The following is a 129207-nucleotide window of genomic DNA, read 5'->3' as shown; positions in this document are numbered from 1 at the left end:
TATGATTGTGTTTTTATTTAGTGACCATTCGTTCTAGATTGTATAAGTATTTTTTATTATTTCTCTCTATCTCCAGGTATTAAAAAATCATGATTGCTATTAAAATATAACTTGATTATGTTTCATGCAAAGACATGTCATTAAATATCTTGAAGTTGACCTATGACGATAACAAATTGTTGGATGCGATCTTCTTTGAGGAGATGCCACAATTGGGCTCTTTTGGGTATCACTGTAGCCCAAAATGGGAAGTTCTTGGCTTTGACGTGTGGGATGATATTAATCCTTGATATATTTATATAGTCTTGGACCCTTATAGGCTAGATGACAATCTCAAGCTCCTCTTAATTAAAGAGGCATTGGGATTATTAGATGGCTTTTACATTGTGGGTAGTAGATGTAGGAGCTATGAGGAAAAGCGCTTCATTTTTAGGGAAATATTGAAGTGCATTCCGTTGAAAAAGTTGGTAAAGATAATGTAATAAGATTTAAGTTTGTTGATGTGTGGGTCTCTCTCTCTCTCTCTCTCTCTCTCTCTCTCTCTCTCTCTCTCTCTCTCTCTCACACACACACACACACACACACACACAAACACACCCACATGAAATACACCAATAGTTATTCTTGCTCCTTATTTTGTATTTGGTGTGAAATATAGTTAGGAGAGGGTGATAAAAATAGAGAGATCATAAGTTTGTTATTTTTTGTGCCTTTGTATGTGATTGTGTAGAAGCAAGCAGAAGGACGATTGAATCAAAGTTGGTGCTTTGGAGTATAATTCTCTCTTCAACTTGAGGTTTGTTCTTTTGATGTCATCACTGTCTCTCTAAATTTTACGTTAAAAAGGAATGCATAGAGTAAGGGTTAGCTAGAGAGAGAGAGAGAGAGAGAGAGAGAGAGAGAGAGAGAGAGAGAGTTGTGTACATCAAGATACTTTTTTATTCTCTTTCTATCTTATGAGTGTTTTGTTATTGATAATTTGTATTGCAAATGTTAGTACAATATTAATATGTATTCTCTTTCTATCTTATGAGTGTTTTGTTGTTGATAATTTGTATTGCAAATGTTAGTACAATATTAATATGCTAGAAACCTTTCATTTTTAGACTTCTGGCTTTGAGATTGTACAGAATATACAGAATATACAAACTATAGAAGCCTTGGAGAATATATGCATGTAGTAGTCTTATGTTAATTGATAAACATTCTAAAAAAAGCAAAAAACCTTTCATATACAATTAATTGTATCACTGTGTACTTCTTTTTATTGCGGTACATATGTAGGTTACTAGGGTTAGGTATATGTTGGCAAAGATACATAGAGATAATTGTAGAGCTTTAAGATATTAATTTTGGATTTCAGTAAATGAAGATTCAAAATGATAACAACCGCTCCAAAGTTGTAGTGGTTGTGGATGATTCTTCAAATGAAGAAGTAGCTTTGTCTACGTCGCCTGAGTTGATGAATGTTCGAACTGCAAAACACCTTGCTCGGTCAAGGTCTCCATCTAAACAAACAAGCTCTAAACGTCTACAAACTATTGCGGATATATGCGAGCGCACAGAGAAAAAATCGGTTACTTTGCAAGGAGTACTTAGATGCCCTTTGGGATGAGATTCATGGAAGTGGCAGCCAAAGGGGAGATACGTTAAGAGATGAGTTGACTCATCATTATTTGAATGTCTCTATGCCCCACATAAAAATCGTCTCCTTGACCCGGCATGATAGTTGCTACCTCACTTCCTGTAGGAGGGACCAAGTATTGCCTTGAGGTTGATCGCGCTTCAGTGTGATGACCATTCTCAAATCTGCATGTAGACTTGACAGCAACATTTCTCTCATTGAATGAAGTGCACGGGTGTACGGATTATGTCCATACATCATTGTTTGCAACCTTTCAAGAATGATATGATTTAAAGAGGACATCCCATGAAGTCTATTCCCTAATTCATGCTCTGTATCATACACATAAAGCTGAGCAAATCAAGGAGCCGCATCTCGTGTTTCATCAGGTAAAACAGAACCAACACGATGATAGGTGGTGCCATGGATTTGAAAATTAAATACTCCTCCCCCCTAGTGAACTGACTATCCAAGTGAACACCAAGTGAAACGAATGCCAAGGCATTATTATAAGAGCGTATATTCTTTCTGTATTCTTTGCTTGCATTATCATTACCATGTAACAACTCCACCAATGAAGGAGATGGATTTTCCAATGGTAGTAAAGAGACCTTCCCACTTCCACAACAGTGTTTGCCCACATACTCTCCAAGCTTTCTTGATGCCTCACACTTCCAAATTATTGCACCACAAAAATGGAACTTATGAGAAAGGGCTCCTATAATGAGTGAAGAGTACAATCTCCAGAATATACCACCATAGTTGTTGGGTGCTTAACATTTTGAGGCAAAGAAAACACCCGCCTTATAGAGTGGCATTCAGATTTAATATCTTTCACATCACCAACAACAAACGTTATAGAATGAAAATTATCATCCATATAGGTAGCTCATTTAAATCAAATGACCAGGGACCTCGCGCCATATCTCTATATGTCTAAGCATTGTGATGTTCATTGATAGGTTCTTGAAGAACCGTAGCTTTGAGAATTGCTCTATCACTTGAATCCAAGTGGATTCAAGTGAAGAACCGTATCCAAGTGAATTGCTCTATCCACTTGAATCCAAGTGGATTCAAGTGAATTGCTCTATTCACTTGAATCCAAGTATTCAAGTGAATTACTCTATCACTTGAATCCAAGTGGATTGCTCTATCACTTGAATCCAAGTAAATCCAAGTGGATCCAAGTGAATTGCTCTATCACTTCAAGTGAATTGCTCTATCACTTGAATCCAAGTGAATTGCTCTATCACTTGAATCCAAGTAAATCCAAGTGGATCCAAGTGGATTCAAGTGGATTGCTCTATCACTTGAATCCAAGTGGATTCAAGTGGATTGCTCTATCAGATTCAAGTGAATTGCTCTATCACTTGAATCCAAGTGGATTGCTCTATCACTTGAATTCAAGTGAATTGCTCTATCACTTGAATCCATGTGGATAGAGCAATTCACTTGGATTCAAGTGAATTGCTCTATCACTTAAATCTAAGTGGATTCAAGTGAATTGCTCTATCACTTGACTATCACTTGAATCCAAGTGGATTCAAGTGATAGAGCAATTCAAGTGGATTCAAGTGGATTCAAGTTAAGGAGCAATCCAAGTGGATTCAAGTGATAGAGCAATTCACTTGAAGTGGATTCAAGTGAATTGCTCTATCACTTGAATCCAAGTGGATCCAAGTGAATTCAAGTGAATTGCTCTATCACTTGAATCCAAGTGGATCCATGAATCCAAGTGAATCCAAGTGGATTCAAGTGAATCCAAGTGAATCCAAGTGGATTGCTCTATCACTTGAATCCAAGTGATAGAGCAATTCACTTGAATCCACTTGGATTCACTTGAATCCAAGTGAATCCAAGTGGATCCAAGTGGATTCAAGTGAATCCAAGTGATAGAGCAATTCACTTGAATCCAAGTGATAGAGCAATTCACTTGAATCCACTTGGATCCACTTGGATTCACTTGGAATTCAAGTGAATCCAAGTGGATTCACTTGGATCCACTTGGATTCAAGTGAATTCAAGTGGATCCAAGTGAATCCACTTGGATCCACTTGAATTCACTTGAATCCAAGTGGATCCAAGTGGATTCACTTGGATTCACTTGGATTCCAAGTGAATCCAAGTGGATCCAAGTGAATCCACTTGGATTCACTTGGATTCAAGTGAATCCAAGTGGATCCAAGTGAATCCAAGTGGATTCAAGTGGATTCAAGTGAATTGCTCTATCACTTGAATCCAAGTGATAGAGCAATTCCAAATGTTTTCAATTCCACCTAGGTTAAAGTAATCCGTAAGATTAGAAACATTTTGCTTTCGAATGCAAGCCCTTGTCCATGACCGTTTACGGCGAGTCATGCGTGTTGCATCCAAAATGCAAAGCCGACGAACTTGGTTCAAACTCAAGTATGCACAGCTCCTAACCATCTTCAATCTCCTTTGAAACACAAAATAACGAATACTACTTTTCTTAACTTCAAAAAACAACACAACACTTGAGATAGACATAGAGAGAGACAATGATATAGATTAACAGTGATATATATATATATATATATATATATATATATATAGAGAGAGAGAGAGAGAGAGAGAGAGAGAGAGAGAGAGAGAGAGAGAGAGACAAAGTTTAAACATGTTGAGAGATGGAAAATAAGAGCCAAGAACAAAATAAAAGAGAACAATATTAAATTTGAGAGAGAGAAATTTCATATATATTGCCAAAATGGAGAGCCAAATCTAAAAGTTGCAACATAATTTGTCCCTTGATCAAAAAACATCATTCCTCTTACAAAGTCTCTAGGCAACTACCCTGGTTTCTAAAACACGGCACATCTTTTTCATAATTGCATTGATCCGATTAACAGATATCTTTAGACTCAATATCTTCAAGCCTAATGTACACACTTGATCTTTTAGAGAATTTACGTGTTCTTTACATTGCCCATTACATCCACGTAGACATTCCCCAATTTCAACATGCATGTTCTCCATGAAAGAAATCATGTCTAGTTGGTTTGTCTCCATGCGACCACTACTGTCATGGACACGATGGAGACAGGTGCTATAAAAAAATATCTAACTTGCATCGCTCATATATGCCTCTATTATATGTTCTTCTATTTCCTCGAGGAGAGGATGGTTGGCATGTTGGAATTCCACTTAATGGTAGGAATAGAGAAGGCTCAAATGAGGAGATAAAGATCGTAACTTAATGACAATATTATGCATATAGACTACAGATTAGGGAAGATACAAATGCATGCCTTCTACGCGGTGGTCGTCTTTTGCAATAGTACATTGTTGATGCATATAGTAGCATGGAAGAATCTAGATTAGTATGGATATGCAAGAACCAGAAAGCATTGCATGCTGAAGTATACCAGGGTCTTGCAGATATGGTAAATTTAAGTGATGGGGTTAATAGAGTCTCTGTAGGCATTGCTGGACGCAGGGTAGTACTGCCATCTACATATACTAGGGGGCCTAGATATATGCATCAATTGTACCAAGATTCAATGGCTATTGTTAGAAAGATGGGTAAACCTGACTTGTTTATCACCTTTACTTGCAATCCCAAGCGGGACGAAATAACCAATGCTTTATTGCTGGGTCAAGTTGCCCAGGATTGACCCGACTTAACTACACGGGTCTTTTATGAGAAGCATAAGGATATGATGCACTTATTGGTGAAAAAATCAATATTTGGAAGGGTATTAGGATTTGTTTCTGTTATTGAATTTCAAAAAAGAGGCTTGCCACATGTACATATATTATTGATATTGGAAAGTGGAAGTAAACCGATTGAGATCCCTTACTATGATATGTTGGTATGTGCTGAACTTCCTGATGACAAAGTGATGTTTCCAGAGTTGCACAACATAGTTAGTCATTGTAATGTCCATAGACCATGTGGTGAACTAAATATGCGCTCTCCTTGCATGGTTAACGGAAGTTGCAAACATCGGTATCCTTGGAATTTTTGTGCGACTACTATCGTTGATGACAATGGGTATCCAACTTACATGCGACGAGATGATGGTGGTTTCATCCAGGTAAAGGATCATAGGGTGGATAGTCGATGGGTTGTTCCATATAACCCTTTTCTCTTTTTAAGGTACAAAGCCCATATTAACATAGAAGTATGCTCTACCATCACAGCTGTAAAGTATTTGTATAAGTATGTATATAAAGGACATGATAGAGCTACTATAGAATTGCAAAACATGAATGGGGTTATTGATGAGGTTAGTCAATATCTGGATGCACGGTACGTTTCAGCGTTAGAGGCATGTTGGCGCATATATCAATATGATTTGCATGATGAAAAGCCTGATATACAAAGGTTACATGTTTATCTCCCGATGCACAATAATGTGCTTTTCAATGACCATGATAACTTACGTGATGTGATTAGTTGTGATAGAAAGCAAAGAACATCTCTCACCGAATGGTTCAAAGCCAATCAATTGTATACGGATGCAAATAGCTTACTATATGTTGATTTCCCTTGCAAGTGGGTGTAGAATTCGGCTCTTCACTCATGGACTAAAAGGAAAAGGGAAAATATGATCGGACGTATGTATAATGTTAGTCCAAGTGCAGGTGAGCAATATTACCTACGCATGCTACTCACAGTGTGCAAAGGGTATAAATCTTTTGAGTACTTGCGAACAGTGAATGGACATTTGTATCCATGTTTTAAAGCTGCATGTGAAGCCAGAGGATGCTGGAGAGTGATAAGGAGTGGTATATGTGTCTCCAAGAAGCTGTAATTCAGAATACAGGATTCCAGCTGCGTTAATTGTTTGTCATTATAATGGTTTTATGTGAGCCTATATACCCTGGACAGCTTTGGGATAAATTCTCCGCCGAACTTTCAGAAGATTTTTTTCATTCCTTGCAGCTGAGAGGGTGTGTCAATGTTGGTATTTGTCATTCTATAACAAAGAATCAAGCTTTGTTGCACATGCAAGATCTCTTACAACAATATGGAAAGCAGTTAGCTGATTTTGAAGGGTTGCCTATTCCAGATAGATCAAGTGTTGCCACTGTCAACAATGGTTTGTTGATGGAAGAGATAATGTTTGATTCTGTTCAGTAGGCTGCTTTGTCTGTTTCCATGGAAGGGAGTCTTAATAGTTGTCAATCAAGGGCATTTGATACTATTCTTAGAGTTGTTTCTTTGAACAGGGTGGTGTTTTTTCCTTGATGGACCACGTGGATTAGGCAAAACCTATCTTTACAATGCCTTGCTATCTCGATTGCGTGGAGAGAAACAAGTTGCCTTGGCATGTGCATCATCTGGAATAGCTGCATTGTTACTCTCAAATGGTCGTATAGCTCACTCACATTTTAAAATCCCATAAATGCTCAATGCTTCCAGCACATGTGGAATCAAAGTTAATAGCGCATTGGCTGAGGTGTTGAAGCTTGCAAGGTTAATCATTTGGGAACGAGGCCCCAATGATGCATCGTCATGCATATGAAGCACTGGACAAGACATTGAAAGACATTATGCAAAGTGATACAATGTTTGGTGGAAAAGTTATGTTCTTTGGTGGTGGTGACTTTAGGAAAATCTTACCGGTTGTGCCAAAGGGATCACGTGAGGATATTGTTGATGCAACGTTATGCCGATCACATATTTGGAGATATGTGAGTATTTTAAAGCTCACCCAAAACATGCGGGTTAGACAGAGTGCTTATTATGGTATAGAATATGAATTTGTCAAATAGACATTACAAATTGGGGATGGCAGTATAGGTCAGCCAAACAATGAAGGCAGAGTGGTAATTCCACCACAAATGTTGATCCATGGCAACTCTATTTTGAGTTTGGTAGAATGGGTATACAAAGATCTTCAGAGAGTGGAGGATTATGCATGCTTCTTCAAAGACCGTGCTATTCTTGCACTACGAAATCTAGAGGTTGATGAGATCAATGAACTCGCCTTGAGTTTGTTGCTCGGTCTTGAAAGAGAATACCTCAATGTAGATTTTGTTGCGAGAACGATGCAATACTGTATCCAATTGAGTTTATAAACAGTTTGAACTTAGGTGGTGGTTACCCTTCTCACCGCTTACTTCTAAAGATTAATGACCCTATCATGCTGCTCCGCACTTTGGACCCTCGAGACGGGGACTTTATAATGGTACCAGATTGATATGCAAGCAATTTAACTCAAAGGTGATAGAAGCAGAAATCATTACAGGTACAAACATTGGAGACATAGTCTTTATTCCTAGGATAACATTTTATGCCAACTATGCTTCAATTGCCTTTTGACATGAGAAGGAGACAATTTCTTGTTAGGTTAGCTTTTGTATGTCAATAAATAAGTCCCAAGGACAAACATTGAGTGTATTGGGACTTTATCTGGCCACATAAGTATTCACACATGGGTAGCTATACGTTGTTATATCACGTGTTAGATCATCCGATGCATTGAAAGTGTGTGTAAAGCATATTGTGGAATATGAAAGCGGCATAGAAGGTTCAAATGAAGTTTTCACAACTAATGTTGTCTACAAGAAGGTTTTGCAAATGGCATGCCGAAGAATGTAAATGTAAATGGTAGCTTACAAATGTTAGAGACTACATTTATACACATCTTTGTACAATGAAGTAAGCATTTGAATAGGGAATGTTTGCAAAGATGTGTCATGTGCAGTCTTTGTTTGCTTTGGATTGCTTTTATATATAGTGCTATTATATTATCCCTTGCTTGGCTCAAGCTATTGAGCGCGCGTACGCACACACACACACACACACACACACACACACACATACATATGTATATATATACATATGTATATACATATATATAAGAGAGAGAGAGAGAGAGAGAGAGAGAGAGAGAGAGAGAGAGAGAGAGAGAGAGAGAGAGAGAGAGTTATATTTGATATCAGGGGTATATTACTTAGGATGGATGTGGCAAGGAGATCATTTTCGTTCATCTATGGTGATGGATAAGATATTGAAGGTAATTTTTTGGACGTTTGCTATAATATAGGTATTATTATTTTTCAAGATCTATTTAATATTCATGGCTGAATTATAGACCCTCCATTTTGGGAAGGACAAGCAACATCATCTCTAATTATCAAACTATTAGAGAGCACTGGTGTTTTACGGTATATATATATATATATATAGAAACTTCCTTTTTAAATTGTTTTGCAATAGGGAATATCTTTATTTTTTAGAACCCAGATTATTGTTAGGTATGTATGGTCGAGATACTTACAAACGAGAGCTTTGGGCTCCTGGGAATTTACAATCTAAGATTGCGGATCAACTTCATGTACGTGTAATGTTTGTGGACTATGAAAAGCCTGATAAGTTAAATTTTTCGTGCATAGGCATTGGACAATACAGAATTTTTCGATTAGCTGTTTACAAGCCTATTCAAACGCCGTTCGCCTCAAATATTGATCCACCAAATGAGTTTTGTAAGGTTCTTTCCTTATCCTTCTTTTTTTCAACGATAATTATACCTTCAATACTAATGTTTTTATCTTGCATCTATTTTGCCAGATGGAGGCGAGGGGTATAGGCTTCCAAAGAAAGATAATCTAGTTGTCAGAAGATTGTTTTGAAGGAGTGTTAAGGTGTGTTAAGGTTGGCATCATTTTATTGGGTTGTAATGTTCGATGTATTTTTATATGAAACGGAAGGGCGACTTTACACATATTTCTTTTTTAATGGCTCCTACGTTAAAAAAAATGAGCGAAAGGAAGCTGTTCAACTCAGAAACTATCAAGCGTGGCGGCTGCGCGTGCATGAGGACGCGGCTTGTCTTGCGAACAAAGCTCACCCTTTGGCCTCATTTCCTCCACATCCGCTTTCTACAGCTTTGCTTCCCAACGACTTCGGACTCTTGACTAAATTTCATTAGGGTTGTCGGAATCACGTCGTTTGGGCAGACTCGGTGGAATTTCCGGCAGTTTAGGCGAAGAATTCCTTGTATTTTGGTAGGATTTGTCGGGAATCGGTCGAATTGCCAGTTGCAGCCTCGATCAAATCGCCATAGTTTACGACTCACGAGCTTGGGAGATCGCCCTTTCTATCTTGGCGTACCAGGTGTTTCTCTTTTTCTCTTGGCGTTCTTCTCCAACAAGTTATGCAGAGCAGCTCAGGCCGATGGGATTCTGGCCACAATCCCTATGTTGTGAGTGGCGGGCACCCTTATTCTGCTGACAATGAACATTCTCAGGGTTGGCCTGCAGCACCTTATTGGGCAGAACAAAGCCCCTTCGCTTATCCCCCTCCCCCTAACCCTTATTATTCTCATGTGGGCAGCACATCAAACTATCATCACACATACCCTCCTCCATTGTATCCATCACCGCCACCACCACCATCACAACCACAACCAACACAGGGCTCTGTAGATTTTTCATTGAACCCTCCATCAGTATACCCTAACAATAGTTTCCATAGCCCAGTAAAAACCCCCTCTTCCCACCCCTCAGGATCCCTTTACCCCCAAGCTTACCCCCCTCTTGCTTACCCTTCACTTGATGAGCCATCCCCTTACCCTTTGCCACATGCTGTGGGGACGGCCAATCCTTCCACCTATCCTTCGAGTCCACATTACTGTCCCCCTAGCACCTCACAACCCGCTACCCATCCTTTGCCACATGCCGTGGAGCCGGCCTACTCCTACAAGCCACATTACTCATCTTCTCAGTTCACTTCCCCATCTCTCCATGATTCAACTGGGTCTTTTCACATAGATAACGGGCGTGGAGATTCATCATACTGGCAAGCTGAGGGAAGCTTTTCTTCAACAGAGCATTCCTTCGCAGGTCAACAGCGTCCGCACTCCCTCAGTCAGAGTGCCTCTTGGTCTTGTGGCTCAAGCCATTGCTACTTTCCACATGATATGGCCGCCAATGGAGCCCTCATGCCATATTCAGGAGAGTTACGCTCATTGAAATACTATCTGCTGTATGGGTCATTGGACGTCTGGATCCATTCGGCAACAAACTTACCGAATCTGGACACCTTTTCAGAGAGCTTGAGGCAATGCCTGCTGACTGTGCTTGAACCACGCCATCAAGCTCTCCCAAGATTGCCGGAGAGCATCTCAAAGAGGATCACAAGTGATCCATATGTGAGTCTGGTTTTAAAGGGTGCAACACTTGCAAGGACCACTGTTATCAGCAATAACCAAGACCCTGTATGGGAAGAGCATTTTGTAGTAGATGTGGCTCACAAAGTGGCAGATATTGAACTGGTTGTAAAAGACAATGATATGGTAGGAGCCCAGTATATTGGGGAAGTCAAAATACCAGCAGGGCTGATTTTATCCAAGCCAATCCAAGGACAGTTCTTCAATTTACTGAACAAGGATGGAAAGCCTTGCAAGCCAGGTGCTCAGCTAAAAATATCATTGAATTATTGCCCAGTTGATCAAGATCCATTATACAGATATGGGGTTGGTGCAGGTCCTCCTTATGTAGGGGTTCCAAAAACCTACTTTCCTCTCCGGAGAGGTGGCCGTTTGACACTTTACCAGGATGCTCATGTGGCAGACAAGTCTCTCCCAGAGATTAAGCTTGAGGGAGGGATGAAATTTGAACATAGGAGCTGCTGGGAGGATATATGCCAAGCCATTGTAGATGCTCAACATCTTATTTACATTGCCGGGTGGTCTATATACACTAAAATAAAGCTTGTTAGGGATAAGGACAAACAGAGGAATGAGGCAGCTTACAAAGACTTGGGGGAGTTATTAAAATGGAAAGCTCAAAGTGGAGGTGTTCGTGTGTTACTGCTAGTATGGGATGACAAAACGTCACATGCCATCATTAACAATGTATGCCACTCTCTTGAAAGCTTTTTTTAAACAGCTTGTGTGATAACCATTTAATTTTGCATGTTTAACGCATATGGTCCAAACCTATGCTTTAGTTTTACTGGTTTAGTCATAATGATGCAAGGATTGGATTTTTGGAATCGCCTCCCTCCCCACCTCTTCCTTTTTTGTTTTGTTTTTGCTTAAGTTGGGTTACAGGACCCCAAATCTGTTGTGCAATGCTGCGTCCCCATAGACAATGTTGTACGGACTCAGAATCTGTCGCACATCTAGGACAGGAAGGTGCTACACCGATCTCCACTGATTGGTGGGGAGACCACCATGTAAGAATAACCAAAAGAAATGAGAGATCTGGCTCCTTTTGTATGAGTGCCAAAGTCTATGCCAATATTTGCGCTGTATCACTGGAGAAATATCATAGCTCTCCCAATGAGGCCTGAGAGTAGGGATCTTATGCATCTGTCGAGTGAGGAGAAGCCTGGCATTCCGAACAGTGAAACTGAAAAAAGGAAGGCTTTTCAAAGGATCGAAGGCATCAATCCACTCCCACTCTCCTGGATCCCACTGAAGTTATCTGATAGGACTACAACCATATAGCCACAAACACCAAGAGCCATGAGTCACTATCTGAGGAGAAGGGTCAATGAACCAATGCTTCCCCGAGCGACCAACAATCTTCACTGGACTAAGCCTAGTATCTGGGATGATCCCCTCCATACTACATCTCCTCAATCTCCCACCAGGCATGATAGAATAAATGAGGAAATCTATATCCTCCTGGCCTGGTAGAGCAATGACCTGCAGGGTATGCCTATCCTCGAAAAAACTCCCCGCCAACTCGGATGATAGTCTCCGTGAAAGGTCCTAGAAAGCCACTCATGCGGAATAGCTGCATCAATTTGATCAATACGAATGCGAGAGCCCCTAAGATGCTGAGTGGATGCAACTCTTCGATCCTCCGAAAGACTCTTAAAGGTCTTCCAAGCAAGAACTGTGTAAGCGCATCTCTCCCATCCTGACTGACCATTGCATATAACGAGATGCACCAAGTAGCCGACCAGCCTCATCCCTAATGAACTCGTTCCACACAATAGGTTGTCGGTCAGCCTCGTCCAAAGACCTAGGAAGCCTTTGTCGCAAAAAATATCTCATGCTTCTCCATGCTCTGACAATGGTTGCAATAAGAGGGGAAGATGGTGCCCTAATATCAACCTTTGTGAACAAAAAACGTGTGTTGGGCATCCAGTCTCTTCCGACCCTGGGTGTACATCTGGAAATCTGAGGGCTCAGTGCCTGCTGGTAGGAAACCTTTGACCACAAGTTTGCAAAGCAACGCCCTGCACTGAACATCCGGATCGATAATATACAAGCCCCCCTCTCTTTGGGGCTGAATAACTGTGAGCCAAGCTACCCTGGGACGAGTGTCTGAGGTGCCATCCAAGCCCGACCAGAGAAAATTGGGGATCAATCTCCGCAATTGGCCAATGCACGCACGAGAGAAGCACCAACAAGAGGCAGTAAACCAAGCTGAGGCAAGCAAAACCTGATTAGCCACCAAAGCTCTGGAGGCTAAATCTAATCTCCTGGAGCTCCAATGGAGGAGCTTCTTCCAGATACTCATAAGTACCGGAGCAAACTGCTGTGCAGGAGAAATATCAATCCCAACTTGGCATCCCGAATATCTAGCAGTGCATCCTCTGTTGATCCAAGTAAAACCAAGCTGTGCACCCCAATCAACTCTCGGTGAATTGTCATACAAAAGGACACACTTCTCGGGATTGTCCGAAGAAGCTTCCAAAGCCCGTCGCCGCCGCCTCCACAGCTTCCGTGGTGGTGAGCTCAGCTCCCACAGACCCCAGCGGCTAGCCCTAGTTCTTCAAACCTCGGTGCTTCAATTGGAGCAATTATTAGTCGGGAGCTCGAAGATAAGCAGAAGGGTGCCCATGACTAGGAGTATGAGCGCAATGAATTGCTCAAGTCCTTTGGCTACATAGGTGGCCAGAGAGTCGTCTTGTTTGATAGCGGCAGCACGGAGGATGTGGTCACGGAATAGGCCGCTAGGCGTGCCCGTTTCGAGCTGACTTCGGTGGACAAACAGGTTGAGGGTTTTAGCACAGGTATAGCGTCAAGTATGAAGCTCTAGGTGCTAAGTTAGTGATTCAGGGCATAGAGTTTGTGCGTGATTTTATGGTTGCCCCTCTTGTAGGAGCAGACATAATTTTGGGTATTCAGTGGTTTCACAAGTTTCTCCCTGATGTCAAGTGGGACAAGCACACGTTCCAGATCAATCGGAATGTGTCAAACGCCCCAGTGACCATTAAGTGTGAGCCAGGTATTCCGAACTTTCCGCTCATAAGCCACTTGCAGGCTAAGCGAGCAGTCAGGAAAGGCGCATAGTGTGCGATGATTTACATCCAGACAGCCCAGATGGTGGCCAGTGCTTCCGAGAAGTACTCGGAAGCACTGGCCAGTTCCAGAAGATTTTTCTTCGGGAGAGCCTCTCTCCCCAGCTCCCCCTGTCCAGACCGGACGATCACAGGATTGACCTCCTTCTAGGTTCGGAACCCCCGAGCAAGTTTTCGTATCGCCTTTCCAAGGCAATGGAATCGGAGTTGGACCGCCAACTCCAAGAATTGTTGCAAGCTGGCTTCATCTGCCCCAGCGTGTCGCCATTTGCAGCACCGATCTTGTTTGTCAAGAAGAAAGATGGGTCTTCCCGTTTGTTGTACACTCAACAAGCTGACTATCAAGAGCAGATTCCCGATGCCTCGAATTGACTATATTCTCGAGAGGCTGAATGGAGCAAAGGTGTTATCAAAACTGGATTTAAAGAGTGGGTACCACTAGGTGTGGATTGTGGAGGGGGACATCCCCAAGACAGCCTTCCGTACAGAACGGGCCCACTATGAATTTGTGGTCATGCCATTTGGCTTGATGAACGTCCTAGCTACATTTAACCGCATGATGATGCGTGTTTTCTGGGATTTGATTGGACAGTGTGTTCATATTTTTGGACGACATACTGGTATTTTCAGCTACGGTTGAACAGCATGAAGAAAGTCCTTAAGTTGCTGGAAAGCAACGAGCTCTATGTCAATGAAAAGAAGTCAGAATTTTATCTGTTCTAGGTGCATTACTTGGGATATATAATTAGTGCTGAAGGCATTTGACTTGATCCGGCTAAAGTACCTTAGACAGTCTATGACATTAGACATTTGTGGGTACCGCCGAGAAGAACTATTCAGTCTATGATCGTGAACTCCTAGGAGTGATACAGGCCTTGAAACATTGGAAACATTTCCTGTCTGGCCATGACTTCGAGGTTCGCACTGACCATCAGGCATTACGCTGGATTCAGACAATGCCAAGTGCACAGTGGAGTGATCGACAACACCGCTGGAGTCAGATATTCCAGCAGTTCGGTGGTATGATTGAGTACCTTCCAGGAAAGGCCAATCCAGTGGCCGACGCTTTGAGCAGGAAGGGACAAGTGTCTACAATTCAGACCACTAGACTTGATCTTGTTGGTACAAGACTAGAGGACATGAAGCACACGTACGCGGATTCGAGGAATTCGGTACACAGTGGGAACATGCATTGGATGCCACAGGACCATGCCACTTTCTGATACACGATGGTTGGCTTTTCTACAAAGGCCGACTGTGTGTCATGAAGTCATTCAGGGCAGCTCTTCTCCATGATGCCCATGACGCCATTACAGGTGGTCATAGGAGCATGAATTCCACTCTGGAGAAATTGAAACGGCAATACTATTGGCCAAAGATGAGGCGTGATGTGTTTACACATGTACAACGCTGTGACATTTGTCAAAGGTGAAAGCTCCTCGTGGAAAGAAGATAGGGTTGTTACAGCCCTTGGCAATTCGTGAGGGTCCTTTCCAAGACATTTCCATGGACTTTGTCACGAAGCTGCCTCACGGTCCGAGTAAGCGTAATACGCAGTGCTTAACTATTGTTGATAGGCTTAGCAAATTTGTTATGCTTATTCTTGTAGGGCCAATGTGACCGCCAAGGATGTTGCCCAATTGTTCATTCGGCATTGGTACCCGATTGGCGGGATTCCTAGGACCATAGCGTCAGACCGAGATGCCAAGTTTACCAGTCATTTTTGGAGGGCATTGTTTGATAATTTTGGTACTAAGTTGAATTTTTCCAGTGCATTCCACCCACAGACAGACGGCCAGACAGAGATATACAACCAGTTGGCCTTTGATGTGTTGAAGTGTTATGTCCACGATCAGCAAGGTAAGTGGGAATCGTATTTACCTTTAGTTCAAGCTGTTTTGAATGATTCTTTTTCTTCAGCTATTGGCAGGACTCCATATGAGAAGACCTTTCCAGTCGTTGTTAACCAGGACTTCGTCTTTAGTACCAGAGGCGAACAGAGTGACGGAGTCTTACCAGGAGATTTTAGAGTCAGTAAAGGACAGATTGGCTAAAGCGTAAGAGGCCTACACTCGACAGGCCAATAAAGACCGAAGGGATATGAAGTTTTCGGAAGGGGATTGGGTTTATCTTCGGATTATGAAGCAAAGATTGAAACAGGTGGGCAAGCGATGCCCAAAGTTGTCTTTCAGGAGCTTCGGACCTTTTCCCATCCGGAAAAAGATTAATGAGGTGTCTATGCAGTTAAAGCTACCTCCGAGTTGGACTATGCACGATATATTTCATGTCAGTTGGTTAAAGCCATATGCAGGTCCATCCCCTTCAGAGGTCAAAGACGAAACGAAACCAGACATTGTTGATGAAGCAGAAGTTATGGTTCCAGAATAGATCCTTCTGCACCGTTTCAAGCATGGCTCAGGCCGAAGACTACGACAAATCCTCACAAAGTTTCAGGACCGAGGAACCCATGAAGCGGTATGGCTCAACAAAGAGTTTTTCGAAGACTATCTGGCATTATTGACGGATTATTTGGAGGCTATGCAGCTTCCATCAAGTTAAGCAGAAGGTCCTAGGGCAAGAATAAGGTAGATTCCAGGAGATTACAGCCTTTACATGGCTGTAGGGCAAGTATGGGGCAGCCCATACAGGCTGCCCAGCCCTTGGATTGTGGGCAAAAGCTGTGCCCAACCCTCTGGAAGCAGGCGCATCATGCCCAGCCTTTTAGGAAAAAAACGTAGCATTTTATGGGATTTTATTCAGCATTTATTGCTGAATATACAGAGTCATGGGACATTAAATGCTGGCCGCCTGGTTCTATGCTGGCCGACTGCTCCTGTGTGGGTAGTATAAATAGAAGTGTCCATAATCCCATTCATTCATCTCATTCTCCACCAAGAGCTCAAGCATAAGAGGCTAGACAAAGCCAAGAGGGTGCTAAGCAAAGGGGTGAAGGATTCTGGTCAAGGGCAGGGTATTCCCAGCCAAGAAAAGGTCCAAGATTGCTGTATTTTCTTTCAGATTTTCTCATCATTCTAATAAAGCAAATACACCATCCGTGGTGGGGGCCCTACAGAGGGTAATTGGGACCCAATACTGTGTCCTCTCCACCTCTCCCTCTCTCTCTATTTTCTGCACATCTCCTTTCAATTTGTGCGTTAATGTCCGTCGCGAAAAGAGTGGTGAATTCTGAGTATTGAAGTTACCGATTCTTCTCTGAAGCTTCCGCATATTACATGTGTGATAAAAGTCGCTAATATCACAGAGAGCAGAGGCCAGGCTTTGAGAGGCCTGTAAGAAGTCATGAGATCTCCAAATATCAAGCAAACGACGCGATAGTTCTGCATCTGAAAACAAATGATCAGGGATGCATACATGGGGTGCTAATCCATGGCAATTCGGATCTCTAATACATAAAACCACTAGGCAATGATCCGATTTGGAGGTGCCTGTAGCAATCAAAGTATGTCCACCTCTGTCAAGCACCCAATCATCCACATAAAATCTGTCTAACCGTGCATAGATACATTCTACATCTCTTCTCCTGTTAGACCATGAATAAAGAAGAGTGGATGGACTCCTCAAAATGTCATCCTCATGCCAACAATCTCTACCATGAATGGAGAGTATAAACCTCTCCCAAGACGCTTTTTCAAGAGGATGCACCAAGCCCTCATGTCCACCTCTTTTATCCGTTGGCATCTCAACATGTTAAAATCCCCACCAATAATCCAATTGTAAACCGGCCTTCAGAAACCAAAGGGCGGTGGAACAAACATTTACACATAAAACACTTCAACACCATTGAGGACCTAGAAAAGGAAAACAAACAGGGGGAGCTAGAGTGCTCCTGCAAAAAGTACACGGACACCGATTGGCCCCAAATCGCAGTGGCGCCCCTTGCGGTATTTCTTTAATTGATTATAAGAGCTTTGATTACAATATAAGGCTGGGAACTCAGCCGTCCCAGTAGAACTCCTGAAGCCTGCAAAGAACCTGCATCTGGCTTCTTGTCCACACGGCATCCACAAACAAATCCAGCCATTGTTCACATCGAAAGACTCTCCCACATTGAGTCTGCATACAGAAGCTTTCTCCCATGATCAAGGCTGCCACAACCATCCATAGCCTCTCACACTATGAACAACATCACACCCCGACACATCCAGTGCTCCTGTATCACAACACAGACTCCCAAACTGTCTCTCAAAAGAGAACTCGCATCACAGCACAGCATACCATACAGTTGACACACCTGTACAAACCCTCTCTACCTTCCAAGGGTACTATCCATCTCTGTCATGGATTCCCTGTCCCTTGTCCTATCAGTAGCAAGGCTGTACCAAACATGTGTCCACTCCTGTACCTTCTGCCTGCATGTGACCTGTCTCCTAGAGCAACCCAAAAACAAGTTTCCTCGAGAAAACCTACGACCTGTTTCCACATGAAACCCTTAGGCCTGTTTCCCTTTGAAACTTTTGTCCTGTATCCCATACATCTAGTTACCTGTTCCCTCATGAAACATCTGGCAACATAGAGATACTCATAACTGTAGGTCCCTCTGTTCCTTTCTAGCAAGAAGAAAGCAATCTGCTCCATGAGCACGCAGCCACGCGAGCTTGCATCACTCCCATGCCAAGAAACATATTCAAGTGACCTGTACTTGCAGCCAAAAACCCAAGCATAAAGCTGAATTTGCAGCCAAACAAAAACAGCCCATAGACTGTCCCAAAACAGTCCTGAACCCAAAGCAAAGAGAAGCTGAAAGTTCCATCAGTTGAACGCCATCATCATGATGTCTATGTTCATGAATATCCAGCCCTTGTCCACCTTTGTGTCCAGAGAAACCAACCCTTGTCTACTCTTCAGCAGAGGGAGAGAGAGAGAGAGAGAGAGAGAAAAAGGAGGCCTGTGTCACTGTTCTGAAGCACAGCACAGCAGCCAGCCCTTTAGTCTCCAAAAAGCAAAGGGGAAGGAGGGATTCAATAGGCGCCTGGTTCTGTCCTGCCCGTACAGCTGTCCGTACAGCTGCCACGTGGACTGTACCTGCAGGTGTACCTGACTGCGCCGTCTGTACTTGCAGCAGCCTGCCCTGCACCGCTAGTTTCTGCACCACCTGAATCTGCACCTGCAGCAGCCTGTCCTGGCACGTGGGCTGTACCTGCAGACAGCAGCCGTACACTACCTGCACAGGCCCATCCATGCACAGCCAGCATGCAGTCCATCTCTCCTCAGAAAAGCACACGTTTCCTCTAGGGAAAGGCGCCTACTTGCCTGCCAGCCCCTCCTCTTTCCCAAAAAGCACACGTGGCCCCAAAATAGCTTATGGGCCACGTTTTCTTCATAAATGGCATTAAAAATTACTTTGAAGGTTTTTAAAACCTTTTAAGTTAAAATTCCTTTGCCCCCTTTCACACATGGGGTTATCCACACATGGGCTTCCATCTTCACTCCCACCTGATGCCATTCACACTGTCCACCATGTCCCCGTGCACACTTGCATCTTGTCCAGGGAAAAACACAGGGTCATGACATACCCCCCTCTTGAAAAATGGCAAGCGTCCTCGATTGCACTCAATGGCACAGTAAGGCATTTGATGAGCAAAGACACCCCATATGGCAAAAACAATGGCCTTCCAACGAATCTGGATGATAGAACAATCATCCTGCACGATAAGCCACACTGTCCTCTTGCTTGTTCCTTCAGAACCTACAGCAAAAGTCTAAAACCAAATGGAAACACGTTAACTGTGTTAGCCAAAACAAAACCATGCATCATTCTACATATGGCACACATATGCATGACACACATATACATTCGCAAACAATATGCTCCTCAAGATGCTCTACCTACTCCAAAGTAATAGTCTAAGGGCTGCTCGCAAGCCTTACGCCCATGGGCATCCCGCAGGACCCACGACTGAAGGTAAAACATGAGCATATGCAAGCACTCAATGCATCCAAACACTACATCCAGTAAGTACTTTCCCACATATGTCTCATGGCCATCCCGCAGGAGTCACAGCCATGAACATAATAAAGCACTTGATGTATCATACCAACATACATGCAGCACATGACACAATGCAGAGTATTTCCCAATGTATTCTCAATGATACCAGGATCCAATGGCACCAGAATACAAAAATACCTCTACCTCAAAAAGTGTATGCATACATGCACAAACAGAGTTCGATCCATATTTCCATGAACCAAACCAACTCTAGGACTGCTCGCAAGACTTATGTCCTCCATAGAGTTATCCATAGTTGCAGTTAGAGTTCCAGGTGCGCGCGACTGTGAACCATACCCAACTTTACCATCTCCTGTGACTAGTACACAATATCATAGAAGTCCCATAAGCAGATGTACTGTTAGCCTGAGTACCTTCGGGTGAGTATAAAGATGTCACCAAGCGACTCCTAGATAACAAATGAGCCTGTCTGTAACAACAAGGGAGCGGAGGTGCTACCCCCCTCTTGAGCATCAGGCAATACTCCAGACCTATGCTCTGCTGAACCTGAATGAGCCGTAACAAGAGTCGACTCCGACTCAAAGGCATCAAGATAAAGCTGCAAATCCTGAGGTGAATCTGCTAAGTCACCCTCCTCCATCCACTTCGCATCCATCAGTGAACCTCCTCCATCCACTTCGTATCCATCAGTGAACAGCTCTTGAACTTCACAGGATAGCGACGGGAAACCTTACCCTGTACCTTTCTTTCCTTATGTGCCAGTATACGCTCAGGAATAAGAACCTCGTCAAGTTCCTCCACTTCCATCTGAGCCTCATCTGATACATCCTCAGGCACCCAAAACCTGCTTGCACTCCACCCAAGTGGTAAGCACAAGTCCCCGATGAAGCATAGTAGATCACCACAAAGAAACTGTCTTCCGAACCTATGAAGCCTCTATGAAGATACCACCGGTGACAAACTGTCGAAAGCCATAGCCTTCAACGCATCTCCTGCACCATAACACTTCAACTGCTTCTTGTTCCTGGCCGACTACTTCTTGTCCTTGGTGTCTTTTCTCCTGAACTTCATCTTCAGCTCTTGCTCTTCACCTCATATAGGCAAAGACACAAAATCCTCTACTCTGTCCTGCACTTCCTTTTCACTTTCCTCATGTTGAAGCTTTTGATGTGACTCTCATGAGACAACCACGAGCTCGCCCCCTTAGGAAAGTTGGCGATTGTCCCAACCAAAGCAACCACGGACTCGCCTCCTTGAGAAAGTCGACGATGTGTCCCGGCAACGGAACCTTGTAAACCGGCCTTCAGAAACCAAAGGGCGGTGGAACAAACATTTGCACATAAAACACTTCAACACCATTGAGGACCTAGAAAAGGAAAACAAACAGGGGGAGCTAGAGTGCTCCTGCAAAAAGTACACGGACACCGATTGGCCCCAAATCGCAGTGGCGTCCCTTGCGGTATTTCTTTAATTGATTATAAGAGCTTTGATTACAATATAAGGCTGGGAACTCAGCCGTCCCAGTAGAACTCCTGAAGCCTGCAAAGAACCTGCATCTGGCTTCTTGTCCACACGGCATCCACAAACAAATCCAGCCATTGTTCACATCGAAAGACTCTCCCACATTGAGTCTGCATACAGAAGCTTTCTCCCATGATCAAGGCTGCCACAACCATCCATAGCCTCTCACACTATGAACAACATCACACCCTGACACATCCAGTGCTCCTGTATCACAACACAGACTCCCAAACTGTCTCTCAAAAGAGAACTCGCATCACAGCACAGCATACCATACAGTTGACACACCTGTACAAACCCTCTCTACCTTCCAAGGGTACTATCCATCTCTGTCATGGATTCCCTGTCCCTTGTCCTATCAGTAGCAAGGCTGTACCAAACATGTGTCCACTCCTGTACCTTCTGCCTGCATGTGACCTGTCTCCTAGAGCAACCCAAAAACAAGTTTCCTCAAGAAAACCTACGACCTGTTTCCACATGAAACCCTTAGGCCTGTTTCCCTTTGAAACTTCTGTCCTGTATCCCATACATCTAGTTACCTGTTCCCTCATGAAACATCTGGCAACATAGAGATACTCATAACTGTAGGTCCCTCTGTTCCTTTCTAGCAGGAAGAAAGCAATCTGCTCCATGAGCACGCAGCCACGCGAGCTTGCATCACTCCCATGCCAAGAAACATATTCAAGTGACCTGTACTTGCAGCCAAAAACCCAAGCACAAAGCTGAATTTGAAGCCAAACAAAAACAGCCCATAGACTTGCCACGTGGACTGTACCTGCAGGTGTACTTGACTGCGCCGTCTGTACTTGCAGCAGCCTGCCCTGCACCGCCAGTACCTGCACCACCTGAATCTGCACCTGCAGCAGCCTGTCCTGCCACGTGGGCTGTACCTGCAGACAGCAGCCGTACACTACCTGCACAGGCCCATCCATGCACAGCCAGCATGCAGTCCATCTCTCCTCAGAAAAGCACACGTTTCCTCTAGGGAAAGGCGCCTACTTGCCTGCCAGCCCCTCCTCTTTCCCAAAAAGCACACGTGGCCCCAAAATAGCTTATGGGCCACGTTTTCTTCATAAATGGCATTAAAAATTACTTTGAAGGTTTTTAAAACCTTTTAAGTTAAAATTCCTTTGCCCCCTTTCACACATGGGGTTATCCACACATGGGCTTCCATCTTCACTCCCACCTGATGCCATTCACACTGTCCACCATGTCCCCGTGCACACCTGCATCTTGTCCAGGGAAAAACACAGGGTCATGACACCAATGGTCGGGAAGAGGCATCAATGTAGTGAGAGATTTCCAAAAGGCAATCCTCTCACCTCTATGGTTAGAAGCATAGGCGGGGACTGAAGAAGGCAGGGGGCGGGCAGCAAAGGGGGAGACGGGGCAGCAAAAGGGGGGCTGGCGGGGGCAGCAAAAGGGGCAGGCGAAGGCAGGCGGGGGGCAGCAGAGGGGCTGACGGGGGCAGCTGAAGGGCAGGTGGGGCAGCAAAAGGGGGGCTGTCGGGGGCAGCAAAAGGGGCAGGCGAAGGCAGGCGGGGGGCAGCAGAGGGTCTAGCGGGGGCAGCTGAAGGGCAGGCGGGGACGGAAAGGCTAGCGAAGGGCGGAAGTTGGGCAGGCGAAGGGGGGTTGCGAAGGCAGCAGTTGGGCAGGTGAAGGCAGCAGAGGCAGGCGGTAGCAGCAAAGAAGCAGGCGGAGGCAACAGAGGGCAGGCGGGGGCAGCAGTGCAGGTTCACGTCACTTCAGCAGGGCAGAATTTAATTGGCTTCGAACCGGGTAGCTTTTGCCTGAGGTTGGGAGGTGAATTGAAGGGGCTCTCACGCTTCAGCACTTTGTTTTGGAGAAGAAGGTCGTGCAGTTATGGAAAAATTGATATTCCATGTAGATTCTTTTGTCTAAGGCATCCCTTAAAAGCTATGGTAAAAGAGAAACATTGCAGATGCTGGAGAAGCATTGTGAAACACCAATCAATTTTGGACAGGTGCTCCTTGGCTAAGGATGCAGCTGAGAATCTTATCTTTGAAGGGTCTCGATGGTGAACACCCCATGTGTGCCCATTGAACATATCCATGATTTTATCTCATTTGAGGTCTTATTAGGCACTTTTGTGTGCTTGTGTCATTACGTCTTCTGCATTATGCGCTGGCCCAATCTTGGAAAGAAAGAAGTAACAAGAGTCTGGGAGGCGTCTTCCAGTCCGCAAGTTTTCTCCTAACTGTCTCTCTCTATGTCTATGAATCTCTTGTGAGTAGAGAGCCATACAATCATGATGCTTGTAATAATTATAATACTTAGAATACTTATGATACTTGATGTCTCTACATAGAGGACCAAACCCCCATTGGAACTCGGATCTTATAGTATGCTAAGCATTGGGCGATAGCATGTTCCTCTGTATCCACCTCGTTATCACATATTACACATACCGCTGTCTTTCAGCACCTTTCTACATGCAACCCCTCTGTTGAAGCACAGAGCTGCTCAATAACTAGGCGAGGGTTTACAACTTTACTGCACACGAGGCACGATTTCTAATTCGTAGCCTCTCTACCTGGTTCCACTCTAGCTGAGGGGCCTATTTGAAAGAGATGGACAAGGGAATGAAAAAGAGTGCCTTAGCTTGGACCTACTGATAATGGGCCCAAAAAAAATCTTTCTCAAGGCTGGCCAATGATTCGTGGCCTTTTGCCAGCTGTGATTTCACAGCTGGTTTTATTTTACATCTTAGGCATGAGAAAATAAGGTCCAAGTGGAAATTATGCTAGTACAATCTCCTCCTCAAATGTGAACGATTTTCTATGCAAGTAACTAGGGCTAGTGTGGTTGATTGCTACCTTGGTTTTATCAAGGCAACCTTAAAGTCTTAACTCTTGTAAGACATCTTGATAGCATTGCCACATCTTTGTATGAGTGTTTGTTAGTTCTTCTTTTTTCCCCTTTTTCTTTTGTTGGACTAGAGGTGCAAAGTCATTGCTTGATTGCAAACTTGTGTTTCTCATGCAGATCTCATTGAAGCCAGGGAGGTTTTCTTGTTTAAGCTGTGCTGACTTGTAATCTATTGCTGTGTTCTATTTCTAGGATGGTGTTATGAAAACACATGATGAAGAAACGCGAAATTTTTTCAAGAATTCTGGTGTCAAGTGTCTGCTTGCTCCTCGATATGCTGACAGTAAGCTTAGCTGGGTTAAACAACAGGTAAAATATTCCATTCATCTACCTATTCAGCATAGAGAACTTGGATTCTACATCTTGGTTCTATGCAAAGTCAATGCGTTTAACTTAGAAGCCTGCAAATGGGGTCAGTGAGCCATTGCCTGCACCACATCCCCTAGCTAGCGAGCTAAATATTCCATTCATCTACCTATTCAGCATAGAGAACTCGGATTCTACATCTTGGTTCTATGCAAAGTCAATGCGTTTAACTTAGAAGCCTGCAAATGGGGTCGGTGAGCCATTGCCTGCACTACATCCCCTAGCTAGCGAGCTCAAATCTTGACACCTAATATAATATAGTATTTTCTTGAAAAAACAAGAAGTCTGCAACTGGCTGGATTAAAGATGTTTCGCAAAAGTGTATTTTGGAAGCATTTCAAAAGTCCCTTTGGGTATGGCTATCCTTGCGGTGCAGGTTGTCGGAACTATTTATACTCATCATCAAAAGCTGGTTATCATGGATACAAAGGGCCCTCCGGACAAGAGGAGGTTGACTGCATTTATAGGTGGCCTTGATCTCTGTGATGGACGATATGATACACCGGACCATACTCTTTTTTGTAGGTTGAATACAGATTTCAAAGATGATTATCATAGTCCCACATTTCCAACAGTAAGTAGCCTTAACTTCTGGATAGTATTGTAGGAGACATCTTTCTTATACATGTTGGTACAGAGTTTTGAAGGCAGAGATTTATTATTGCTAGGTGAGTGCAATTAATCTCAATCAACTCTTGGCAGAAAGTTGACAGTGGAGGCCCAAGGCAGCCATGGCATGATCTACATTGCAAAATTGAAGGGCCTGCTGCATATGATGTTCTGCAGAACTTTGAGCAACGTTGGAAAAAAGTTGCCAAATGGCATCGGTACAGATTGAAGATGCAGAGAGTTGGTGGATGGCATGAAGACTTCCTCATTGATTTTGATCAAAAGGCATGGGCAATAAAGGATGGTCAAGGTAAAGGAGCCTTAAATGTGACCGAGGAAACTGACCCCGAGAGTTGGCATATTCAGGTATATTTGCGAGATGTGGACAAGGTTTGCCATATGTATTTTATTTCATGTCGATGGAGTATTTCGATGCATGGCTATTTTTCTTGAGTTCAAATTTTGTGATAATGGAGGAGATGAGGATGTTGGCTTGATTCCATTTTGACATGTCACACAATGTTTTTTACACTGTAACATTTTTTTTCCTAAGAAATAGATCCTTCTATTAGTTATATGAAAAACCAGCCAACAGGCCGAAGTACACGCTCAGAACCCTCAAGAGAGAAAAAACACTGGTGAGGGTAGTCCCCTCCATGGCTGCTTGCTCTTGGAGGGAACTACCTCAGAAGAGAGGGGGGTGGGAGTGGGAAAGCCAAACCGGTGGCCTGTAGTGCCAATTAAGGTCACTGGCATTGAAGGAGAGGAAGGGGCCCTGCTGCCAGGTGTGTAGAAAGGCCTCTCGATGTCCCTGCATGTGGTTTGAATCTCTTGTAGATTCCCCCACTTGCCATGCTGCTGATGCATCGGGGGAGTCTGCCTCTATAGCTCGTCCCAACACACCAACCTAGGGAGGACACTACATGCTAGCACCACAACACCAGCAAAACACATATTTTAGACACTCTGTCCCAAAACATGTGATGGTCCTAGGTGATGGCCTCTATATTACCACCAGCAGCCACACGAGAAGAATATATACTAGAATCAGATGTGGGGAACACCAAAATTACAACTCCAAGGCACTTTACAACTCTGTTGATATCCTCTACAGTCTTGCTAACTCAAATCGACACCTGAACACTATCTAACTGACTCAATTGACTCCTCCAATTGTCCTCCTAGGTCAAACCTGACCTCCCACAACTCTGATCTTCACTCCTTACGCTTCAGCTGACCTCCTCTGACAACCAGCTGACCAAAAAATCTCTCAGCTGACATCCAGCTGATTAGTTGCTGACTATGACCTGAATCAGATACCTATTGCTGACCCCAGTCAGATATATGTGCTCCAGGTTTCTAAAATGTCCTCCAGCATTAGCAACCTTCAAATGTTTTGTCTCAGAACTTCATTGAACCTGTCAGCACTCCCCTACTGACTCAAATTTGACCTGACTAATTCAGCTGACTCAGCTGAATCAGATCTCTCCACTCTAGTGTCCTCGAACACTTCTACACCCTCAAATACCTCAGATCCCACAAAGATTCAACACAACTGACTCAAAACTGACAGCAGCTGACTGTCTATGGACTCTGGAACACTTTCAACCCACAAATCAATCCAATTGACTGCTGCTGACAGTCCATTGACCGTCAGACCAAACCCAGAACCACTTCCCTTCGACCCAAAAGGACTCAAAATTAAAGCTTTTAACTCTGTTTTGATCCTGTACTAACAGAGACTTTCACTCGCAATTGCCTCTCAACAAATTCCATCAAAGCAGCACAAATGTGACACTAGAGCATAAAAACTCATCAATTCAACTCATAGGATTAAAACTCACAATCAAGCCTTTTGCATATGCCAATCTCAACAACCCTTAGACATGGGGTTCAAACTAAAGACAAGAAACACCAAAAGCCTGAGGGATCCTCCACAAGTATATCCCAGTAGCAACTCTTTAGACCTATGTCTTCATCTTCATAGGTATAAACATCTATGGAATCTGTAGCCACTTCTACACGTCTCCATCTTCAAGTACTGAAAGGAACAATTGAGCAAGGCACTGGATCGATCCAAGTTCTAAGGAGATCCTAGGGCACCTCAACCTTCTAAAAGATTCTTTGCTTCCTTTTGCACCCTCTGCTCTGGACAAATCCAAGCCTCCTCACACTACTCTCGTGTCTTCTTCCAAATGATCGTTATCGCCTCAAAGACCTTCGACCCACAAAAATAGAACACCCAAATGCACTCTCCTAACAAGCTTTTTACAGAGCTTTTCTCCAGATCTTGGCTCTTCACCCCTCTCTCCTCTCTGCTGTCCCTACCCCATGCATGCAAAAGCTCCTCCTTTTCTAAAAAAAGTGCGATCATTAGTCAGCTCCTAGCCTCTCCTTTTCTTAACTGAAACTGGCAACTACTACTTTTATTTTTAGGTGGCCATGCAAAAGCCTCTTATTGCTATGGTTCTAATCATGCCCAATGGGCTTATTCTCATTTCTGAGGTTTGGGCAGGCACGCGCTAGGGTCTGGACACTAAAAAACCCATCATTATTTGCCCAACTTCCCTTGGTTAGAGCATTCATGCTCAACCACATCTTGCTGGCTCACCAAGATGTCCTCAAGGAAGAATAGATTCAAGTCTCAAGAAGTATCTTCAGGATCAGTTGGAACATCTGCATCAATATGCAGGCTGGTATCCATCACCACTGAATCCTTTCTGATAGTCATGATCTTGCACCAGTATGGCTTGAGCCTGTAGCCATTTACTCTCTTGGAATGCCACTGATCATCCAAATCAGCCAACTGATACGAACCATTCTCATATGCATGCACTGTCAGAATATGCAGCGGATATGACGACAAAATCTGAGAACACAAGAGCAAGTGCACTGCAGAAAAATACAGCAATGGAGAAGGAGAGAGAGAGAGGCGTGTAACTTTGCTCTATATACAAGAAAATCCTGAAAATATGATACAACAAATGGGGGGCCATGAGGCCATTTTATATGGCCCCACATGTGCAGTCGGCCAGCAGTAGGACAGCCGACAGCACCTGTGTAGACACCCGACTGCACCAGACAGTCGGCCTTCAAATGTGTGAAGTCGGCCAGCAACAGAGAGAGGCAGGGGCAGTCGGCCAGTGTCAGAATGCACAGTCATGCAATCGGCCAGCATACAGAGGTAGCCGACATGCACAGGACGGCCTCACACAGCAGAAAAAATAAGGAAAAATATGGAGAGTGGGGAAAAATGAGAAAACACCTAATCCGGGCGGGCGCACCCACAACAGAGGCTGTGGTGTAAATGTACAGACAGGAGATGACTGCTAACATGCACTACCTTGAAGGGGCCCTCCCATTTGATCTGAAACTTAGTCTGGAAGGTATTATCTAGCCTATTGTTGTACCTGAGAACTAGATCTCCCTCCTTAATGCCTTTGTCTTTGACAGTTTGATTGAAATGTTCAGCCCTCTGGCTGCTTAGCTGAATGTAATGAACCAGGGCTTCCTCTCCGGCCAACTGCAATTCTTGGAGATCCAATAGCCTCTCTACATACTCATTCTGGCCACTTTCTTGATGCTTCAAAAGGAATTGCAAACTAGGTATCTCTACCTCAATAGGCATCATGGCTTCTTTCCCAAATACAAGATGATAAGGTGAGAAATTAGTGGTTGATCTGACTGCTGTCCTATAAGCCCATAAAGCTGAAGATACACGTAGATCCCATTGCTGGGGATGCTCCTCTAAACATTTGGTCAACATGTTGATGGAAGTAAACCAGAATTAGGGTTTACAGTTCATTCATGGGAGACATACACAGAGAAGCAAGGGAGAGAGAGAGAGAGAGTTGTGGGGATAAGTCAACTCATGAAAAGCATGAGTGTGTGACTCCCCTATCACACATGTATATTGCACTAGTACACATAGTGCACTTAGTACATTAAAAGTACTAAGTGTACTATGTACTATAACTTATGGGCTTGTACACACTATAAGGGTGGGCATAACGCCTTTACCCCAACAACCTCCCACTTAAAGGCAAAGTGCCCTTAAGTAAAGGAAAAGAAAAAATCAGCATGTACATGATAATATACAAGGCCATATCAAGACTGAAAATGGCCTCATCCAATGCCCATCAAGTGTCTGCAATGAGCAAACCGCTCCGGAGGCAAACTCTTCGTCAACAGATCAGCCGGGTTGTCATCCGTATGAATTTTAACAAGCTGAATTTGCTTGTTCTCTATCACCTCTCTGATGAAGTGATACTTCACATCCACATGCTTCGTCTTTGCATGAAAAACAGGGTTCTTTGCCAACTGAATGGCACTCTGACTGTCACAATGCAACAATGGAATATCCCCTGTATAGCCCAAATCAACCACTAACCGAGATAGCCATAATGCCTCCTTGCAAGCCTCTGTGGCTGCAATATACTCGGCCTCTGTAGTAGATAAGGCAGTGCACTTCTGCATCCTGGATATCCATGACACAGCACCTCCTGTGAATGTAAATACATAACCGGTAGTAGACTTCCGGTTATCTGGATGACCGGCATAATCCGAGTCCGTATAACCATGCACTAATGCATCCTGTTTGCCAAAGCAAATGCACAAATCCTGTGTGCCCTTCAGGTATCTCATGACACCTTTCACTGCTTCCCAATGCTTCTTGCCAGGGTTGGCCATGTATCTAGAAACCACTCCCACTGCAAATGCAATGTCCGGCCTAGTAGCAACCATGGCATACATGAGACTGCCACAAGCTGAAGCATACGGAATCTTGGCCATATCAGCCCTGTCACTATCCGACTGTGGGCTGTCCATAGCACTGAGTTTCACATATGGAGGCAAAGGAGTACTAGCTTTCTTCCCCCCGTCCATATTGAACCTCTGCAAGACCTTGCCAATGTAGTCCTTCTGAGACAAATACAACACATGCTGATTTCTGTCCCGAAGTATCCGCATACCCAAGATGTGATTTGCATCACCCAAATCCTTCATATCAAAGGTTTCATGCAGCCTCTTCTTCAAAGCATCCATCTCTTTACGAGATTTCCCGGCAATCAACATATCATCAACATACAAAATGAGAATCAAGAGACTGCCATCCAAAGCTTTCTTGGTGTACAAGCAGTGATCTATGTCACTTCTCCTGAATTTCTGAGATTTCATGAATGTATCAAATTTATGATACCATTCTCTTGGTGCCTGTTTGAGCCCATAAAGACTCTTTTTCAGTTTGCATACAAGCTTCTCCTTTCCACTCTCTGCATAACCCTCTGGCTGCTGCATATATATCTCCTCATGGAGATCACCGTGAAGAAAAGCAGTCTTCACATCCATCTGAATCAAGTCCAGATCATCATGCGCAACCAAAGCCAACACAGCTCTAAGTGTGGTCATTTTGACCACTGGAGAGAAGATCTCCTCAAAGTCCACACCATATTCCTGCTTGAAGCCCTTAGCCACTAACCTGGCTTTGTATCTTGGCTTAGCATCTGATGCAACTTTGAGCCTGTATACCCACTTGCATGGCAAAACCTTCTTGCCTGCAGGCAAAGGCACCAACTTCCATGTTCCATTTTTATGCAGAGAATCCATCTCTGACTTCATGGCACGCTCCCATAGAGCCTTGTCTGCCCTCTGTAAAGCCTCTTTGTAACATGAGGGCTCCCCACAGTCAGTAAGCATCAAATAGTCAACCCCTGGAACAAACCTGTCAGGGGCTCTGGAGGGTCTAGTGGACCTCCGTACCCAATGACCATCATTTGCAGGTTGCTGTCCAGCCTGCATATCACCCATTGGTGGCTCCTGTTCCATGCCATAAGGCTGAAATATCATGCCCGGTATCTCCTCCAACTGTGGTATATCCATAGGGATATCTTCTGCCATATCTGGCTGTCCATTTGGACCATTTTCAGCACCATTTAAGGGCTGGTTTTCCTGCTGTAATGGCTGATTTACAGCCCTTTGTTGTTGTCCATGATGTCCATCATCATCAAAGATGACTCTGCTAGGCTCCTGTTGCCTTGCAGGCTCCTTATACATGCATGTTTCATCAAAAATGACATCATTGCTGCGTATGATCTTTCTATTCATGGGATCCCAAAGTCTATACCCCATTTCACCTCTGTCACCATATCCTAGGAATATGCATTTATGAGACTTAGGATCAAGTTTGGTGCGCATTTCCCTGCGTATGTGCACGTACGCAACGCAACCAAACACTCTCAAGTGCTTGTATGACGGAGGCTTCCCTGTCCATACTTCTTCTGGCACTTTCCCACCAAGCCTCGTGTTAGGTGACCTATTTATAAGGTGAACGGCTGTCATAACAGCTTCAGCCCAAAAACCATGAGGTAATGCAGCATGTGACAACATAGAACGGACCTTCTCCTGTATGGTCCTGTTCATCCTCTCTGCTGTCCCGTTTTGTGGAGGATCATAAGGAGTAGAGAGCTCCCTCTTGATGCCTTTAGCATCACAAAAGTCCTGAAACTGTTTGGACGTATACTCTCCACCATTGTCGGAACGCAAAGCCTTCAGTGTTTTGCCAGTTTGATTCTCAACAAGAGCAACAAACTTCTGAAACACTGAGAATGTATCACTCTTCAAGCGAAGAGGATAGACCCACACCTTGCGTGTGGCATCATCAATAAAAGACACAAAATATTTTGCACCTCCCAAAGAAAGCTGAGGCATCTCACATACATCTGTATGCACAAGCTCTAACTGAGCATCTTTCTGTCCAAGAGCTTTCTTGTGGGGGCACTGTAGTTGCCTACCATATATACAATGCTCACAAAATTGAAAACTTGAAAACTTTAGAGAAGGCAAGTAACCCAAACGAGACAATTGCTCCATTCCCTTGACACTCATGTGTCCCAACCGGCTATGCCACATAGAGATTTCCGGCAGCTCGGTTGCATTTACATTAGCATGGTGACAAACACCTGCATGCATGAAATAAAGAGTGTCCACCTTAGAGCCCCTGGCAACAACCAGTGAGCCCTTACTAATTTTCCACTTTCCACTACCAAATGTGGTAACATAATCAGCATCATCAAGCTGTCCAGTAGAAAGCAGATTCTTTTTGATCTCAGGCACATGCCTGACATCATGGAGCATAAGCTGTGAGCCATCTGAAAATACAAGCCTCACGTCACCTCTGCCAAGAATTTTGCATGCATGGTTATCACCCAAATAAACCACTCCTTCATTGCCAGCAGTGTACCTGACAAACAAGTCTCTGCAACCTGTGACATGAAAGGAGGCACCTGAATCAATGATCCATGAGTGCATACCATGACCACCTGTAAGAAGTGAATGGGCATCAAGTGAAGACGTAAAGAGGACCTCATCCTCACTGCCACCTGCATGTGACACATTGATTTCTTCGATCTTGACTCCACTTTTGCCCTTTGGCTTTACATCTTTGGCTTCATCCTTCTCTTTGTCTTTGCCTTTTCCCTTTTCCTTTTGATCATTTTTCCATTTGTAGCATTGCTTTTTGATGTGTCCCTTCTTGCCACAATAATGGCATTCCAAATCCTTTTTGGAGCGAGACTTGCTCCTTCCCCTTTCTTGGCTTTTCCCCCTTTGCTGGGATCTCCCACGTGCATTCATTGCATTCGACTTGCCAACAGAGTTGTTCTTCCTGTTCATCTCTTCTTGAAGAAGAGCACCCTCAACATCTGCATATGACAGCATAGCATGCGAATTGCTAGTGGCTGTCCTGAATGTGTCCCAACTCTCTGGCAAAGTGCATAACAAAAAAGTGGCTTTGAACTCATCGTCCATCGCCAACTTTTGATTGATGACCTGGCTGACAATACCATTAAACTCATTGAGATGGGCTGTCATAGAAGCCCCTTCCTTCATCTGAAGACCTATGAGTTTCTTCAACCAATACACTTTGCTTGAGGCACTTTGTTGGGCATACAAGTCCTGCAATCTCTGCCACATTCCCCAAGCTGTCTTCTCTTCACGAATGCTGAAAAGTAATGAGTCTGACACAGACAACATGATAGTAGATCTTGCCAGCTCATCCATATCTTCCCACTCTTCAGCTGTAAGAGAAGCGGGCATCACACCCCTTTCTTTGATAGGCTTATGTTGCTTTTTCTGAAGAAACACATTGTAGCACTGGGTTTGCCAAATATCATAATTATGCGAGCCTTCAAGCTTCTTGATGTGAAGCAATGAAGAGCTCTCACCTGTGGTTGCCATAGCAAAATGCAACCTGTAATGCCTGACTCCCTGCAAATGTGCAAACACTGCACCCAAGATGTGCAAACACTGCACCCTAAGCACACAAAGTGCTCACAAATGTTCTCCCAAGCTTTATCTCCCACTGCGGAAGCAAGAATGCAACTTTTCTCCCACTTTTTGTGATGAAAACACCAAAATCTGGTTGCTGCAGATTTTGGACAGCACCTTAAATGTGCTCTTTTGCCCTTCCAAAGTACTGTACAGCAGTACCAAGTGCTCACCAATGATGTACCAAACCTGTACCGGCAATTTCAGCAGCTGAATTTGAACCTTTTGATCACTCAAAACAGTGTACAGCCATGCCAAAACATGCACAAAGCTGTGCCAAATCTGTACCAGCAGGTACAATAGCAATAAATGCTCTCGTGGCTGTCCAAATGAGTGAAAATCAGACTTTTACAGTCACGAACACTGCATACAACAGTCCCGAACAGAAATTGGGCAAAAGCCCCTTGACTGCAAGCTGATTTTTGAGGATTCAAGGCATAAATGGCTTGCCTGCTGCTTTGCCAAGCTCAACAAGCATACGAACTTGAAAAGCCCCTTGATTTGAGATCAATTTCTGATCATGCATGGTACATTGGCGCACATGAAGGCATCCAGAGTGTTCACGATGCTTCCCCCTGGCCACATATACATCAAATACATGAAAGCCCCTTGATTTACAGGCACATTGAGTGCTTGTAAGGCATCAGCACATTAACCACAGCATCAAATGCGATTGCCTGCATGCAAATCAACCAAATCGGCACAAAAGCCCCTTGATTTGCACTGCAATTTGCTGCAATTTGCTGCGATTTTGCCCAAATGTGCGATTTTTCACATCATACAGCATGTATGAGTGCTTAATTGCACAATTACATCAAAAGCCCCAAATTTCGACATTCAATTTCCTGCAAATTGATCCTGATTTGACCAATTTCCTGCAAATTTATCCTGATTGTGACCAATGTCACCCAATTTTGCCAATTTTGCTCAAAAATTGAGCAATTGGGCACCTGTACCTGCTCAATTGATTACTGTATTTGCTCAATTGCAAATCCCAAAAAAAAATTGAGGCAAATACCTTGAAATTTCTGATTTTCCTTCAATTTGCAGGCTGTTGCAGGAAAAGAGTGCAGAAAGGGGGACTCCTCAGGCTCTGCTGTATAGATGATGCTGCTGCTGATGCTCCATGCACCTGTCTGGCTTTTACGCTCAGTCGGCTGCAACGCCTCAAGGAGGCGAAACCACACTCAGTGCTACTAGGCGAAGGCAGCATAGCGTGTAGAGGCTAAGCAGCCAGGCGAACACGGCGCAGTCAATCACGAAGCGCATAACAGCCAGGCGAATACGTGGCGCTGAGCGTTGGCGTAGAAGGCGAACTAGTCCGCGTACCTGTGCGAAGGCGACACGCCTACGTGGCTGGAAGAAAGCAACTTCGCTGGAGTGGTTTCGCCTGGCGCCTTTTCGCTTAGTAGCCTTCGACGCCCAGCCTACGACTCGACGTTCGCCTGCTTGATGACGTCTACACGCTCAAGCCTTCCTTCGCCACTCGCTCGTATGCAGAAGTGGCTGCCCCAGCCACGCTACAGCCAGGCCTGAGTATGGTCGTGTGCTGCCTCAGCCAGGCCTTGCTGCGAATGTTGATGCCACAACACATCTCACGCTGAAGGGCCAGCGCTCACCACGTTTAATTGCTCCAGTTGATGGAAGCTGAATACGACCAGAACAGACTGAGGGAGGGACCAAGATGGCTCTGATACCAGTTGTTGATGGAAGTAAACCAGAATTAGGGTTTACAGTTCATTCATGGGAGACATACACAGAGAAGCAAGGGAGAGAGAGAGAGAGAGTTGTGGGGATAAGTCAACTCATGAAAAGCATGAGTGTGTGACTCCCCTATCACACATGTATATTGCACTAGTACACATAGTGCACTTAGTACATTAAAAGTACTAAGTGTACTATGTACTATAACTTATGGGCTTGTACACACTATAAGGGTGGGCATAACGCCTTTACCCCAACACAACATAGTGCATAGTTCTCCATTAAACCTCTCCACTAGTCCATTGCACTGAGGGTAATATGGAGTGGAATACTTGTGTGTAATATGTGATCTTTGCATCAGTTCTTGTACTACCTCTCCTCTAAATCCTAGCCCCTGATCAGTCAACAGCTCCAAAGGCATGCCAAACCTGGCACATATGTCCTCAAACACAAACTTGGCTACCTCTTTAGCAGTTATGTTTCTCACACCTGGCTTTAGCCCATCTTGTGAGATAATCCACTCCAGTCAGTATGTAAGTGTTACCCCTAGTAGTAGTGGGCAAAGGACCAATGGCATCCAATCCCCACTTTTCAAAAGCTCCATAGGATACAATGCTCTTCCTCAGCTCATACTGCAAAACTCTTTTGCCTTGCTTTTGACAGAGCGCACAACTCTTGCACCAATGATATACATCCCTCCTTAAGCCAAGCCAAACATATCCAGCTTTTAAGATTTTCCTAAGTGTTAGCTTCAGGGCAAAATGTCCCCCAAACACACCTTCATGGAAGGGGGCCAAAATGGCAAAAATCTCCTCCCTGCTAGGAACTCTCCTCAAAATCAAGTCTTTTCCCTTCATGTACAGCTGATCATTCATAATGATGTACTGCAAGGCTTTCCTTATGAATCCATACTTCAGCCTCTTGGATATACGTGAAGGTGCATGGCCTGTATGTAAAAAATCTTCTATCTCTTGGGATGGGCAACAGCAATGGCATGTATATCTAAGTCCTTGCCCAACTCCTCTTTTGCCAGTGCATCTGCAGCCTTATTCAACTCCCACTTTACAAGCCGAATTTGTACTTGTTGGAATCTGAGTAGCATCCTTTTTATCTGGAAATTCTACTCCTTTAGTTTGGGGTTTTTGGCCTTCCAAACAGCTTGAAGCTGCCTAATAACCAGCAGGTTGTCCCCTTTGATGATGAGCCTATTGATCCCCTTCTTTATGCATTGTTGAAGTCCATATTCCAAGGTTGCATACTCATCTTCATTGCTGGTCTGTACCTGCAGCTTTATCCTCTCTTTAAACACCTCTTTGCCCTGTGGATCCAATAGAACAATGCCTCCAATTGCCATTCCTGAGCTCCTCTTGAAAGCCCCATCAAAGAACAAAGTATAAGCATTTGGCAGCCCTATTTTTGGGTCCTTCCATCTGGTCACTTTCTTCTCCGCTATTGTCTCCTCTTCAATACCACAGGATTCTGTCTATATGTCAAGATGTTAGCCAATGTATCTCTGGTGCTGTCCTCCACCATACAGGTAAAGTGGAACTCTTGCAATTCTATCAACCATTTGGATAACCTCCTGGAAGGGATATCAGATTGGATAAGATGAGGGAGAAGAGAATAATGGGTTAGGATGGTGCAGCCACCATGACCTACTTTGCCTCTGAATTGTTAGCAGTCATCTCCTGTCTGTATATTTACACCAGGGCCTTTGTTGTGGGTGTGCCTGCCCGATTTAGGTGTTTTCTTATTTTTCCTCACTCTCCATATTTTTTCCCTATTTTTCCCTATTTTACTAGGTGTGGGAGGCTGTCTTGTGGTTCTTGGATTGATCCAGGTGATGGCCGACTGGTCTTGCTGCTTCCCCCTTCTCTCTGTAGCTAGCCGACTTCACACGTGTGCTGGCCGACTGACAGAAGTTGGCTGACTGGGAGTTCAGTAGGTCAGGTGTCCTCTTGTGGCTGTTGGCTGTCCTTGCTACTAGCCGACTGGATCATAGGGGCCATTTAAAATGGCCCCTTGCCCCCACACATCTTGTATTCAGCATTTTGGGATTTCTTGTGTATATAGCAGAGTTACATGCCTCTCTCTCTCTCCTTCTCTACTGCTGTGTTTTTCTGCAGTGCACTTGTTCTTGAGTTTTCAGATTTTGTCTTCATCTCAGCTGCATATTCTGACATGGTATTAGAGCCCTAGGCTCTTGATAATCTTGGGAACTGTGTGAGCAAGAGGGGGGCTGTTTTGTTGCTGATTGGTGGATTGTTTTGGACCGTTCGGGAAGAGGAGAAGCAAGAGGAAGGCGGGCTGATTTGCTGACAGCCACTTGTAGGTTTAAGTTCTTTTTTTCCCACCCACCCACCCTTTTCAGTTACATCCCCGCAATGGCAGATTTACTTGAGATGGCTGAGAAGCATGTGAAGATCACGACACTCCCCACGTTCACAGTGGACCGTCAGTTGGACGGGAACAACTACGGCATATGGAAGGTAATGGGGTGATGAGGTTGCAGAGGTTACTTGGTAGGATTGGGTTTCCACCGGTGGAACCCACGGTCATCTAGAGGCATTTTGTTCGTGAAACGATCGTTGCTGATAACATCTTGCTAGAGTTTTGTTCGACGGAGGACAGTGTGGTGGACCTCTTCACAAAGTCTCTATCTCAGGCTTTGCTCCGGCGGCACTCTAGGTGCTAAGAGGGGGTGTTAGCAGTCATCTCCTGTCTGTATATTTACACCAGAGCCTTTGTTGTGGGTGTGCCCGCCCGATTTAGGTGTTTTCTCATTTTTCGCCACTCTCCATATTTTTCCCTATTTTTACCAGGTGTGGGAGGTTGTCCTGTGGTTCTTGGATTGATCGAGGTGATGGCCGATTGGTCCTGTTGCTCCCTCCTTCTCTCTCTGTAGCTGGCCGACTGGGAGTTCAGCAGGTCAGGTGTCCTCTTGTGGCTGTCGGCTGTCCTTGCTACTGGCCGACTGGATCATAGGGGCCATATAAAATGGCCCCTTGCCCCCACACATCTTGTATTCAACATTTCAGGATTTCTTGTGTATATAGCAGAGTAACACGCCTCTCTCTCTCTCTCTCTCCTTCTCTATTGCTGTGTTTTTCTGCAGTGCACTTGCTCTTGAGTTTTCAGATTTTGTCTTCATCTCCGCTGCATATTCTGACATCTCCCTTTGTGTTTTAGTCTTGCTTGCAAGTACACAAGTCTCATGTATGTCAGAATCTCTTTCACTTGCATGAAAGCCTCTTCCTCCTTGATCCCTCTGGGATGCCTGCTGCAAAGGATACAGAGCTTGGGACAAAAGAAAAATAAATCTGGCAAGATACCTCACCTTATGGGTGAAGGTTAGCAGTTGTTTCACATCCTGGGGAGCATCCAGTAATAGCAAAGCTTTAACCTTTTCAGGATCAGCTTCAATCCCATTCTCAGATTAGTACTACATGGCCAAGAAGAGAAACCTTGGCTTGAGCCAAATGACACTTGTTTGGATTGAATCGACCTCCCAAATCGTCAATTCCCCCTAGAGCTAGTTCCAGTTTCTCAAAATGAACCCTCCTGCCACTATAGATGCAAAAGTCATCAATAAAAACTCCGATGAAAGATCCCAGATAAGGCTCAAACATCAGGTTCGTGAATCTCTGGAAGGTTGCTGGAGCATTTGTTAGTCCAAAGGGCATGACCGGGTAAGCAAAGCATCCCCATGGGGTGATGAAAGTAGTTTTTCTTTGGTCCTCTGGAGCAATAGAAATCTGAAAATACCATGAATACCCATCACACACACTGTATCTCGCATGTCCAGCAACACTGTCCAAAATCTCATTCTGGAAAGGTAATGGATAGTGATCTCTTTTAGTCACAGCATTTAGGGGTTTGAAATCCACACACACCCTCCATTTGCCATTCTTTTTTGGAGTAATGACCATTGGGAAAGCCCACTGAGAATTATCCACCGGGAAAATAAACCTTGCCTTTAACAGCTTATCTACCTCTTCTTTCAGCACTTGCTGCTGTATGATTCCCAACCTCCTCAGCCTCTCAACCCCAAGGCTTCCATCGTCTGTTGTGTCATCACACATACCTGTGCACGACCATCTATATACACTTTTGGGACTCTCTGATCATTCACCCAGGCATCCATGATTGGCAAATATTCTTTATCTCCTTTCACTTTCACCACATTAATCTGGCTTCCTTCCTTCTTCTCTTTCTCGGAGCTTCTGATGCTAACCAATTTACTCCACATTCTCCTAAGTCTGGGACATAATTGTAAGAGCTGGAGCCAGGTCAGAGTAGGTCCTTTCTGCTGAAGATCTCTCATTAGATCATAAGCCTCCTCATGAGCACCTAAGGGGAAGTTCTGCATGCCAATATGTCTCTTGGATTTGGTCTTTTTCTTACCCTCCTTGGGATGATCTTCCACCTGCTTCCCCTTCTTCCTTCCCCTTCTAGAAGGTCCTGGCTCATCCTCAACCGCTGTCCCTCTAGTCCCGACTCCTCTTATTGGCTAAGACATCCACCTCTTCATCCATCCCAATCAGCCAGCATGGCCATGAAACAAAGGATAGGTCATCATAGCAGCCATCTTGACTGCTGAGAATTCTTCCAGGCTTGCAAATAATCTGAAGGGTGATTTCAAAGTCCTCCTCAGCGGGGGCACCAAAACAATGATGCGTCGGGGGAGTCTGCCTCTAAACACACCACCGTAGGGAGGACACTATATGCTAGCACCACAACACCATCAAAACACATATTTTAGATACTCTGTCCCAAAACATGTGATGGTTTTGGGTGATGGCCTCTATATCACCACGAGTAGTCACACAAGAAGAATATATGCTGGAATCAGATGTGAGGAACACCAAAATCACAACCCCAAGGCACTTTACAACTCTATTGATATCCTCTACAGTCTTGCTGACTCAAATTGACACTTGAACACTCTCCAACTAACTTAGCTGACGCCTCCAATTGTCCTCCCAGGTTAAACCTGACCTCCCACAACTCTGATCTTCACTCCTAACTCTTCAGTTGACCTCCTTTAACAACCAGCTGACCAAAAAATCTCTCAATTGACACCTAGCTGATCAGTGCTGACTGTAACTTGAATCAGATACCTGTTGCTGACCTTAGTCAGATATATGTCCTCAAGGTTTCCAAAATGTCCTCTAGCGTCAGCAACCTGCAAATGCTTGCCTCAGAACCTCACTGAACCTATTAGCTGATGATACGGGAAGAAGTCTGAGAGGTGGTGAAGAATCCTTAGCCACACTTGGTGCGCTTTGGGCAGTCCCAAAGGCAATGGTGTTGCGACTCTTGTGGGTGGGTGCGCTTCATGCACTGTGCAAGACGACCACCAATGGTCAGCCACGTGCCAACTGCCAAACTTCTGTGAGCAGCTTGCCAAAGGAAAAGAGTGACCTTCTGAGGGCAGAAGCTGTTCCATAGTCGCTTCGAGTAGTCTCTGAGGAAGTTGGGTGAGATGTCTTGGGAGCACCAACGGGAGTACTGTCAATCTCATGCATCTGGATCCAGTGGCCTAGCCTTGCTGAGTAGTGAAAAAAGGGGCTCTCTAGGCTAAAGGGGTCTGTCCACCCCCACTCACCAGGGCGAATCCGAGTCAAAGATTGGCCCTCCCAGAGCCAGAGTCTCCAAGATTTGTCTCGGGCTACTTGTGTCGGGGGGGGGGGGGGGGTGTTGATGTGCCAGCGCTGCTCATGGAAGCCGATGATCCAGACCCTTTCAAGTGAGCTACCGCTAAAGTCCTTTGCTGGGGAGAGGGTCAGACGTCTTTGACACCCTATGGAGAAAATGAGAGTTGGTCCCCTGTTTGATTCGAGTACTGCCAGATGGATGTTGTGGCATGTGTAAGCTCCCAGCCATTGGGGAGGGGAGGGGTCCTAGAGGGGGGGTGTGCAAGTTGAGGACTATTCGCTCTTTGCCTTGGATCTCAATGAGGCATCTATCCTGAGCCTCCTGAGGAAGCCGCCTGAAACTAGTCCACTCGTCAAGAGACTAGGCTGGACCAGAGTTGAGGGGGCCCTTGGCTGTGTGAGAACGCATGCCTAGAGGGTGACCGCTGGGCATCTTGAAGAGGCAGTTCCAGATCAGCGGCGGCTGGTAGTGTCCCCCCTCAACGGAGGCTGCGCGCCGGGGGGTTGGGGGGGGGGGTGGGGGGGGGGGTGCTGCTTAAGGGTTGGCTTGAGGCGACCCCAAGCTCTTATCAAACTGGCTGCAAATCTGTCCTCAAAAGTGGTGCTCAAGCCTTGGGATCGGGCCTTTGTGAAGATCTATCGTACACTGGAAGTCCAGGGGCCGCCAACTGAGGGGGTTTGAGTTGAGATCCGGTCAATCAGAAAGGAGGAACTGCAGTTTATATTATGAATAGAACCCGCAACAGTTCATGGCTCGACGCTTGGACATAAATTTAATGGTAGAAAACCAGATTTGGCACACTTGAAAGTGTTTGGGTGCATTGTATATATACATGTACTAGATGATGTGAGAAGCAATCTGGATCCCAAGGTAGAAACATGTATCTTTATTGGATATTCCCTTGAGCTGAAAGGTTATAGATGTTATAACCCCACTACGCATGACATAAGAGTAAGTAGGGATGTTGAGTTTGATGAGATGAGTAGTTGGTACACATTAGTGAAGGATTCTATAGGCTTATGTAAATAACTATGTGGTTGCACAACGAATGGAGAGAAATAATCACATGTGCTTAGTGGACTAGGAGAGTCCTCTAGTAGTGGATCTATTGTTAGACCCTCGTTAGAAGGTTAGACAGAATGCCAAGAATTCTGACACATCATTTGGTGGTATTGCTATAGGTGCTGAAAATTCAACAAATTCACATGTATCATGACAAGAAAAAAAGGTGGATTAGCCTTTCATAATGCTTGATGTTTCAGCAGGCCATTTCTTTGTTGATGGGGATAGTGGCTTAGAACAGAGCCTTGATGAGGAGTTTGGGGTCCCGACTGTTGTTACACCTGTTATACAAAGAGCCAAAGCAGTGTTAAGAACATCTGGCAATGATCCAGGTGTACGCAAGTCTACGAGGGTGAGATATCCCCAGTGGACAGGTTGAGATGTGATGGGAATACAACCCATTATTATGCGTATATGCAAAACATTACAAGAGATAAGAGTCCACATGTTTTGAGAAGGTGGGACGATGCCATGGATGAAGAGATGGATGCAAATGAGACATGGGATTTGGTGGCTTTGCCTAAGGAGAAGAAGGCAATTGGATCATAGTCACAATGCAATGGGAACTAGAACGAGAATGGGAACGACATATAGGGATTAGGAAACGGGAACAGGAACGCCACGTCAACACATACCAAGGTTGCATTTAAAACCTGTTTTTTATTATTCAGTACTTTTTGGACTTCCAAACTTTTTAAACTTAAAAAACGTTTGTGTTTTGGTTTCTTCCCCCATGTCCTTTTTTGGCGATCGCTTTGTTTGGCGATCGCCAAAAAAGGACATGGGGGAAGAAACCAAAACACAAACCTTTTTTAAGTTTATTATGTTTGGCGATCGCTTTGTATAGCCCGTTTGGGCTCATGACATCAAACAGATGTGACATTGTCATTTGATTTTGATTTATCATTTGTTTCTACTATCTACTTGAATTGTTAAATTCCAATCATGGTGTATTTGGGTATGTCTAGACATTGTTTATGTTGTGAGTGCTAATCTTGAAATTCTTAGATAGGCTGAAATGCTAGAATGTGACATGTGTTGACACATCAGTCCTTGTCTATCAAAGGATATTAGATATAGATTTCGAGCTTTCTTGACCAATCTCTCACACACAGACACACACATATATATGATTTTAACATTGTAATGTATGTAACATTTTTGACGTACTTTATCGGTTGGCAACGTTCTATACCACGTACTAAACTCGTGCCGTTTCATGTGTTTGAAACTACCTTGACACATACATACATACATACACACACAATAATAATAATAATATTAATAATAATAAAATATTATATTAAAAGCTCCTCTACTTGCATATGTCTCATCACAGTCCACCTCTTCCCACCATGACCAAGTAGCTTGCTTGGACCGCTTGCTGCCTAAACTCTAGGTGCCATTGAATGATATTGAATGATTGATGACTGAAGGAGAAGAAGATGAAAGTGATGAAGAGGAGGAGGAACACACTGCTCACTGCTATGTACGGTTTGTGAGAAGGATTCAAGGACAGCCTGTCAACTTTGAAGGCACTCGAGTTTGTGTTCAATCCCAAGAGGGGTGGCCAACGCACATAAATTAGCAAACCGTTTTTTTTCATTCAACACTTATCAATGGGGTAAGTACCCGTTTGAAGGTACTTTAGTACCTTACGTACTATATTAGGTACCTTTGGTAGCTTAAATCGTTGCATGATGGCTGTTGTATGCCAGGCCGTCACATTGGACAGTTGTTCCAAAAACGGGAACACCGTTTCCAAAACGGTACAAAGCATTTCCAAAAGCATGCCAGGTCAGTGTCCGTTCCGAGCTATTCCGGCGTTGGAAACACCTTTGGAAAACGCGCACGGGAAAAAAAGGTACGAAGCGATGGGGACGTGTCGTATGAAATTATTAAAATCAGGCTGCAAAAAATTCGTTTCGTACAGTACGAAATGTTTTGTACGTTTCTACCAGGTACGAAACGTGTTTCTATGCAACATTGGTCCCAACTCAGCCAACATTATCTCATGTGGTACAGAGGGGGCTTACTCCTGATCATGTGTGAAAACATCATCGCTTGCACTCTATGGATCCTCCTCTAGTTCTCCTCTCTCAAACTCTCTGTCTCTCTGTCTCTCTCTCCCCTTGCAAACAGTCAGGCGCAGCAGGTGCAGTTGGGCAGAACTCTCTCTCTCTCTCTCTCTCTCTCTCTCTCTCTCTCTCTCTCCACATTGAATTCTCTCTCACGCTCTTGTGAAGGGTGCGGCAGGAGACAGAGGCACACATGCGACTGGCTGATCCTCTCCTTCGGCACACAGTCGGGCTGCAGCATACGTGGGTGGTTTTTCTTTGAAAAAGCTGGTCGGCTGGGCACACAGGATAGAAACGATATTCTCTCTCTCTTTGGCGACAGGTCTGGACTGCACGTGGTAAGACTTTTTGGTGTGAGAAGGCTGGCGGGCTTGACCTGTGCGCCTGCTCTATGCGCACCCACCTGCACGCCTCTCTGCTGTACTCTGTGCGCAGCTAGTTCTCAGTTCTGCTCCCTTTTCCCACCCACCCTTGCTCAGGCCCCCAAGGCAGCAACTAGTAGGGGAAAACATGTCTCAACCCCTGGAGGGGGAACAGGATGGTGAGACAACCTTTCACACCCCCACCAAGGCACCAAATGCCTACCGCAGAAGACTGAGGGAAGGAATCATGTCCCTTGGCTCATGAAGGATTACGAAGATGGCCCGACAAGATGAGGCCCTTTATGAGGAGCTACAGCTTCACATAAGGATAGAGATGAACACCATGCGACAGGAGCTTGAAAAGGAATGGACCGAGCAGATGCATGCCCAAAGGAAAGTGATATACGAAACGCTGAAGGAAGAGATATATGTCCAATTGAAATGCAAGCCCAAGTACGGGTTGAGATGGAATTAGCCCAAGCCTCGATGCACACGGAAATGAAAAAAGAGATGCAGAAATGGAAGGATGACATGCTCTGAGAGATTTGCACAACAGTTGCACTTTGAAGACATGTATGGCTGACCGCGAAAAAGACATCACAGAAATGCAAAACACTTTGGAATCATGTAAGGCAAAAGTGGCTGCAGGTGAGAAGGAAATGCATTCATCGGCTGAAATTGCCAGTGCCACAAAGAAACAAAGTGAGGAAGTCAACCCATGGATTGAAGTAGTAAAAAAACAGAAGGATACACCAGTCAATAAAGTAGAGGTGAGATGAATGCTACATTGGAAGAGGAAGCCAAGAGACGGGCACGTGCCTTACATGTAGTTGGGTGGGAAGATAAGGGAAATCCCCAAGAGGATGCAAAAGATTGGAGCCACTGATGTACCCATTACCGGAGCATGGCGAGTAGGCAGAGATGAAACCAAGGCGAAGATATTGATCATCAGGTTTGGTGACTTGGAGAAGAAGAAGGCCTTCCTCTCCAAAAGGATGGCCCTTAAGGGGGAAAAGATTTATTTGGATGAGGACCTTACACTGGCACAGATAGCACACCGGAAGGAACACATGCCGTGTGTGCTTGAGGCAAGGAAAGAGGGGAAATGGGCGGTATACAGAGATGGCCGAGTCATCATTACGGAGAGGAGGATCGCTTGACGGTGCGCGGCCTATGAGACCTTGCGATTCACGGCGGTGTGGAATTGCAACAGAGCCCTTAGAACAGATGCAGGATACTTTGAGGATACTTTTAGACACAGTGATATTGCTATGTATACGGAGACCCATCAGTGCACAAACAAGAGGCTTCCTGACGTCCGGGGTTATAGATGGGAATCAGTTTTCCGCCCTCAGCCACGCACAATGGGAGGTACCAGAGGATCTGGAGGAGTGGCAATACTTTACAGGGAGGAGCTTCGTGACAAAATACATGTGGTACATAGAGATGCAGATGCGAGGTACATGTGGGTCCGAATATGCAGAGAGGGGCTCCGTGAGCTATATGTGGCGGTACGCTACTTTCCCCCAGCCCACTCTAGGTTTGCACCATCAGGAGAGTCGCCCTATATACCACTATATGATGATATCATGAGGTTTGCCAGCATGGGGGACATATTACTATTGGGAGACTTTAATGCACGTACAGGCACAGAGTAGACAGAGTTGTATGATACTCAAGAGGCTATGTACCGGGAGATCACGGCAGAGGATGTAGGGTTGCAGAGATTAGCACAGGATGAGGGGGAGATTACAGATTATGGCAGGCATTTTCTTACACTCGGGAGTGCACATGGGTTGGTCATATACAATGGCTTATCGAGATGGCAAGGATCAGGTGCTCTCACACACAGGAACTCTAAAGGGGGAGCGAGCATAGTGGACTACTTGATGGGATCTCCTTCATTGATACCTCCCATTGGCATAGCAGCCAATCATGCATACTTGAGTTTCACACTAGTAGGTAGATCCCCGAGAGATGGGCCAGCCACTCATCTACCTAGGTACCTGAGATATCAGTTTACACATGAGACAGTTGGGGTTTATTGAGATGCAGTATCTGATGGCTTGTTCGCTTTAGACCCGCATAGCCCTCTGGACGAGATCACGAGAGGATTGGCAGGTGTACTACATGCATCTGCCTCATATGCGTTTCCCTGCACTATGATCCCTTCCACCCACCCCCGCAGCACTGCCCCATAGAACAGTTGGTATGATGATGAGTGTCGTGAGACACGAGCACAGCTACAGCATGAGATTGCCGTTGGGTCTCACACGCATAGACAGGCCAGGATGATCTTTCGGTGCCTTGTGCGGAGGAAGAAACGAGCCTATCTGGCTAAGCTAGAGGAGGAGATCTACCAACTCTTCTTGGGGAAGGACAGCAAGAGGGCATGGAAGATGTTTCAGGCCTAGAGAGTGAAGATCTGGTCAAGGGTGGATAAAGTCCTCCGAAATCCTCCCTGACCTGGGGCTTTGTATCCATGTCTCTCTGCTAATGTTGCACAGGGTGGCAAAGAGAGAGAAGATGGTGGGAAAGGGTGGCCGGCCGCCGGAGGGAGCTAGGTGCATGCAGCACATGGAAAAGGTGGCCGGAGGAAGCCAGGTGCACGCAGCGCACGAGCAGCCAGAACAGGGGCGGCGAAGAGAGTTATGGTGGGACTGCACAGGGCGGCGAAGAGGAGTTACCTGCGCGAAGCGTGAACAGTAGTGGGGCTGAAGGTCACGCCATAGCCAGAACACACACACACACACACACACACACAAAGAAAGAAAGAAAGATATAGTAACGTCTACGAGAGGCCAAAGTCGGCCTATGAGACAAAAAATAATACAACTGTGTTCTTCCGATCATCGGAAGAAAAGAAACAAAAGAAAAAGTGTGCATGTGTCTGAATACAACTGTGAATCATCATGGATCGGTGGAGCCCATATACAAACCATATAAGAGAGAGAGAGAGAGAGAGAGAGAGAGAGAGAGAGAGAGAGAGAGATTTGAGAAGGTTGTTAAATGCAGGTTTTTAGATCAATTGATTCAGGCTCCGTAAAAGGTTTCCCAAAAAATGCCACAGAGGCAGAGGCACAGGTGCAAGATTTTCACAATTTTTTTTAATATGACAGTACTTTTCCTTGGAGCTGGCTGATTCAATTATTGATTTATTTTCTGCATCAAAAATAATTTAAGCTTTTGATATTTTCAGAACCTTGTTGGTCGTAAAAACATTGCTATAGATATGAGCATCCATACAGCCTACATCAAGGCAATACGCTCTGCTCAACATTTTATCTACATTGAAAATCAGTACTTTCTTGGCTCATCCTTTGCGTGGCCAAGCTATAAAAATGCCGGTCTGTCCACAATTCATTGGTTGATTGTTATATTTTTCTAAGTTTTTTATAGCGCATAATTCAAAAACTGCGAAGATTCAAGTGTTGCAAAGCCTTGATTAAGGGTACCACATAAATGTGATTATCAATTTTGTGGAGATTTCTAAATAAGCTGCCCTCCTTGGTCAATGCTCTCTTGCAAAGAACTTGTAGGTGGGTGTGTCCATAGTATGTTTCAATGAGTAAGCCATCTCTTTGAAGGTGGTGAATACCATTAGTTGGGATTGCCATACCTTTGTTGCCACATCTTGATATTTTACCCTGCTGCCAACTCATGGGGATTGATGTAGCTGTGTTGAACCTAGTGTAGTAAAGCTCTTTCTTCTCATTCAAAGTAGTTAACTCATTGAAATCTTCTTTCTTGCACAATGAAAAATTGAAAAGGTGGAAGGAAGACAATTCGATGTGATAATGACAAGATTTTCACGCTCTATGTAAGACTCAAGAGCCAATTGAACAAGCTTGTCCTTAAGATGTTTAAGAGTGCTCAGATGGTGCCTTGCATTTCAATGATTGCTATGCTTTGCTTGGATTTAGAGATCAAGAAGGCCTAGTTAGAACAACAATCACAGCGACAAAATTGACATTAGTATATTTGGGAATAGAGTTTGTGACGCGTGGTCTTTGGCCCCCTTTTGTTGGAATAATTCTTAAGTGGTCGTGTTGTCTGTTCTAGGTTACTATGGCCTATGATTGTAAGATCCCCCCAAGATCTCTAACACAAGCAACAAAATTAGTACCAAATAGAAGGGGGTAGGCTAGCTCATCTCACAATGGTAGGTCTAAATCCATAGACCACCCTAGTAGGATACAAAACAATACGGTAATCCACACAATAGGCTCACCCCACTTATATAGCCTCAGTCAACCTATAAATAATTGTTGACTCATAAATAGCTATAACTTATAAACCTTAACCCAAGTAATCATAGCCTGTTGTACCAGTCTGGAAGGTCCCCTAACCAAGGTCACCGCGAAACGTTTCACTCTCAAAACGAAACGATGCTGAAACGATTTATTTTGGAACAAAATGTTTCAACACCAGGTAGGTGGACAATGAAACGTTGGACCGAAACGATCATATACATAAAATGTGAAGGTATTGGCCAATAGTTATAAGATGATATTAGCATATTATCATCAGTAAACAAAGAAGACATACAAAACAGAAGAGAAAAGAACAAATAGGAAAAAGAAGGAAAGAAAGAATTATAAAAGCTAAAAAGCACACAAAATCACAACCTTTTTCCCCACATGAAACGATATGGTTTCAATGTGCACATGAAACGTTTCAACACTGAAACGTGAAACGAGTTTCAAAGCCACCGAAATGAGTTTCATGGTGACCATGCCCCTAACCCAAGATTAGGCTCTGTAATCATGTGGTTAGCAAGTACGTAATATAAACAAGAGAAGTACCAAACAGAAGAGGTGCAGGCTAGCTCACCTCCCAACCGTAGGTCTGGGTGGGTCTGTAGACCACCCCCGAGGCCATAGGCTAAGATTCCACCGTGGATTGAGTCCCAAGCCAAGTCCTAGGGTTTTTGGCCTCCCACAACACTCTCAAGAGAGCTCAAGAGTAACAATACAATCTGAATAGGCTCACCCCACTTAATAGCCATAAGTCCACTTATAAGTAGCCGTCAACTTAATAATAGCTTATAACTTATGGGATCCTCTATTAAACCCTTAGTCCATGTTATTCTAGCATGCTACACCAATCCTCAAGGTCCACTAACCCAAGATTAGGCTTGCTAATGATGTGGTTAGCAAGTACGTAACAATGACCAAGATAACGTGTAACCAATACATTTAGGGTGGTAGGAGGAGATGTAGGCGTCATATTAAGATTTTGAATTTAGTAAAGCACCTCAACCAAGGGTGCTCTACAGGTCTAGGGTATTTGAAGTGCCATGTTATTAGTGCTAGGTGATCACTTTTTAGGGTTAGGGTTTACACCCTTATAAGTTTGTACTTTTGTTCATTTTATTCATTCAACCTCTCACTTTTATTGCCTCAAAGTTGAGTTGCTCTCTCTACTCTCTTGCATGACTTAGATCCTCTCTTCAATTGGAAGCGGTAATGTTGGTAGTTTGCTCACACAAACCAAGAAGGTAGCTACAAAAAGGGCAAGTGCAAGAACTGTGGTAAGATGGATCATTATGAAAAAGAATGCGGGAAGAAGGCTGATATGCAGCCAAGACATGGTGGTGGCCATTGTACAAGAGGTGTTTTAAAGCAGTGAGATTATCAATAGGAAAGATGAATACTCAGAAACCAGTTCAAGAAGGCAATCATGCTGGGCAGCCAAACGCTTAGCATGAGTCCAATCTAGAGCTTGCACAGGTGGCCCTTTTTTTTTCTCCAAAGAAAGAAAGAAAGATCCTTCTATTAGTTATAAAGAAAAAACCAGCTGTTTGGCTGAATACAACACCGCTAAAGAGCAGTCCAAATATACATATGAGATAAGAAAAGGGGGGCTCCCTCCTCGGCTGGCTGCTCTATTAGAGGGAGGCTACGTCTGGAGGCCAAGGAAAAAGCTGCACTCACGGCCTGTAGTGCCAAGAAACTCCTCCGTATTCCCTTGATAGGAAGGGTCTGGGGGTCCAGGCACGGAAGAAAGCTTCATGTTGCTGCTGCATGCGCTCCAAATCACCGGTCAAGCACTCAAAACGGCTTCGAAGGATCTGTACAAGGTCCACTCAGATGGAATGGATGACCTCAACTTGCATCGATGGCCTTGCTTCACCGGGCTCGCCAAATGTGCCAAGCTGCAATGCTAGTGGTGATCTCCCATCGCAAGCTAGTGTGCGAATGTGGAGTTGAGGGCTGTATCGGAACTGCCGCTATAGTCGTCACAAAGATGCACGTGTTGGTGAGACTCAATGGAACGCCTCGTCCATCATCCTCATAAAGTAGGGCCTTGCCTGCCTCTGTAAACCCAAACTACAACCCCCCTTGTGACGGTGCGGGCGGTGCTTGAATTGAAGGTAAATAGGCGGGAGGATGTACTGCCATACCTACTGTGCCTGGGGGAAATCCCACAGGCAATGTCTGTGGTTCTCCATAGGGCTGCCTTGTAGTGGCGGCAACAGCTTTCTGGTCTGCCAATGATCACCAGCCATGTGTTCACAACTAAGCTCTGATGGGCTAAGCACTAGAGAAAGGAGATCTTCGGGGGACGGAAGCTGCTCCAGAGTCAGAGTCTGCCAAAAATCCTCAATGAAAGTAGCCGGGACTCCCTGGGCATGCCAGTGCTGTTGCGCTGCCGGGGTGCCATCTGTGGTCTGGAGGAGAATCTGATGCCCAAGCCGGGAAGAGTAATCAAAGAATGGAGTGGCCGCCTTGGGATCCTGAATCGATGGGTCTCCCCACTGCCACTCTCCGGGATCCCACTGTACATGAGCCAATGCGCTATTTTCCCAAAGCCATAAGTGCCAGGATGCGATGCCTTTGACCTCAAGAGGGGGGGGGATCTGTGCCCCACTTCCAGGGGAGGGCATCATGGGCCACTGGGATGCTGTTAGGAGGATGCCCGGGTCCGACCTCATGAATGCTGATGAGGTGGCCATGTGAATAACCAAAAACCACCAGGAGAACTCTGGTGCAGGTGGAAGAGGCCATCCATGGGATGTTCGGGGGATCCTTGCGAGAGAAGCCAATTCGCACAGCTGTGCCGTGAGGGATCCATCTGAGGTTGCCAAGTTGGGCTGGTAGTGCTACTAACCTAGAAGCCACACGACTTGTGCCAGTTGATCCCTGCTCCTGAAGCCAGGCAGAACTACTCAACGGCTGCTGCAAAGCCACAGAGTTTCCTACCGACCCCAGGTAGGCAGCGGTGTCATTTGCAAACTTTGCATCCAGCAACTCCTCCATAGTGCGAATGGCAAGCGCAACCCCTGGAGTCCTGTATCCTGCTCTCAAAGAAAGGAGCTTGTTTCCTCAGGCACGAAAAAGATGAGGAATGGAGCAAGTGGGCAGCTCTGGCACACTGAGTGGGAAATGGCAAAGTGCTCTCCTCGCCCGCCCTGGAGAAGGACCTGGCTGTGGGTTCCCGTGTAGGGCTGCAACTCCCCGAATCCAGGCAGGCGAGAGTCCAAATCAGTAGTCCCCTCCAGAGAGTTGGCAGGTGAAAGCCATATGATTTCTCGTCATCAAGTACACATTTTGAATGAGCATATTAAGAGGGATTGAAACCTGAAGCCAGATTGAAATTCTAGAGGGCACTTTGAGGTCCAAAAAAAATTAAAGAGTTGAGATTTAAGGTCAAAAATTTGGATACGAGTAAGAAATTAATATTCAGAATGGGCTTTTAGTGGAGACAAAATTGTGATCAGATTTCGGATCTTTACAAACTCCAGGGATCTTCCAGCGACCTTCCATTGCCATATGAGCATTCATGACAATGAATTCTGGCTAAAGATGCTGGAATTATAGTTTCTTTCGGATAACCATTCTCTTTTTAACTAGAAGCTACATGGTTTTGAAGGAAGAGGAATGGCACCGTCTAGGAAGTGTAGTTCTGGTACCACCTGTAGCAAGAACAGATGAAAAAAAAGGGGATGGTGTAGAGAATGGGCGTGGGGAAATTTTGCCTTTCAAGAAAGTGCAGAAAGTGTGGCAACTCATTTTTTGGGGGAAAAGTTGACCCCCTCCAATTTCCAACCATCACAGTCCTCGTTCATGACTGAGCTTGGCAAGATAACAGTGCACATTTTGACAGACACGGGTTGAGAGGTGAGCACAGGGGATCATGGCAGCTCAGCAGTCACAGAATGTTAATGATGGTGGTGATGGGCGAGTGTAGGAGATGTCAATTTTGGGAATTCTCGCAGGCTGATTCGATGGTTGAGATTACTCCCCTGCCAACCCATGACTCTGACAGAAAAAGAGTAGGGAAGATAGAAAGAGAAAGAAAGTTAAATTAAACGTCTTCAAAAGACCCACTGGGTCTATGAGACCAAGAGTGATACAATAATGTCCATGTAATCTCTTCATGGTACAAAAGAAAACAAAAACTAGAGAGCATGAGGAAAATGGGAGAGTAAAAAGAGACTTGTGAGTAGGGTAGAACTGAAATTTATAGGAGAACAAAGTAAGAGTACGCTGGCAACCCCTATTCATAAAAATTGAGGGCTTGCCTTAGACCCATGGGATTAATTTATGTTTTTGTAAACATGGTAATGCAGCAAGCTTCACAGATTTTTTCAGAAGAATGTCACGAGTGTGTTAGAAATGGTCATAATTGTTTTGATTTTTTTTTTCTTTTTATTGTAAGGATTTGATATCTTTGTTTGTTGTATCAAGTAAAGTATGAACAAACTATTTTGATTGTGATTGAGATTGTTTGTAAGAATTGCAAGCTTTCTGCTAGGATGCAATTAAGCTGGGTAAATTACTGGACAGTCTAATGCTACTCGAGCAGGTGTAAATCACCTTGTTGAAAAGCTCTCTGCTAGGATGAAATAAAGCTAGGCAAACTACTGAAAGTGTCTAATGCTACTTGAGCAGGTGCAAATCATCTTGTTCCTATTGAACTGGCTTTGAAGATTATAAGCAAGATCAAGGCCCGACAACCCTTTGCTGTTTATGTAGTCATACCAATGTGGCCTGAAGGTGATCCCAACACCCGTGCTGTCCAAGAAATCCTGTTTTTCCAGGTACAAGATCATGCCATTACAGTGTGTCACTAGTTGAACCGTAAAAGGACATTTGGTTTTGTATGTAATTAAATGGCAGGCATTTTTTTTTCCAGAAAGAGACTTCTATTAAGTATGAGAAAAACATACAACAATCACAGCTATAAGCCGGAAGAGAATAGAATCACCCCAATATGTAAGGTGATTTCAACCACTGAGGAGCATCATGATGCCATGTAAGACCTGTGGTACTAGAGGAAAAGAAGATGCCATGGTCCCATTCCCGCATAAATATCACACGCTTCGCTTGTGCAGAACAAGAGGGCCCCTGAATGCGAGCCCAAGTAGCCATAAGAGTGTGGATGATATCACCCCATATAGTACTAATGCACTGAGACCCAAAAATATGGACACCCTCAATAGCCTCCGTGCATCTAGCTCTCCAGATCTGCCATGCTGTAATACTGGCAATAATCTCCCAACTGGTGTCAATCCTCTGTCTAGGGGGTGTATAATCAGAGTGAGGAACATCCTGCAATAAACCATGCTGGGCAATACCTCTACGAATGAAAAAAACAGAATCTGTACCACTGCCCTCATAAAAAATTTGCGGACCGGATTGGGAGAGCCAAGCAACTGCCCCCCAAGTCACATGCATGGCTCGACCACTAAATTGGCCCATAAATTGGGCTACAGGACCCCAAATCTGTTGTGCAATGCTGCACCCCCATAGACAATGTTGTACGGACTCAGAATCTGCCGCACATCTAGGACAGGAAGGTGCTACACCGAAAACTGATCTCCACTGATTGGTGGGGAGACCACCATGTAAGAATAACCAAAAGAAATGAGAGATCTGGCTCCTTCTATATGAGTGCCAAAGTCTATGCCAATATCTGCGCTGTATCACCGGAGAAATATCATAGCTCTCCCAATGAGGCCTGAGAGTAGGGATCCTATGCATCTGTCGAGTGAGGAGAAGCCTGGCATTCCGAACAGTGAAACTGAAAAAAGGAAGGCTTTTCAAAGGATCGAAGGCATCAATCCACTCCCACTCTCCAGGATCCCACTGAAGATATCTGATAGGACTGCCACCATATAGCCACAAACACCAAGAGCCATGAGTCACTATCTGAGGAGAAGGGTCAATGAACCAGTGCTTCCCCGAGCGACCAACAATCCTCACTGGACTAAGCCTAGTGTTTGGTATGATCTCCTCCATACTACATCTCCTCAATCTCCCACCAGGCATGATAGAATACATGAGGAAATCTGTATCCTCCTGGCCTGGCAGAGCAATGACCTGCAGAGGTATGCCTATCCTTGAAAAAACTCCCAGCCAACTTGGATGATAGTCTCCATGAAAGGTCCCAGAAAGCCACTCATGCGGAATAGCCGCATCAATCTGATCAATACGAATGCGAGAGCCCCTAAGATGCTGAGTGGATGCAACTCTCCGATCCTCCGGAAGACTCTTAAAGGTCTTCCAAGCAAGAACTGTGTATGCGCTCCTCTCCCATCCTGACCATTGTATATAACGAGATGCACCAAGTAGCCGACCAGCCTCATCCCTAATGAACTCGTTCCACATAATAGGTTGTCAGTTAGCCTCCTCCAAAGACCTAGGAAGCCTTTGTCGCAAAAAATATCTCATGCTTCTCCATGCTCTGACGATGGCTGCAATAAGAGGGGAAGATGGTGCCCTAATATCAGCCTCTGTGAACAAAAGACGTGTGTTGGGCATCCAGTCTCTCCCGACCCTAGGTGTACATCTGGAAATCTGAGACAAGAAAAAATCCTTCCAAGGCTCAGCGCTTGGTAGGAAACCTCTGACCACAAGTTTGCAAAGCAATGCCCTGCATTGAACATCCGGATCGATAATATTTAAGCCCCCCTCTCTTTTGAGCTGAATAACTGTGAGCCAAGCAACCCTGGCACGAGTGTCTGAGGTGCCATCCAAGCCCGACCAGAGAAAATTGCGGATCAATCTCTGCAATTGGCCAATGCACGCACGAGAGAAGTACCAACAAGAGGCAATAAACCAAGCTGAGGCAAGCAAAACCAGATTAGCCACCAAAGCTCTGGAGGCTAAATCTAATCTCCTGGAGCTCCAATGGAGGAGCTTCTTCCGGATACTCATAAGTACCGGAGCAAACTGCTGTGCAGGAGAAATATCAATCCCAACTTGGCATCCCAAATATCTAGCAGTACATCCTCTGTTGATCCAAGTAAAACCAAGCTCTGCACCCCAATCAACTATCGGTGAATCACTAACCCAAAAACCAACAGATTTGTGCCAATTAATGAGTGCCCCTGCTGCCAAACAGAACTCCTCTAGTGCTACCCAGAAGGAGCATAAGCATATATGTGAAGCCTCCAAAAACAGGGCTGTGTCATCAGCTAACTCAGAGTCAACCAACTCCTCATGACTACGAAGAGGCAACCTCAATCGTGAAATACCAGCAGTGCATGGTCTCTGCTACTATGATATATAATAAAGGGGCTAATGGGCAGCCTTGTCGTACTGAGCGAGAAATCTGAAACCGCTCCCTCTATCACCGCAAGCAAGAACTTTACTGTGGGCATCACGATACATGCATGAAACTCCCTTGATCCATCTCTGAGAGAAGTCCATATGACTAAGAGTACCCTCAAGAAAGTCCCAATCCACTCTATCAAAGGCCTTCTCAAAATCCAAGAGCAGAATGGCTAAGGGCTGATTGCTCACTTTAGCCCATTCGACGGCCTCCCAAAACGAGAAAATGTTATCAAAGATGCTCCTACCGTGTAAGAATCCATTCTGGGTATCATGAATAACATCCTGCAAAATTGGCTGCAATCTGATGCTCACTGCCTTAGCAAGAATCTTATAGGCAGTCCCAAGTAAGGTGATAGGTCTCCACTGGCCAATCAATGTCTTATCCCCGCTCTTAGGAATAAGATAAATAAGCCCCTCAGTGAGAGAAGAAGGCATAGAACCTATGTCCCACATCTCCTGCAAAGCCGATGTTATCTCAGCCCCAATCTCATCCCAAAAAGTAGTGAAGAAAAAGGGGAGAGGCCATCCTCCCCTGGACACTTACCATGAGGTAAGGCATGAAGAGCATGACTGAACTCCTGCATAGAAAAAGGGGCATCTAGAGCGGCGCACATCTCCTCGGTGATCAAATGTGGCAATGCATTCCAAACCTTCCTCTGGAGATCAGAATACGGCTCAGCACTAAGAAGCTGGCAGTAGAAATCGGTGGCAATCTGTCTAACCATGAGAGGATCTGAGTGAAGAGTGCCATGTGAATCCTACAACTCTCTGACACTATCTCTGGCATGAGATGGGCCGTGAGAAGCAAAGAAATGTTTGTTACATCTGCCACCCATCTGTGTCCAAAAGGTTTCGTGGGCATGGAAACGGTACTCCGCACGCTGCTCAAGAGAGTGATGAAGTTCTGCTCTAATATTACATAAAGAATCTGCAACCCATTGAGCATGAGGATGTTTCTCGTGCTCTTTCTGCAAGGCAGCCAATCTACGTCTAATAGCCCTTTCTAAGTCCAAGCCCTCTTGCCTCTTAGACAGGGCACATGTGTGATAAAAGTCACTAATGTCACAGAGAGCAGAGGAGGCGAGGCTTTGAGAGGCCTGTAAGAAGTCATGAGATCTCCAATTATCAAGCATACGACATGATAGTTTTGCATCTGAAAACAAATGATCAGGGATGCGTACATGGGGTGCTGATCCATGGCAATTCGGATATCTAATACATAAAACCACTAGGCAATGATCCGATTTGGAGGTGCCTGTAGCAATCAAAGTATGTCCACCTCTGTCAAGCACCCAATCATCCACATAAAATCTGTCTAACTGTGCATAGATACATCCTACATCTCTTCTCCTGTTAGACCATGAATAAAGAAGAGTGGATGGACTCCTCAACATGTCATCCTCATGCCAACAATCTCTACCATGAATGGAGAGTATAAACCTCTCCCAAGACGCTCTTTCAAAAGGATGCACCAAGCTCTCATGTCCACCTCTTTTATCCGTTGGCATCTCAACATGTTAAAATCCCCACCAATAATCCAATGGTCGGCAAGAGGCATCAATGTAGTGAGAGATTTCCAAAAAGCAATCCTCTCACCTCTATGGTTAGAATCATAGAGGATGAGAATACCAATGCGTGTAGTACCTTGCATAAGAAGGATCCATTGCGCTCTCGTAGGCAAAATGACACCATGTCCAATGATGCAAGGCAAGATCAAAGCTGAAACAAAGATACGAACACCACCCTTGGTACCAACAGCCGGTGACCAAAAGGTGTGTCCTGAGAGAAGCTTGCCTGATCTCCCACACTGACTAGCATCCAGTTTATGCTCTTGCAAGAGCAATATATCCATAGGTCCACTTGTGACTGCACAATGAAGCTGGGTTTTTACAATTTGTTTTCGTCGACGCGGAAAAAAACCCCCAAGACCCTGAATGTTCCAAGAGACAATTCTCATAAAGACTCAGAGTAGGAACGACCAGATCTCGTGGTCGACGAAGGACCCCCTTTAGAGGCGGAAGTACGTCTCGCATAGGTAAGGGAGGAAAAATCTGACGATGTAAACCTTACCTCTCTCTCCCAATCTGGGGAAAAGCCAGGGCTAGTCCTCAGAACTGGAGAGGTACCATGACAATGCGAATGTGCAAGATCATCCTGAAGGGTGCAATCATCCTGTAACTGTAATGCAGCATCCTCCTGTGAGGGATCCAGATCATGTGCCTGTAGGGCCTCATCCTCCAAAAAAGGATCAACATCCTGTGAGGCAAGAGCTGCATAGGGGTTAGGGTGCTCCATAGGGAGTGTGGGTGAAGGGGCAGGTACGGGGTCCGAGGCATAGTTACCACGGAACGTCGTTCCGCCTTCCTGGAACGTCGGAACGCCGTTCCGGGCGAAGGCACGTTCCCGGAACGTCCCAAAACGTTATGATTTTTTTTTTATTTTTATTTTTTTTAAAAAGTTTTGCAGAAATGTATGTTCATGTCTTGGGGGAGCAAATATTATGAAGCATATTTGGCTATCCGTATACAAAAAGTTACATTTTTTTGTGTCATATGTTGACATGTCATATGATGTGGCGTTCCGCGACGTTCCCGATCCGCTCCCGTTCCCGTTCTAGCATCCGACGTTCCTGGAACGTTCCCGTTCCGCGGTAACTATGGTCCGAGGGTGCCTACCATCCCTAACCACAACCCAACGGTGTGTGGTCTGTTGTGGCAAAGGAGCAGCTGGAGTCTCGGCATCTACAGAAGGCCTTTGATGGGCAGGACCACGCCGCCTCCTAGCATGGCCCCTCGATTTGGGACAATCTCTAGCAATGTGACCCTCTCGACGACAAATCCGACACTGGTCAGATCTGCTTGCAATCTCCATCCTCTAGCGGAAATGAGATCCGTCGGGTCTCTGAAGCATAACATGATCATCAGTAATCGATGGATCAGGAACAAGCACAAGGACTCGGGGTACACCATCAAGAGTGGCGGTAACGGCCGCGGAAGCTGAGGCGGGAGAGCTCGGGAGGATTGGTACCTCTAGAACTTGGCCAAAGGATTCCCCTATGGAAGCTAAAAGCTTCCAATAGGACCGAGGAAGAGCAGGGAACCGTAATAAGACCGGGGTAAGGCGCTGATCCTCCACCACTGGATCAAAGCCCACCTGGTACTGAAAGAAGAAAATCTTCCTAGGACCAAGAGGAAAGGGGTTGCTAGCCAAAGCCTGAGAATTAGCTTCTGAAGAATGAAAGTCCACCTGGAAGAAGCCTCGACCAAGTACACGAGTATCCTGAAAGTGCACAATTAACTCCGAAGGGAGAGCTGCTAGAAGCCATTCGCGGGCCTGTGAACGAGAAGGGTGGCAACCATAAACTCTCGCAACAAGGGTAGTCTGGACCTCAAGGTCAATGTCGTGCTGAAGAGAGGTGAGCTCGTCTTGTGAAATATTGATGATTCTCCCGGCCAATGGGGGTGACGAAAGATTGGCTGTGTGGCAGAAGAAGCCATAAAGCCAATCAAAAAAATGGGCGGCCGACTTGAATCCATGTAAAATTGCTGCTGATAGAGAGGCGGGTGCAGAAGAGGGGGGCAAAGGCAGGAGCAGAAGGGCAGGAGCAGCTGGGGTAGCAAAGGCAGTGGGGCAGGCGGGGAATGCAGAGGGGGAGGCGGGGACAGCAGAAGGGCTGGCGGGGGTTGAAGAAATGCAGGCGAAGACAGCAGAGGGCAGGCAGGGGGCTGCAGAAGGGCTGGCGGGAGCAGCGGGAGGGGCAGGCGAGGCGCTGCAGAGGGGCAGGCGAGGGTAGCAGAGGGCAGGCGGGGGCAGCAGAGGGGCAGGTGGGGGCAGGAAAATCAGCAGTGCAAGCTCACCCGTCAGTTCAGCGACTCCTATCCATTCACTATTGCAATGGCAGACAATTTCAACATCTGTCGACTAGTTTTGACTACAGAGGAGGTTGCATTTGTAAAAGCGTGACGTATGCTACTTTCTTTATTTGTTATGCTGTTAATGTTATTTCTTTGAGCAATTGGAATTCAGCTTATGAGCAGAAGCTTTGATTTGAAACACGGGAAGGAGCATCAAGCTGGAGCTCCCCCCCCAACACGCCCCCCCCCCCCCCTCCCCCGCACACCCCACCCCACCCCACCCCCCTCTGCTGCCCTTGCCTCCTTTGGTGCTGCCCCTGCCTTCCACTGCTGCCCCCGCCTTCCGTTGCTACCCCCGCCTTCCTCTGCTACCCCCGCCTCCTCTTGCTGCCCGCCTCCTAGACCTGACGTCCGTCTCCCTCCTCCGTTGCGCCCCTTTGTGCTAGCCTCTGCTCCTTCGCCTTGTCCACCGCCCCTCCTCCCCTTCTGAGCCATCTCCCGCCGCTTCCCTCCGCCCTTGTTTTCTCCTTCTGTTGTCCCCCTCTCTCCTGTGTCTGCTTAGCACAGGGACTGCTCTTGGGTTACTTTTCCTTTCCGCAAGAGTCAATCTGTGTGGATCTTTCCCATACACGAGGACTCTATTGCAGCCGCTTTGTCATCCCCTACCAAGACCGCCGCCTCTTGTCGTCTTTCAAACGTGGACCTCCAGCTTTTGGCTTCTACTGTTGCCTCCTTTGCTGCCTCTTCCTGTGACTTGGTTGAACACAATGCTAATCAATACACCTAAATACACTAAGATTTGATGGACACTTGCTCAAATACAAAAAGTAATTTGCTGAATTGACAAGAGAGGCCGACCCTCCCTCAAATAAAGTATATCGATCTTGGGAGAATCAAGTACATAGTGTCATGGGCATTTCTAACCAGATTTCCATACCAATGCATATGAATACAGTATTGCAAACAAGTGGTTGTCAATGTAAACTTGCAACTCACACTACCCTCTCAAGTGTCCATGTTCCCTACCATCTGATCTCTATTGTTCCACCAACACATGGTAGCAACAATCTGCAAGAGAGCACGTAGGACAAGAGAACACTACACAGGGTATGTGATCTTGTAATCCAGTTCCTCCCTCTTGTTACTTGATTTAAGCATTAAAGCTTACCAATTGCAAGTAGAGTTGATGACAGCGGAAGTATTCTTGATGGAAGTCCTTGGAGTGATGAGATCTTTGATTTGTCGCATTTGTTTGCGACAAAAGTCTTCAAGAGGATGAAGGGAACCTTGGGAAAGCTTCCCCTATGGTTCAACTTGAAAAAGGAGGGCTGAAATCAGGGTTTTCAGCAAAAAGACCAGAAATTACAGCAATAAAGAGAGCTGTTTTACTGAATTTCAGTCATTGGGAGTGTGTAAGAGAGTGATTAGCACCCGGAAACACTCTTGGAAGCTTGAGAAACACCTTAGCAAGCTTGGAAATGGAGTTGGGAAGGAAAAAAAGTGCAGAAAATGCAGCCCAACAGCCCTCATGAAGGAGGCGCCAGTGTAGGTGGCAGGCAGGTGCTTTGTGGAGCAAGCTAGAGTGTACACATGGTTGGTTACTCCCTTTGTACAAAGGGGATAAGGTCTGGGCGGTGGACATTGGGTTATGTCCATCTCGAGACATCAATGTGTGTGAACATCGGACTGGTCATAATTTATAAGTGAGTTTTGGTCGCCCAAAACTTAATGAAGTGTGTACACACTCACTTATAAATTTGTGCTAACTCCTAAGGCTAGGTTTATGACCAATACTTACCACCTGTCACATGCCACATAACCATGTCAGCAGACAGTTTCACACGCACGGTTCGCGGGCGGGCGTTCCCTTATCCGGAACTACACATTGGTCAAGTAAGCATGAAAACAACATGCAATTTCAATTGCAAGCAAGCACATAAAGATGCTATGCAATGCAGCATTGGTATGGACAATCCCCGTTCATGAAACTATACCAAAATAGACGTGCTCTAGGCAAGTACACAAAGTACCAGACCCTATGGAACACCAATCCACCAGGCATTTCCAGGCATGTACACAGAGACACAAGTTCCAACGGAAAGCCAAGTCCACAGTATCACATGAGTGGCATCAATCCCTGGCATAAACAATTACCATGGACATCAGTCCAATGTACATACATATGAGAAAGCACGGGTGGACCACTTGGGTGACCAAATGGTGACATCCCCCCCGGCTTCTAGACAGTTGTCCACAATTGAAAAGCATCCAAATATGTCTGAAGCACATTCGGGCAATCTTTGAAGAACTCTTTATCTACCCATTTAGCACAATGGGAAGATAGTTCTTAAACTTCACAAGGTAACGCGTGACAACTTTGCCTGTAGCAAGCTTTCATTCCTTGTGATACACAATCTGCTCTGGCTGCAAGATCTCCTTAAGTTCATCCACTTCTGGTGGATCCTCAATGACCGTTTCACTGGGCTCCGGCATACTTGCAAAGGAGACTCACATGAAAAGCAATGTGTATGTGCCAATGACTAGGTAATGCCAATCTGAAAGCCACTTCATTGATCTTCTCGATCACTCGAAAAGGCCCATAGTACCTTGTTGCAAAAGCTTAGGATATGCACCCTCTTTGTCAGGCCTCTTTGCAAGTCTTGGTTTCTCAAATTTTAGCAATACCCAATCATTCTCTTTAACATCCAATTGCCTTCTATGCTTGTCGGCAGCCTTTTTATGCTGGTCTCATGACCTTGCAATGGCTGTCCGCACCTGAGCAAAAGCAATATCCAAGTCTCTTACATACTCATTAGTTGCAAATATCTCATCCTTTGTGCGAAGGATGGGTGGCAAAACCACCTTATGAAACCGGCCTCTGGTAGAAACCAAAGTGCGGTAGACTAGCAGACACTCTTCCAATTGTAGTCCAAATAAATAACAAATTAACAGGAGCTAGAATGCCCCAGAACACTGAAAGGAAATCGACACCTGTTGGCCCCAAAGCTTGGCGCCCCTTTCGGTATTTCTTTATTCAAATTCAATGAAATGTATAACTGAGTACATCAAAGCCAATCCAGGAGAGTAAACCTGCATGTCCAATCTGGCAGCCCTCAAGACCTCTTAGCACAGAGGATTCACACACAGATGTGTGTCCCACAAAAGCAACACACTGTGCTTCCCTCTAATCAACCAAGACAATTCAACAGGGCAGCCTTGAGCACACATCTGGCTGTTCCATGAACATGGTTTCAAACTCAGTTCAAATACACATCCATTGTCCAATCTCTGTTTCCACCCTTCAAACTGCCATACCCCTCCTCTCACAAGAGGCTAGATGAAACAACTCTGCAGGCAGCAGACATAAGCTAGTGGAAAGAAAGAAAGATTGATATGTTCAGAGCTTACCAATTTTAATGCGTGGTTCTGCACCAGAGGGACTGACCGTACCAGTCTGTACTTGCAACAGGCTGTCTGTACTTTTCTCCCTGCAGCCGCTTGACTGATGCACCGACTGTACTCTGATAAAGCGCCGCGTGCAGCTGAAGATGCGCCGCTTACAACTATTCAGGATTGTACCCGCCGGTACCTGTCCGTATAGGTCTGTAGTACCCGACTGTACCAGCTCGTACAGTTTTGCGCCTGCAGCTGCTGCCTGTGTCAATTGTCGTACAGCAGCCGCCGCCTGTACCAACAGTACGGAATTGTACCTGCTGTCCGTACCCTGCCAGCGCCGCCTGAACCAGCCGCCAATAGGCCTGCAGCCGCCTGCTCTGTACGGCCTGCAACCACCTGCTTTGTACGGCCTGTAGCCACGTGGTCTGTACGGCCAGGTTCTGTACGGCCTGTATTCTAAACGGCCTGTATTCTGTACGGCCTGCTCTCCACGCAGCAAAAACCAGCAAAAATACCCTCTATGCAGCTAGCTTCCACGACTCCTCCAAAAGCAAGAGAGAGAGAGAGAAGAGAGAGGCGTGTATCTCCCAAAGTGGAGTTGCCCCTTTTCCCAAAAATATCCTAGTGGCCCCTTTCTAAAATTTATCAAACTTACTAAGGGTCACTTATGCCTAGGGGCCACCCAAGGTTAAAACATTAAAAATATTAAAGTCCTTGGTCCCCCTTCACACTTGAGGATGTCCACATATAATACTATTTGTCCGGGCACCCAAATATGAATCATTAAATATTTATCTTGCTCACCAACGACCATGCCCACACTTGTGCTGTTCCACTTTCACAGGGTCATGACATACCCCCCTCTTGAAAAAGGGCAAGCGCAATCTGGTGATACAGCAAAATATCCAAAGTGAAATGTACAATATGGCAAGATCAGCGTCCCAATCTCTCTAAGCCATGCATATGTAACAACATTCACTGCAAACCAATGGTGTAGGAGTAGTCCAAGTTGTATACCACTGTGAACCATACACAACCACAACATCCAATGTGACTAGTACACATATATCATAGAAGTCCCATAAACAGATGTAGTGTCAGCCATCAGTACCTTCGGGTGAGACAAAAGCTGCACCAAGCGACACCTAGATGTCATCTGAGCCTGTTTGTATCAAGGGAGTGGAGGTGCTACCCCCCTCTTGAGCATCAGGCAATGCTTCAGACCCATGCTCTGCTGAACCTGAATGAGCCGTAACAAGAGTCGGCTCCAACTCAAAAGGCATTGAGATAAAGCTGCAAAACATGAGGTGAATCTGTTAAGTCACCTTCCTCCATCCACTTCGCATCCATCGGTGAATAGTTCTTGAACTTCACAAGATAACGACGGGAAACTTAACCTCGTACCTTTCTTTCCTTATGTGCGAGTATCTGCTCTGGAATAAGAACCTCATCAAGTTCCTCAATTTTTGGCTGAGCCTCATCTGATACATCATCAGGCACATCCCAACGGAAAGGTCTAAGTAGACTCACATGAAATGCATTGTGAATCTTCCAGTGATCTGGTCGCTTCAAGCGATAGGCCACCTCACCAATCTTTTCCAATACCTGAAAAGATCCATAATAGCGCATGCTCAACTTAGGGAATAAGCGCTCTTTACCCTTCATCTTCTTGAGCCTAGCTTTTTCAAATCGCAAAAGAACCCAATCACCCAATGCAAACTCTAATGCACGTTTGTGACGGTCTGCTGCTTTCTTTTGCTTTTGCTGAGTTTTATGGAGTGCCAACTTAACTCTCCGATAAGCTTCATCCATATTCTCCACATACTGATCAGCCTCAAAGATCTTATCCTTTGTGTGCAAAATGGGTGGTACCTTCTTCCCTCCTTCCACAATCTCAAAAGGCGCCTTGCCCGTCGAGGTATGGACAGTGTTGTTATAAGCAAACTCCACCAAAGGAAGATACTTTTCCCATTGTTGCTTGTACTCTGACACATAACACTTAAGAAGATCTAACACTGTAGAATTAGCCTCTTCCGATTGACCATCTGTTTGTGGATGAAATGAAGATGAAAACTTGAGAGTTGTACCCATGTTGTCAAACAACCCTCTCCAGAATAAACTCGTCATCCGTGGATCACGGTCACTAATGATAGACGAAGGCAAGCCATGATACTTGAAGATGTTCGCGATGAACAACTTCACCATATGATCAACTTTGATCGTTTTACGCACGGGAATGAAATGAGCCTGCTTACTGAACCTGCATATGATAGTCCAAATGCCATCATTCCCCGTTTGTGTACGTGGAAGATCAAATATAAAATCCATGGCAATGCTCTCCCATGGTCTATCTGGAATAGGTAAAGGCTGAAGTAACCCTGGTGTCTTTTGACGGTCAAACTTCACCTTCTGACATACGATGCATTGCCTAACAAAAGCATCAACATCTCTTCTCAAGGTTGGCCAATAAAAGAAAGTCTCAACTGCTTTTACCGTGGCGTCAATACCTCGATGGCGTGCATACGGTGGAGCATGACTTTTAATCATAACCTTGAGTCGCAATTGCCTGGTAACACACAGTCTACCATGCATCAACAAAAACCCATCTCTGAGAGTATAATGATCATGCCGCTGACCCTCAGACATCTGATCATAGAACCTTCCAAAATCCTCATCATGGGCATAGTGCTCTTTCATCTCATCAAGCTCATGATGATAAGCAAGTGAAACTGCTGAGACCTGTGGCTTGCGTGACAAAGCATCTGCCACAACATTCTTTTTGCCTTCCACATGCACAATCTGGAAGTGGAACATAGACAAAAAATTGGCCCATCGCATATGCTTCTCAGAAAGTTTAGTTTGCGTGAGAAAATAACGCAAGGTTTGATGATCTGTCTGCACAGTGAAATCAGCCCCAAGCAAATAGTGTTTTCATGTAGAAAGAGCATGAATTACAGCCAACATCTCTTTCTTATAAACCTGTAAATGCTTCTCGGCATTCTGCAATATTCGACTCTCATAGGCTATCACATGTCCTTCCTGCATGAGAACTGCCCCAATGCTGTTTCCACATGCATCACACTGGACAACAAAAGCCTTTCGGAGATCCGGTAATATCAATACTGGATCCGAAGTAAGCTTTTCTTTAAGCTTTTTAAAGGCTGTAATTTCCTGATCAGCCCATCTAAACGGAGTTGCCTTCTTTGTTAAGGCATGAAGGGGTGAAGCAATCTCAGCAAAATACCGTATGTACCGCGTGTAATAGGAACACGATCCCAAAAAGCTGCGTACATCATGCACGGTCCTCAAATCTGGCCAATTAAGAATTGCTTCCACCTTCGAAGGATCCATACGGACTCCATACTTAGACACAATATGCCCCAAGAAGTGTATCTCTTCCAAGAAGAACTCACTCTTCTTGCCATTAATGACCAGCCTATGCTTCCGGAGTTCTTCAAATACAATGGCCAAATGCTTCCCATGCTCCTCCTCAGTATGTGAATGCACAATCATATCATCAAAGAATGTGCCCACAAACGCTCTATGAGGCCGGAAAATCCTGTCCATCATTCTGTTAAATGTGGCAGGTGTATTTGTCAAACCAAAGGGCATAACCAAGAACTCATATAACCCAAAAGTGGTTCGAAATGCTGTCTTATGCACATCCTCGGATCTAATACGTATCTGATGATACCCGCTTTTCAAGTCTATCCGACTAAAGACTGTGGAGCCCTGTAAGCGGTCCAAAATGTCATCGATCCTCGGAATGGGGGATCGATTCTTGATGGTATTCTTGTTCAGCGCCCTGTAATCAATACACATGCGCCAAGAACCATCTTTCTTTTGCACTAAAAGCACAGGTGAGCAAAAGGGTGATGAGCTAGGCTGAATCAACCCTTTATTCAACAACTCCTGTACCTGACTCATAATTTCTTCTTGTTGGGCTGCACTAACACGGTACGGCGGTCTATTTGGTGGAGTACTCCCCGGGATTAGATCAATAGCATGATCTTCTGGTCTTTCCGGAGGAAGTTCTCCTGGCAATGACTCGAAAAAACAATCTTGGAACCCACATAAGAAATCAGTCCTGTCCTTATCTAACGTAGACAAATTAGATTTAGACTCATCATCTTTTGCATCCTTTACAAAAATCAAGTACGCGGAAAGATGCTTTTTCATTACTGGTGAAATTGCCGAAGCTGATACAATAGGAACAGATTTCCCTTTAAGCTTTACATCCAAAACATGTTCTTTCCCTCTATGAGTCAAAGTAATCTTCCTATTGTATGTATCCACCACCGCATGTACTCTATGGCACCATGGCATACCCAACAAAACATCACATCCATCAAGTGGCATGATGAAAAACTCTTCGCTGTCCACATAAAGCGTGAGCTTCCCAATAATAGGAGTGACGGGTTCTGCATACCCAGGACAAGCCATATTAGCCTCATACAAAGGCCCCATCTCCTCTGCACGAATCCCCAATCGGCCAGCCAAATCTGGTGAAATAAAGTTAGCTCTAGCACGTGTGTCAAAGAAAATCAAGGCATTTTGATCTCTCACTTTGCCCCATGCCCTGCACAACTCAGTCTCTTCACCACCTGGCTGTTCCCCAACAAGATCGGGAACTAACCCTGCAGAAGGTTTTGGTTTCTTAGACTTGGGCTCCCCTTTACTGTGAGAGTCCTTTTGGGACTTTCGCTTGGGACAATTAAAAGACATATGTCCCTCCTCTGTACAGTTCCGAGCATCCATCAAAGCCTGTCTCTCCTTAGGAGTTCTCTTGGGCATTGGTAACTTCTTATACCGCTTCTCTGTAGACCCTTTTGCATCACGCGAAGCATGCCCTGACTTTTCAGATTTCTTGCTTGAGCTTTTACTTCCTTTAAATCCAGATGAGACCCCAGTGAGTAACGCATTTGCTGTCATAGCATTCTCTATCATCTGTGACATATTTGTTACTCGAGTCTTTATGCAATAGTCACGCACTTCCTTGGGCAGCCCACAACAATACTTCTCCACTTGCTCAGACAAAGGCACTGCACGATAAGAAGTAACTGGGAGTAAAGCTTCCCAAAACTTCTTATTATAATCCTCAAGATTTTCACACTTTGATGCATCCAACTTGTGCCATGTTGTCGTTACATCCACCTCAAAAGTAGATGTGAGCCATACGGAAGAGAACACTTGCTTAAACTGTACCCAAGTAGATGGTGCTATGCCCTGTAAAAGAAGAGTGGACCACCACTGCAATGCATTGAGAAAAGTCGCAGCTTTTCTCACTTTAGAGGACTCCGTGTAATTACCACCAGAAAAAGGAGCATCAAACTGCTGCAAAAAGGTAAGTGCCTTTAGCTTATCTTTGGCCCCACTGAATGTGTCAAATTTCACAGCAGCTCCCCCTTCCTTATAATCCTTCGCCTTACCCGTAGGCGTTAGATTATCGTAAGGAAGTGGCTTCACAAGATTGCTACCCCCAGCATTCATGCCCATCATAGGGTCAACATTACCAATTCCCACACCTGGCATTCCATACATTCCAGCCATGTTTCCAAACATGCCATTATGCATACCGGGCTGCATGCCCCCATACATGTTTCCTTGCATTCCTGGCTGCATGCCCCCAAACATGTTTCTTTGCATTCCGGACTGCATACCACCATACATATTCCCTTGCATACCAGGCTGAAAACTAGCTCCAAAATTCCCTGGAATACCCATGCCTCCCTGAGGATAACCCCCAGTCATGGATTGGAACACAGAGCCACCACCAAAATAGCCTGGATGCATAGACTGCTGTGGAATAGATGGCTGTCCGAAAAAGGAACTCTGTGAGTTGGCACCAAAAGTATGTTGCATGTTCGGAAACTGTCCAAAAGAAGGATCCTGTGGAAAGGCACCACTGTTGCCCTGAGGTGGGTTCTTAGAACGCACTTTCTTCTTCTTCTTTTCAGGCTCAGAACGGGATCTCATAAATTCAGCAAACTTCTCACTTTGAGTGAGCTGCATAAACACATCCATTACACCTGCCAAACGATTTTTAAACTGAGCATCATCTTCCTCTTTACTAGGCATATCTTCTGGCTGTGTTACATCCTCATATTGTGCATCATCTGCAGCCTGTTCTCCTGCAACAAGAATATCCTCAGATTCGTTTCTCTCAAGAGAGGTCTCTTGCTCTTCCTCTTCATCATAAAAATATTCATCTTCTGTGTCTGACATGTTGCTAAATTTTTCAGCAATGCCTTTCCACGAGTCAACCACCAGTTCACCCCCTTAAGAAAGTTGATGATGGTCCCGGCAACGGAACCTTGAAACCGGCCTCTGGTAGAAACCAAAGTGCGGTAGACTAGCAGACACCCTTCCAATTGTAGTCCAAATAAATAACAAATTAACAGGAGCTAGAATGCCCCAGAACTGAAAGGAAATCGACACCTGTTGGCTCCAAAGCTTGGCGCCCCTTTCGGTATTTCTTTATTCAAATTCAATGAAATGTATAACTGAGTACATCAAAGCCAGTCCAGGAGAGTAAACCTGCATGTCCAATCTGGCAGCCCTCAAGATCTCTTAGCACAGAGGATTCACACACAGATCTGTGTCCCACAAAAGCAACACACTGTGCTTTCCTCTAATCAACCAAGACAATTCAACAGGGCAGCCTTGAGCACACATCTTGCTGCTCCACGAACATGGTTTCAAACTCAGTTCAAATACACATCCACTGTCCAATCTCTGTTTCCACCCTTCAAACTGCCATACCCCTCCTCTCACAAGGGGCTAGATGAAACAACTCTGCAGGCAGCAGACATAAGCCAGTGGAAAGAAAGAAAGATTGATATGTTCAGAGCTTACCAATTTTAATGCGTGGTTCTGCACCAGAGGGACTGACCGTACCAGTCTGTACTTGCAACAAGCTGTCTGTACTTTTCTCCTTGCAGCCGCCTGACTGATGCACCGACTGTACTCTGATAAAGCGCCGCCTGCAGTTGAAGATGCGCCGCCTGCAACTGTTCAGGACTGTACCCGCCTGTACCTGTCCGTACAGGTCTGCAGTACCCGACTGTACTAGCTCGTACAGTTCTGCGCCTGCAGCAGTTGCCTGTGTCAGCTGTTGTACAGCAGCCGCCGCCTGTACCAACAGTATGGAACTGTACCTGCTGTCCGTACCGTGCCAGCGTCGCCTGAACCAGCCGCTTGCTCTGTACGGCCTGCAGTCGCCTGCTCTGTACGGCCTGCAACCACCTGCTCTGTACGGCATGGAGCCACGTGGTCTGTACGGCCAGGTTCTGTACGGCCTGCTTTCCACGCAGCAAAAACCAGCAAAAAGCAGCTAGCTTCCACGACTCCTCCAAAAGCAAGAGAGAGAGAGAAGAGAGAGGCATGTATCTCCCAAAGTGGAGTTGCCCCTTTTCCCAAAAATATCCTAGTGGCCCCTTTCTAAAGTTTAGCAAACTTACTAAGGGTCACTTATGCCTAGGGGCCACCCAAGGTTAAAACATTAAAAATATTAAAGTCCTTGGTCCCCCTTCATACTTGAGGATGTCCACATATAATACTATTTGTCCGGGCACCCAAATATGAATCATTAAATATTTATCTTGCTCACCAACCACCATGCCCACACTTGTGCTGTTCCACTTTCACAGGGTCATGACACCTTACCATAAACAATCTCAAACGGGGCCTTTCCCGTAGATGCATGCATGGTTTTCTTTCCTGGGGTGTGCAAGATCTGAAAATGAGACATAGAGAGGAAATTGGCCATCCTCATATGCTTCTCTGACAACTTAGTTTGGGTAAGAAAATACCTCGAACTCTGGTGATCTGTCTTCACAGTGAAATTAGTCCTAAGGAGGTAATGTTTCCATATAGTAAGTGCATGAGTTACAGCCAAGAGCTCTTTCTCATAAATGCCAAGAGATAGCTCTATATCATGCAATCTATGGCTCTCATAAGCCATGGCATGTCCCTTTTGATTAAGGACAGCTTCTATGCAATTTCCAGATGCATCACATTCCACACTAAAAGGCTTTTGCAAATCCGGAATGATCAACACTGGACCATGAGTAGTTGCATCTTTCAGTTTAAGGAATGCATCCCTCTCTATATTAGCCCATTTGAATGTGACCTTCTTCTTTATCAAATCATGCAAAGGAGAAGCAATCCATGCAAAGTGCCGAATAAACTTGCGGTAGTAAGAGCATAATCCAAGAAAAGTACGAATTTCATGCACCGGACTCAATTCGGACCAATTCCGAATTGCATCAATTTTTGCAAGATCCATCCGCACTCCATCTTTGGACACAATATGCCCAAGATAATGTATCTCTGACAAGAAGAACTCACTCTTCTTTGCATTTATGAAGAGTTTATGCTTATGGAGTTCTTCAAAAACAATGGCCAAATGAGCTCTATGCTCTTCTTCGGTCTTCAAGAAGACTAGGATGTCATCAAAGAAGACACTTGTAAATTTTTTGTACCCACGGAATATGCGATCCATCATTCTATTGAATGTAGCCGGGGCATTCGTAAAACCAAAAGGCATAACAAGATACTCATAAAGCCCAAATGCTATCCTAAAAGCAGTTTTGTGTTCATCCTTAGGCACTACACGCACTTGATGATACCCACTCTTGAGATCAATTCGGCTAAAGCATGCCGATCCATCCAACTTGTCAAGGATGTCGTCTATGCGTGGAATCGAAAACCGATTCTTGATGGTAAGCTTATTCAAAGCTCTATAATCCACACACATACGAAAGGATCCATCCTTCTTTTGAACCAAGAGGACAGGTGAACAATATGGGGAAGAGGTTGGCTGAACCAAACCCTTCTCAAGAAACTCATTCACCTGCTTCATGATCTCCTCTTTTTGGGATGCACTTACACGATAGGCTGGCCTATTAGGTGGTGAGCTACCCGGCCCAAGATCAATGCGATCATCTTCCGATCGTGCGGGTGGCAACTCATTTGCTAAGTCATCAGCAAAACAATCATTGTACTCTTTGCAAGAATTTTAGCCTATCATTACTAAGAGTGTTTACATGTACATTATTTTCCTCAACATGATCCCGTACAAAAATCAAGTATGCAAAAACACTCTTTTTCATTACTTTCTTAATTTGTGTATGAGATACAAGGGGAATGGTATCACCCTCTTCACCAGCATCAATTACATGCTCTCGGCCTTTATGCATGAAGGTGATCGTATTGGTCTTGTAAGCCTTGCACGGATCAATACGTGTATGCCAAGGCTTTTCAAGCAATACATCACAGCCATTCAAAGGCGCCACAAGAAAATCCTCATGATCCACATAGTCTTGAATGTGTATGCGCAACTTGCCAATAATAGGCATGACCTGCACTTCTCTACCAACAAAGGCAGCCCCTGCTTCAATTTGAGGACCCATGTCCTCCACGTCAATACCCAAAGCAGTTGCCATCTGTGTAGATATGAAATTCTCAGATGCACAATCATCAAACATGAACAAAGCGGGCTGATCCTTAAGTTGTTCCCAAGCTTTACATACAATCCTGTCTTTGCTATCATGTGAAGTGTTGCCCTGCATGTCCGGAACCATATGCACGTTAGGCTTTGATGCATTTGCATTATCACGCTTCTTCTTGTTTGGGCATGCCTTTGCAATATGCTTGGTGCTACCACAAGTAAAGCATTTCCCCTTGCTCATATATTGCTTTTTCTACTCCGGAGTGAGACCATAGTCTCTCAGTTTGAAGGGACACTTCTTGGTAGTGTTATTTTTAGCCTTTGGACCATTTTTATCTTGGTTTTGGTCCTTTTTTAGGTGGATGTCCATTATTTTGCAGGTTTTGGACAACCCTCTCTTTGCCTTGAAATGAGGGTTTAGCCTTATTGAATCGACTCAATTTGAGTTCCAATTGCTCAGTGGCAGTGGCAGCGGCAGCGGCAGCGGCGATTAATTGGTGTAAGGTGTGACCAGGATACATTTGTAGTCCCGCTTTGTACACAGGCTGCACTCCCGATTGAAACCTTCTCTTTCTTTCCGCCTCGGTGACATGCATAAATGGAGACACACCTTGAAAAGTACTTTCCAAAACTTTTGTACATGTGCATTCACTAATTTCCCCTTATTTTGCTTCACCCAATCCCACTTCATTGTTATCTCATTCAATGCATTGGGAGGCAAGAATTGAGCATAGAACCTCTTCTTAAACTCTTCCCATGATCTAACAGGATTCGGTGAGAGTTTCTCTTTGAGCCACCAATGGGCAACAGTGTCTTTCATGAACATGCTTACATGCCGGATCATGGATTTCTGAGTGAAATCCTCATCACTGAAAGCAATATCAAATTGGGCAATAAAAGCAAGTGCCTTTGATGCATCATAGTTCCCATGATATGCGTCAAACTTCACAGATTTGTCTCCAGCTTTGAAGTCACGAGACTTTGATGCATATGCCTGCATCTCAACATGTTTTCCCCCATGTTTGTCCATTGGGACAGCCCCTGTGAGACTGGCATCATTTTAGGACTAAAAGGTGATGCATAAGGCATAGATACATGTCTTGTAAGCATGAGGCATGGCTGGCCCCTCAACATGCATTGGTACATTTTCGGCCATAGCTTCTCCCTCACGAGCACACTTGAAGGCATGAGTGGCATGAGAGATACGCAGAATACCTGCACCAACAGAAAATTGCAGCCTATGTTGGGCTACATAAGGTATTCTTGCATGGCGTGAAGTCACTGATTGTTCCTCTCCCATAGCATGGAGATTCATCCTCTTAGACATAAGTTCTTGTTCGGGCAGCTGTGGGGATTCCAAGACATGTGGGATGGTTGCCTTTTCTGCATAGGCATCCTCGGTATGAGCCAAGTATGCACGTGCTGCATCCCTCGGTTGCATGTGCAACTCTTGAGCAATCATTGCCATTGCATGATCCATATAAGATTTAGCTTTCTTCAAACGGTCATGTACCGATGGATCCTTGTGGTGGTAGAGATTTAATTCTTCTTGCTGTGCATGGAGAAGAGCCTGCATACGATAAGTTCAGCCCTCAAGACTATGGACTCTTCTTCCTGCATCTTCTCTTTGCCATGGGACGGCTGTCCCACATATTCATGTTTCCTATTGTGCACCACATGAGTTTGCTCATCTGTAAAGCATTCGAGGCATGCATTTCATTGTCCCTGCCTCTTGTGTTAGCATCTCCAACATTCATTGTATGGCTGTCTATAATGTTCCAAGTGTAGAGATAGCTAGTGTTCACGGTGATATCGTCTTTCACGATAGAAGTGAAAGAGAACCGTATGCTCTGATACCAATGTGACTTGGTTGAACACAATGCTAATCAATACACTTAAATACACTAAGATTTGATGGACACTTGCTCAAATACAAGAAGTAATTTGCTGAATTGACAAGAGACACACAATGAGCCGGAACGGCCGACCCCTCCCTCAAATAGTATATCGATCTTGGGAGAATCAAGTACATAGTGTCATGGCCATTTCTGACCAGATTTCCATACCAATGCATATGAATACAGTATTGCAAACAAGTGGTTGTCGATGTAAACTTGCAACGCACACTACCCTCTCAAGTTCCTATGTTCCCTACCATCTGCTCTCTATTGTTCCACCAATACATGGTAGCAACAATCTGCAAGAGAGCACGTAGGACAAGAGAACACTACACAGGGTATGTGATCTTGTAATCTGGTTCCTCCCTCCTGCCACTTGCTTCCATATTTAAGCATTAAAGCTTACCAATTGCAAGTAGAGTTGATGACAGCGGAAGTCTTCGCGAGATGGAAGTCCTTGGGAGTGATGAGATCTTTGATTTGTCGCATTTCTTTGCGACAAAAGTCTTCAAGAGGATGAAGGGAACCTTGGGAAAGCTTCCCCTATGGTTCAACTTGAAAAAGGAGGACTGAAATTAGGGTTTTCAGCAAAAAGACCAGAAATTACAGCAATAAAGAGAGCTGTTTTACTGAATTTCAGTCATTGGGAGTGTGTAGGAGAGTGATTAGTACCCGGAAACACTCTTGGAAGCTTGAGAAACACCTTAGCAAGCTTGGAAATGGAGTTGGGAAGGAAAAAAAGTGCAAAAAATGCAGCCCAACAGCCCTCATGAAGGAGGCGCCAATCTCTAGAGAGAGGAGGAAGAGTGAGGTGGTGAGTTGTCCAGTGTAGGTGGCAGGGAGGTGCTTTGTGGAGCAAGCTAGAGTGGACACATGGCTGGTTACTCCCTTTGTACAAAGGGAATAAGGTCTGGGCGGTGGACATTGGGTTATGTCCACCTCGGGACATTAGTGTGTGTGAACACGGGGCTGGTCATAATTTATAAGTGAGTTTTGGTCGCCTAAAACTTAATGAAGTGTGTATACACTCACTTATATATTTTTTTTTCCGAGAAAAGATCCTTTCATTAGTTATATAAAAACGCCCGTAGGGCTACAAAAGATCCTCTCCTGCTCATAAGAAAACAGAGCAGAGAACGAAGCAAGGCAGCCAGGGAGACTCTCCCTAGGTGCTGAAAAGTACAAGTATCAGTACAAAGAACTGAGGGGCTATATCATACAATAGGAGGGGGGAAAAGCCAAACAGGTGGCCTGTAGTGCCAACGGGGGGACCCCGCGTGTGGGGTATAGAAGGGGCCGCTGCTCCAAGTGGTATGAAAGGCCTGACGCCGCAAGATCGCCTCATCCGAGTTGCCCCGGATGTAGTCATACTGTCCTCGCAGGGTGTGGATCAACTCCTGTCAAATCCCCCGAACAGTCTCTGCTGGTGGCTCCAGTCTCCCCTCAAAGGCCCTGAAACACCGGGCCCTCCAGGTGAACCAGATGGTGAGGCTGCTGAGGAGCTCCCATCGTAGATCCCTCTCCTGTGTCCAGCCGGCTGACGAGAAATCCGGTGAAGGAACAAGGCGAGGCTGGCCCCTAATGAATCTGATGGCCTGGCTGTCCTGCTCCGTCTCATAGCCCATAGCAGGCCCTGACGAAGTCGACCAAGCAGCGACACCCCACGTATACATACCCTCTGGAGAGAGGGGGGCCAGAATGCGCAGCATCCGCAACCAAATCTGCTGCGCTTGAGGGCAGTCCCATAGGCAATGTCTCTGTGTCTCCATAGGGTGGCCGCATCGGACGCAGGCTGCCGGAAGACCGCTGTAGACAAGCCAGGTGCCAACTGCAGAGCCCCTGTGGGTGACCAGCCACTGGAAAGTTGAGATCCTGCGTGCCTGTCGACTAGCCCAGAGCCTGGTCCAAAAATCCTCCAGGAACTCCTGTGAGAGTCCCTGTAGCCGCCAGTGCCCCGATGCAGCTGGAGAGACCATCCTCCTCGCCGTCAAAATATGTCGCCCCAACCGAACAATATACTAGAAAAAGGTGATCTCTGTGGCCTCAAGGGATGCATAAGGATCATGCCACTCGTACTCGCCAGGGTCCCACTGGAGCCGGGCCAAGGGGCGCGCTGCATATGCCCATATGCGCCAATCAGAGTCCACATCTGCAGGGTCTGGGTCAATATGCCACTTCCGAGAAGTGGCGACCACTACCCGTATCCTCTGAAAGATGCTCTCTGCAACCAAAGGCGACTCCACCTCCACTCTCTCAAGTCTGCCCTCATCCTGGATCTCATAGTAGAGGCATTTGCCATCCTCAGTGCAAGCTCTGACAGCAATCAGGATCTCCAACTGTGTAAAGGCTCCCATCCACCGTGGGGCCACGGGCTCGAGAGGCGTGAACCACTCCTCTGTGAGTGCCTCTTGAATGCCATTCCTCATAAACTCACTTATAAATTAGTGCTAACTCCTAAGGCCAGGTTTATGACCAATACTTACCACCTGTCACATGCCACATAACCATGTCAGCAGACAGTTTCACACGCACGGTTCGCGGGCGGGCGTCCCCTTACCCGGAACTACACATTGGTCAAGCAAGCATGAAAACAACATGCAATTTCAATTGCAAGCAAGGACATAAAGATGCTATGCAATGTAGCATTGGTATGGACAATCCCCGTTCATGAAACTATACCAAAATAGACGTGCTCCAGGCAAGTACACAAAGTACCAGACCCAATGGAACACCAATCCACCAGGCATTTCCGGGCATGTACACAGAGGCACAAGTCCCAACGGAAAGCCAAGTCCATAGTATCACATGAGTGGCATCAATCCCCGGCATAAACAACTGCCATGGACACCAGTCCAATGTACATACATGATGAGAAAGCACGGGTGGACCACTTGGGTGGCCAAATGGTGACACTTCCCTAGTTTGCAAGATCATAGGGAGCAGCCCTGCGTGTGGACAGATCGGTGATTTGCTCCAGGCAACCCTCATTGGCGAGCTGGACAAAATGATCGATGACTCATTTTCTTGGGCTCGGCTACTCTTAGGTGGAGTTTGACTCACCCGCAGCAGTGGCAGATTGAGTGTTGCAGCAGAGCCCCATCGGGATACGCAATGCTCAAGCGTTTTTTGCTAGATGGCTCTACAGCTTCGACCGCTTCCCCGGCTTCAAGAAGGAGTATTGTCACCCTCTCCTCCGCTCAATTGGTCGGATGTGTGGACAGGTTCTGGAGTACCCCAAAATTGTTGCCTTGGTGGTAGCCAGGGCAGTTGGGATTCCTTCAGCAGAGTTTGCATAGCCTCTCCCGCAGGTTATCGCACTTCCAAGCTTGGAGAAGGGCCCTCTGCTGCAGCAGGTTGAGTGTTCTGGACTCCCTGGCCAGTGTTTTGTGCGTATGCAGATGGGGCACCTTGCTTGCACACGCCCATGCCGTCAGGCCCGTCGAAGACGTCCTGGTTAGCCCAATGCCGAGGAGACGCAAGGGGAGGATGTTGGTTGGTGGCAGCTGGCACATCGGCCTCCCAGACGCCTCTGCCAGCCATAGCAGCATGGTCGCCGCCGTCAGCCAAAGCATCAGGCAGGTTGGTCCCTGTAGTAACGGTGCCTACAGGTAACTGTTATGAGCATTTTTCTGAGGATTAGGCGGTGGGCGCAGCACCTAGAAGGTGCCAGTGCAAGGCTCTCAGTCTTCGATTCTTGGGGTTTTGGTGGAGGTGGCCCCCCTCCCCCCACTCCCCTCGTTTTCCCCCTCTCAGTGTGTTGTGATCCCTCCTCCTTCGTGCCCAGCCCCTCTCCCCTGCCCGGACACCCCTCCAGCGTCTTTCCCCACTCCCACTCCCCGCCTTATTGGCAGGGTAAGATGCCCGGGAGGACTATTTGAGGAGGTCTCTAGCACCATCGGAGTGAAACATGGATGCCTACTATCTAAGACCCTCTTTGGACTTCACATATATGAGATCTTAGACTTCATTGACAAAACTAGAGGCGGAGGAGCTTTTCTAGGAGGTATTCTTGTTTGTAACAAAGTGTTTTTAGGATGCACATGCGCATGGGATGGGCCTAGGCACATGGGCGTAGGATCATTTATAGGTGGTATTAGGGCACATGCTCTTTGCAAACTTTTATGCATCTACGTGTGTGTGCACGTGTGCTCGCAACTGACCACCTGTAATCTATGATGCCATTTTCCATTTGCGGGTGTGGAAACAGTATCCTCCATTAAAAAAAAAACTCAGCATGTGCTCCACATATTTCAAGGCTTATGCTGTCAGAATTCGTATCCTATACTTTCAGTGTTCTGTCTGTAGCATAGTTTCACTCGTTGCTGCTAAAACATGTCTAAAAGGTTCAGTGCTTCCTCACTTGAACAGAGCCAAACAATGGAGATGATGTACACGCTAATTGCTGAGGCTTTGAAAGAGGAACAGTTGGAAGAAACACATTATCCGACTGATTTTTTGAACTTCTTTTGCTTGGGAAACCGTGAGCTGAAAAGAGAAAACGAGCCATCTCCCTCAGTACCACCTGCTGAAGGCAGCAGTCAGGTAATTGCTCATGCTTCAATGAGTATCTGTTTGAATGCTAATGTTCTTTTGATCACTTGAGTCACACGTGCCAAATGTGCTGTTTTGTTTGGTGAAATGGAATTTTCTCAGCATTTCATGATTTTATTTTGTTGAAGTTTTTGGTCTTACTGTGATGAGAGCTCCTCTCTTGTGAAATGTCATGTTTTGTTATAAGAAACTTCTTCTAAAGAAGATAGCTTGCCTGTTACAATAAACACACATCACATAAGTTTATCTTTCTTTAAAAAGAAAAAAAAGGGAAAAAAGGAGGATAAGCTATGTTATAAGAAGAGGCAAAAAAAGAAGAGGCTCAGTTACATAGACTGTATCAAAAAGCTGAATATAAGAACTAGCTGAGAAAGAACGGTAGAGGCACGCTAACTCTAAAACAGAGGGGGACTCAAAATAGACAGACATGACAAACATCCAGAGGCAAGGTAATCTGATCTGGTTCAGTTTTTATCCAGGCATTGCTGAGCCATAGTAAGGGCTGTGGCATGATGCAGCAAATCCATCTCTCTGGAATGACTATAATAGTTCTGATGTTGGAGCTTGTGAAGTCTAGTAGCAGCATCTTCATGGGTCTGTTGGCCGAGAACAGTGAGGCCATTAGTACAAGTGTTCAGCTCTGCTAAGGCCTGCTTCCACAGCTCTTCAATCTTGTTTTGATTGTCCTTGGCTACAGCAGATTTATCTGGGACAAGAGATCAGAATTATGCACACATAATGGGTTAATGAGGGGACCTTTAAAACTGTAGAATTTTTAGTAATCCAAATAGCCCATAGACATTCAGCTCCAATGACATTCCAAGTGACAGACAACATCCCATACTACATAGGCTCCACCTAGAAGGATTTCGTTCCAACTAGGGCTGTAGTTGTGAACAGGCTGAATAAGGGAGTAGGCAAGCTCCCATAACTTTTTATTGGCTTTGCATGTTATGAACATGTTATGAATAGATTCAACTTCCTTATCTTTTACATATCCCATCAGAGATGCCAAGTTGCAAGGCTCTAGAACCAGTCCAGACTGCATGATGCATAATTAACCATAACATGCAACTCTTTTTTTCAGGTATGGCTTTGTTCCAGAGCTGTGTGAATCTGAGATGCCACTGTTTGGGGTCCATCAATTGCTTCCACCTGTCATTAGTTTGATGTGTAGACCTTCACCTCGGGCCCCTGCGCAGGGCAGAGGGGGGGGGGGGGGTTTGGGGGTGTGTGTGTGGTTGGGGATGCCCAACCCCATGTCCTGCAGGGATTGTAAGACATATGGCCATTCAAGCTTATCATAAGCTTTTTCAAAGTCTATTTCAAAAAATATTGAGTCATGATTATTGCATTTGGCATATTCCATACCTTCCCACATGGCAATTATAGTATCCAGGATACGATAATTTGGCCCTCTCTTATGCACCAATTTGATGGCACTTGCATTAATATCAAGGATTGGCTGTAGAAAAATGCCACATCATGATTACAGCCTTGGAAATAGAAAGTTTTAAAAATTCCAAAGGGAGACTATAAGACAGCAGAGTGAAACTCTTTAGCAATGAAGGGGAGATCCAAAATGGAGGCTAACTGGAGAGGTATGGTGGCTTCTCGGGGCTTGAGAGATGGCTTATCTTCACTGATCAATTTCAGGAGAGGAAAGGGTGGCCTAATAAAAGATTTTAGCATATTATTCTCTGACAAAGTTGAGTCTCTTCTCTTCAGAACTAGTATGGGAATTATTCTCCAAGGGGGGAATCACTTCTTTAATGTTGAGGAGAGAGGTCTCCTTAGTGGAGCTGGGCAATGTGTTGCCCACCAAACTGACAATGATCAGAGGAACTCATACTTGGCGTAGTCTCCTGTTCATGGAAAACTAGTTGCCAGGATTGTCAAGAAAACTTTGAGTTCCTGTCACTCACTATGTCACAAGGCAAACTGGACAGTGCTAAAGCTGCTCAACAACTGTGCCAATTCAGCTGCTTCCATAGACAGTCACCTTGTGGGTAAAACTCTTGCCATCTTTGTTAGCCTGTCTATCACCACCCAGATAGCATCATGCCCTCTGCTGCAATCTGACCATAGAAAACCCATGGAAACACTTTCCCAGTTGTCAAAAGGAATCTCCAGAGGATGTAACAACCCACCAGCCCTAAGGCATTGAGCCTTGTTCACCTGACACTGATGACATTTGACCACATGGTCCTAGACTTCCACCTTAATCTTAGGCCAGGAAAACATCCGTTTTACTAAATCATACGTTGGTTGTTGGAGCGTCGCGACATTTAAAGAGAAGCCATCTCCTAAACTCAGCACTATCTGGTACACAAACTCTATCATCCCGGAACAACCATCCTTCTGAATAAAGTACTGATTACTGGCCACCTTGACAAGTGGCACGACCCCTCAGTCGTGGTCTAAGACTGGAGCTCCTTGCTTGGACCTGTTGCGGATATCAACTGGATTTCCCATTGGTCTAACATAGTACTCTCAAGGAATCATACAAATCATCACTAACCTTGGTAAAACTCAAAAGATTCATAAGGTTGAGTTAGGGTGATCAATCCTTCCCCAATCTTGGTCTTGTTGTAAGGAAACATCCATCTTATGGCACGGTCCAACCTATAGGTAGACCTTTGAAAGGAACAATCAGATTCGAATAATCCCTTAGTGACTTCCTCAGTGAATCTTAGAGATGCCTGAAGTTGCCTCACAGTTTGAGGAATTGGCCAGTCCAACACCATCTGGATCCAATGTGCTTATATAGTGTCTAGAAATCCGATGACCTAGGTATATGAGTTCCTTGCAAAGAACTCCCACTTAGATTTTGGCGTATATTCGCTCACGTCTTAGAATCCCCAAGACGACTTGGAGATTTTCAACATGCCCCTTAAGAGTACGACTAAAATCCCCATAATATTGTCTTAGAATACCACAACGAATCTCCTCAAATAATCTCGAAAGAGATCATTCATCATTCGCTAAAAGAAAATAGTATGAGCATTCACGAGCCCAAAAGGTAATACAAGAAACTCGTGATAGCCATACCGCTTACAAAATCTCGTCTTAAAGACAACTTCCTTAGCTATCAGTAACTGGTAAGAACCAATACCAAGGTCAATCTTCAAAAAGTCGGTAGCACTACAACCTAGCTATCAAATCATCTGTCTTGGGAAAAGGGATACCTATTCTTTATCGTAACAACCTTATTCGACTTTTTATATTCATGCATATCCATCAATTTTTATACTTCTTGTGCTTCAAAAGCACAGGATCTCCCTAGGGAGATCTACTTTTGCGAATTTGTTCCGTCTGAGATATTTCGACAACTGTTCTGCAATCTCCTCCTCTAGTTGGTTCATCTTGTAAGGTATCATAGGCAGAAACCTGGAATCAAATCATCTTATGATCTACCAACCGATTAAGGAAAACATCGGTGAACCTTGCCTTGATGCTGTTGGTCATGTCCGTCTGGCCACTCTCGGCTAGTTGAGGTGTGAACCCAGCTTACTCACGGGCACTTTTTCCCTGTGGCTTGACAGAGGTTTTTTTCCCCATGTGAACACACTTATGTGTGTTGGGCACCTTGCCCTAGGCTTTTATGTACCCATTGTACTTTGTACCTTATCATCATTATTGAGTACGTTTCCAGCTGCTCCCTCTCTTACACGTTTCCTTGTTCAAGCTCTCTGCATGTGTGTGTGTTTGTGTACAGGCAAGCTCCCCCAACCCCAACATTGGTATCAGAGCAGGTTAGGGTTTCCTTTGGCTGCCCTCTGCTCTTGCTTCAATCTATTGTACGCCACTCACCCTCTTCAGCTTGTAAGCGCCGTTAGGATAAGCTGCTTGCAACTGCCACCCTGTGACTCCGACTATACCTGTCTTGCACCGCCCTACGCCTACCTTGTGCCGCTCAATTGTACCAGCGCTATTGCTCTGTGCTGTCGATTGTACCTGTCTTGCACCGCCTTGCGTCGCTTGTACTTGATGCCAGACAGTGCGTCGCCGCCTGTACCTGCTCGACTGTACCTGCTGCCCATCACCCAACTTGTTCAAGCCGCCCAATGCACGCTCAATAATTTGTTACTGATTTTTTTTCTGTAATTTTTTTCAAAATTCAAAAATTGCTAGAAAATTAGCAAAGTTAATTTTATTAATTTTGGGGCTTTTCACCATTGAGCCTGTAATTGCAACATTGGCATTGATTTTAGCAGATTTGGTACGTCATTGCATGAGAAATTTGGGGATTTTGTAGAAATTGACACTATTTGCAAGTCTATTATAGACATTTGCAGGCATTTTTGGTATTACAGGTACATTCCCTTGGCATTGGGGCATTTTCCCCAATTTGTTTGGGTGCTACAACATTGGTACAGGTGATAAAGACACATTTGGGGCATTTCCCCCAATTTTTCAGGTGTCTCAGCATTGGGTCACTGTGGAGATTTTTTGCATTCCAGTTGATGTGGTTTATGCTTATATATTGAGCAAACACAGTGGTACACTTGAATCATATTGCATTTGACACCTTGATTCAGTCACACTACCTGTTTGTACGCATTTATGATAGCCATGTCTGGGAATACTAGTGATTTGTTTGGTATGCTCTCCATTGATGATAAGTTGGATGGCACCAACTATCCTATGTGGGCATATATGATGAAACATGTACTAGTTGCAAAGAATTTGTGGGTCTATGTATTAGGGGCTGATGTCAGGCCTATTGTTCCTGCACGAGCAGGCACTATTGATGCAGGTGATGATGTATCTTTAGGTGGTGCTACATCTTTTGCACCTTTGCCATCCACTCCAGAACAGCTAAGATGGGATGCCAAGGATGCTTAGGCACATGCTATTATTGCCCTTTCATGCAAAAGGCAGGTTATACCGCACATTCATTCATGCACTTTTGCCAAGGGTGCATGGGATGTACTTGCTTCTTTGTATTAGGTTCGCAATGAGGCTCGTGTTGCCTATCTTCGCAAGAAGATTGAGTCTGAGCATACAGATGAGGGTGATTCAATGGACAAGTTCCTTACCCGCATCAAGGATTTGTGAGAGCAGCTTATCAACATTGATGAGGTCACTCCAGATGGTTCACTTGTATCTACAGTGCTTAAGGGTTTGCCAGAATCCTATCAGGGTTTTGCTACTACTCTTCGTCTACTCATGAAGGGTAATCCAAACTTGTATACCTTTGATGAGTTGGTGACTCTCTTATTGCAGGAAGAGCAGTCTCGTTCTAACAGGAGTACTATGCTTTTTGTTGATCAGGCATTTGGTGCCTTTGATCAAAACAAAGGTAAATATGGGGCTTCATCTAGTGTGGTAAGCCTAAGGGCAAAACACCTGCCCATTCAGATTCTACCTTGTCTAAAGAGGGTGAAAACAAGAAAAAGAAGAGATAGTACTATTGCAATTAACCTGGCCATCTCATTCAGGAATGCAGGAAGCGCATTGAGAGTGAAAAGAAAAAGAACCAGCAAGGTTTGGCTGCTACAAGGGACACTAAAGAAGAGGCTAACTTTGCTCATGAGGGCTATGCATTAGTAGTTACATGCACTTTGCTTGCTTCTTGTATGTCTATCTCAGCTGGACATTGGTACTTCGATAGTGGTGCTTCTAAGCACATCACTTCTTGTAGGGATCTATTTGCCACTTTGCAAGATTCACCTCCAGGTGGCATAGGTGTGTGTGCCAATGATGCCTCTTACTCCATTAAAGGCATTGGCAATGTGGAGCTAACAGCATGTAATGGGGACAATTTTACTATTAGTGACACTTTATATGTACCAGGCATTAAGAAGAATCTCATTTCTGTTTCAGCCCTTACATTATTTGGGTTTAAGGCTCAGTTTTGTGACCATTGTTGCTCAGTGTATGACAGAAGAGATTGAGCTTCTCTTATGCTTTTTGGGACATTATGCAGTGGCTTGTATAAGCTTGATATGTATGACATGAGTACTCATTCTCATGATGCTATGGTTGCATCCACCTCCTGTGTCTTGAGTGACACTGAGTTATGGCATGCTCGGTTTGGTCACTTGAATTTCCCATCCCTTGTACGCTTGCAGAAGCAAGGTATGGTGCATGAGCTTCGTGCTATGCAGGTTCCAAGTTTGTTATGTGGACTGACCGTCATTCCTTAAAATACATTTGTGACCAAGGCGATTTGTGTGGTCGCAAAGCTAGGTAGGTTCCTAGTGGGATTCCTAAGGCCTTGTTGGTAGCTGAGATTCTGACTGACCTCTATCTTTCTCTTTAGGGGCTTTACCAAGGAGATCATTTCTTTGGAAAGATCTGTCAGCTTGTTTAGACCGATGGCAGCTCAAGAGATCTGGGATGTCGAGATACCTAGATGAACCATGCTGAAGGGAAGGTGTTTCAATAGTATTCCATTCACAATGGATTGTTAATGCAAAAAGATAAGGTCTATGTGCCTGATGATCTACCAAGGAGAATTCACTTTGAGTGTCATGATGTTCCAAGTGCAGGCCACCTAGGCATTCAAAGAACTCTTGCGTTAGACGAGATATTTCTATTGGCCATAGATGCAGTCATATGTGGAGGATTATGTAAAGAAGTGTAACCAATGCCAAGTGAATAAGGATGATTGCCTTAGGCAAGGTGGTTTACTTCATCCTCTTGAGATACCAGAGGTCTAAGGACAAATGATAAAGTATCTCAATGGATTTATCGTTGGGTAACCTCAAATGAGTCGAGGACATGACACTATCTAGGGGTTTTGATATCGGTTGAAAAGGTATGGTGCTTTGCTATAGTTTTCTGTCACTCATGTTTGAATCGTGTGGCCTGAAGTTAGGAAAAGAGCACGTGGAGAGAGGGTGTATGCAGAATTGTGTTCCATGGCCGTCTTTTTTTTTTTGTATGTGGGAACCTTAGCGCAAGATGCCATGTAGGTCAAGTTTCATGTGGGTGTGCAAAGCCAAGAGAGAAGCAAGGGTATGAGCCACGTATGGACTATCTGCTGGAAAGCATGTTGGTGCGGGCTATAGTTGCAGGGTACAAGAGTTCCTCACAGGGCTGCGGGATGGCCCTAATTGGGAGGAAGATTGTTGATAAGTCGATTTTAGGTTCTGAATTTTAGGCTCAGTTCTGGGCTAAATTTTGAGTGGGGTGATGAGTTCGATATGATGGCCAAACTTGTAGATGACCAGATTTGCAGATTTGAGCATGTGATGGATGGATGTATCTTGATACCAACTGTAAAGACCTTCCCAAAATCTGCTTTCCACATTTAAAAAAAAATGATGAAGCTTTTTCTGAATTCTAAAACCAACCATCGAGTATCTTTAGCAAAAAGCGTTTGCAGCCTGCTTTCTGTGCATATCTGCTGTTGCTTTCTTGCACCTACTTTCTGCTGTTTTTTCTGTGCATACAGCCCTGCTTCTCTGCACACAGCATCTGAGCTCTCCACCGCCATGGATTTGCACCCTTCTCGGCTGTTCTGGTGGCTACGGTCAGCCTGTGCACTGGCTTTTTTCCGGCCTGTATGCTGGCTGCTGCCGGCATGGCTAGGCTAAGGCAATAGCAGGGCTGCCTAGGGTAGCCACACTTGGTTTCCCATAGGCGCCTGCTGCCCAGCCTTCTCTGCTCTCAGCCCTCTCTCGGGTACTCGCTCTAAGCCCAAACACACACATACAAACACTGCTTTTTCCCATCTCTCTAACACACAGCAACTTGCAATCCTTGATGCCAACAAATCCTTGTCCAAACTTCAACAGACCATTTCATTTTTGGGAAAGAGAAATGATGAGAGAAATACTTGGAAATCTCGACATCAATGCCTAGACACGCATGCCTTGTCAGCCTCTGTGTTAGGGTTGCTTTGATACTTATTCTGTGACCTGAATGGTACAGGGTGGTGGACACATATTTGGATCCTTGTGATTGCAAGCTACCTAGTATACATCATGAGTTGATGCGAAGGATCGATAGCATGACTTGGACGGTGCTATGGACTATCTTGGTTTTATTTTGTTGGTAGTTGTCATGATTGGTAGTTCCTTCGTGTATCCATGAATATCATTAGTTAGTTCTGGATAGATAAATTCCAATTAGGACGCCTCGACGAAGGAATTTCGTCAGGGCAGTTGCTACGATTGTAATCCGTGTATATCATAACCGAGTGCTAGTGACCAGATAGGTGACTACTTGTAGTTACTTATTACTTTCATGTATGATCATTTATCTTGCCTATGTAGAGTTTACTTGGAGTAACTTTAGATCATGTATTTGATCCAACACATTTCTTGGATGTACTACACAGGATCTTGAGGGTGGTTTTATTATCATCTTCTTACAGAGATTGACAGAGTTTAGATTGGGGGTTCAGTGTGGCTTCATGTGGGTAGTTATTCTTTTAGAGACTCTTATGAGTTTGACCCATGAGGAAAGCTTCTCTTGACTTTTGTCAAGAAAATTACACTGATAAGGGTTCTCTATGACCATGGTTAACCTTTTTTTTTGTCAGCATGGTGAGTGAGGATGGGCCATGGTGCTAGGTGTTTTTTCCTTGAGGTGCACTAGGTTTATTGCTGATTTTACTGGTAATTATAGAATGTGTAGATTTTGGTTCTGTAGAATAGATATTCCCTTTCGAGATTGGATGATAGAGGATAGACCTAAGTTCTGGTTTATCTTATGGGCTTGATGGGTACTAGTGCCAGAGATTTTAACTAAGGGGGGCATGCTATGCAGATGTGTAATATATACAGCATGACGATAATGACCTATACTTGATTTTCCAGAATTGGCTATGTATGTCCTCTCGTCCAAGATCATAGCAAATTTTGGTTGGCATTTGTTCTAGAGTTATTTTTTGCATGCTCAGATGATAGTGGGTTTCCTTAGGCTGCATTTCAGATGTATAGTTGATTCTGTCGAAGAGTTTAGCACTTTGTATAGGATGATGGATGTTCGGAGCTTCTATGTGTGAACATTCCCTATGAGTGTATGTGTGAACACTCCTTATGAGTGTGTGTATGTGGACCCACGCTTTTTTTTTCCAGGAAAAAGATAATTCTATTAGTTACAGGAAAAAAACAGCCAAAATGGCTAAGTACAAATCCGTCCCCAAATGGGAAACGAGAGTCAAGATGAACAAAGAGGGAGGATGCACTTCTCCTCCGGCTAGTTGCTCTAGGAGAAGAAGGCTATCTTGTACAATGGGGGGAGGGGGCAACAACCACACTGGTGGTCCATAATGCCAAGTGGGCTCACCACCACTATCTGTAAGAAATGGGCCGTGCCGCCAGATCCTCTCAGGAAGGCCTCCCAACGCTTCCTCATGCAGTTTGAGCCACCTTGAAGTTGCCCCCACTGACCTTGGAGGGTATGAATGATATCGAGCCAGATACTCGGGATAGACTTTGCAGGCGGGGTGAGGGTGCCTTCAATGGCTTCGCTGCATGGAGCTCTCCATATATGCCACGTAGCTATACTGCTACAAATCTCCCATCTTTGGCTAGAACCTAGAGTCGAGCGATCTGTAGGAGGAGCTGGAACTGGCATTGTAGAAATACAAAGGTGGGAGACTTGAAGGGCTAGTCCCCCACCTTCCCCCTCATATGGCATGATGATTGCGGCCTCAGTGGCCCAAGCAATTGTGCCCCATGTAACAATACGGGTGGGAGCCTGATCCACAGTGAAAATGTGTAGGATCCTCTGCCAAACTTCTTGAGCCTTCGGGCAATCCCAAAGACAATGACGTTGAGACTCCTGGGGATGACCACACCTCTGACATAATGTTGGCCTACCCCCAATAGCGAACCAAGTGCCAACTACTAAACTCCTATGTGCCAACTGCCACATGAAAAGAGTGATCTTCCATGGTTCACAGCCACTTCCATAAATTTGAGAGAGTGTGTGGCAGGAGGCCTTGGGATTGCCAATGTGCTCTTGCTGCTAGAGTGCCCTCCACCTCTGACATTTGTATCCTGCAGACCAATTGTGCAATGTAAGCAAAGAAGGGGGTGCTAGGTGTCTCCTCATTGTCCTCTGGATTCTGCCATGTCCACTCTCCCAGGTCCCACTAGAACCTCGTGAGAGGCTGGCCCTCCCAAATCCATAACCGCCAAAGTCTCTCTCTGGCCACCTTGGCTGGTGGAGAGTCGATGTGCCACTCATGTGCATGAAAAACAATCACCCTCACCCCGTGCAAGGTGCATCCCTTGAGGTCCTCTAAGGGGGTCTCTGCTCTCTCCAGTCTACCATGAAGCTCAATAGAGAAGGTCAGTAAGGTGGAGCTCTCGTCCGCGCCATCAACTCCTAGGGGTATATCGTGCTTGGTGAGAACACTCCCAAACCACTACGGAGGAGGGTCCGGTATCGGGGCCAGCCAATGTGGAGGGATGGAGTCGTCGATGTTGTGGTTGAGTCGGTCTCTGCCCCGGATCCCAGTAAGGCCTCTCTCCTGAGCCTTTGGGGGCATCTGTCTGAATGTAAGCCAATCTCCAAGTGACCTAGTGAGGCCCATGCTCAAAGCTCCCCATGATACGTGCGGGCGAGCTCCGAGCATGTGACCACTAGGCAGATGGACCAGGGGATTCCAGATTAGAGGCTGACGGAGCCGCTCCTCAGAGGCTACTAGAGCTGACTCTTGAAGGGATGGTGTGAGATGATCCCAAGCATGCAAGAGACTGGCTGCAAATCTGTCCTCAAATGCTGGGCTAAAGCCGTGTGCCTGCATCTTTGTGGAAATCCATCTCGTGCTCTGAAAGCTTCATAAGGAGTGATGTTCTGCAAAGCTTGGTAGGACGTCTGGTAAGAACATAGGCTGCACACATGACAGCTTCCATCCAAAACTTGTGAGGCAAGCTTTGGCCTTTGACCATCATCTTGCCATCTCCATGAGAGACCTATTTCTCAGATACACCATTGTGCTGAGGTGTACAGGGCACGGTACATTGATGTTGAATGCCTCTTTCTGACAAATATGCATTGAACTCTTTGGACATGTATTCCCCCCCTCCCTCTATACGTAATATCCGAATCTTACATCCAAAGACATTTTCAGCCATGAGCTGAAAGTGCTTAAAGCACATAAATACCTTTGACTTCTGCTTCATAGCATAGACCCAATTGAATCTGGTAAGCTCATGAATGAACATAACGAAGTAGAGATGACCTCGAATGGATGGTGTCCACTGTGTTTGAGCTGCAATTTTTGAGCAGCCCTCACTGAACCATCCTTGGGAAATGGTGCCCGATGCATTTTGCCTAAAATGCAACCCTCACAAACATGTTTGACAGGTGCATCGAGTGCCGGCAACGGAGAGACCACAGCATGCCTTTGCAGGCGTAGAAGACTAGCAAAGTTCAGGTGACCAAACCGAGCATGCCAAAGCTCTGCATCTGTTGTATATGTTCTGTGAACTACCACTCTGAACATCAGATAAAATTGTGTTTTCAGATTAGGCTGTCTTCATCATATAACTTGGGCAGCCCCCATCATGTTACCTCTGCTGGTTTGAGAGAGAACCTAGAGGGCTTAGCGAACAAGGCAATGTAGTTTATAGGGTTGGGTTTAGACCCAGTATGAAGAAAGAAAGCTCAAGGGTAGGTGGGTTGTGAGACCTTCGTAATTTCCTGCATACATGCTACTGTACGTGTTGTTGTTTCTGTGAACTTCCACTCCGAACATCAGATAAAGTTGTGTTTTCATATTAGGCTGCCTTCATCATCATATAACTTGGGCATGTAATGCAATTTAAATAATGCCGATTTTGTTGCATCCAGGCCAAAGCTTTGAAGAGCAGACGCTTCATGATTTATGTCCATGCAAAAGGGATGATTGTGGATGATGAATATGTCATCATTGGCTCAGCCAATATCAACCAGCGTTCCATGGATGGGTCAAGGGATACAGAGATTGCTATGGGTGCTTATCAGCCTTATCATACATGGGGCCACATTCATGCTCCTCCTAGAGGCCAGGTGAACCTTCTTTTAAGCTTGCTGCATACAATAGAATAGCTAGCCCTCTCATATATGTGAAGAGCACATTTTTTTTTGTTGTAGTAATATTTTTTCCGAAGATTTCCGTTAGTAGAAAAAAAATGCCTGCTTGGGAGCAGACTGCAACCCTCCAAGAGGTAGAAGGTACAGAGATGGGTTTGCACGTGTTTATTAAGTTTAAAGTCCTGAATTCTAGTGGCTACTTCTTCTGTGCCTGAAATACATGAAAGTTGTAATTATTTTTTAATTCTATGACTAAAGCATGGAAAGCTTGAGAGATTAAAGAGTTCAACATTGGATAAGTTACACAGATTAAGGGATGCCTGGTCTAACAATGTGTATATAGCTTATTGTCTGTTACGTACCCCACAAGGCTGGTCGTCTTCCTTATTTCTTCTACAACCAGCAATAATACTGGTTTGCCTGAGTGTTTGAACTTGCTACTTCTCGACATACAGCTGTTTTTTGCCCATGGCCGCCCATGCTATACCTGTCCAAGTTATCTGCGCTGCAGCCCACTACCTGTCGGCCCTGCACGTTGACCTCTTGTTTTGCAGAGTGTGAACATACCCACAACTCTTTCTTGGGCAGCCTTCCCCTGGTAAAGGCTTCCCTCTACTGCAACCTGATTTAGTGTTCAGATGCCTAGTAAGTGGCTGAACTGTACTGTGTGAGCACTCTGAGGTGTGATGCCTGTCACACTCCCACCATCATTTACAGGTGACCTCACCCATGTAGCTTTCTGATAAACTTGCAGCAACTCAAGTGAGGCAGTAGTGAATTGGCTCTTTCAAATCAAATTGCATGAGGCACCAGATACCTCTTGAACTTCAGCAGGTGCTACGATGTCTTCTTTCTAGTTCCCCTCTTAAACTGATGCAAGATGATCTGCTCTGAAGTAGCACCTCCCGAAAGTGTTCATCATCTACAATCTCATATAATGGTGATACCAAATTTGGGCCATGATGCCCAATTTCTCCCATGGAATAGTGGATGCATGTGCCAATTGATCGGTAACTCCAGCCAAAAAGGTACATCACTGAGGTTCTATCTTTAATGGTCTCTACTACTGTGCAAGCTTAGAAAAACCCTTAAAAGGGGCTGCTTGTGGATCTCCAGATTAATCCATTCAGTCACCTTCTTTGAGCTTTGAATCCTTCATGTGCTTCTCTTTGGAGCAAAGAGCAAAGTACAGATACAATGCGAGAGACCAAGGTTACTTAAGAAACACATACAAGAAACACACGCAGAAGCGCGCACACATGCACACACGTGTCTCAAGACTGCAGCAATCTATGGTTAACCTTGCACAATGAAACCTATTGGTTGTATGAGTTGCATTCAAGTAGTTTACAATCTTTTGTACAAAAACCCAGATGGGCTTGCAGAGTATTGACACCAAAAGTATCAACACACGTCAGGCAGACCATGTTAAGATGTAAGAAGTTCATTACGGTGATGGTGTTGCAAGTTGACTAATTCCTATCATCATGTTTTTTTTGTTGCGTGATCGTGGTGATCAGGTTCATGGTTACCGAATGTCACTTTGGGCCGAGCACTTGCAAGCGAGTGAGAGCTGTTTTATGGAGCCATGGAGTTCAGAATGTGTAAAGAAGGTACAAGCTCTAACAGAGCGATACTGGAAGCAATTCAGTGCCGAGGAAGTGACAGAGATGAAAGGACACCTTTTGCCATATCCAATCAAAGTGGAAAAGACTGGAAAGGTGGTTTCATTACCAAACTTTGAGGTCTTCCCTGATGTGGGAGGGAAGATTCTTGGTATTAGCACAAATTTGCCAGATAATTTGACATCGTGACCACGTCTTAGAAAGGGATTAAGCCAGGTTTTGTTTAAGAGGTGTCCTCCACATGTATATTGTAAAGAATGTGAAGTTACCATCTTCACACGAAGCTGTATCATGGGATGATAAGGTGGTGGCTTCAGCATGATTTGTTCTCTTTTCTTTTCCGTAACAAAGCTCACATTGATGCGAGTATTGTGTGTGTGTGTGTGTGTGTGTATATATATATACATATATGTATACATATATACATATATGTATACATATATGTATATATGTATACATATATGTATATATGTATATATATATATATATATACATGTATATATATATTATACGTAGGCTCATTTCTAAAAGATTGAGCACTTTAGACATAAATTTAGGACTTAAGTTAAACTCCAATAGATTGAGCACTCCAATGATGTTAGACATAAATTAAAACTTATTGAGGTTTAGTACTTCGTGTTTAATTCCAATAGTTGTGTGGGTGTAGGACATAAACTGAAAAGTTAATTATGAAGGGGGTGGGGTTAGGGAGAAGGAGGAGGGCTTTTAAAACTTATGTTAAGAGACTAGGCACTCCAAGTGTTTTGGGTTCACATTTTCAAAAGATTGGGCACTCGAAATGGTTTTGCTAATAAGGTTAAATCATTATGAGGGCTAATTACACAAGACCAAGTATGTATGGGGGACTTACCTTTCCAAATGAAGGGCTAATTACACAAGACCAAGATTGTATGGGGAACTTACCATTCCAAATGGAGGAGATATCTAAGGACTCATTTTAAATAGTGTACAATTGGACAATTAAAATGGTTTTTCTAATGAGGTTAAATATTTGTGAGGGATAATTATGCAAGACCAAGTTTGTATGGGGGACCTACCATTCCAAATGGAGGGACTAATTACACAAGACGAAGTTAGTATGAGTGACTTACCATTCCAAATGGAGGGACTAATTGCACAAGACCAACTTAGTATGTGTGACTTGCCATTCCAAATGGAGGAGATATTTAAGACTCATTTTAAATAGTGTGCAATCAAATCATTTAACAAATGAGTATGAAATTAAAGTGTTTTTTACTAGTAAAATTTTTGAAGGGTAAGTGAAAACAGACGGAGAAAAAATATTTAAACTAATGATTATAATTGACAAAAAATGCTTCCCAACCATGTTCTCTAGATTTTGTGACTCCATCAAAGAACAACTCTTTTTGTTTTGGCTAGCTTATCTTTCGAATCCTTGAGTTTTTCTCCTTCACACTTAGGCATCTACATTAATTAGAAATGAAGCCAAATGTGTTCAATAATAATATATTTATTTCATCACAAATCTAGATTACATTTAATTTCTCATAGTTGAAAACTCAAGAAACCCAAAGGTTTAGACTTGAATCCAAATCTTATCGAGCTAGTTTGACACTTAAGGATACCTAGGGCAGTATCCATGAAGAGCCCAAATATTTGGACTCAAAGATTTAGACTCAAATCTTTGTTTATATGGCAATTGTTTGGGCTCAAGGCAAAGATTAGCATGGATGTTAGAAAAGACCCAAGATCCTAGAACTAGACCCAAGAACCCAATCATTTAGACTCAGATTTGAATATCTTGGAGATGAATTGAAACATGAGGAAGTTTGGGGAATTGTTCTTAGATGTAGACTAATGTTATGAAAATGGATTTATCTTGTAATTTCCAAATGGCATAGTTGTTTTTGATGAAAAAACATTGTAAATATAGCTTGAGAACAAAGTTTTTTTAAATGGAAAACAAAAAAACATATAAATATCCAAGGGAAACCTTGAGGGAGGCCAATTTTAGAACCCAATATTTTTATCAAGAAGTTTTTAGGGGCAGCATGAGAGCTAAGGTTTCTGCTCCGACTTTTAATTTGTCAAGTTTAAATCAAAGATGCAATTTCATATCTTTGATTTAAAATTGACAACATATATATTATAGTTAGAAGTTAAAAATTTAAATTCCTATTTAATAAAATTAATGCATGGATAACTTTACATGGCGAGATAAATTTTATTTTGCACACATTATCAACCTAGTGCTACTGTCATTTTATAGACAAAGGATATAAATTCAACCTATACAAATTAATTCTTTCTGTTAACCATAGTCTCAAGTATTCCATTTCAATGGGGTGACTTGACCTTAATTGAAGTTAATGATTGCATTTTGAGACCAAGTAATAGTATTTGGAGCCACTTCACCAATTCGTATAATCGAGACCTAAATGAGATTTCTTGATATCACAAAAAACCTACACAACATACCCATCTTCTCTTGCATGGATAAATCTTCATTATTATACACCTTGCCACATCACTATAAATAATTACATGAAGTCTACATTGACGTAACTTGGCTTGCTATCCCTAAGTGTCACACCTAAGAATTTGGATGTTAGCCAAGAAGGGGGTGATATTTACCCACTCAACACATTGATCGGGTCAAGAGTCAAAGGTTAGTATAAGTACCAAGGATACAAGGAGGTCATAAGATAAATGGGTGCAAGATTTGGAGCCTTATCATCAAAAGGATAGTATCTAATTCATGGATGCACATGGTGTTCATTCAAGTTGGATTACAAGTCTGCAACATCAACCAAAGATTCCTAAGGACTGGAACACCCAATGACGTATTAACAATCTAGTCGACTAGTATGCAAACAATACAAAAGTGGGATGTCTAGCAGAATATGAAAGTGGCATATCCAATGTAATGCATGACCATGTGACAAAAAAACATTTTCGGTTTTGAGCTTCAAGGAAACAAACTACTTTAATTTTAGGCACATGGGATGGCACTAGGTATGCCCAATAATGTTCTTCCAATATGTTCTTATGCTATTTTTTCTTATTTAGAAGCTAGAAGCATATGGATCTAAAGAAGCATATGGATCTAAAGACTAGACTATGGAATAAGTGATTTTTAGAGTATCACCAATAATGTTCTTATGCCATTTTAGAAGCTAGGAGCATAAGGAGCTAAAGACTAGACTATGGAATAAGTGATTTTTAGGTAGTGTACAAGAATGAATGCCCATAAAACAACGCCGATTATAGATAAAAATAAAGCTTATAGACCTTTATATGCTATTTTCAACTTAAAGAGCTCTAGTTCTCTACTTTCCTCTTGTTCATGCTTATGAATTATGGTTCTTGTACTCTCCTATTCATGGAGCAACTAGGTTTTTATTTTAGCTTATGTGTGTGCTAGGTTCTGCTTGAGAGGTACGTTTGGGTTAAGGCACATTATCTCTACCAATTATTGCTCAGAATATTCAATGGAGATTATCTTTATGAATGGTCAAAGGTATGGTCGAGAGACCACAAAGTTTGTTTCATCATGGTCCCAGTCGGCAATAGATATGTTTTTAAACCAAACATGTTTTTAAACCAAACATTCCATTCTGTTGTTACATGTAACGAATTGATATTGTTCAGGGCTATAAAATGGGGGATGATTCAACGTTACCCTATTCATATTCACTCAAAACTATTAATTAATTTTTTTGTGGGTGCATGTCGGCGCACGAAATGCAAAGAACATTAGTTTCTCTAAGGTTAGGAAAGTTAGTGACTTTAGGTTTCGTAAGGATTTGGAGTTTGGTGTTTATCCACAATTTAACAAAGGGATTGTGTTGTTTTAGAGTGTAATCGGAATCCGGTCGTAGTAGGTAGAACAATATTAGTCTATTCGATAATAAAATGAAAAGCAAGATTTGGAAAAAAGTTGACTTGTATTGTACATCAAGTGGAACGATTTAATTACAAGCGGAGCACTGTACATTGCATACTTTGAAATTAACTTTTCTCAGAGAGCTACAGAAAACAACCATCTTCCTCACTAAGGACCACGTATTTACATACTTCAAGAGATAGAGGTACAAAACTATGTCCTTCCACAATAGATCTTTTGAAGTCTGCAGTCCTTTCCCACACGGAAAGGAATGATGTGTTGTAGTCTTGTTGTGATTGTTTTGGCACATCATCATCATCAACCACAATCAGGTGGTTGTGTTTTGAGTTCCCAGTTCCTTGTTGTTCACATATTGTTCTTCTTCAGTGTTGTCACTGTCTTCATCTTCATGTTGGGCTTGAGGTGCTGGATTCATCTGGTTGAAATATCTTATGGTGGCAGGTTCTTCGCAGAAGAAAATTTCTTCGATGTCGATACATTGGATGAGGTGAGGGAGTTTCATTACTTTCCAAACAGCAGCCAATCTTTGCCTACTCATGCCGAAAACGGTTTTGCGAATGACCCATGAAGCAGCCAGGTAGTATTTACCCTTACATACCATCTTCAAAAGTGTGCTTTGTAATGAGGCTACTAATTTATTAGCTATGTAGTTGTCCATATATACGTAGGCTCTCTCAAATAAGTTTACAAGCGAGAGGCAGACCTTATTTTTTAAGTTTGCCTAGCCATACAAAGCATATAGCTGTCTACCTCTTGTTATCTCTTTGCTTGAAATGTTGTGTGAGAAAAATTTAAGGTGTGGCTTGTGCAAATCCTTCATACAGTAGCCTATCATTCCTTCTAGTGTGTGCATCTTAATCTGTCGAAGGCCTCTGCACATCACCAAGCCTCCTTTAGGCTTAAACAGATCCCAACCCAAGTACCTCTGTATGGTTTTGCCTATGCTAATCAACGATGGTGCCATTAAACTAGCCACCATTTGAAAGTGTAAGTGATTCAATGTGCACCCTTTCTCTAAAGCAAAAAGGCCTTTTAGGCATTCCATTCTAATGAATTCTTCTAATAGTTCCTAGGAAGACAATTTAATATCACCATTCCCAATACCTATAGTCACAAACACCTCAAACAGTCTTGTTTTTTTCTCTGTTGGGAATTTAGGTATCTGGCGAACCGATGGTTTGGATGTCTCTGGATTTTTGTCTTTCTTATTTGAATATGTCGATCCTGCAGTTTATTAGAAATAGACTATTCAAATAATTATCAATTCAAATATTCCAGACCGTTATATGTAAAGGAGATACGGGGAACAACATAAAGGCTTTATAGTCTTATCAAGTTGAGAATATGCATTTTTTTTAAAAAGGCAACGCTTATTTACATTTATTTGTTGACCCAAAAATGTAAATAAATAAATGAAAAGCGCGGGTGATATTCAACTACAATGCCAAATTCACATTTATGGAAAATCACGGTTGATCTTCAAGACAACATAAAGGCTTTATAGTCTTACTAACTGCAAAATATGCATTTTTATTAACTTTAAAAAATGTAAATAAATAAATCAAAATAAATAAATACAGAGTGCGTATCACTCGAATGTATTAATTTATTTTTCTGCATATAGCGGATAGAAATATACCATACAATATTTGTAGCCTTATTCAGTGGAACATAGACATTAAAAAAAAAGGAACATTTGTTTATTGATTCACACATGTGGACAACCAACCGCATGCACATTTTTAAAAAATGTAAATAAATAAATACAGAGTGCGTATCACTCGAACGCATTAATTTATTTTCCTGCATAGCAGACATAAACATACCATACAATATTTGTAGCCTTATTAAGTGGAACATAGACATAAAAAAAAAAGACATTCGTTTATTGATTCACACATGTGGACAACCAACCGCATGCACATTTATTCATTTTTCTGCATATCAAACAGAAATAATATTCAATGAATGAGGCAGAAAAAAATGAACACATAACAACATAAAATAAACGAGCAACAACAAAATCAAGTTTAGAATCAGGTTTGAGGATCTGGCTGTTTGCTTGACCGCATGAAGATTACGGACTGTAGAAGGGCCATCCGGTGGAGTGGTGATGCAAGGGCCCCACAAGGACCTCTCTAGGCAGAGTAGATGTTGTAGGGAAATCTGAAATTTGAGGAGCTCGTGTTGGATTTTGCATGCATGCAACAACTCCATTAGAACGAGGAGAAGGGACATCGGAAACTGTCATGGCGGAGGGATGTCCTTCACGACAAGCCGAAGTAGAAGGACGACGATCAACACACATAAAGTTGGTGATATCATTCATGGCTTTCCTTTTAGGAGACATTTGATAGAATACGATCACCTAAACTGTAGAGAAGACAACTGTACCAACTATGATACCAAAGAGATACAGGAAAAAGACGAACACAGTGTTTGTTAAATAGGTAGAAGAACCATAACCTGCCACCATAAGAGGCGACAACGAAACATTGCCACGTATAACCTTCAGAATGTAGGTAGCACGAGCATCCAGAATGTAGGTGGCACGAGCAATGATGCAGAGCGGCCACGAAGGAGATCGAGAAGCAGGCGAAGAAGACTATCTCGCCACCCATAGCAATACTATTCTAGAAGACCCAGATCCAGAAGAATCGCTCATGCTGCTTTCATGGCCACTCCAGAAGAAGCAGGTGAAGAAGACCCGCTCCAGAAGCAGGCGAAGCTCTCGTGGCTGCTCCAAAAGCCCAAGAAACTGAAGTAGGCAAAGGTTGCATGGAAGCCTTAATGTAAATCCCTACAATCAAACACTTGTCCAAAAATCAAACAGGTGTCCAAACATGTAATAATAAATTAAACTCCCCTAAAAAAGTTTTAAGATGCATATAGGGGATGATTCAACATTACCCAATGAGAATCTCACACGCCTCGAGTACTTATAAAAGCAAGTCTTCCTTTCCATGTCGTTTGCGCAGCTAAAACTTTATAAGTTTACCCAATTGTCCCCTACTAAATTTTTTGATTCCTTTGTAACTACTTTGCCATTATCTTTTACTTTAGTCTAGCTCAAGTAAGTATTCCAAGCTTATCGTTTTGTATGCCATTTCTTTGAATAAAATTTAATCCTGCAAGAAAATAATTTCTTATATTTCATGCAAGTTTTCTATTTTTGCATTCTTTTTATTTGTCAAGCCTTAAAGAAGAAATTTCATATCTCTAGTTTAAAATTGACAACATACATACTAGAAATAAAAAAGTTAAATTTATATTTAATAAAATTAATGCATGGAAAACTTTACATGGCGAGAAATTTTTTTATTTTGTAGACATATTATCAACAACCTCGCTAGGAAAATTTACTTTTATGACCTCTATTTGCAAGCATCTTTTTAGTGGTAGCCTTCACCTTTTGAAGGCTAAAATAGCTTTAATGCCTATTACAACCTTCAAGTTTCAGGCGTGCGTGAGGCTGTTGCCCTTATCGGCATTGTGCCTTCACCACCGTGTATCCCACCAGTATTAGCTTTGCTTGGTTCCTTTGTCTACCATTGCTAGTTCAGCATCAACTGTAGTAATAGTAGCTACTTGTAAGTTAGTTCCATTGTCACCTACATACAATAAAAATGTAGCCAAGGGGCTGACCTACACACAAAGGCACACATAGTATGGGGCATCAGAGAAATTTTAAAAAATTAGGGCTTTTCAAAGTTGATGGTAAAATCGTTTGATTGATGCTTAAAATTTGGGGTTTTTTAAAAAATTTAATTTCTGTACATCAAATTGAAGATACAATATCAGAGAAAAATTAGGGCTTTTACAAAAATTGCTCTCTTCATCAGAAATTGAAGTATGTAAAAACTTAAAATTTAGGGATTTTGCTCAAATTTTCCTCTTGAGCCAAAATTGAAGGGTTTACACCTTTTACATTTTCAAACTTTTCCCAAAATTGGCCATCTACATCAAAATTAAAGAGCCCATAATGTTTGATTTTTGGGGCTTTCCCAAAAATTGACATTTTCTCTCAAATTTGATGCTTCTTGCATCAGTTATTGTCACCCACCCATATGGATATCAGAGGCAGCAGAATTGCCTTGCATGATCTTGGTGGCACCAAGATTTGGCATCAACACTGCTCATCTCCAGAGCAGCCCTGGCCTTGCTAGTACTTCCCCATTTACAGATCCACCAATGTTAACTTCCTCTACGGGCTCCAAGTACTAAAGGATTTTATCCTACCGAGAAAAAATATTTTTCCATGAATCTTTATGTTTGAGTCAAGGGTTCTCTGCTAGGGAAGTCCCATTAAATAATCCTTGTATTGTTTTCTCTCTTATATGTTTGTAACACCTTATTTTATAAAAGGATTTATTCCTATGTTATCCATGGTTGAAGTCAATGGAGGGTAGTTCTGGAAGCTAAAGAATCTTATGAGTGGTCAAGCTCCATTTGTAGGCTTAACTGTGACTTGTTGTATCACATCAGGTATGGCCATTGTGATTTTTTGTGTCATGTGGTGCCAGTGAGCACAAATCACCTTAAGTATGAAGGTTATTCCTCATAACACCACCGTATTTGTGAAGGGGGGATTGTTGGGATTCAAAGTCTCTTTTGTGTAAATCTCTATGAGTGTTAGTATGTTTGAACACTCCCTATGAGTGATTTAGATAATATCTAGTAGATATTATACCTTCTTGAGATAAGAAGTGATATAATCTAAGAGAGCCTCTTTGTGAAACTTTAACACATCTAATCATAGCATAACATTGCACGTGCTATACAATCTCTCTCTTGAGCTTTGTTCTCTTTATCTCTACCCATATCTCTCTATCTACACTACATCCATGGACATATTTCATCCCTCACATAGCTGCTCATCGCTTCAGTATTTACAGCTCTAACTCCTTCAATTTTGAAAAAAGGTTTCTTTTTTATTATGTTAGTCAAGTCATTGTAGTTCTTTATACTTTGAGAGAGAGAGAGAGAGAGAGAGAGAGAGAGAGAGAGAGAGAGAGAGAGAGAGAGAGAGAGAGAGTACTAGACATATTTTTGTGAGAGATATAAGATTATAAGGGTATTTATTAATACTTTCATTATTTACGGATATAGATGATACATTTTACATGGCTCAAGCTTTGTTTTTATCCCTTAAGTGTATCATGGATTTGATTTCATTACTCTTGGGTTTGTACCATGTTGTAAGTCTCCATGAAATCTCAAGACAACATCCAAAAAACTGGGGGTGGATTTGAATATAGAAATAAGTCAAAAGAAGAAAGTGAAATAGAAGAGAGAACTCAATGATAGTGAGGAATCTAGTTTAAAGGAATACTTAAAGGAAGGCTAAAAGTGTAAAGACATAAAGGAAAACAAAATTTGGTCGAGAATTTAACATTAAGGGGATAAATGAGAAGTAAAGAGAAAAAGAGGGAGAAAAGGAATAAATTGGGGAAAGATTTAGAAAAAAACTAGAAGAAATAACAAAGAAATTAGAAGAACTATCACACTAAAAAGAAAAAGAAAAAGAAGGATCCCACTAAAAGAAAGTGAATGATGGTGTAAAATATGTGAAAAAAGAGGACAGATAGGTGTGGTAACCTCAAGTATAAAAGTAGGCCACCCTACAAGGGCATTTTGGTATTTAAAAAAATGTTAGAGAGAAAGCAACCACAATGTCCAAATCAGGGCAAGACAAGACAATGTGTATATACCAATGGTTGATTAGGAAGTGGGAATCCACCCACAACTACTAAGGTAATGCATGGGATAACAATCAAACAAACCACAGATTCTTTTAACATGAGGAGCTAGGGCACTTTAAGGTAGACTATCCATGGAAAAGAACAAAACCCTCATGCTAAAGATCCTAGAGTAAGTCTAGTCATCATAGAAATATCCAAACAAGAGCATTAACAAGGCCTCAGAAAGTGAGGGCATCCGAGAAAAAAGCGTTTCCAAGATGGGTAGAGGAGAAAAATCAAGCAGTAATAATAACAACAAGAAACAAAAGAATCCATATGGAAGTGCAAGAAGAAGGAATAAAGCTAACAAATTGAAGGGTAGAAAAATCACACTTGGAGATAAGACAAAGGATCCTGAGGAGGAAGGAAATAAGAAAGTGAGAAAAGCACAAGGAAGATGGAAAAAGAAACCAAAAATAAGAACATGTACAAAATAAGAGTAGAGGAAGTTAGCCAAGAAAAGTACAAGGAGCAAACTCTAATGGAAAAGAGACGAAAAATAAGAACATAGGCAAAAGAAAAGTAAAGGAAGTTAGCTAAAGAAATAAATGTATAAAATAAGCAGAGGAAGCTAGCCAAGCAAGGAAATCAATGTATACAATAATTCAAAGGGAGGAAAAGGAGGTAGTAAAGGTGAGATGGATCGGTACTCTAAAGAAGAGAGGTGAACAGACAACAACTAGTAGGTAATAAGATTGGGGGAGACAAGTAGAAACCTTAAGGACAATGATAGAAAAGAGATAAATGGAAGCACATGAATATGGCCTAGGAGACAAGATGGAAGGAATTCCCAAGTAATATAAAAGAAGATAGGATAAAAGAATAAGCTAACTTGACAAAAAAGGATGGGTAGTCTAAGAGGAAATATTAGACCAAGAAAGGAGGTATGGGTGGGGGGCTAAATTAAAATATAGTTTTAAAAAATAAGCTAACTTGACAAAAAAGGGTGGGTAGTCTAAGAGGAAATATAGACCAAGAAAGGAGGTATGGGTGGGGCAACTAAATTAAAATATAGTTTTTAAAAATAGCAAAATTTCAACAACAGATCTCACTAAAGTGAGCAAAGGAAGGGTAGGAAGAAGGAAATAATACATAATCACCAAGGCACAAAATTTAAGAAGAAAAAGTAAAAGATAAAGGAGGAGGAAGGACACCCAAAAAGAGAGAGTAACACCCAATGACAAGAGAAGAAACAGAGAAAAACATAAGAAGCCCCAAAAATTCAAGTAAAAGCATGGCACAAGGACACCCAAAGATATCTCAAAAGAGACCCAATGATAGGAAAAGAAAATAGAAAAACAAAGGAAACCCCAAGAATGCAAGCAAAAGTATGGCCCTCAAAACTTTGAGTAATGAAACTGAGTGCAATGATGAGGAGAGTAGTGACATCTTGAGAGAAAAAAAGACTAAGGAGTGATCACCTAGGAAGAAGAAGGGATCAAGGAAATGAAGGGGTATGCAAAATAAGGCCTAAAGCTATCTATCACAATTGGGCAACTCATCAAAATGGCTTCAAGGTGTTTGGAATATCTAAGGAGACAAGGAGTAGCTCATCAAATTGGCTTCAAGCTATTTGGAATATATGAGGAGTCAAGGAGTAGGTCCCACATAAAGGTTAAAAAAAAGAGAACACCTAGAAATGAAAGAAAGGAAAAAACCAAGAGGGAACCCAAAGAAAGAAAAATTGAGGTAATAGTGAAGGTTCTCAAGGAAGAAGGTCCGAAAATAGCTCGAAAAGAGAAAGGACCTTGCATAGAGAAGATCTTATACGATAACCCTGAGGTGTTAGAAAGAAGGAAATATACCCCAATTCATGATTATGTACTTCCCACTATCACACAATACACAACAGAATGGACATAAAAGAGAAGGATTCATTATTGATGGTGCTATTGGGGTGAATATTCTTAATGCATAGACTCAAAGGATGCTAAAATTAAAGGAATTAAGAAAATCTCCCTTTGAAGTAAGGATGGCAAACCAATACAACCCCTAGGGATGATTAAACAAATAATAATAGTGATGGGATGGAGTTTTGTGTGACACTCATTATAATGGATGTGGATACATCACACCCAATGCTACTTAAATGTTCATGGCTTTTGATAGCCCAATTTTTACATGATTGGGAAAAGGACAATCTAACTCTAAGAATTAAAAATAGACTGATAATCACACCCTCCATAAATCTAGAGAATGTGAAGAGAGACATCATACCTAAGGTGGCATATACAGAGATGCCAACCACAAAATTAAAGAGGCCATAGATATTATCCTAGTTATGAGATATAACTATTCAAGTTGCAACTACCAACATAAAGAAACAAGAGGAGTAGAGGAGGCTATATCCACCATAACACTTTCAAGAGTAAAAAAAAGGATAAAGAGAGAAGTAAAAATGATAAGTGAAATAGAAGCTTAGGAAACATAAAAATGTAATACCCTCTAGGATCAAGAAAAACAAGATTTTAACCTTAACAAGAACCAAGTTCGATAGTGACTGGTTGGACTACAATTTGTTAACAAGAATTTGGCCAAAGATTTTGAGGAAACTGGAGAAATTATTTTAAGGATATATTTGAATTGGAGAAATTGTTTTGAGGATACAAGTATGTATTGCATGGGAGTACAATGATCCCAAGGTGTGTCAACAAAGGATCCCTTTGAAACCCAATGTCCAAACTATTAGGATGTAGGGGTATAAGATGAACCCCAACTATGCTAAGAGAAATTAATAATTTGATGAAAGTAAGGCTTATTTTTGAAGCATATTTTTTGAAGATTGGGTATTTCCTATATTGGTCATACCTAAGAAAAATGGGAAGTTAAAGTTTTTTGTAGATTATAGAAATTTTTTTATTAAAAACTATTTTCCCTCTACATTCATAAATACTCTACTAGACAAGGTAGTAGGTCTACAGTTTTATAGATGGATATAGTGGGTATAACCAACTTTCTATAGCACCCAAGGATAAATAAAGGACTACCTTTATTATTGAGTGGAGAATGTACATGTATAAGTATATGTAAAAGGTAATGATGCCTTTTAGGCTATGTAATAGTAATACCACTTCTAGATTATGTGATGGAAAGTTTTTTTGATTTCCTACATATGTTCATGCCTACATGATTTTTGTAGCTTACTTAAGACATTTTGAGTATTTGATACAAAAAGTTCAGAAGTGCCAAGAAATTAGATTTTTCATTCTTCTCAAAAAAATCCCTCCCAATAGCCATGTAGTCTTCAATAAACAACTAGACACTTGGGATCATCCCCAAAAAATCCTCCCCAAGCGTATAGTCTAACTGATATACATAAGTGGTCTTTCGCTTCCCTAGATGACTTTTGTAGCTTACTTAAGACATCTTAGGTATTTTATACAAAACTTTTACAAGTTTCAAGAAATTGGATTTTTCATTCCTCTCAAAAAATCCCTCCCAATAGCCATGTAGTCATTAACAAACAACTAGACACTTGGGATCATCCCCAAAAAATCCTCCCCAAGTGTATAGTCTAGTAGCTGATATACATAAGTGGTCATTTGCTTCAATAGGACCCTCTCTGTATTAACCCCACTTGCTTCTTCAATAGCTGATATACATAAGTGGTCATTTGCTTCAATAGGACCCTGTCTGTATTAACCCCACTTGCTTCTTCGACAAAGAATTCCACATGAAATATTCCAAATTAGAGATTCAAGAAAAAAAGATTAAACAAGATATGGAAGAGCGATAGATGACACTTACCATGTCCAGATGCTGTATCTTCCAACACCCCAGTGTCATCATCCCCCAAGAGTGTCTCTATCTACATCTATATATCTCGGCCACCATGACCTTAGGACAACAAATAAATATCCATAGAATAAGAGGTAAGCAAGATTTTCTTACCTCCCTCGTGTGTGAAACATTTTCCTTCTCCACCACCTTCTCAACCATCGTGGGTTGCTCTTGTGAAATTTGTGCATGGGGCTCCTTCTCTCTCTCTAACACCTGACCCTTCTCCACGTCTATCCACTATGGACATTTTTCAAACTCCCACTTCAAGAATCCATGAATTGGTGGAGGATACATACTGGTGGCCTCATTTGCAATCGCTAACCACCATTGCTTTGCTCTTACTGGTATAGTGTGCAAATGACCCTTATCTTTCAAGTAAACAAAGTATTTGTATGTATATACATGCACATACATTGCGTTAATTTTTCTTTTAGTTATAGAAATAAACTAAGAATTAGATAATATCCCACTCTACTCTTCCAAAAGGAAATATTCACACGAGATGATACCTGTAGATGAGTCTCTAGGCTACCATCTGGATCGAATCAAGCTTCTTAAGGGCCTTGGCATTAGCCTTTTTCTTTGACTCTCCACAAGTCTCTAAAGGAAATAAGTGTTTCCTTTTCTCAACCATCACCTCTTTATATTAGTTGTACATAAAGGAATCTTTAGGGACCACAACTCCATTAGGAACATGTAGAAAATCTCTAAAGCACATCCTGAGCTTTGTGCAATATTAATTCCAACATCACTTCTCTCCAAAGACAACTACAAAATAGAAACATAGTTATGCAACCCAAAGTAGCCCACATATCAAAACAAGAATGCATGTATATCATATGCAAGAGACCAATACAATAGGGTGTCATGTGTGAAGCCAAATTGCAATAAAAGGTAACAGCTCTCGTTGTTTATATATATGGTCTCCTCGAGCAAGGCCGAACATATATTTAGTGGTCTTGTTTGCCTCCAGCAAGACAACCAATAGATTTTAGATTTAATGGGTACATCACATAGGGTAAGTAGGTTCAACTTCTCCAAAGTTGCATGGCTATCTTGTCCCCTTTTCAGATACCATACTTTGGACCACCAATCATCACCATGCTTAGGATCAACTATATTGAGAATCTAAACCAAACAAAAAAGACAGTACATACACACATGAATAAAAGAGCGCTCGAACTTGACATATTTTGTTCGAGGCTTGTAAGTTGACATCTCCAACCAAACATTAATCATGCTATGCTTTGAACTTTCAAAAAGGTAGAGACAAATTCTCTTTAGCTTCCCAACTATATCATCGTATCTAGTGGTGGCCAATTCCTCAGTCTCCTTCTCCTCCAATTTTCTAATCTCATCTTGAGAAAATTTCAATCTTTCTTGATTGAGCTTATCCTAGTCTGCCATGATCTCGTCACTATTCATTGTGCTCTCTCTATCACATGTCCACATGGACACTATGAAGGCACCCTTTTCCAGCACATATCCTTCCTTACCAAAGGCTTTCTTCAAACTTGACACGTCATATCTCAATCCCCTCACCTTTGCATACGGAATAAGCCTGCATAGTGGAATCATTGGACATTGAAAACAATTAAAAATCCTACTTTTTTGCATTATGTCTTCTTCCCTATCCATATAAATTTTGTTCTCATCCCCATTATCGTCAAGTGAAAGAATCTCAGATCTCATACATATGGAACAATTTGCATGTTAGCTTCTTTGGGGGCCAATTCATCATCCACTTTATGACTGCTACCTGCAAACAAAACCTTCAAAAGTCTGGATTTTAACTTCTTCACCCACATCCTCTTGTTCTTGGAAATTTGTCTCTACCACTCTAGTAATCTCATCCAAACTCTCTATGAGGATAGATGATCATGGTCTGTATTCCTTTCCCCTCTTTTCCCATGCTTCCCTCCACCTCCCCTGGATGATGGACACAATTCAAATGTAATGAACAAAATTGGAATTGAAATTAGAATGTAATGTTGATAATCAACAACTTATGAGCTCTATCTAACTCATAAGCAAGACCCCATCATTGTTGGCTAAAACCCCCTCATATGGAAAACATATCTGTTAGATCTTTGCCATCACATGGCATACATATAACAACATATCCATTAGAGCTCTAGTTATATCCTCCCTTGGTCTTTTTTCTTGTGCCCTTAACCCTCAAATAACATACCTGTCATAGAGCATTGCTCATCACAACATAGCTAGAGACTCAAAACACACCATAGCATTCCAAGCTTATAGCCATAAAGCATTCATATCACATATAATTTCCATTGTCATATTATGTGGCACCCTAGGCAAGACTCCAAAACAAACATATCCATCAAAGCATTACCTAGGCAAGACTCCAAAACAAACATATCCATCAAAGCATTACCATTGCCATGTTATGATACAACCTGGGCAAGACACCATCATTGTCGATTGCAACCCCTCATACGACACACAAATCCATTAGAGTTTTGCCATCATATGGCTTATATATCCATCAAATCTTTGCCCTCATATAGCACACATAAGGCATATGTATCCGGGATATCAGTGCTTTGGCCTTGGCAATGGTTTCACTAAAAAAATGGCCAAGGGAGGCCGTGCCAATGTGGCCTCCCTTGGCCCCTTTTTTTTTTCTCTTTACCTTTAGATGACAAACATGTCACCACAGAGCATTTCTCCACACTGGCGTGGCCTCCCTTGGCCTTTTTTGTGTGCTCTTAAACATAACCAAACATGGTCATGGATTAGGTACTTCATAGAGCATATTCATTAAAGCGTTGCCCCTTAACCATCACAAAGTAGCCTCATAGGGCATCACTCCATCAAACATGGTCTTGGACTAAAGATATCACATATATATCCATCAAAGATTTTCCCTTAACCATAACCAACAATAACCAGTAAACTATCACACTCTAATTTTATGTAAAAAATGCCCCGAAGGAGGCTGTGCCGGTGTGGACTTCTTCTCAGCCTTTTATTCTTACAACGCAATTCACTCGGAGCATTTTTCCAAGGCAAACAGACACATTTTTATCATCATAGCCATATCCAACCATACATAGAATTTTTTGTTTAAAAAATGTCCTAAATGAGGCCGTGCTAACGCGGCCTCCTTCTAAGCTTATTCTTAATGCGGCCTCCTTCTAAGCTTATTCTTTATACTTCACAATGCTCTTAGAGCATAGAAAATGGACATAGAGTGTCCCTTTTAGCCATGTTTAGGACCATTAATCACACCCCATCAAGTCCAAAAAATCTCAAAAATCACCAAAAACCAGGCCAACCAGCTCTTGAATCAGGGACGTGAGCCCACAGTCCCATGCAAAAAGACGTAAGTCTAGACATGTGAGCTTGGAGACATGAGCTGTGAGCCTAGATATGTGAGATGTGAGCCTAGATACGTGATCGTGAGCTTGGACATGTGAGCTTACATTGCCGCATGAGCCTGTAGATGTGAGTCTAGTGATAGGTATACCTAACATTATACATACCAATTAGTATATTGCCATAAAGACTTGTACATATATACCTACTCATGTTCAAAGATTTTCCTATCATACAATCTGTAAAGAGAAACCTACTCATATACAGATGTACCTAACATTATACAAACTAATTAGTACTGCCATAAAGACTTGTACAGATATACCTACTCATGTTCAAAGATTTTCTTGTCATACGGCCTGTAAAGATATGCCTACTCATGTCCTTTAAATATTTTCCTATCATACAATCTGTATGATACTAGCTACAGATTTCAAGGAAAGTTCTTGTCCTTTGCAATTAAGATAATTAAATTATAATTATCACCCAATAACCTTGGCATAGTCCTAATTCCTAGATTTTCATGCTCTAAGTAGGCTTATTTTATAAAAGGAAAATACGAAAGCCAAGTTCATATAAAAAAGGCATGACCCCACAGACATGAACCTAGACACATGAGCCTACAAACGTGAGTCTGGACGTGTGAACTTGGGCATGTGAGCCTAAAGATGTGAGTCTAAAGACATGAACTTGGATACGTGACCTAGAGATGCGAGTCTAAAGATATGAACCTTGCATGCCTAGAGACGTGAGCATAAAGGCATGTACCTAGACATGTGAGCCTAGAGATGTGAGTCTAGAGGCATGAACTAGAGACATAAGCCTACAAATGTGAGTCTAAAGGCATGAACTAGAGACATAAGCCTACAAATGCGACTCTAGAGGCAAGAACCTGCATACATAAACCTAGATACATGAGCTTGCATAAGTCACCTTACATAGATGTGAGTCTAGGGGCCTGAGCCTAGAGATGTGACCCTAGCAATAACATCTTTTATATAAAAAAATCATGTGAAACCATTTTTAGACCTATACTAGAAGCTCAAGGACCTTTGATGCAAACCCGATTGAGACTAATTGTTGAAAACACTAATACACATGTAGCACATTAAACCACGATTCCTCAAACCTACAAAGCCTTTGATCCTAGCAAATGACCAATGTTTAATTAGAGCTCTCCATTTTTAAGAATGCTAGACTCTTTCGAATCTACCTCAAGCAAGGAGATTTGTGAAGAAATAATCCGATGAAACACAGAGGTACGTGGGAGGAACAAAACAGAACATCTAGGAACATGAGCCATCCATGTGTTATGGCTTGTTCTAGTCACTCCTAGAAACACATCTACAAGAGCTTACCTTCACGATAACCGTTATGGGGATCTTTCTAAAAGTACACCGCTTCAAGAGCTCCACACCTCCGTGGGTGGTAGAAATTTTTATCATCTCTCGCGACTACTATTATGTCGCCACATTTGGACTATGAGTCATTGTCCCTTCTCTCACCTTGAATCACTCATACACACTCACTAGCATGCATTAGAGAATGTAATTAGCAAGAAGGTTAGTAAGAGCAAGACTCTATTACTACATAATGGGAGAGTATATTACATTATAAGAGGAAGTGACTTATATACAAGGCCATAAGTATTTACACATCCTTAAATTGTGGCCGACTTAGCATCAAGGCTCATAACTAGCTTATTATTATATAATGCTTAATCTCATAACACATGCATAAAGTACATTCACAAGGAATCCATTCTGGCTAGTTGACATATGCACTTAGAGCGAGAATCACCCATAAGTATTTTGTCGAATTATTTCTAGGTGCCTATCCAAGTTTTATGTTCGGACATCATTGCTTCATAGATTGATCATACATACTTTTGGTATCTCTATCTTTGTTACTTGATGTGGAATTATAGAGGTTAAAACTCCCCCCTCCTTGATGTCTATCATGTCCTTATGATCGCGTAGAAGACTTTGTTTATGGGAAACCTTGAGTAGTTATTTTATTGATGCTTGTTGCATGAATGTCCAATGGCCGTTATTCCTCTAGAATGGGAGAGTATATTGCATCATGAGAGAAAGTGACATATATACAATGGGAGATTATATTACATTTTGAGAGAAAATAACTTATATATAAGGCCATAAGTATATTGCATAATGGGAGATTATATTGCATTTTGAGAGAAAGTGACTTATATACAAGGCCATAAGTATTCACACATACTTAAATTATGGTGGTCGACCAAGCATCTAAAGCTCATAAGTGGCCTATTTTTTATACAATGCTTAATCTCATAATAAATACATAAATTAAATTCACATGGAATCCATTCTATCTTGTTAATTCACATGGAATCCATTCTATCTTGTTTGCCACATGCTCTTGGAGCAAACAATTGCCATAATATTCCAATAGACTATTTTTGAGCGCCTGTCCAAGTTGTAGATTTAGAAACCATAACTTCATATATTAATCATTCACTCTTTTGGTGTCTCCATCTTTGCTATTTCATGTAGGATTGTAGTGGAAACTCCATATAATCATGCATGCTTTTGGTGTCTCCATCTTTGCTATTTAATGTAGAGAAAAGTAAAAACTCTTGTTAAGCCTAAAACTCCTATTTGGTGTCTCCATCTTTGCTATTTGATGTAGAATTATAGTGGAAACTCCTGTTAACCCTAAAATGGGTTAACATTCCCCCCTTCTAGATGCCATATTGCATCCTTGCGAGACGATCGAGAGTATAATACATTGTTTGTGGGAAAAATTGAGAAGTTATTTTATTGATTGCTACATGAATGTTCCTATAGAAGAAATGGGGAAGTATTAGTAAATGATGAAGTTAGTAAACAGGTAGGGATTTCTATGAGATGAGTGATTTAAAAAAAAATCACAAGTAGGTTTACATAGAATAATAAGTTAGCAGTGATTCTAAGATTTGTTAGCAATGGAGAGAAGGGATTGGGGGGTCTAGAGGAACATTAACATAATCATCAAAACAAGAGAGTAAATTGCAGTTCCTGATTTGATACATTAAATCAATGCAAACATAGATTCTTGGGTATTAATTTCTCTCTTTTTCCAGGACCTATCTTTCTATCTTCATCCCATCTTCATCATGTGTGTTTTTTCTCTTTTTATGTATAAATATATTTTATGCTCTTACTAGAAGATATACAATGAAGTGCATTAAAGTGAATCAAGCAAACTCTTGATGTAGCAGTTGTTGAAGTCAAAATCATTGGAGATGCATCAAAGAATTATGTTATCTTATGCTTCTCATCAAGAGATGTGGGATTTTATGGTGAAGAGAGGGGTTCGTTGTTGGTGATGTTTAAACGAGTGTCATTGTGAGAATAATTTATCATGCTTGCAAATTTTAAGGGAAATCCAAGTGATTGTATTGGACCATTGACTAGGATTTTGCCACATGCCCCCCCATCCAGAGATGCACTTGGAAGGATGTTGATGGTGAGGTGAGTAATTATGTTTACTCACACACTGAGCACATGCTACATTGGTTAGCCAATTGAAAGAAGAATGATAAGCCAATATGGGCTTACCCATTTAAGTGATTGTCTATTGATGATAATATATGATTTTATCTCATTTTATCTCTTTCTTTTCAAATTTTAAAGTCCTTTTTGTAGTTAATATTGATAGGTTAGTTAGTCATATCAGCAATTATTAAAAGTGCTCTAAAGTGATTTGTAGACATGTGATTTTAAAGTCCTTTTTTGCAGTTAATATTGATAGGTTAGTTAGTCATATCAGCAATTATTAAAAGTGCTCTGAAGTGATTTGTAGACATGTGTATTGATTTGAAAAGGCATAAATATCTTGAAATATTCACATCGAATAGATGTTAGCATCTTGAGGCCATTTGAGCATATGACTAGTGATAGTAATGGTTGCAACCTATTATCTTAATTGTAGAGAATATTATTTCGTGCAACCTTATCATTTCATATTCATGTGGCAACATCAACGGGATAAGGATAAAGAGAAATTTACTATGGAGATAAATAAAGACTATCTTTCATTATAAATGCCTCAAATCTAAGTTTAGAGATAATTATAGAAAGTTTAAATTTTGTGAAGGAATATAAGATTCATGGCACAAGCCTCTTTACCCTAGATGAATATTTAGCTCTAGGACGTTGTACCTAAAGTAGAGGCATTGGACAATGATGTCAAAGATGCACTCCACCAAGGTCATTCTGAGGAGAAGGAAATAATCTCGGAGAGAATGGTTTTGAACCGGGCTAATTCCATGGATGAATACTTTGACATAGCAAGGTATAATGACTATAACAAGATAATGATGTCAAAGACGCACTCCACCAGGGCCATTCCAAGGAGAAGGAAATAATCTCAGAGAGAATTGGTTTGAATTGGGCTGATTCCATGGACAAATACTTTGACATAGCAAGATATAATAACTACATCAAGATAGCCCTTGTGTGGCCCAAGATAATCGGTATCACCTAAAATAGTTGGAGAAATCATATTAAGTCCAAACATTTGAATCAAGATCAACTTAGATGGGATGACATGAAGGCATACCTCCAAACATTTGAATCAAGATCAACTCAGATGGGATGATATTAAGGCATACCTCCAACAAAGGTTTTGTCCCCTAGTATTCTAGGAGGAAAAGATGAATGAATTCTTGAAATTATCTCAAGTAGGGAAATCCATTGAAACAGACCATCAGTCTTAATGCGAGTCTTGTTATCTATGATCCTATTGATGGATTATGAAACTCTTCTTCATCAATTTGTCCAAAGTTTGGATCCTCCATTAGATAGATTGGTGAAGAATGTGAAGCCCTCATCCATAGTAGAAGCAATAAGAAGATTATGGATGAAGATTTTGCACAAGCTTTTCCAAAGTAAATAGCCTACGAGAAGTCCTTATCAACCCCCTCCTCCAACCAATTCCATGTCACCTAAACCAAAGAGGAGTCAGGGACAGGACTAGAGCCTACCAAAAGTCCTTATCACCCCCTTCTCCAACCAATTCCACGTTACCTAAACCAAAGAGGAGTCGAGGATAAGACCAAAGCCAAGGCTCTAAGGCCAGTGGACCACATGAAATTCTTACCCCTAGGTGACATCAAAATTTCCCTTTTTCACTTTAGGAAAGGGCACATATGTAAGTTCATAATTTTTTTCCTTTGACACATATGACGAATTTGTGGGATGAGCTGGCTTACTCAAAATTGGACTAATATTCATCGTCATATACAAGGGGACTATTTCCTTCAGGAATCTTCATGGGAATAAGGTGTAAGGGATTGGAGTAACTAGAGCTCCTACCTTAAAATTTTTAAAGGCATCTAAACTATTGAAGGGACTCAAAAAAAAATCATGCAATTTATGTTGTTAAGCTAAATCTTGTAGGCAAGATAACATATACTAAGAAACTCAAATGGTTAAGTGAGTATGCCGACATATTTCTTGAGGACTTGAGTGAAATCCCCCCAAGTCATTAGATAAGTTGATACCTAGAGCTTAACCAATTGCAAGAAGAGGGTATAAGATGGCTATTCTAGAAGCAATTGAACTCAAGGAACAATTGAAGTGACTTTTGGATTAGGGCTTTTTTTGACCCAGTGCATCCTCATGAGGTGTGCCCATACTTAAGAAGGATAGAGATTTCAGGCTTTGCATTGCATATCAAGGATTGAATCAGGTAACCCATCAAGAATAAATATCATATTCCCACGATAGATGTGCTTTAAGCTTGACTACATGATGCCTAAATATTTACAAAGATTGACTTAAGGTCATGGTACTATCAGATTAGGGATTAAAGAGCACGGTATTCCTAAGACTATCTTTAATATTCGATATGAATTTATAGTAATGCCATTTGGATTAACAAATACCCCTACTACCTTTAATTAATTAATATGCAAGAGATCTTCAAAAAGCATCTGGATGATTTTGTAAGTCTTCTTTAATGAATTTACAATATTGCCATTCGGATAAAAAATGGTCCTTGCTACCTTCAATGAGTTAATGTAAGAGATCTTTAAAAAAGAGAATATGGATGATTTTGTAGGTCTTTCTTAATGACATTCTAGTCTACTCCAAAAATGTTGTCAATCATGCGAAGCATGTGTGTAAAGTCATGGAAACCCTCAGCAGAAATCATAATTTTTTGCTAAAAAGAGTAAGTGTACCTTCTTCACCAATCCTATTGAATATCTAGATTCTTAAGCTAAATAGGGTATCGAATTTCATCCCTCGATATGCCAAGATCTCTTCACCTTTGGATTGAGCATCTCAAAAAATGGAAATAGTCAATAAATTGAAGTAGATAAAGTTTGGGTATTTATTTGAATTTTTAGAATAAGCTAAGGTTCTGCACCTTATCCTAGAAAGCAAATGAGAACATTAGAATTTTTTTACCATGGATGATATAAATTTATGTCTACCTAGATTAATCTAAGAGACTAGGTTAAAAGAACTAATCCTACCTTAAATTAGGAGAGATAGCCTAGGTTAAAAGAACTAATCCTACCTTAATTAGGAGAGATAGCCTAGGTGTGAAGTAATCATAAAGAGAGATGAAAACCTTAGTACACATACACATGTAGATTTATTAATGAATTAGGGTTTAATTTAGATAAACCATTGCAACAAAAATAATATTTTTAGAGGAACTTGGATAATTAATTTTTAAATGTAGATTAAATCAATAATTATCCTAGAGTTTGAGTGAGAAAATCCTAATTACCCCCATAAATTAAGGACATTAGATGCACATTATCTACCCCAAGATGTACAAATATATACCCAATTTTTTGGAAAAGGAACTATAGTAGAAATAAGACTCAAGTGAAACCGATTTGTTATCAATAAACTTAGTGAAAACAAGTTACACACAAGAGGGGATGAACCTGTTAGAAATAATTCTCTAAACATGTGCTTGTTCTCCTAAGGTTATTCTCACATTATCTCATGAAGAGTCAAGTGAAACCAAATTTTTATTAATAAAATTAGTGCAAACAAGTTGCACACAAGAGGGGATGAACCTGTTAGAAATAATGCTCTAAAATGTGCTTGTTCTCCTAAGGTTATTCTCACATTATCTCATTAAGAGTCAAATGATGAGGCATACTTTTACTTTAGCCTTTTATCCTTATTAGTAATCGTGTCTCTTTGCTTCATCTCCATGATTAAGTGCTAACTTAGGATGCTTAATATTTGATTACAATCTTATCATGAGTAATATGCTTGATAATCCACCCTAGTTAGATTAGCGCGTAAAGCACATTATTTTGATAATATGGTATCAGAGCTGGACGTCTGCGCCGTTGCCCAGCTGGTTTCACGTGGATGTCCATTGCCCGGTTGGTTTTACCTATAGCTTCATGATGCTACAGCTGCCTAGAGCATCATACTCTGCCTTCTACACAGTGACGCATAAAAAACTAAAATTCCTTTTCTTTTATTAAAAAAATTTTATCTCTTTACATTATACTTGGTTTAAAAGAGCCCTTCATGGGCTATTTATCAAAAGAAAAATCTAAATTTGAAATTGGTAAGATATTTTGGGAAATTCAAAGTAAAAGATGCCTCCTTAGTTTATGTGAATAGAAGTGCACTGAAGTGTGACCATAAGACTCTTAAAGATCTCAACATATTTTCTGTTTTACAAATACAAGAAATGAGCAGTTGACCTTAGAGACCTTTATTGTACAAGGAAGACTCTCTTTGGAATAATCTCGAGAAGCTAGAATGGGAAAAATCTTGAGAAGACCTTGCCAGGAAATATGTAGCTGGAGAAATTCGACTTGCTTGGAGTTTTGATTGAAGAGTTGTGATTGAAGAGTTGTGATTTCTTGTCAAGATTTTAATGGTTTACATTGTTTCAAATATGAATATGATCCATGTTTCTTGAATCCATGTCTTTAAATTATTGTTTGGGCATTATATTCATGTGTTATTTTTTTGTGGAAGCCTGTGAAGGTACCATATAGGTTTATGGATTATTGTGTGGATGTCATAGAAAGGCACTCATCCAATACCTTGACCCCTCTTGGCCTAATGTAGGTGTGCTCCTAGCATGATTATTGTGATGTGGTGTAATGAAGCAACACCTTTACTTTAGGTCTAGGACCTTGGTCATGGACTCATATAAAAGGGGGGCTCATGGACTATCATTGTACCTTTTACCTTTTGAAATCTTTTTGAACCTTTTGACATCTTGGATCCTGTCTTAGAGATGGCCACTCATGGTCTAGGGCTCATGGCAAGGTTGATAGCCATCCTCTTAGTGGGAGGTTAACTCACTTAGGCATCATGGTGGCAATTGTATGAGATTATCCTTAATCTTGTATTAATCCATGATGATTTGTCCCTAATGTGAGCTTTATGATCACTCCATTTCAATTGGTATTAAAGCTCTTGGCTTAGATCCTTACTTAGGGAGTGATTAGTGATAATAATTTTTAAATTATGCTTAATCCAAATTTTAGAATACATTTTCTTGATCTTGATTAGTGATAATTATTTTTGGATTATTATTAATCTAATTTTTTTGAAATGCATTTTTTTGATCAAGATTAGTGTTAATCGTTTTCAAAATTGATTTTTACATAGTTTTTAAATTTGCTAATTTCTTATTTTGATAAGATTAGCAATGAAATTTATGTTAATTATTTTTTAATTTGTATTTATCACTGTTTTCAAAACCTTAATCCACTTTACTATTTAATTTCTTGAGCTTCTTGATCTTGATTTCTTGAAACTTTTTTGATTTTTGAAATTAGAGTTTACAGAGATTTTAGCAACCAATTTTGAATGATTTTTTTGCATTGTCTTGATTAGAGAGCCTACAGTTTCAAATATCAATCCTTTAAGCCCTTATTTCTTCAAGATCAAACCCTAGATTGCTAAATCTTTGAGTTCTTGGAGAAAGATTACAAGAAGAAGATTATGGTGCAAAAAATCAAGGTTGTTGTGTAGAGTTTTCAGATTGTTGTGTAGAAATTTGGCGCATTTTCACAAGAAAGTATGCGGAAATTTGATATAGTTTCAAGAAAGTGTGTAGAATGTTGGTATGGATTTCAAGATTTTATGTGCAGTTGATACAAATTTTCAAGGATTGGTGCAAATTTTTTAGAATAATGTAGAGTACAATTAAATTGTAGATCTACAGTGCAGAGTAGAGCAGTTTATATATTAAATACAAAAGTTTATTGTGTTGAAATCAAATCTTGATGCAGAAACAGAACATTAAGTGATTCTTGGTCAAATCTTTCTAATCTTGTCACTTTCTTGTTGCAAACAAAGATTATAAATGTATTGGAGTAGTACACATCTACACAGATTAGTATACATCTCTATGTATTGGAGTAGTACACATCTACACAGATTAGTATACATCTCTATGTATTGCAAGTAAAGGCAGCAAAAAGTGTTGAGAAAACACTGTTTACAAACACATAGCATGGATTACATCATTTTAGCACATTTCCATCAAGAAGATGTATAGCATGTTGTTCTATTACAAATCTAGACATCAATATTAAAGGCAGCAAGAAAAGTGTTGAGAAAATGTTGGAATTAGGGTTGCACGAAAGCACACAAAGCTTGGAGAAGAAGAAGCAAGAATGCACACAACACACAATGTATTAGATTGTGTCAATGTACAAAAGATTAGTTAGCTCTAGAATGATGGGCATATATATAAGCCGGGAGATAAAACCTCCTAAAGAGGGAAAAAGTGCCCCAGTGGTCCTAAGTGTGTTCACACACATCACTGCCTATATATATGGCAACAAATCCCCCCTGGGAGTGATGGTGTGAACGAGAGCTGGCACTCATGTATAGGGAAGTGCCATGCCCGAAGTAGATCAGTCCACAAAGGGGAGCAAGCCCAAAGCTTTGCGGAAAGCTTCGAACTTCTCACGAGGAAGCGCCTTTGTGAAAAGATCGGCGAGGTTGTCCTGTGTTGGCACATAGGCCAAGCTGATCTCTCCTGCTGAGAGCATCTCCCTAACATAGTGATAATGCACCTCAATGTGCTTTGTGCGAGCATGAAAAATTGGGTTTCTCGCAACAACTGCCAATGCGCTCTGCTGACTGCAGACTCCTGTCCAACACCCAAGTCAGCCATAAGCCGTCTGAGCCACACACACTCAACCGTAAGCTATGAAAGCTGCCCTGTACTCAGCTTCACAACTAGAAGTGGCCACAGTAGGTTGCTTCTTGCTCAACCAAGATATGCATGAGCTACCGAGCATGAAACAAAAACCACTTGTGGACACTCTTGTGTCATAGCAACCAGCCCAATCTGAGTCTGAAAAAGCATGTAAATCTGGCGGCAACGATCCCCCCTTGGGATAAAACAACCCAAGATGTATGGTGCCACTCAAGTAGCAAAAGATGCGTTTAACTGCCTTCCAATGCTGAGACCCTGGGCTATACATAAACCTGCTCACCTGTGAGACTACAAACTGAATGTCCGGCCTCGTAATGCATACATAAATGAGGCAACCAATAGCTGTCTGATAGAGTGTGACATCAAAGTGATCCCCAGCATCATGAAGACTCAACTTCAAACCTGTCTCCATTGGAGTAGCAATAGGCTTGCAATCTTCAAGGCCAAATCTCTACAACAATGTCTCAATATACTTTGTCTGACACAAAGCAATATCTCCATCACACTACTTAAATTGTATCCCCAAATAATGATGCAAATGTCCCAAATCTGACATCTCAAAAGAGGCATTCAAATCAGCCTTAAAATCAGCAATATGACTCTCATTTGGTCTTGTGAGCAGCATGTCATCGACATAGAGAGAAATGATTAGATGTACATCATCCACACGTTTAACATACAAAGTGCTTTCTGTTGGACTATTCTGAAAACCATGTGCAGTCAAATATGCATGTATCTTTTCATACCAAGCTCGTGGAGCTTGCTTTAAAGCCTTTTTCAACCTGTACACTTTGTTTTCCTGCCCTCTTTGAACAAAACCACGAGGCTGCGATACATACACCTCCTCATGCAAATCTCCATTCAAGAACGCAGTCTTTATGTCCAACTGATGTACATTCCAACCATTATGAGCTGCCAATGCACAAATGCTACGAATGGTAGTCAAACGACAAGTGGGAGCAAAGGTCTCATCAAAATCAATGCCCTTTTCTTGAGCATAACCCTTTGCAACATGTCTAGCCTTATAGCGATCAACACTGCCATCTGGCTTTTGTTTCAACTTAAAAACCCACTTACATCCAATGATCTTTTTACCAATAGGCAAATCACACAAAGACCATATACCATTCTTCATTATAGCATCATATTCACTTTGCATTGCAGCCAACCAATTTTTTGATTTTTGTGCCTCATCAAATGAAAGAGGTTCTTCTTCCTCTTCACACATACTAGACACATGCAAAGATAACAATCTGATGCATAAGAGGCATGCTGAAAACCTAAACAAGTACGACTAGACATAGGTGCATCAATTTTACTATCACGCAAGGTTTGCACCAGCCATTTAGGCATACCTCTAGCCTACTCATTTTCAGCCCTATCCTCATAAATTACATCCTGTAAATCTGCATCAGAAATAGGCTGATCTATGATGTCGTTTGAAATCTGCATAGGCTGAATATTTGCCTCATTAGGACTTACATTTGAATTTCCACCTGTAAACAGAGGCAACAACGTATCAAATACATCCCGTGAGCTCACACCTGTCTCTTTGGTACATGATAACAAAGGCTGCACAGCATCTTCCACAAAAACAACATCTTGACTAATCAAGATACGCTTTGACTGCGGATGATACAATCTGTAACCCTTGCTCTCAGCACTGTAACCAACAAAAATGCATTTGACAGCCTTATCATCCAATTTTCTACGTTGTTGCATAGGCACTAAAGCATAGGCCAAGCAACCAAAGACACACAAGTGACCAATAGAAGGCTTCCTGCCATGCCACTTAGTGGGACACCTATTGAGTACATATGCAGCACACATGACAGCCTCAAGCCAAAACACATGTGGCAAAGCTTGGCTCTTGACCATACATCGTGTCATCTCCATAAGTGACCTGTTTTTCCTCTCAGCAACACCATTTTGCTGAGGGGTATACGGCACTGTACATTGGTGTTTTATCCCACGACTAGCCAGAAATGCATCAAACTCTTTAGACATGTACTCCCCCCCTCGATCAGAAGAACGGAGGGTGCCCACAGTACAATTGGATACATTTTCAACCATAAGCAAAAACTATTTGAAGCACAAAAACACTTCAGACTTTGCCTTCAGTGGATATACCCATGCATGCCTTGAGTAATCATCAATGAAAGTCACGAAGTACAAGTGTTTACCAAATGACGGAGTTTGCATAGGCCCACATACATCACTATGTACAAGTTGCAATTTGCGAGTGGCCCGCACAGAACCATCCTTTGGAAACGCAGAACGCTGCATTTTGCCCAAAATACAGCCTTCACAAACATGTTTCAATGGTGCCTCAAGAGGGGGCAATGAAGCAACCATATCAAATTTCTACAAACGCAGCAAACTAGCAAAGTTCAGATGACCAAAACGAGCATGCCATAGTTTTGCATCTGAAACTGTCTTTTCATCAGAAACTGCATTTGCTGAATCTTCCACACACTTGTTATAAGAATTGAGCCTATACAGCTCATGAAACAAGGTGCCAGATACAATAATCGTATCACCAGAAGTCAAATCATGAACAGTACGTCTGTCATCCACAAATTTGACTACAAGTCCAAGTCTAGCAAGCGCGCAGAGACAGACAATAGATTCTTCTTTATCCCTGGCACTCACATACAAAGCATCTAAAAGTGTGAAAGCGCTGCCATTTGCAGCAGTAAGCATAATTTTACCAACTCCCTTCACTGGGTAAGAAGCATTATTGGCACATGTGACAGTATTCCCATTAGGGACAGCCTCAAGACAAGTGAACATATCATGATACGAGGTAATGTGCTTTGTAGCACCACTGTCAAAATACCATACATCAGAGTCAACAAAAATTGCCAAACATGTATCATGTACAAATGGGTCTTACTGGCAATACACGCTAAATGCCCATTCTGTATCCTGCACAACATTTGCAGAATCTGCATTTGTAGAATCATCCGCTATTGTGGCTGCATTTGACTCTTTCTTCTTTGCCTCTTTAGCCTTAAGCTTAGGGCAATTCTTAATGACATGATCAGTTGCCTTACAATAGTTGCACTTGATCTTTTTCTTTCCTTTATCAAGAGCCTTCTCAGAAGACCTATTGTTGCTACCTGTGGGGAAGGAGAAGAAGTTGCAGACCTACTAATAGGAGAAGAAACAGTGGAAGGGGCTGCCTTACCACTTCTTCTCTACTGGGCAGCAACAAATGCCTGATCAACTGCACGCTGCCTAGCCCTGTTTTGCTTGGACTATGCTTCTTGCAAGAGCTTGTTGACTAAAGTATCATACTTGACAACATCAGGTCTGTCCTCAGTAACAAGTCTCCATGTGGAAGCAAAAGTCTGATATGACTCAGGTAATGCATCAAGAACAGTCTGCACAAGAGAATGATCAGGAATAATCTCACCTGTAGAAATCAACTGTTCCTTGAGATCTTTAATCTCAGCAAGAAAAACATTCATGTCATCATCTTCCTGCATAATCTTCGATTCTAGCTCTTTACGCAGGTAAGAGATTTTTGCCTCGTTACGACCTACATACAAACCAGCTAGAATATCCCAAGCCTGTTTTGTTGTTTTAGCTAAACGAATATGTGGAGTGATGTTATGTTTGACAGAAAGTGCAATCAAGGCATGAGCCTGCACATCTTTACCATCCCAACGAGCTTGTTCAGCAGTGGGTAAAACAGCAGCAGTAGAAATGCTAGAACCTGCAAAACAGATCCTACATCCACAGAACCTGGACGTACATCCATACCCTGCACAATGTTTCACACTCCTTTTGCAACCAAAACATGCTGCATCATGTATGCCCAAAGTGGGTAGTTGCTGTCTCCATCCAATTTGTCATCAGCAGAGCAAACAACATGCGAAATACATCATTGCTGTTATCAGAGCCACCATGGCCACTGACTGAAAGCTACCTGTAATGAAGCAAAGACTGAACAGAAAATAACTTGTGCTATGTAGCACGGTCCACAATAGAATACGTATGCCTCTTTTGCAAAAAACTGCACTGTCGAAATTTTTGCACAAAGTGACGAAAACACTTCTACATAACTTGTAATGCAAAAATGGAGCCTGAAACGACCTCAGATGCAATTTTCGAGAATGCCAAGCCCTATGGGCTTATTTTTAGAGTATAGGGACCTGCAAGCGCTCGTGAAAGCTCACCTCAATCGGAGAACGTGAGTCGGAGGGTGCTAGCGGCATAGCCCTGGGAGATGCCTGCTCTGATACCAATTGTTGGAATTAGGGTTGCAGGAAAGCACACAAAGCTTTGAGAAGAAGAAGCAAGAATGCACACAACACACAATGTATTAGATTGTGTCAATGTACAAAAGATTAGTTAGCCCTAGAATGATGGGCGTATATACAAGCGGGGGAAAAAAACCTCCTAAAGAGGGAAAAAGTGCCCCGGCGGTCCTAAGTGTGTTCACACACATCACTGCCTATATACATGGCAACAGAAAACACTGTTTACAAGCACATACCTTGGATTACAACATTTTAGCACATTTCCATCAAGAAGATGTATAGCATGTTGTTCGAAAACACTGTTTACAAGCACATACCCTGGATTACAACATTTTAGCACATTTCCATCAAGAAGATGTATAGCATGTTGTTCTTTTACAGATCTAGACATCAATATTATACAGAGAGCATGTTAATAACTAGTTGATACAAAGTGTATAAGTTTTACAATTTCGAGTGTGTAAATTCAAAAAGTTTGTTGATCAGCACTATGTTTGCAAGTATGGCCTTGCTGGGGATTGAAGCCGGTCCACTGGTATGATCCAATGTGCTCCATACACCACCTGGTTCTCCTAACTTGCATACACGATTTCTTTCTTGTGAAGATCTCCAAGCAATAGGGCAGAGATTGTTTGAGAAAGAAAACAGTTTGCAACTTGGATCTTGGCATCATAGAGCCTTCAATTTCTAGCTATGCAGAACATCATCATGCACAAGATGAGTGAGCAATTTACTCAAAACCAGCATGCATCATTGAGCTAATTGAGCTCTTGACAATAGCAACAAGTTCACACATAGTCTCTTCATTGAGTTTTACCAGCTCTCAGACAGTGGTTGCAGAGCACCATTGGAATGCAAAAAAAAAAGGAAGAAGCATCATAGCTTTGTGAAGCTTAGTAAGCAAGCAAGAGATAGCAAGCAGGAATTGCTAGCAAGTCAAGAACATCTGCAGCGAGGTATAAAATACTCTGTGAGACCAGCCAACTGCTAGCTCCTCAACGCGAGTGTAGTGCTCATGATGAGACCAACCTTTTAAAAAAAAAGAGTGTAAATTTCTTTTTTCTTTAAAATAAATAAATAATAATAATAAGAGACGCAACAAACACAACATCTTTGAGTTGTTGAGCCCTCAGCACTGCGTGTAGAGGAAGAGGGCATCCTTGAGCTTTTGAGATCTGGAAGAGAGAGAGACTCCATTGGCCATGAATGTGAGAATGAAAAAGGATTGTCTTCCCCCCCCCCCCCCTTTTTTTTACCAGGACTTTAGGGTTGGCCACTCCACATTCCCATTATCTGGCTAGGCAATCACACTTAGTCCATTCACACTTTCTCACACTATTCACACTTTCTCACACCTACTTGGTCCATTCACACTCTCTCACACCATTACCCCTATGCCCTTTTAGGTTTTATACATTTAACATTTTTGTGGGATGTTTTCACACGTTTTTTGGGTTTGTTTGGGCTTGTTTACATGAGGAGGTTTTTCATGTGCCGTGGGATAGATTTGGTGCATTTTGGGGGTGTTTGTTACACACATTTCATGCTTTGGGTTTTGTGAAGCATGTTCACATGCACTTCACACAAGGGGTGATTTAGTGTTGATTTCTGAACCCTGGGGTTGTTCATGCGCACTGGAGCATTATGGGTTTTGTTCACATGCATTGGGTTTTATTAGTGATTGTTCACACATGAGAGAGCTGTGTCACATGCATTGGCACATCATTTGACTTTATTCACACGTGGTGTGAGTTATTGGTGCTTTACTATTCCTTGTTCACATGCTTATGTTTCTTTTTAGGCTTATTCACATGCGACGTGTGTGCATTGGGCTTGTTCACACACCTTGAGTGTGTTAGTTGTTGGTGTTCACATGCAACGGGTGTTTCTTACTATTTTTATCCTTCTTATGAACGACACACCACACATCATCATCGATAGCATTTTGATAACATTTCTCATTATGATAGTAGGAGAGCCGCTCATACACTATCATCATGGCTCTACAATTGTTATCGTGATTTGCCTTCTCATGTCATGGGTCGCATATCTTTTGCTGCATTTGCACATACCTTTGGCATTTCAAGGCTTAGACCTCTACATCTTAACTCATCGACTTCTTGCTATCATGAGGCCGCATATTCATACCAATATTGGATGTTCAAGCTTCACAGTTTGATGCCTAATCATTTTCGACATTTGTTTGATGAGGAGGAGATATGTGCCAGATGTTCTAGGTGGTCTACACATAATGATTTCATCACTTCATTGCTTGGTTACAGTGGCATAGATGGTTCAGTCTTGTTTGCATAGGATAATTCTTCTTTTAGCGACTTGATTGAGTTTCCCACACTCTCGATTCATCGTGATTATGTTCCTGATGAGGACATGGACTACACCGACGGGTACTTTTGAGGATGATGATGATGTTCGTGATGTGACCATAGATTATTATATAGGTGATGAGATGATCATGGTGATAATTCTTGGGATACATGTGGTGATTTACGGCATGACAGGATTGGATCCTTGGAGGATGCATATTGAGCATGCTTACACCTTCGTCGCTATAATAGTGCTATTCGCATGGGCCTCGATAGCTTCTACCACTCACCTACCACATTGACTAGCCACCATCATCTCATTGATTCTCGTTTAATTAGACCGATTCATTCATTGTGTTATGATGGAGATGATGTTGTATTGTACACACACACACACACACACATGAGGACATTGTTGTATTGTACACACACACACACATGAGGACATTGATGTATCACACCCACATACCTATGATGTTGTATAGACCATTCTTGAATCTAATCAATCGGTTACACTTCACTTAGACAAGACTAATAGAAGAAATACAGGAAACAGCGAGATGAAATAGCTAAAAATTGAATCAGAGAGGATTGATTCTTGCCTTCCACCGACAGGGAAGGAAATTGTCATTTGATGAAAGGCCCATCTGAGTTGTGACTCATAGTAGGCACTAACCTATGCACTTGAGAAGTGGTAGGGTGATGGCACTTTTCAGGGTTGAGAGAGATTCAATAAAGTCTACACCTTAGGAAAACTTTGTGTAAACAATTCAAATGCTCCTTCCAAGATGAGTGCACCCCAAGGTCATCCATAAAGATTTCAATAAATTTCTCTAGGTAGTCCTTAAAAGCCGTACACATAAGTCTTTGGAATAGGGCCGGATCATTGGTCAAACCAAAAGGCATGACCCTATAGACATATGTTCCACATGGGGTGATAAATGATGTCTTATGCTAATCGATAGGATATATTTGTACCTAGTTATAGCTTGAGAAACCCATCCAAGAGGCTATAGACTTCTTTTCCTCCAGTCATTCTAATACTTGTTTCATAAATGGTAAAGGATAATGATCCTTAACCGTTTTGCAGTATTGACCTTTTTTATGGCAACACACACTGAGAGTTTTCCATTATTTTTAGGTACAACCACAATAAGAGAAACCCACTCAGTGTGTTCTATCTCATAAATAAAACCCGCATCGATCAATTTATCAATCTCTTGTATAACCAATTTGGCATAATTTGGATTCATAGGACGAGATCTTTGTCGCATTGGTCGTACGTCATCCATGATTGGAATAGGATGCTTGCAAACTTCAAGAGAAATCCCTTTCATGTTTGAAAACATCTTTGAATTCCTTGAGAAGATCAATGAGATCCTTCTCTTCCTGTTCAGTCAAGTCTGTGGCAATGTAGACTAGTTTGGGATCTTCATCAAGGTCTACAATGTCCACTTTCTTAACCTCGGTGGGGCCTTTAAATGATGGTTCAGAGCCCTCGCCTTTCGTTCGTCAAGCTTCCTCACATTGCAGGAAGTGTTTATCTAAATTATACTTCTTGAAATAATCAAGAATCTTGGAAGCATCTTCTTCCAACTATTCTTCTTCTTGGGCCTTTCGTTTTGTTTCTATTTCAGCGTCCTTGAGAAGTTTATTCCTTCTCTTTCTAGTAGATTTGGATAATTTTTATGAAGTTTGGTCTTTAGACTCAGAACTAGCTATTAGACTGAGGTTCCGCCTCTATTTTATGAATTGGAACGAGCTGGATCAGCTCATCACCTAAGGTTTCAGTCAATTCATCAAAGGATACCATGTCCCCAACATACTGAAGGAAATGCTTTTCATTTTCTAGCTCTGGATGGGGTATAGGGTTGATAGTGACTGGCCTTTTTCGTATTTTTCTAAGCTTCTTCTTGGCTTTACGAATTCACTTAGAACTTTCCTCATCCAAACTTGTCCCAATAGGGTAAAAAGCAGTAGGATCACCATCTTGCAAAGAAGCAGTCAACATGTAAAGAGATATCTCCTCATTATTGGCATTCAAAAATTTTGTTCCCATCTTGTTAGGAACTATGTCTATCGTAGATAGCCAACAATTGCACCTAGTTCTCACAGTAAGTGGGGTCCAAAATAGAAGCAATCTCTTTCTGTTGTGAAACTCTTACTTCAACTTTCCTTAGACCAATGTCTATTCCCTCGTCAATGAGCTTTTCCTTTTCAACAAAGATTATGCTTTCTAGTTTTGCAGCCTTATGCTTTCTAGTTTTGCAGCCTTATGATTGCACACCATACATATGCTTCTTTCTGTAGACTTTTCAGTATGAGATGTAGTATCTGAGTCCAGCTAGCTCCAAAGGAGTTTGATTCAATGGATGGGATTTATGACTCATCAAATCTACCCGAATGATTTGTTCATTCTTTCGGAGGTAAATATGGTTCATACCCTAGTGATGCATCATTCGTAAATTGCCTCATAAATGGCCTTCCCAATATTATGCTTTATTTGGTAAGATGCTAGAAATCATGATTAAAAATGTATGGGAAAAGCGCATACCATAGTCATCCATAGTCATGCGACTGATCTTACTGACTGATCTTACTAAGAGGCTTGTCAATAGAGCCATCAGCCATCTTGACTGATACACCTGTAGGTTCTAAAGCAGGTTCACCCCATCTCATCCAATAGGATTTAGTTGCAATACTAACACCTGATCCACCATCAAGAATGGTAGAGACTTGAATTTCTTTATAGAAATAGGAATGGTTGCATTAGTATCCTCCCCTTCGTAGTATTGATACTGCCCAAGTTTGTTGATGGGTACCTCAGGAATACTCTGGTCATCACTCACGAGTCGGAATTATCATACCTATCAATATTAAATTCTCCCTAAGAATCCATGTCCAATAACTCAATTGGGCATTTGTTCTTTTACCAATGTTTTACAGAC

General features: G+C 42.8%; 1 protein-coding gene across 1 annotated transcript; it reads left to right on the top strand.

Moving 5' to 3' along the window:
* Nucleotides 1-9353: 9353 nt before the first annotated feature.
* LOC147639251 (phospholipase D gamma 3-like) lies at nt 9354-93087 on the top strand. Its single transcript, XM_086788945.1, has 10 exons — nt 9354-11451; nt 24429-24545; nt 24979-25176; nt 25305-25577; nt 47413-47481; nt 47597-47744; nt 53295-53443; nt 78929-79102; nt 90875-91072; nt 92617-93087. Exons 1-10 carry the CDS (start codon nt 9751-9753, stop codon nt 92908-92910), a joined length of 3321 nt encoding a protein of 1106 aa, XP_086645071.1. The 5' UTR covers nt 9354-9750; the 3' UTR covers nt 92911-93087.
* The last annotated feature ends 36120 nt before the right edge of the window (nt 93088-129207 follow it).

The sequence above is a fragment of the Cibotium barometz genome, chromosome 4, assembly GCF_041138505.1.
Source record: "Cibotium barometz isolate CiBa-2024 chromosome 4, ASM4113850v1, whole genome shotgun sequence".
Taxonomy (NCBI): Eukaryota; Viridiplantae; Streptophyta; class Polypodiopsida; order Cyatheales; family Cibotiaceae; genus Cibotium; species Cibotium barometz.
This window is presented reverse-complemented; position numbering and strand designations above follow the sequence as displayed.

Excerpts from the sequence above, each read along its gene's own strand:
- LOC147639251 (XM_086788945.1), top strand. The coding sequence starts at position 9,751 with ATGCAGAGCAGCTCAGGCCGATGGGATTCTGGCCACAATCCCTATGTT. Across the intron at positions 47,745-53,294 it reads GCCAAGCTATAAAAATGCCG|GTGCAAATCATCTTGTTCCT; the intron begins GTCTGTCCACAA and ends CTACTTGAGCAG. Across the intron at positions 79,103-90,874 it reads CTGCTGAAGGCAGCAGTCAG|GCCAAAGCTTTGAAGAGCAG; the intron begins GTAATTGCTCAT and ends TGTTGCATCCAG.